The sequence below is a fragment of the Pipistrellus kuhlii genome, unplaced genomic scaffold (genome assembly GCF_014108245.1).
Source record: "Pipistrellus kuhlii isolate mPipKuh1 unplaced genomic scaffold, mPipKuh1.p scaffold_m20_p_1, whole genome shotgun sequence".
NCBI lineage: Eukaryota > Metazoa > Chordata > Mammalia > Chiroptera > Vespertilionidae > Pipistrellus > Pipistrellus kuhlii.
In genome coordinates, this window is record NW_023425404.1 from 104,050,783 (window position 1) to 104,194,961 (window position 144,179).

At 39.4% G+C, this 144,179-nt stretch overlaps 1 protein-coding gene, 1 non-coding gene and 2 pseudogenes across 7 annotated transcripts; 1 reads left to right on the forward strand and 3 right to left on the reverse strand.

Annotated features, from left to right (window-relative positions):
• The first annotated feature begins 7,096 nt into the window (after positions 1 to 7,096).
• Positions 7,097 to 103,640, forward strand: SEC23A (SEC23 homolog A, COPII coat complex component). 6 transcript variants are annotated; one of them, XM_036458639.2, is made up of 20 exons: positions 7,097 to 7,269; positions 24,692 to 24,933; positions 27,856 to 27,913; positions 28,122 to 28,208; positions 29,116 to 29,352; positions 31,246 to 31,325; positions 34,135 to 34,279; positions 36,486 to 36,644; positions 40,204 to 40,319; positions 57,744 to 57,867; positions 59,190 to 59,270; positions 62,701 to 62,790; positions 64,667 to 64,776; positions 75,442 to 75,595; positions 78,875 to 78,952; positions 91,000 to 91,161; positions 93,891 to 93,977; positions 97,806 to 97,961; positions 99,910 to 99,975; positions 102,252 to 103,640. In XM_036458639.2, the coding sequence occupies exons 2-20, from the start codon at positions 24,713 to 24,715 to the stop codon at positions 102,339 to 102,341; spliced, it is 2,301 nt and encodes a 766-aa protein (XP_036314532.1). In that variant the 5' UTR covers positions 7,097 to 7,269; positions 24,692 to 24,712; the 3' UTR covers positions 102,342 to 103,640. The 6 variants fall into 6 exon arrangements, with proteins under 6 accessions (XP_036314532.1, XP_045443673.1, XP_045443685.1 ...); XM_045587717.1 differs by having other exon boundaries at positions 64,670 to 64,776; XM_036458633.2 differs by having other exon boundaries at positions 7,102 to 7,266; positions 24,691 to 24,933.
• On the reverse strand, positions 19,937 to 20,818 carry LOC118730605 (annotated as a pseudogene).
• LOC118710152 lies at positions 63,195 to 63,298 on the reverse strand. The gene has a single exon (XR_004985319.1). It is a non-coding gene; the product is annotated as a U6 spliceosomal RNA (small nuclear RNA).
• Positions 88,354 to 89,326, reverse strand: LOC118730617 (annotated as a pseudogene).
• Positions 103,641 to 144,179: the final 40,539 nt, after the last annotated feature.

Consider the following 144,179-nt stretch of genomic DNA (forward strand, 5'->3'; position numbering starts at 1 on the left):
TCGGTTGATTTTATTATATAGGATGGCATTTGAGGGCCAGCTCTACATAATGAGACCTTCTATGACTCAGGAGTATGCAGCTGATCGATGTTTCTCTCTATCCCTCTCCTTTCCTCTCTGTAAAAAATCAATAAAATATATTTTAAAATATATTTTTAATTGATTTTTTACAGAGAGGAAGGGAGAGGGATAGAGAGCTAGAAACATCGATGAGAGAGAAACATTGACCAGCTGCCTCTTGCACACCCCCTACTGGGTATGTGCCCGCAACCAATGTACATGTCCTTGACCGGAATCAAACCTAGGACCTTTCAGTCTGCAGACGGACGCTCTATCCACTGAGCCAAACCGGTTTTGGCTAAAAAATATTTTTTTAAATTAAAAAAAGGCAATGAAGATAAATGAAAGGAGATCCTAGTCTTAGCCCATGCCCTAAGCAGACTCTTTTATCTCTCTAAGAACACTGTCCTCAACCTTTGTGGTCCAGATCCATAATGAGAATCAGAACACTGAAAAGATGTCAGAAAGTCAAGGCGAGGTCTAGTTTAATTATAGAACACAAAACAAGAGTTTACTTCTTTAAAGTAAAATACAAATCTAGCTTCTTCCTTTTAAAGTAGGAGTTTCCTTCTTTGCCATGTAGAATTTAATAATTCTTATGTTCTTTATAAATCAAATACACATTAGACAAAAAGAAAAGGAAAAATAGCTGTCAGGAAATAACTATGTTGTATTTCTTTGGGGCACTATAAATGGTTTAAGAGCAGATCAAATTATTTCACTTGTATAATTTCTAAACAGAAGATTCCAACAAGAACTAAAAGTTTAAATGCCAAGTCTTGTTAGCATTAAAGGGGAAAAGAGGCATGAAATAAAAATTGTGTGTAAGCTTTAAATGGTCTCCAGCACCCATCCTGACTTTGAATATGCTACATATGTAACCTCTCTTATCTTCACATTCATTACATACAGGGATTGGACTAAATGATTACTAAGATGTATTTGAATTTATAATTCTATAACTCTCCGATGTGATTTGCTAATTAGCCTCATTTATTATTACTGTTCTATATATTATGATTGTAGTCATTGTGTGACTACATCAGAATGATATTATGCTATGTATATGTATGGACTTGGCACACTATTAATGCTGAAAATTAAAAGTCAGATTCTGAGTACTGCTTTTTCCAGTGAATACTCCAAAAACAGTTGGCCTGTGCCTTATAAAACCACCATCTGGACAAATGGAAGAGAACCCATGTTGAAAACACTGCAAGTGGCCTGGCCAGTATGACTCAGTGGTTGAATATCGACCTATGAATTAGGAGATCACAGTTTGGTTCCTGGTTGGGGAACATGCCCGTGTGTGGGGAGTGCAGGAGGCAGCCATGATTCTCATCATTGATGTTTCTCTCTCTCTCTCTCCCTTTCCCTTCCTCTATGAAATCAATTATCTATAATAATAAAAGCATAGTATACCAATTAGATCGGACGACCTTCTGAATGAAGCCGAGGCTGTGAGGGAAGCCTGGGGCCTGGGTACTAGAGGGAAGCCGGTGCTGGCAGCCGGGGGAAGGAAGGCCTGCTCTTGCATGAATTTCATGCATCAGGCCTCTAGTACACACACACACACACACACACACACACTCCAGGTGCTTCATTTATACTAGATAATGAATTAAACCAAAAACAACAAAAAAGTAGAGGTGAAAACTGTCTGTTGGTGAGCACATAAAATTTTAAGAAATGTACATTATCATGCTTCAGCTGACTGTGTATTACTGGAATCTCCAGTTTAGAAACATCTATGGATTCAAAGTAGGAAGGAAATTACTGGCTGTTACACATTAACTAGTTACTCAAGGTAATTAATGAATGAAGATAAAGTCATAGTGTGTTTAGAATACTTGCCCCCAGATAGTCCTAGAAAACAATTTCCAAGGACAGATATCTTTGGGAAATGTTCTAAAAGCCCCACCTTAAAGATCCACAATGAATATTAATGTATTAAGACCCCTGACAAGAGATCTATTTCACATAATTTAACTATTTCCTGAGTTTATTTAACCATAGAACTGTCCCTCACTGTTTGCTTATTTGCTTGTTTATTCTCTCTCTCACTTTTTAAAATAATCTTTGACATTTTGAAAAATGCTGATTTGAGGAAGAACTGATCTTAGGAGCATTTGCTTTTAAAAAGGACTTTCTTTTTTTTTGGATGGGGGTAGGGCTTATATCAGATTTATGTTTTCAGTCAACCTCAAATACCTAAAAATGTTGATGATAATATTTTATACTAGAGGCCCTCAGCTGTTGGCAGCACTTGAACTCTCTTACATGTGGTTGGGAGGGAGTTCCCAATCCCAATCCTTTTTCTAATGGTTTTCCTGCCCCTTCCCCCTTTCCCTATGCTGGTCAGAAGAGCCTCTGGCCGCTTCCCCTTCAAGAGCTAATCAGGGGAAGGAGCCTTTGACCTTGGCTATAAAAGCACCTGTCTAATCACAGAGCTTATTAGGCCACCCGGAGTGCAGATGCATAAGTTACTTCAAATAAACATTTTTGGGGTGTGTGTGAAAATTTAGGTCTCTGATATTAAGAGGAAAAAACTATTTCTTTAAAATGATGACAATATCTATTTCAAATATTGTAATTAAAGTATGGAAAAAAAAAACCCTCACATAAAAAGGCTGCAAAAATGTTATTTTACTTTGAAGATAGTAATAACTGGAAGTAACAGGTTTCTTTCAGGCCATATCCTAAAATGGTAGCTGCTTTTTTATGTCTTAGGCCAATACAAACGTCTTAAAAGACCTCTGACCCTGCCTTCTGAAGATTTTAGGTTAACACATTTGTCTTAAAAACTGGGAGGTGCCTAATTTTTAAAAACACCCCTTCCTTAACCATATTGTCCATCATCCAAGTTATAATTTATAAACAGCCTTGATGTACTACACACGTGCAAAAAGTACACAAAGTCAGCAAACTACTTTGCCTTAGAAGTATATATTTAGTAATCACTTAGTTACACTATTTTATTTTTGTGAAATGAGAACTTACCAACCAAACCATTCAAACAGACCCACCAGACAATAAATAACATCATATGTTTTATTCACAGTACATTTGTGCATAAACACTCAATTACAGCTTTGTATTTAGTATCAAAAACCTTATCTTGTGTGCATTTTCGCTATGGATCCCTTGCTCTGGATTACATTTTGAAAACTGCCTAATACAGATAAAGCACCTTTCCAGGTTTGTTTCTGAGAAACAAATGTATTTATTTACTTATTCATTTTAAATCTTTATTGCTCAGATTATTACAGTTGTTTCTCTTTTTTCCCTCCATAGCTCCCCTAACATCAGTTCCCACCCCAACTCCATGTTCTCACTCCCGCCACTGCCCTTGTCCATAGGTGTAAGATTTTTGTTCAGTCTCTTCCTGCAACCCCCACACTCCTTTCCCCCCAAGAATTGTCAGTCCACTTCCTTTCTATGCCCCTGATTCTATTATATTCACTAGTTTATTCTATTCATCAGATTTTTTTATTCACTTGATTTTTAGATTCACTTGTTGATAGATATGTATTTCTTTTCACTTTTAAAAAATATTTTGATTTTTTACAGAGAGGAAGAGAAAGGGGTAGAGAGTTAAAAACATCAATGAGAGAGAATCATCGATCAGCTGCCTCTTGCACACCCCCTAATGGGGATGTGCCCTCAACCAAGGTACATGCCCTTGACCGGAATCGAATGTGGGACCCTTCAGTCCAAAGGTCAACACTCCATCCACTGAGCCAAACTGGTTTCGGCTTCTTCCTCTTCTTAAGAATACCCTTCAGCATAACTATCTAAAAAAAAAAGATCGTTAATATGCAAATTAACCATCATTCCATGATAAAGATAGCGGCACCCACAGCCAATAAGGAGGGAATATGCAAATTGATGCAACAAAGATGACAGACGGCTCCAGGTTAGCAAGAGAGTGGGCAGGAGGTGGAGGCTTGGCTTCCTTGGTTGCCCCAGTGACCAAGGAAGCCAAGCTGGCCAGAGAGTAGGCAAGAGACAGGAAGTGACCAAGGAAGCCAAGCCTCTGCCTCCTGCCCACTCTCCAACCAGCTTGGCTTTCTTGGTTGTGCAAGTATAGGCAGTTGGGGGTTAGAAGGTCAGTGGAGGGGAAGTTGGGTCGAGCAGGCTGGCAGGCAGAGTGGTTAGGGGCAATCAGGCAGGCAGGCAGATGAGCGGTTAGGAGCCAGCAGTCTCAGATTGTGAGAGGGATGTCTGACTGCTAGTTTAGGCCTGATCCTACAGAGAATGCAGGCTGGGCTCAGGGACACTTGCACCTCCCCATGCACTATTTTTGTGCACCGGGCCACTAGTTTCATATAATACTGCTTTGGTGGTGATGAACTCCTTTAGCTTTCTCTTATCTGTGAAGCTCTTTATCTGACCTTCAATTCTAAATGATAGCACTGCAGCATAGAGTAATCTTGGTTGTAGGTTCTTGCTATTTATTACTTTGAATATTTCTTGCCACTCCCTTCTGGCCTGCATAGTTTCTGTTGAGAAATCAGCTGACAATTGTATGGATGCTCCCTTGTAGGTAACTAACTGGTTTTCTCTTGCTGCTTTTAATATTCTTTGTCTTTTGCTCTTGGCATTTTAATTACAATGTGTCTTGGTGTGGTCCTCTTTGGATTCCTTTTGTTTGGGGTTCTCTGCACTTCTGAATTTGTAAATCTATTTCTTTCACCAGGTAGGGGAAGTTTTCTGTCATTATTTCTTAAAATAGGTTTTCAATATCTTGCTCTCTCTTCTTCAAATAGGTTTTCAAAATCTTGCTCTCCCCATAATTCTGATGTTGGTATGCTTGAAGTTGTCCCAGAGGCTCCTTACATTATCTCCATATTTTTGGATTCTTTTTTCTTTTTGCTTTTCTGGTTGGGTGTGTTTTGCTTCTTTGTATTTCAAATCTTGACTTGATTCTTGTGAACCTCTAGTTTGCTGTTGGATCTCTGTATATATTCTTTATTTTAGTCAATGTATGCTTAATTTCCGATTGATCCTTTTTCATATACTTGAGGGTCTCATTAAATTTATCATCCTTTTCTAGGAAATTCTTGAAAAACCTAACCATGGTTTTGAATTCTATATCCAGTAGATCATTTATGACATGTTTCTCTGTCTCTGTATTTTGGCCGCTTCCCTGTGTTGATAGAGTGGCCTTGTGTGCTAGATGTCCTATAGGGCCCAGTGGCTCAACCTCACTAATTACCTGAGGTGGACACTCTCTGTGCACTCCTTTGTGGGCTGTGTGCACAGACTTATAGTTAAGCCTTGATTGCTGTTGGTATCACTGGGAAGAATTGAGCTCCAGGCCAATTGGGTGTGAGGACCAGCTGTGTCTGTAATGGGAGAACTGCTGTGCTGGAGACACCTTATGGGGCAGGGCTGACTTCAGTGGGGCTTTGGTGCTCACTGAGTCTGACCCATGAATGTGTCACTTATGGATGTGAAGAACTATAATCTGGTATGGTTTCACACTGACCATTGTTTACACCTGCTCCTGGAACTACAAGGAGGTGCAAAGTCAGCCACTACATGAGACCACCCAGCAGGAGCTACAGAGAGACCTGCAGATTCCTCCTCTTTGGGGTTTGGAAGCTGTGAAGCAATACAAGCTGCTTTCGCGTGGTCTTCAAAATAAACTCATCCAAGCCAAAGAGCCGCATGTGGCTTGAGAGCCAGTTCACTGACCAGGGTTCTAGACAAAACCAGGGCTGCAAGAGCCTTGGCAGTCACCATGGCTACCAGGGCAGAGCCCCTTGCACAAGTTTTGTGCATGGGGATGTGTCTGCAACCAAGGTACATGCCCTTGATTGGAATTGAACTTGGGACTCTTCAGTCTGCAGGCCAATGCTCTATGCACTGAGACAAACCAGTCAGGGCCATACTACAGAGATCTTGAAAGATGGTACTGTACTATGAGAATTGCAAAAAGAAAAAGGAAAAATGCAGTAGTGATTTATTTCACTATTTTATCATGTTTGATAACTCCATCATTCTTCCATTTTTATTTTTAGTTAAAAAAATATATTTTATTGATTTTGTACAGAGAGGAAGGGAAAGAGTTAGAAAAATCGATGAGAGAGTCATCGATCAGCTGCCTCTTGCACACCCCCTACTGGGGATATGCCCACAACCAAGGTACATGCCCTTGACTGGAATCGAACCCGGGACCCTTCAGTCCCCAAGCCGATGCTCTATCCATTGAGCCAAACCGGTTTCGGCTCTTTTAGTTTTTTTAAGGCATAGTTTGGAATAATTGAGTAATGATGAAATAATGCCAATGATAATGAAGTAGCAGGATGTTTCCAGGGGTGCACACCTGATATAGGAAAAATAAGATCACTAAGGTTTCACGATGAATCCTACTTATGAGAATCCAATGGACCCATGTGGTAATTGCAAATAGAACAAGCTGTATTCTATTTGGGCCGTAGTTTGAAGACGCCTGCGAGTGCTTAGGCTTAAGGTATCGGCCCTGCAGGGGAGGAGGCAAGTGAGGCAGGCCGCTGGATAAGGCTAGTTTGAATCCACTGTTTCAGTTTCCCCATTCCACTTACCCAGGAATTTTCCTGGTTTCCTACCACTCTGCTTCCAAAGAACAACTTCTCACTTTAAGGGGAAATGTTTGCGGTCTAGGAATCAACCAGAGCCCTAGAGGGCAGGACGCGCTAGGAGAGGGTTTCCATTTCTCTTCAGGAACAGAAGAGTCTGCGTGGCAACGGAAGTCCCCATCTTTCTTGCAGCGGCAGGAGAAGGGGAAAAGGCGCTCCCCAGGGCAGCACACTCTCAGTTCCGGCTCCATCCGGTGAGGGCCCCACCCACGCGCCTCCGTTTGGTTAGTTTTCTTCGCTGCGCACCTCGGGCCCCGTCCCCGCCCCTTCCTCAACGCTCCTTCTAGTCCCGCCCACTCCGCAGAAGATTCCGCCCCCGCCCAGGATGTCCCCTTCAGGCTTCCGGCCTTCGGCGCCGCCCCTCGGTCCAAGCCCCGCCCCTTTCCGCGCGCACGCCCCGCCCCCTCCCCTTGACGTGGCAGAGGCGGCACCAGCCATGTTGGCCCAGCAGAGTTGTGCGCGGCGGCCGGGGGCGGGGCGGCGCGGGTCCTGATCGCACTGCCACGGCTGCTTTGCCGGCGCCCAGGACTCATTTCCGTCGGGCGGAGACTGCGACCGGCGCGGGTCTCGTGGAGAGGACACTGTGGTAAGGGGTCACTCGAGGGCTGCCTCCGGGGACTGGCTCTCTGTGGGAAGCGGGGAAGGGCGGCGGGGAGGGCGCCTCGCGGGCGGGCGGCCCGGGGTCTCCCGGGTGGTGCCCGCTCTGCCCTCTCAGTGCCTGGGGATGGGCGAGGCACGTCATTCCGGGCGGGTAGCTTGAACCCTGAACCTGTCACTCCTTTCTCCCCAACCCCCCACCTTCTGCTTCGTTCTTTCCGGATTTAGGGGCCCGGCTCCCTCACCCAGCTCCCCTGGATCAGGTGTCGGGAGGGAGTCGAGTGAGAAAAGGCTTCTGACCCCGCACCCCAATCCCGCCTCCGAGCTACTGCCCCCCCCCCGCAGGCCATCCCCGCTGCTGGGCACTTGGACTTTCTTGGCTCATTTCTTGCCAGATCTGAAGTGCCCTAGACTTTGAACCCAGGTGACTTCGTCACCCGTAGTTCGGCCTCGGGAGTGAAAGGGGGAAAAGGAGAAAAGTCAGATCAGACTGATGATGCCTTAGGGCTTGATTACAAATAGAGTTCACCTTCCAGAATGAACCTGTCTTTCCGCCCTAGTGTTTTCCCGTTTTGATGGGAGAGGAAAAGTCATAGGAAACTTACCCGTAGCCACTGGAGTGTGTTTGTCGAATGAAAGTATCCAGGTGAACTTCCTCGACCTACACTCTCAAAGACAAATTAACTTGGTTAAAAAAAATTTTATGTATAAATATCGATATAAATATAAATAAGTGTTAAGTTTCCTCCTTGTCCTTCCAACCATTTTTAATTGAATAAAAATTTAAAGTTAGAAAGGGCCTTGTATAATAGTTTTAGCCCAAATCGCTTGTCTTATTGATGAAAAATTGAGGATCCAATAGTTTAAGCTATTTGTATAAAATATACTAGTCATCGGAAGTAGTTGAGAACACTTCATTGAGGATCTTACAACTGAAAAGTAGGAGGCACATTAAATTTTCAGTTAAATACATCTGATATTGGGAGGAATTCAATTTTACTTGCAAGTTAGGATGTTTGTTACTTAATTACCTATAAAATGGTTAATATAGGAATATTGAAAAACTATCATACGTGAAGCCTTAAAAAGTACTGTGAATACATGTTTGATATGCTAGGTTAAAATCATATATTACTTTGTTTCTTTGCTTTAGTTATACCATGATAAATTATTTAACTAAAGTAATTCCCATTGATTATAAATTGTATTGAAAAATGAGACATTTGTTTAGAATAGTCTTTTGTGTTTTGTACTACTTAATAAATGTATAGTGACTAATATGTTAAGTCTGCATGCTAATATAGTGTCTGAGTCATATTCATTGGTTTTATGCTTTTATGCAAACATTAGGGGAGAGATAAGTCTCAGAGACTTTCTCTACTAGGCTCCCTGATTGAATTAATGTCCTAATGGCAGTGGTTCTCAGGACCCTTTATTCTTAAACACTAGAGGCCCAGTGCACCAAATTTGTGCATGGTGGGGGAGGTGTCCCTCAGCCCAGTCTGCACCCTCTCCAAACTGGGACCCCTCAAGGGATGAGTCGAGGGATCCCATTACATGTTTTATTGGGCCTAAACGGGCGGTTGGACATCCCTCTCACAATCCAGGACTACTGGCTCCCAACTGCTCACCTGCCTGCCTTCCTAATTGCCTCTAACCGCTTCTGCCTGCCAGCCTGATCACCCCCTAACCACTCCCCTGCTGTCAGCCTAATAGATGCCTAACTGCTCCCCTGTCACCCTGATTTCCCCTAATTGCCCTCCCCTGCAGGCCTGGTCACTCACAACTGCTCTCCCCTGCAGGCCTGGGTCCCTCCCTTCCCCCCAATTGCCCTTCCCTGAAGGCCTGGTCACCCCAACTTCCCTCCTCTGCTGATCTGGTCACCCTAACTGCCCTCCCCTGCAGGTTTGATCACCCCCAACCACCATCCTTTGCAGGTCTAGTCCCTCCTAACTGCCCTCTCCTGCTGTCCATCTTGTGTCCACATAGGGGCAGAATCTTTGACCACATGGGGGCAGTCATCTTGTATGTTGGAGTGATGGTCAATCTGCATATTACTCTTTCATTGGGTAGTATAGAGCAGTGGTTGGCAAACTGCAGCTCGCGAGGCACATGCGTCTCTTTGGTCCCTTGAGTTTGTGGCTCTTGAGCTGTGGTTTGCTGACCACTGATTTTTAGGGCAATGATTTGGGTGACAACATAGAGAAGTGGTCGGCAAACCATGGCTCTCGAGCCACAAACTCAAGGGACCAAAGAGACTATTGTGGCTCACGAGCTGCAGTTTGCCTACCACTGGGATAGAGGCCTGGTGCATGGATGGGGGCCAGCTGGTTTGCCCTGAAGGGTGTCCTGGATCAGGTGGTGGTTCCCTTGGGGCGTGGGGTGGCCTGAGTGAGGTGCTGGTGGTGGTTTGCTGGCCAGCCAGGCCTTCCAGCAACCCAAGTGGAGGCCCTGTTTTTATATTTCTTCTACAATTTATATATCTTCAAAATTGAAACTTTGTAGCCTGGAGCGGAGCCAAGCCTTCTGCTTGCTCTGTAGCAGCAGCCATTTCTGTTGGGATATATTTATCTTCTATAATTGAAACGTTGTAGCCTTAAGCTGAGGCCAAGGCAGGCCAGGGCTGCAGAAGCTTGGCTTTCTCCATGGCTGGGGACAGCCCTAGCCTCCTGCTCTTTCCAGCTCCGTGGCTGCTGCCATTTTTGTTGGGAATTATTTATCTTCTATAATTGAAACTTTGTAGCATTGAGTGGAGGCTTAGGTTGGCAAGTGTAGGTGGAAAGCTTGGCTTCTTCCATTGCTGGGGAAACCCAAGCCACAGCCATCTTGATTGGGTTTATTTGCATATTTGCTCCTGATTGGCTTGTGGGTGTAGCAGAGATAGGTTTAATTTGCATGTTACTCTTTTATTAGGATTGTTAAGAATCCCATACAAAAACAAAAATCCGCCTGGCTTAATAAAAAGACATATCTACTTCTGTATTGAGTCTATTGTGATACATTGTTTTGGTTGAATTATATGAAGGAAATCTGGTTCATAAGTATATAGCTGGAAAAAGGCAGGTTATTTTCATAGTTTTTTTCCAGATAATTTTGCATGCTTACCAAAAATGAACAGTTTTGCCCTAGCTGGTTTGGCTCAGTGGATAGAGCATCGGCCTGTGAACTGAAAGATCCCAGGTTCAATTTCAGCCAAGGGTATGTGCCTGGGTTGTGGGCTTAATCCCCAGTGGAGGGCGTGCAGGAAGCAGCCAATCAATGATGTTTCTATCTCTCTCTCCCTCTCTCTTCCTCTCTGAAATCAATTAAAAAATATATATATATAAAAACAAAACAAAACAAAAGTGAACAGTTTTTAAAAAAATACATATTTTTATTTTATAGTCTTGTTCATTATTGTCACCCCAGAAAGGTCCTATAGCATCCAAACCTTGATCAACTGCAAATGTAGAACAGTGGTTTAGACATTTTCTGGCCAGGTATTATTTCCATTCCCAGGGCCCATCTCCCTATACTATCTTAACCTGGAGATACTGCTTTATGAAGAATGCATATCTTCCAAATGTTGCATTTTGTTATATTATCCTATACTAGAGACTCGGTGCATGAAATTTGTGCACAGGGTAGGGAGGGGGTGTCTCTCATCCTAGCCTGCATCCTCTCCAATTTGGGTGGGATAGGGCGTAAACCAGCAGTTGGACATCCTTCTCACAATCTGGGACCACTGGCTCTTAACTGCTTGCCTGTCTTGCCTGTCTGATCACCCCTAACCACTCTACCTGCTGGTCTGGTTGCCCCCTAACTGCCCTTCTTCTGGCCTGGTGGCCCCTAACTGCCCCCCATCTTGCTAGCCTGGTTGTCCCCTAACTGCCCCCCTTCCAGCCTGAGTGCCCCTAACTGCTCCCCTGCCAGCCAGCCTGGTCGCCCCTTACCACTCTACCTCCTTGCCTGATCACTCCTAACTGCTTTCCCCTGCTGGCCTGGTTGCCCCCAACTGTCCTTCCCTGCAGGCCTGGTCCCCCCAACTGCCCTCCCCTGCAGGCCTGATCGCCCCCAACTGCCCTCCCTTGCAGGCTTGGTACCCCCCATCTGCCCTCCCTGCTGGCCTGGTCACCCCTAACTGCCCTTTCCCGCTGGCCTGATTGCCCACAACTGCCCTCCCCTGCTGGCCATCTTGTGGCAGCCATCTTGTGTCCACATGGGTTGGCCATCTTTGACCGCAGGGGGGCAGGCATCTTGTATGTTAGAGTGACAGTCAATTTGTATCTTAGGCTGTTATATAGGACACACACACACACACACACACACACACACTAACACACTAGAGGGGCCCGGTGCACGAAATTCATGCACAGGGGCGGGGGGTGTCCCTTAACCCAGCTTGCACCCTCTCTAATCTGGGATCCCTCTCACAATCCAAGACTGCTGGCTCCCAATTGCCTGCCTGCCAGCCTTCCTGATTACCCCTAACCGCTTCTGCCTGCCAGCCTGATCACACTCTAACCACTCCCATGCCAGCCTGATTGATGTCTAACTGCTCTCCTGCCAGCCTGGTTGCCCCCAACTGCCCTTCCGTACAGGACTGGTCCCCCCCAACTGCACTTCCCTGCAGGGTTGATTGCCTCAACTCACCTCCTTTGCAGGCCTGGTGCCTCCCAACTGCCCTCCCCTGCTGGCCATCTTGTGGTTATCTTGTGTCCACATGGGGGCAGGATCTTTGATCACATGGGGGCAGCCATCTTGTGTGTTGGAGTGATGCTCAATCTGCATATTACTCTTTTATTAGATTGTGTGTATGTGTGTGTGTGTGTGTGTGTGTGTGTGTGTGTATATATATATATATATATATATATATATACACACATATACATATATATATATAATAAAAATATATATTAAAATTTTAATCCTCACTTGAGGAAATAGGATATTTTTTCCATTGATTTTTAGAAAGAGTGAAAAGGGAGGGGATGGGGGAAAGAGAGAGAGAGAGAGAGAGCAAGAGATTGATTGGTTGTCTTCTTATCCCACCCCAACCAGTGCTGTGGACTAAACTTGCAAGCGAGGTACATGGAGATTTGGCTTGACTGGGAATTGAGCCCGAGACCTTTCATTCCACAGGCCAACACTCTAACCAGTGAGCAAAACTGGCCAGGATTATACAATATATTTTAAAAACCACATTGATATTACCAGAAAAATCTTTACATATTAGGAAGCTGTGAAGCTGATGGTAGTGGATAGAAGTTTTCCAATATTTTAATATTTGCTCGAAAACTCATTTTATCACTGGCAATAAATACTGTCAATTATTTTCTAGGTGACAGGCTTATTTCATTTGTTTTGAGAAAATGTATGACAAATACCTAAGTACTAATAATGTACCATTCTTAGAAAATTGAGGAAGAAGTCACTTAAAACATTTTTTTTGTATGTGTTTTGTGGTTCAGATGAACAACCCTGATTGGTCTGGTATATTTTAGTGGATATTTTAATGCCTTTTGGTGATGCATTTTAGATACACCTGAGGTTATAGATTTAATTAAGTAATGAATAGAAAACTACATTTGCTTATTTTTTTCTGTAGATATAATAAGAGAGATTGCATAGTCCTATTGATAGAATTTATGTTTATTTTTTCTTCTAAATGTATTGTTTTATCTGATTTAAGAAACTTCAGATACATTGTAAAAGAAAGGGCAAAAGTGTGTATTTCTTTTTCAGTGCACACAGAAACAGTCAAATATATTTAATGAATAAGCATTTCTCTTCTGGCATCTATTACATACAGAGAGCTAAGAATATAGTTTTTATAGAAAATATTTCAAGATCTTCCCCTGTAAGAAATTTTACATTCACATACTCTAATGAAAGCAGCAATATTTTATGCAAAAGTCCATATGCAGCCGGGACTGGTTTGGCTTAGTGGATAGAGCGTCGGCCTGCGGACTGAAAGGTCCCGGGTTCGATTCCAGTCAAGGGCATGTACCTTGGTTGCGGGCACATCCCCAGTTGGGGGTGTGCAAGAGGCAGCTGGTTAATGTTTCTCTCTCATCCATGTTTCTAACTCTCTGTCCCTCTCAATTCTTCTCTGTGTAAAATCAATAAAATATATTAAAAAAAAAGTCCATATGCATTTATTTGTAGGTCTTACTTAATACAGCAAAATGTTAAAGAAAATTGAGAATACTGCTCATTTTTCTAATTTAATTTGATATATAAAATGGAACTTCTTTTGAAAAAAAGATTTGCATGAAATTTATCTTACCTATGATTTATGCTCTAAGAGTACATTTAAAAAAATCAGCAACCAGCTTCCTCTGTTTAAATTGAAATGAATGTGGAGAGAATCCAAGATGGTGGCATAGGTAACACCTAACTGCAGCCTCACACAACAATTTTTTTTTTTAATATATTTTATTGATTTTACACAGAGAGGAATTGAGAGGGACAGAGAGTTAGAAACATCGATGAGAGAGAATCATTGATCAGCTGCCTCTTGCACACCCCCTACTGGGGATGTGCCCGCAACCAAGGTACATGCCCTTGACCGGAATCGAACCTGGGACCTTTCAGTCCGCAGGCCGACGCTCTATCCACTGAGCCAAACTGGTCCCGGCACAACAATTTTTCTTTTTAAAAAAATATATTTTATTGATTTTTTACAGAGAGGAAGGGAGAGAGATAGAGAGCTAGAAACGTCAATGAGAAACATCGACCAGCTGCCTCTTGCACACCTAATGGGGATGTGCCTGCAACCAATGTTCATGTCCTTGACTGGAATTGAACCTGGGACCTTTCAGTCAGCAGACCGACGCTCTACCACTGAGCCAAACCGGTTTTGGCCCCCCCACCCTTTTTAAAAAAAATTAAATTATTATCTGTGTACATACCTTACCATTCCCCTCCCCTACCATTCATACCCTCCCTCCTCAGAGTTTTGTGTCCATTGGTTGTATTTATATGCATGTATACAAGTCCTTCAGTTGATCTCTTATCTCCCCCAGATCTCCCTACCCTCCCTGCTGTAATTTGACAGTCTGCTTGTTGCTTTACTGTCTCTATATCTATCTTTTGGTTCATTAGTTTATAATGTTCTTTATTATCCATAGATGAGTGAGGTCATGTGGTGTCTTTCTTTCATTGACTGGCTTATTTCACTCAGCATGATGTTCTCCAATTCCATCCAGGTTGCTGCAAATGAAGAGAATTCCTTCTTTTTTTATGGCAGCATAGTATTCCATTGTGTAGATGTACCATATTTTTTTGATTCAATCATCTGCTGATTGGCACCTAGGCTGTTTCCAAATTCTAGCTATTGTATCGAATAGATTGTGCTGCTATGAACATAGGGGTGTGTTTATCATTTTGATTGGTGTTTCTAGTTTTTCTTTTTTTTTCTTTTATCAATCTTTATTGTTCATATTATTACAAAGGTTCCTCATTTCGTCCCCCCTCCACCAGGTTCCCACTCCACCCTCCGCCCCCTCCCCATCCCCCATTGTCCTCATCCATAGGTGCACAGTTTATGTTCAGTCTCTTCCTCCCTTTCCCTGATAGTAAATCCCTTTTCAGATAGTAAATCTGTTACTTAGCATTTTCTCATATCAATAATACCTCCACATGCCCAATGATACTCTTCACACAAAAAACATTTCCAGATAGGTCAACCAGCCTCATCCAGGCCCCACCCAAGGCACTCACAGATCAACACCCCAGCGCTATACTAACTCAACACATCCAGATCTAAGCCTTCATCACTTGAGTCAGCAGACCCTCAAGTTCCCGCAAAAGTTTCCAGCCATGTCTGAGAGGCAGCCGTGGGGGAGGGGCAGGCGAGTTGTGAGCTGTTCCGGACCTGGCTGCTCTGGGCCTGGCCTCTGTTGCTCTGGTTCGTTCCACAACCAGCTGCTCCAGGTCTGGCCACTGCCGCTCCCGACCTAGTTGCTCTGGACTTGGCTGTTGCTGCTCTAGGCCTGGCCGCACCCGACAAGGCTGCTCTGGGCCCGGTTGCTCCGGGCCCCGCCAATCCGGGCCTGGCGGCTCCCAGCCTGGCAGCCTCTGCTCCGGGCCTGGTTGCACCAGACCCGGCTGCTCCGGGCCTGGCCGCTCCCAGCCTGGCAGCTGCTGCTCCGGGCCTGGCTGCACCAGACCCGGCTGCTCCGGGCCTGGCCGCTTCCACCCTGGCAGCTGCTGCTCCAGGCCTGGCCACACCCTACCCGGCTGCTCTGGGCCCGCCTGCTCCGGGCCCGGCCGCTCCGGGCCTGGCCGCTCCAAGCCTGGCAGCTGCTGCTCCGGGCCTGGCTGCTCCCAGCCTGGCAACCGCTGCTCCGGGCCTGGCCGTACCAGACCTGGCTGCGCCGGGCCTGGCCGCTCCCAGCCTGGCAGCCGCTGCTCCGGGCCTGGCCGCTCCCAGCCTGGCAGCCGCTGCTCCGGGCCTGGCCACACCAGACCCGGCTGCTCCGGGCCTGGCCGCTCCCAGCCTGGTAGCTGCTGCTCCCGGCCTGGCCGCACTCGACCCGGCTGCTCTGGGTCCGGCTGCTCCGGGCCCGGCCGCTCCGAGCCTGGTCGCTCCCGGCCTGGATGCTCTGGGCTTGGCTACTGCTGTTCTGGGCCTGGCTGCTCCCAACCCGGCTGCTCTGGGCCCAGCTTCTTCGGGCCTGGCCACTCCGGGTCTGGGTGTTCCTGGACTGGCCACCCTGGTCTTGGCCGCCTCCGCCTCAGGCCTGGCTGCCACTGCCCCAGGTCTGGCTGCTCCAGTGCTGGCCGTTGATGCTCTGGTTCTGGCCGCTGCTGCTCTGGGTCCGGCTGCCACTGCCTTGTGCCTGGCCACTCTAGGCCTGGTCGCCACTGTTCCAACATTCTGTCCCTTTTTCTTTTTTTTCTTTTTTTTTAAAAAAGCATTTATGTTGCAATGTTGGCTGGTGAGTTGAGTTCTGACTTAATCTTTGATTTTTCAAGATCTTCTTTGTATTCTTTTTTAAGTAATTTTACTATCTTTTGCTCTCACTTGATTTCTTCACATTGAGAACTTCTTTGGTTTCTTCCTCCTTGTCCTGGGAGCTCAGCAGGTTGGCCTGTGGCACCCCTTTGTTCTCCGTGGGCTCCTGCGCTGCTTCAGCCTATTGCCGGGGTCGGCGCTGCCTAGGAAGCAGCCCCCGTCCTTGGTTCCGTTGCCCGCGCTCAGTGGTCTAAGGCTCAGGGGCCCCCCGTGGGGGCCCCGTTGCCCGGCTCCTTGCTAGTGCCCGGCTGGCCAGTGTCCGGCAGGGGCTCCTGCTCCTCGTCGCGTTCCTCCAGTCTGGAGCTTTCTTTCTCCCTCCCGCTAGGGGAGTCCAGGATCAGAGTCAACAGATTGTCCTCTGCGCCCAGTGTGCGCGACTCCAGGAGCTCCGCTTTTTGTAGCTCCCCCAGGACTCCACCTCACAGCCCTGTCTTCCTCTGCTTGAGCTTGGGTCCCCAGGGACTGGCCCAGACCTGGAGTTCGGGGCACTCCGCTCTGAGGCTCAGCGCCACCGGAGGCTTTGTTTCTTCATGCTAGGGTAATCCAGCATCAGAGTCAACATTCAGTCCTCTGCGTACAATGTGCGCGCGACTCTGGGGGCCCCGCCTTTCGCTGCTCCCCTGGGATTCCGCCTCACAGCCCCGTCTCCCCCTGCCGGAGCCTGGGTCCCCAGGGTCTGGCCCATAACTGGGGCTCAGTGCTGCCGGTTCGGGGGTTCAGCTTAGGCTGAGGGTTCTATTTCCTTCCGGCTAGGGAACGCCAGGCAGCACCCAGCCCTCTCCTCCTCTCCGGCTGTGACCTCTCCGTGCGCGTGCGTGCGGGCGGGCGCGCAGCATGTCTCCGTACCTTAGGCTTTTTTTCAGCTCCTCTGATTTTCCTTCTGGTTTTCTCCCTCCTTCCTATTGTAGAGTTTTCAGTCAGTCGACTACCTGTAGCTCTGGGCAATGTCCACTCTACATTTTAGTTGTATTCCATTGAAATTGTTGTGTGCTGCTGCGGTTAGATGTTTACCCAAGCAGCCATCTTGGATCCTCCTCCTCATTGGTTCTGGTGTTTCTAGTTTCTTGGGATATATTCCTAGGAGTGGGATTACTGGGTCAAACGGGAGTTCCATTTTCAGTTTTTTGAGGAAACTCCATACTGTTCTCCACAGTGGTTGCACCAGTCTGCATTCCCATCAGCAGTGCACGAGGGTTCCTTTTTCTTCGCAACCTTGCCAGCACTTGTTGTTTATTGATTTTTTAAAAAAATATATATTTTATTGATTTTGTACAGAGAGGAAGGGAGAGAGAGAGTTAGAAACATCGATGAGAGAGAGTCATCGATCAGCTGCCTCTTGCACACCCCCTACTGGGGATATGCCCGCAACCAAGGTACATGCCCTTGATCGGAATCGAACCCAGGACCCTTCAGTCCCCAAGCGGACGCTCTATCCATTGAGCCAAACCGGTCTCGGCTGATTTGTTGATGTTGGCCATTCTCACGGTCACACACCAATTTCAATAAAATACAACTAAAATACAAAATGGACATTACCCATAACTACAGGAAAGTCGACTGACTGGAAATTCTACAATGAGAAGGAAAGAGAAAACCAGAAGGAAAATCAGAGGAGCTGTAAAAGCCTAAGGTATGGAGACACGTTGCACGCACAGAGAGGACGGAGTGGGAGAGGAGGGGGAGGCTGGGTGCCTGGCTGGCGTTCCCTAGCGGGAAGGAGATAAAAGCTCCGGACTGTGTTGAACCCAGATCCGACAGCACTGAACCCAGTTCTAGGCCAGACCCTGGGGACCCAGGCTTATACAGAGGGAGCCTGGGCTGTAAGGCAGAATCTCAGGGAAGCAGCGAAAGGCAGAGCCCCGGGAGGCACGCACATTCGCGCAGAGGATGGACTGTTGACTCTGCTGCTAGATTGCCCTAGCAGGAAGGAGACAAAAGCTCCAGACTGCTCTGAACCCCACTTCCAACCCCATTTCCAACTGAACTGAACCCCAGTTCCGGGCTCATTGGGGGAGAGCCTAAACTGTTTGGTAGCGGGTGAAACTTGGGGGCACCTTTCTCTCAGGTGCCTCCACCCTGAAACTCTGCCCCATCCAAGCTGAACACAGAGACTTTTAAGGCTACCGACTCAGGGAAGCTGCAAAAATGCCGAGACAAGGAAACAGATCACAAACGAAAGAAATGGAGAACAAGCCGAAACTGGTTTGACTCAGTGGTAGAGCGTCAGTCTGTGGACTGAAAGGTCCCAGATTCGATTCTGGTCAGGGGCATGTACGTTGGTTGCGGGCACATCCCCAGTAGGGGGTGTGCAAGAGGCAGCTAGTCGATGTTTCTCTCTCATCGATGTTTCTAGCTCTCTATCTCTCTCCCTTCCTCTCTAAAAAAATCAATAAAACATATTAAAAAAAAATGAAAAGAAATGGAGGACAAAAAGTGACTAGATATAGAGTTCAAAACCACGCTTATAAGGTTTTTCAAGAATTTCCCAGAAAAGGCCGATAAAATAAACGAGACCTATGAGGATAGGAAAGGGGATCAACTAGAAATAATAAGGGATCAACAAGAAATAAAGAATATATTGTCTGAAATAAAAATACTATACAGAGTACTAAAAACAGAATGGAAGATCACAAGAATCAAGTCAAAGATTTGGAACATAAAGAGCTAGAAGACACTTCTCTGCAGAAGCAAGAAGACAAGAGAATACAGAAAGTTGAAGATAATTACCTCTGGGACAACTTCAAGCGAACCAACATCAGAATTATGGGGGTCCCAGAAGATGAGAGAGAGCAAGATATCGAAAACATACTGAAAGAAATAGTGACAGAAAACTTCCCCCACCTGGTGAAAGAATTAGACTTACAAGTCCAGGAAGCTCACAGAACCCCAAACAAAAGGAATCCAAAGAATAACACACCAAGACACATCATAATTAAAAATCCAAGAGCAAAAGACAAAGAGAGAATATTAAAAACAACAAGAGAAAAGCAGGTAGTTACCTATAAAGGAGCACCCATATGATTGTCAGCTGATTTCTCAACAGAAACCATGCAGGCCAGACGGGAATGGCAAGAAATATTCAAGGTGATGAATAGCAAGAACCCACAGTCAAAAATACTCTACCCAGCAAAGCTATCACTCAGAATCGAAGGCCAGAAAAAGAGCTTCACTAATAAAAAAGAGCTAAAGGAGTTCATCACCGCCAAACCAGAATTATATGAATTGCTGAAGGGGGTTCTTTCGGAAGAGAAAGAAAACAAAGATAAAAATTATGAACAACAAATATGTAATTATCAACAAGTGAATCTAAAAACCAGGGGAATTAAAAAAAATCTGATGTACAATATTAACTGGTGAATATAATAGAATCTGAGGTATGGAAGGGGAGTGAACTGACTATTCTCGGGGAAAAGGGGAGTGGGAGTGGGTGGGAAGAGACTGAACATAAACTGTGCACCTATGGATGAGGACAGTGGGGGGTGGGGAAAGGGCAGAGGGTGGGGTGGGAACCTGGTGGAGGGGAGCAATGGAGGGGGGAAAAATGAGGAACATTTGTAATATTGTGAACAATAAAGATTTATTTTAAAAAATACAAATCAATATATAAAATCATAGGTTTACTGAATAAATGCAATACACAACTTAAAAAAAATTAAAATGAACGTGATAAATAAGCAACTTTTTATTATGTAGTTGCAAAAAGAGTCAATAATCCTTTCAAGAAAGAAACTATTTTGTTTCCTCCCAACTTAGAATCACCGTAAACATGATCCACAAATGTTATTGGAACCTTGTCAATAGTGTAATTCAACTGTGTTGCTCGAACAATCATTTCCATCTGGAAAATGTAGCCTTTAGAAACACATTTTTCTATTAATTTCTGTAGAACTTCATTTCAATATAATCTGAAACTTCCTGTTAAATCAGATGCTCCTGGTCTCAGCAAAATCTGAGTTATAAAATTGGCCCCATGGCTGATTAATTTTTTTTTCAAATCCCAGCCATAATCACCTTCACTTCCTTTGTAGCGAGTTCCAGAGACAATATCAAAATTACCTTCCTTTTGCTTCATGGTGTGAGAGATCAGCATCCATTATAATTATGTAGTTTTCTGTGGCATGTTTCATTCTAGGTATATATGCAGTTTCTAGCCCCAACTTTTTCTCCCGTGATCTTAGAAGAATTTTGTCTGATCCATAGATCTTCTCAACTGTTCAGCAACTTGCCTTGTTCCATCTGGGCTCCCATCATCTATGATTATAATTTCATAGTCTATTCCACTCTCGGAGAAGCTTTTCACCAGCAGCCACATGATGAGCAGCAGGTTCTCGCGCTCGTTGTAGGTGGGCAACAGCACGGAATACTTGTCCTGTCCTGGGATGCGCCCCTCCAGCTCCCGATGAGATCTCGGAGGAGTACGATTTGCTGTCTTGGAGGCCATGGCGGAACTCCTAGAATTTATGTTTACATCTGTATCATGGAAACTGTTGCTAAACACTGGATTTCTCTCCCAAAGAAGATTGTTTCTCCTACTGTGGCCTATGTTAGAAAGGTTGGCCCCTTCTAACTCCCTTTGTCTATCTCAGGCCTTTGTTTTACCATTATCTTTCAACAACCACTTTTTCGTGAAAGTTCATATCATCCTTCTCAAAGCTATCTCCTATATAAAATGTACCTTCAAAATAATTTTTTTCTAAATATATTTAGTTATCTTAGAATTTCCCTTTATTCTTTATCATTCTTTGTAAAAACCCATGTTTGCTCTTGTTTAACAGAAGTTTCTGTTCTGGTCTCTCAGATTCTGATAGGAGGAAATACTGTTTAATTTTAATTTTATTATTAAGTGAGGTATAATTGGCATCTTATTTCTTTTAAAATAGAGGAAGCTCTTAGCTACTTAAGATACTTATATTTGTTAAGGTTCACTTTCTGTAATTTGTATTATCAAAATTTATTTGAAATGTTTCTAAAATAAAAATTACATTATACTTTTATATTTTTATTTTATAAATATATTTTATTGATTTTTTACAGTGAGGAAGGGAGAAGGATAGAGAGTTAGAAACATTGATGAGAGAGAGAAACATCGATCAGCTGCCTCCAGCACACCCCTCACTGGGGATGTGCCTGCATCCAAAGTATATACCCTTGACTGTAATCAAACCTGAGGCCATCCAGTCCGCAGGCTGATGCTCTATCCACTGAGGTAGACTGGTTAGGGCTATAATATACTTTTATTGAATTATATTTTTTCTCCCCTCACTTAATATTTGAGGATCAGTTCCTCATCACATCATTGTTCTTAGCAACTTCAGCATCCATGTTGGCTCTTTTTCTTTCTTTCTTTCTTTCTTTCTTTCTTTCTTTCTTTCTTTCTTTCTTTCTTTCTTTCTTTCTATCTATCTATCTATCTATCTATCTAGATATTTATTGATTTCTTTCTAACACTAACCACTGTTGTAGTTTGAGAACACAAGATAGAATTGTTGCCTAGGTAGGAAAGCTGACATCTTAGATAAGCAGTTAGAGAGTAACAAGGTGGAGATACAGCTTGATTTTGTCCCCTAATCAGGATGGCATCCTCCTCCCCCTGGTAGTAAATTTACTACTTTTTGGGTCTAAGAGTCATTTATTATTTTGTTATAAGTTGGGTTATTGTTGCTTGCTAATATTTTTCCTAGATAAATATTTTCTTTGGTAATGATTTCTAGTCGATTAATATTGTTGAAAGTAGGGAAAACATACTTATTTTGAATTTTCATAAGAGAGTTTGAGAATATATATATATATATATATATATATATATATATATATATGTGTGTGTGTTTAAAAATATATCTTTATTGTTCAGATTATTACAATTGTTCCTCTTTCCCCCCCCCATAACTCCCTTCCACCCAGTTCCCATCCCACCTTCTGCCCCTACCCCCCCCCCCCGCCACTGTCCTCATCCATAGTTGTACGATTTTTGCCTAGTCTCTTCTTGTACCCCCCAACCCCTTTTCCCCCAAGAATTGTCAGTCCACTCCCTTTCTATGCCCCTGATTCTATTATATTCACCAGTTTATTCTGTTCATCAGATTTTTTATTCACTTAATTTTTTGATTCACTTGTTGATAAATATGTATTTGTTGTTCATAATTTTTATCTTTACCTTTTTCTTCTTCCTTTTCTTGAAGAATACCTTTTAGCATTTCATATAATACTGGTTTGGTGTTGATGAAATCCTTTAGCTTTTTCTTATCTGTGAAGCTCTTTATCAGACCTTCAATTCTGAATGATAGCTTTGCTGGGTAGAGTAATCTTGGTTGTAGGTTCTTGCTCTTCATCACTTTGAATATTTCTTGCCACTCCCTTCTGGCCTGCATAGTTTCTGTTGATAAATCAGCTGACAATCCAGTGGGCATTCCCTTGTATGTAACTGTTATTCTCTTGCTGCTTTTAATATTGTCTTTTTGTCTTTTGCTCTTGGCATTTTAATTATGATGTGTCTTGATGTGGCCCTCTTTGGATTCTTTTTGTTTTTGGTTCTGTGTGCTTCCTGGACTTGTAAGTCTATTTCTTTCACCAGGTGGCAGCTTTCTGTCATTATTTCTTCAAATAGATTTTAAGTATCATGCTCTCTCTCTTCTTCTGGCTCCCCCATAATTCAGATGTTGGTATGCTTGAAGTTGTTCCAGAGGCTCCTTATACTATCTTCATATTTTTGGATTGTTTTTTTCTTTTTGCTTTCCTGGTTGGGTGTTTTTTGCTTCTTTGTATTTCAAATCTTTGACTTGATTCTTGGGATACTCTAGTTGCTGTTGGATCTCTGTATATTAATCTTTATTTTAGTCAGTGTACGTTTAATTTCTAGTTGGCCCTTTTTCATATTCTCAAGGGTCTCACTAAATTAATCCGCCTTTTCTAGATAATTTGTGAAAAACCTTATAACTGTGGTTTTGAACCCTATATCCAGTAGTTTGCTTTCCTCAATTTCTGTCATTTGTGACCTGTTTCTGCATTTAAAAAAATATATTTTATTGATTTTTTACAGAGAGGAAGGGAGAGAGATAGTTAGAAACAACAATGAGAGAGAAACATTGATTAGCTGCCTCCTGCACACCCCCTATTGGGGATGTGTCCCCAACCAAGGTACATGCCCTTTACCGGAATCAAACCTGAGACCTTTCAGTCTGCAGGCTGACACTCTATCCACTGAGACAAACTGGCTTTGGCCGTCTCTGCGTTTTGGATGCTTCCCTATGTTGATAGAGTGGCTTTGGATGCTAGGTGTCCTATAGGGCCCACTGGCTCAGCCTTCCCAATTACCTGAGGTGGATACTCTTGGTGCATCACTTTGTGGGCTGTGTGCATAGTCTTGTAGTTAAGCCTTGATTGTTGTTGGTATCACTGGGAGGAATTGAGCTTCAGGCCAATTGGCTGTGAGGATCACTTGTGTCAATGGTGGGAGAAATTCTGTGCTGGAGACACCCTTATGAGACAAGATTTGTTTCAATGGGGCTTTGGTGCTCACTGAGTCTGACCCCTGAGTGTGTCCCTTATGGATCTGAGGAGTTGTAATCTGGTTGATTCCACTCTGACCCCTGGGTACACTGGCTCTTGGCTCTCCAAGGAGGTGCAAATTTAGCTTCTTCCTGAGGCCACCCTGCAGGAGCTACAGAGAGATCTGCAGATTCCTCTTCTTTGTTTGGAGTTTGGAAGTGCCCTGACAAGGGCCAGCTGTGAAGCAACGTAATCTGCTCTTGGCCTTGGGCCTTCTTTTGGGTGTTCTGGGTCTCATTGATCAACTGCAGTTTGTTAGGTAAGTTTAGAATTCAAAAGGACCAGACTATTAATATGCAAAAGCCCCTGTGCTCAGCTTGGATGGGGTGGAGTCTCAGGGCGGAGCAAACTGCAGTGGTTTTGTGGAGCGGGATCTCAGGAAGGAGCAAACATCAGTGGCTTCATGTCTTCCCTGCCCTAAGAGGCTCCTGGGTCCCAGTGTCCCCCAGTAATTTCTGCAACTACCTTTGAGAGAAAGCTGCCCTCGAGTTTTGTCCATTGCCAGACAGTCCAGTTTCTCCCCAGAGTCTCACCTGGAATTAGAGTTCAGAGCAGTCAGGAGCTTTTGTCTCCCTCCCAATTGAGAAAGCCAGCCGCATACTCAGGTGCTAGCCCTCTCTGCACGCGTGCCTTCGTACACCTGCACTTCCGGTGCTCCTGTGAGTCCGTGTGCTTTTCTCTTTCCTTCTAGTTGTAGAATTTTCACTCAGCCAGCCTTCCTGTGGTTCTGGATGATGTCTGTTTTGTCTTTTATTTGTAGTTTTGAAATTGTTGTTTGGGGCAGCAGTTCAGATGTTTACCTATGTTGCCATCTTGGTTTCTCTTGAAGTGAAGTCTCTGAGAATATCTTTTAATTATTTTACAGAAATAAGACTCAAGCTCCACAATGACAACCTATTTGGAATTTATACAACAAAATGAAGAACGAGATGGAGTACGATTTAGTTGGAATGTTTGGCCATCAAGTCGGCTGGAAGCTACAAGAATGGTTGTTCCAGTAGCAGCCTTATTTACACCACTAAAGGAGAGACCTGATTTACCACCTATTCAATATGAGCCTGTTTTGTGTAGTAGGACCACTTGCCGTGCAGTTTTGAATCCTTTATGGTAATTCATATATATGGAAAAAATGAATATGGTAGTATGATTTAGAAATGTGGTTTCTTTCTCACTCATTTATAGAAAATAGTCTTTGTTTATAGTTATTTATTTTCAAATGAGGATAGTCAAATCCAAAGAGCTTAAAGATTTTATTTTATTTTTTAAATATATTTTTATTTATTTCAGAGAGGAAGGAACAGGGAGAGTGAGATAGAAATATCAATGATGAGGGAGAATCATTGATCTTCTGCCTCCTATACGCCCCCTTCTGGGGATTGAGCCCACAACTTGGGCATGTGCTCTTGACCAGAATCGAACCCAGGACCCTTCAGTCCGCAGGCCGACGCTCTATCCACTGAGCCAAACCAGCTAGGGAGATTTTAGGAGTAGTTAGGTAATAAGAGACCAAATGTTAAATTGTTCCTATATAAATCATTAGGTCTTATCTGTATTTTCTAGATTCTGGTACTGGCTGTTTATCAACAGACCTCTTGTCAATTAGAAAAGTCATAATTGAATTGCATGGTGTTTGAAAATGTTATGATTTCTTGTTGCATAAACAGAAAATCAGGAATAATTTTTATTCTTCTTTTCACTCCCTCATTCCTTCCCAGTCTTCTGATCAATCCTATCTCCAAAACATTACTGATTCTGTCTCATATTCAATCTTTGCTAATACATTCTGCTTGAAGATATACTATCTTTTTTCTGGTCAATTTCATTAACTTCCTAATTGGTCTCTCTATTTTGATTCGTACCTTTCAGCAGTCTATTCTCCACCTAAAAGCTAGAGTTTTATAAATGGGTATCAGGTTATTAAAATCCTCCAGTAGCTTCTTTTCAGAGTTGGAATAAAAAAATCCCCTTCGAAAGTCCTCTAAAGCCCTATATGATCTACCCTCTATATATTTCTGCCCTCATATCATGTTTATCTAATACTCATCTAGTTTATTTTTATTATTTAAAATAATCATATTTTTCTTCATTTCAGAGAGGAAGGGAGAGGAGGAGAGATAGAAACATCAATGAGGAGAGAGAATCATTGATCAGCTGCCTCCTGCATGCCCTACACTTGGGATCGAACCCACAACCCAGGCATGTGCCCTGACCAGGACTCGAACTGTGACCTCCTGGCTCATAGGTCAATGCTCAACCACTGTGGAACACTGGCTGGGCTCATCTACTTTATACCTTATTCCCTTTCTGACTTAAAATTAAAAAAAGTATGTATGTATTTTAGAGATGAGGATAGGAAGAGGAGGAGAGAGAGAAAGGGATGGATTTGTTCTTACACTTATTTATGCATTTATTGGTTGATTCTTATATGTGCTATGATCAGGACTGAACCCCCAACCTTGGTGTATCAGACGACACTCTAACCAACTGAACTACCTGGCCAGGGCCCCTCTTTATGATTAAAAAAAATATATATTTTATTGATATTTTGCAGAGAGGAAGGGAGAGAGAGAAACATCGACCAGCTGCCTCTTGCACACCTCCTACTGGGGATGTGCCTGCAACCAATGTACATGCCCTTGAGCGAAATCGAACCTGGGACCTTTCAGTCCGCAGACCGACGCTCTACCACTGAGCCAAACCGGTTTCAGCCTCTTTATGATTTTTGAATATACCAAACTTATTTCTACCTCGGAACTTGTGTAATAGGTATGTAGTCTGCCTGGATTGCTCTACCCCCAGATTTTCCTATGACAGGTTCCTTTTCACTTAGGTTATATTTCAGCTGTTTAAGAAGGCCTTCCTTTAAGGTAGTCCTCACAAACACATTCTCACATCCTGCTTTGTTTTCATTAATTTTTATTATTACTATCTAAAAGTATCATCTGTTTAGCACTGGCCAGTGTGGCACAGTTGGTTGGGTGTCATTCTGTGCACTAAAAGGTTGTCCACTCAATTTTCAAACCGGCCACATGCCTGGGTTGCAGGCTCAATCCTCAGCAGGAGGTGTGACAGAAGCCTATTGATGTTTCTCACATTTATGTTTCTCTTTCTCCCTTACTCTTTCTCTCAAAAATCCATTAAAATATTTATGTGTTAAAAAGTGCTCTGACAGCCCTAATCGGTTTAGATCAGTTGATAGAATGTTGGCCTGCAGACTCAAGGGTCCCAGGTTCAATTCCAATCAAGGGCATGTACCTTGGTTGCAGGCACATCCGCAGTAGTGGCTGTGCAAGAGACAGCTGATTGATGTTTCTCTCATTGATGTTTCTAATTCTCTATCCCTCTCCCTTCCTCTCTGTTAAAAAAAATGACTAAAATATATTTTAAAAAATTGATCTTCTTTAAAATAAAAAAAAGTGCCCTGACGGTGTGGTTCAGCATTGACCTGTGAACCAGGAGGTGGGGCATATGCCAGGTTTTGCCTTGATCCCCAGTGGGGGGCATGCAGGAGGCAGAAGATTAGTGATTCCCTTTCATCATTGATGTTTCTGTCTCTCCCTCTTTCTGTCCTTTCTCTCTAAAAACAAACAAACAAACAAACAAACAAACAAAAAATGTCTTCCGTACTTATGTATCTACTTTTCCATTGTCTGTCTTTTTTAGAATATAAACTCAATGAGACCAGGGACCTTTAGTGTCTTGTTCACTATCACTAGCACTTAGAAAAATAGCATGTTAAGCATTCAATAAATCATTTTTGACTTTTCTACACCTGAGTAATCATCTTAATTTCATTAATACTTACTATACACTAAAAGTTATAGTATATTTATTTATAAGTAAACTTGTATATGTTAAAAGTATGGATTCGATATTGGTAGCATTTAAAAATATTGTAGATGGCTTTTGAAGATCACTTTAACTATATTTGAATATATTCATATTTTAGAAAGAAATTAATTTTATTGATATTAGGATTCTTGTAAAATAGAACTGAAATATGAGCTGTTGTATCTTTTCTTAAAACAGTCAAGTGGATTATCGAGCAAAACTCTGGGCTTGCAACTTTTGTTATCAAAGAAACCAGGTAAGAAAATCTCCATTACAGATATTAATGCTTTGATACTATTCTAAATATATATACTTAAAAAGAAAGATGAAATTATTGTTGTATGATGAAAATACTGATTTTTTTCATAATTATATGATCAGGAAATATTTATCTTTAGTTTAAAATGCCATTACTACTCTTTCTGACAATTTGTTAAATATTTTTGTTTCTTTTGTTTCTGTAGTTTCCACCTACTTATGCTGGTATATCTGAACTGAATCAACCTGCTGAACTTTTACCTCAGTTTTCTAGCATTGAATATGTAGTTCTGGTAAGAACATAAGAGTAAATCTTGAATGAAGTTTTAAATATAATAATTTATACCAAAATAGTTGTTAAATGGAGATGACTTAAAAGGTAGCATTCTTGATTTTCACATTGAATTGATGGATCATTTCTAAGATAAGACTTTTTAGTCATTTTAAGCAACGAAATATTCTCCTTTGTAGTTATTTGATGGGTGGCCAGGATATTGGATGGGCTGGTGTGCTCTGCTACTGAGTAAATAATTAAATACTAAAGTATCACTCTTGCTTAGTTTACATATATTTAGTCAATCTGATTATGGAGCCTGATGATATATCCCCAAGGCTAGATAATGAAATTGTTGTTGTATTGGTTCTTTCTAGGAAAATCAGTTTTTCTTCCCTCTCTGAATAGTTTTACTTAGTTGTTTCTGTATTTAAGAGTAAAAATGATAATAGCCTTTATGAGTATTGTAGAGAAAGCAGAATATGGTTCACTTGAGCCAGTCAGTAATGTGTTCAACCTGGCTAGAGTCCAGTTCTCTCACAATCTAATTCAGGTGTAGGCAATTATTTTATAAATTCACTACATGCTTTTAAGCTTTAGAGTTACTATTTTTTTATTTTATTTTAATAAGAGTAAATACTTCTTATAAGATATTAAACCTCATGCAGTTAAATAAAATTGAGAATGAGAGTGAATGTTTCCTCTATGTAACTGTAAACAATTTTTTTTTACAATGAATAATTTTTCACTTGATGATATGTCTTGGATGTCTCTCCATGCATATATAACCTGTTTCATTTTTGAAATAGCTTTATTAGGGCTCCATTGTATGAATGTCTGTTGATTATTCTTATATATTGCACTGAAGTGTTAATACTTTTAAAACAACTTTTTTTTTTTCCCCTGATGGCAATGTGTTTTAACAGCGTGGCCCTCAGATGCCTTTGATATTCCTCTATGTGGTTGATACTTGCATGGAAGATGAAGATTTACAAGCTTTGAAGGAATCTATGCAGATGTCATTAAGTCTTTTACCACCTACAGCCTTGGTTGGACTTATTACTTTTGGGAGAATGGTGCAGGTTCATGAACTTGGATGTGAGGGCATTTCAAAAAGTTATGTCTTCAGAGGAACAAAAGATCTGTCTGCCAAACAACTGCAGGTAAACAGCAGCCTATCTGTGAGCATCATTCTAGATATGTCTGAAAAAACTTCTGGATGTAAGTTTCTAGAAAATATTTTTATTGTAATTGACTAATATAATTGTGTTGTAACAAAGGCTTTACATTTAGTGTAGGCATCAGTTTTCTTTTATTTGCCTTACATTTTTATCATACAGATCAAAGATCTTTCACTTTTAATGGCATCTTTAACATTTAAAGTAAAACCAAGTATTTTACTAGGGATTTGAAGACCTTATAGAAGTGTCATACGGAAGACAAGCAAAATATTAGCTTTTGTTTCTTGACATCTGTCACTTAGGAACTAAACACTTTTACTATGTTTGGCAAAAGGAGACAATTTAAGGTGTTAGAATTTTAATATAAGAATTATAGGTATATGTATTTCTTTTATGCTAGGATGACATTTTTATCTTCTGGGAAAATGAAGCTTTCAAGGCCAGAGAGTTATGTGTAGCATACTAGGATCATTTAGGTGATAGTGTGGAGGTTTGAGAGAGAGAGAGGGAAAGAGAGAGAGAGAGAGAGAGAGAAAAAGAGAGAGAGAGAGAGAGAGAGAGAGGGAGAGAACGAACTGAGTTAAAGTGGTTTTGTTTAGGAGGGACAAAGGTTTTGTTTAGGAGAGACATTTGGATGTGTTTTTACACAGAAGGGAGAGACTAAAGAGGGAGGATGAAAGCAGGGCGAGATGAGGAGAGTGAGGTTTCAGAAGACATGGTAGGGATTCCTTCAGGAGCACAGGAAGTAGAGTACCTTACATGAGACAGGAGAGAAAGTGGGCAAGTTATAACCTCTGTGTGCCTTATTTTTTTCAATTGTAAAAGGGAGATAAGAACAGTAATTACCTTACAGGGTGGTCATCAAAATGAAAAGGGTTGTGCCTTTATGCTAGGGGTGTCGAACTCAATCAGAGAAGGGCCAAAATCTAAAATCCAGCCTAAATTGCGGGCCGAATGGTTTACTGAACAGTCATAAACTGTCATTGTGATGGAAACGCAGCGGAGTGCAGTGATGACAGCGCGGTGCGGGCCACATTGCAAGGCCTCGCGGGACGGATTTGGCCCGCGGGCCTTGTGTTTGACACATGTGCTTTATGCATTTGTTGTTATTTTTAAATTGTTAACTTAAAGTGGCTTAATGTTAGTTCTGAGTATAGAGTATATTTTACTTAAGTTATATAATACATATGTAACACAAAACTGCCTTTTTGCAACGGGCTGTAAATTCTTATAATTTTTTTCCTCGTCTATTAAAATGTTCTTATCTTTTATCATTAACCGTCAAGTTGAAAAGAGTCTGGTCTTAGCTCTAGCCACATAGCTCAGTTGGTAGAGCACCCCATACACCAAGGTTGTGGGTTCGATCCCCAATCAGGGCACAAACAAGAATCAACCAATGAATGCATAAATAAGTGGGAACAATAAATCCATGTTTCTTTCTCTTCCCCTTTCTCCACCCTTCTCTGTGTCCAGCCCCACTGTTTCTCCTGGACACACTTACCAACTCCACCATTGTAATGATGGAATGGCACACTGTTTCTTTAAGGTGACATCCTTCAGATACTTAGTGGCTTTTCGAATATGCATGTCCTGATGGCCTGGGCAGTTTCACAAGTGTTCTTAAAGTGAACACGGAGGAGATTTGAGCCTCTTGGTTTTTATGATTTTGTGGGGTTTTCTGGGTCTAGTGAATAGCAAACCATTTTCAGAGGTCACCTATGGCCGCTTTGGGCTAGACATTTTGCTTCCTGAGGAAAGAGACTTGTTCTTTATTTTTGGGTTCCTACTACCTAACATAGAATCTTGCACATGGTAAATTGTTGAACATCTTTTAGGAGTAATGATATGGATATCACAGAAATAATCTCTTTACAGGAAATGCTGGGGCTCTCTAAAGTACCTGTTACTCAAGCAACACGTGGTCCTCAGGTACAGCAGCCACCTCCTTCTAATAGGTAATAATTAAATATGACAAAGAAAATTTGACAATTTGCCCAGCTTTTTTAAGCATCCCTTACCCTTAACTTGAACATAGACATTCAATGATACTATTAAATATTTTTTGGAATATAAGTAGATTGCATTAGTATATTTTTAAAAGAGTTGAGACAGAATTCCATCATTACTAGTAAAATGGTTGGTTTCTCATCATTATAATGTAAGGATTTACTATTGTTTTGATATATTCCTGAGTTTCTGTTTTTCAGTTTGGAAAAACAGAATTTTGTGGTTGAGGGCGGGCAAAAAGAACTATAGCCTCAAAAGCTTTTCATTTTGCCTTCTTAGTCTTTGAGGTTGCTTTTCCCCCTAAACTCTCCAATCAGAGGAGGTATTACTAAAATTGAGTTGACATCTCTTCTCATAACTATTTCAATAACCTAAATACTTATTAGATTGGTAAATGAAAGATATAGTCCTGAAGTAATATTTGGCTTGACTGTTTCATTTATAGCAATTATACTCAAAAGTGTGGTTCCAGGACCAGTAATGTCAGCATCAACTGGGAACTTGTTTGAAATACAGATTTCTAGGTCTACCCCAGATTTTCTTTCTTTTTTTTTTTTTTTTTAAATATATTCTATTGATTTTTTTACAGAGAGGAAGGGAGAGGGATAGAGAGTTAGAAACGTCGATGAGAGAGAATCATCAACCAGCTGCCTCCTGCACACCCCCACTGGGGATGTGCCCGCAACCAATGTACATGCCCTTGACCAGAATCGAACCTGGGACCTTTCAGTCCGCAGACCGACGCTCTATCCACTGAACCAAACCGATTTTGGCCCACCCCAGATTTTCTGAAACAACTCTGTGTGTGTGTGTGTGTGTGTGTGTGTGTGTGTGTGTGTGTTTATTTTTTTATTTTTTATTTTTTTTATTATTATTTAAAATAAAATCTTTATTGTTCATATTATTATCAAATGTTCCTCATCCCCCCCCCCCCATTGCTCCCTTCCCCCAGGTTCCCACCCCACCCTCTGCCCTTTCCCCATCCCCCATTGTCCTCATGGGTGCACAGTTTATGTTCAGTTTATGTTCAGTCTCTTCCCACACCCCTAGATCCCCTTTTCCCTGAGAATCGTCAGTTCACTCCCCTTCCATACCTCTGATTCTATTATATTCACCAGTTAATATTGTTCATCAGATTTTATTTTAATTCCCTTGATTTTTAGATTCACTTGTTGATAGTTACGTATTTGTTGTTCATAGTTTTTATCTTTATTTACTTTCTCTTCTGAAAGAACCCCCTTCAGCAATTCATATAATTCTGGTTTGGCGGTGATGAACTCCTTTAGCTTTTTTTTATTTTATTTATTTTTTATTTTTTTATTATTATTATTTTTTTTTATTAGTGAAGTTCTTTATTTGGCCTTTGATTCTGAGTGATAGCTTTGCTGGGTAGATTATTTTTGGCTGTAGGTTCTTGCTATTCATCACCTTGAATATTTCTTGCCATTCCCGTCTGGCCTGCATGGTTTCTGTTGAGAAATCAGCTGACAATCGTATGAGTGCTCCTTTATAGAAACTGCCTGCTTTTCTCTTGCTGCTTTTTATATTCTCTCTTTGTCTTTTGCTCTTGGATTTTTAATTATGATGTGTCTTGGTGTGTTATTCTTTGGATTCCTTTTGTTTGGAGTTCTGTGCGCTTCCTGGACTTGTAAGTCTAATTCTTTCACCAAGTGGGGGAAGTTTTCTGACACCATTTCTTTCAGTATGTTTTCGGTATCTTGCTTTCTCTCATCTTCTGGGACCCCCATAATTCTGATGTTGGTTCGCTTGAAGTGTCCCAGAGGTTTCTTACATTATCTTCAACTTTCTGGATTCTCTTGTCGTCTTGCTTCTTCGGAGGAGTGTCTTCTGGCTCTTTATGTTCCAAATCTTTGACTTGATTCTTGTGATCTTCCATTCTGTTTTTAGGACTCTGTATAATATTTTTTATTTCAGACAGTGTAGTCTTTATTTCTTGTTGATCCCTTATTATTTCTTGTTGATCCCTTTTCATCTCCTCATAGGTCTTATCGACCTTTTCTAGGAAATTCTTGAAAAACCTTATAAGCGTAGTTTTGAACTCTATATCCAGTCGCTTCTTTTCCTCCATTTCTTTTGTTTGTGATCTATTTCCTTGTCTCAGCATTGTCACAGCTTCCTTGAGTTGGTAGGGTGGTTTTGTGTGCTAAGGTGTGTGTGTTTTTAAATTAAATACATTGTATTGATTTTTGTACAGACAGGAAGGGAGAGGGAGAGAGAAACATCAATCAGCTGTCTCCTGCACACCCCTTACTGGGGATGTGCCCGCAACCAAGGCACATGCCCTTAACTGGAATCGAACTTGAGACCCTTTGAGTCCACAGGCCGATGCTCTGTACACTAAGCTTAGGGCACAACAGTGTTAAAACAGCAATGTGTGTTAAAACAAGCCCTTCTACCGCTTCTGATGTACCTACATAATAGTTTTGAGAACCATTGGTGTATTCTGTATTCAAATTCTTTTTCTATGTTTTTAAGAAAATGGATGGCCCTGGATGGTGTAGCTCAGTTGGTTGGAGCATTATCCCATATACCAAAAGATCTTGGTTTGATTCCTTAGGACACATGCCTAGGTTGTGAGTTCAGTCCCCGTTTGGGGTACAGAGACAATCAACAGATGTTTCTCTCTCTTCCTCTTTCTCTCTAAAATTAAAAAAAAAGAAAAAAAGAAAGTGGATAGTTTGTTTCTTAAACACTCACCCACAAATAAATGGCTTTTTATTTAATTTTGTTTTGCAGGTTCTTGCAGCCAGTACAGAAAATAGACATGAATCTCACAGATCTTCTGGGGGAATTGCAGCGAGACCCTTGGCCTGTACCACAGGGAAAGAGACCTTTGCGTTCTTCTGGGGTGGCACTTTCCATAGCTGTAGGACTACTTGAGGTAGTGACAATAGCTTCATTTTGCAATGTAAATGTATTTGTGGATGGGATAATATGTACTACAATAGATAATGTTGAGTGAAATAAATGAGGTCATAGTTGAGCGAGTATATGATTTTATTTAAAGTTTGATCTGCACTGTATTCTTTTGTGTATAAAGAGGCTTCTGGAAGGTATGGTCACTAAATGTTAACATAGAATAAGGGCAATTTAAAAAAAATATATATTTTATTGATTTTTTACAGAGAGGAAGGGAGAGAGATAGTTAGAAACATCGATGAGAGAGAAACTTCAATCATCTGCCTCCTGCACACCCCCTACTGGCGATGTGCCCGCAACCAAGGTACATGCCCTTGATGGGATTCGAACCTGGAACCTTCAGTCCGCAGGCTGATGCTCTACCCACTGAGCCAAACCGGTTTTGGCCGATAAGGGCCATATTATCTTTAAGTAGAGTTTGAAATTTTTGCGCTACATTGCTTAGGGAAGAGTTATTTTAAAATGTTTTTAAAAAATTTGAAATGTTATAAAATTTTCAGAAAAGTTGCAAAGAATTTCTCCCTTGAATTATTTGAGATTAAGTTGCTGATATGATGTTACCTATCCATTGAATACTTTGGTTGCGTTTCCTGTAAACCAAGATATTCTCCTATATAAATAACAACAATACAACTATTCAAATCAGAATATTAGCACTGATAAATTACTGTCATGTAATTCTCAGACCTCATTCAAGTTTTGCTGATTATTCCAGTAATTTCTTTTATTAAAAGGATTTAGTTTAGAGGCATTTATTTAGTGGTTTAGTCTGTTTCCTGTCATTCAATCTGGAACATTTCCTTAGCTTTTCCTTGTCTTTCATGACTTCGACACTTTGGAAGATTCAGACCAGTTATTCTATGAATGTCTCTCAACTTAAGTTTGTTTTGATGTGTCCTCACAATTAGATTCAGGTCTTACATATATCACAGAAGTAATGCTTTATTCTTGTTGCATTCTATCACGTGGCACATGATTTTCATCCCATCACTGATGATAATTGCTTTGGTCACTCATTAAGGTTGTATCTCCTAGGTTTCTCCACTATAAAATTATTATTTCCCTTCTCTTTGTAATTAGTCAGTATTAGATGGTGAGGAGATTTGAAACCATGCAAATATTCCCTTACTCATCAGACTTTCAACTTATTCATTTGTTTATTAATGCCACTATGGAGTCATGGTTTCCTATTTTATATAGTGAATTATATTCTGTTACTATCATTATTCTTTTAACTTTCTATTTTGAGATCATTCTAAACATATGGAAAAGTTATGAGAAAGATTCAAAGGTTAATTGAATTTTTATCAAATTCCTCAAATGGTAATATTTTATTACATTTGTTTTACCTTTCTCTCTCGATAGTTATATGTCTCTCTCTGTATATGTCTATTTATATGTCACACACATGTAAATTTTAGAAAACTATTTGGAAGTCAGTTATAAACATGATGGCCCTTTTAAATACTTCAGTGTGTATTTCTTAATTACGTACAGAAATAAGATTTTTATAATTGCAGTTAACAAAATCAGGAAATTAACACTGATATAACATTTTTTTAAGTTTATAAACTCAATTCGTGTTTCACTAGTTATTCTAATAATACCATTTATAGCAAAAGAAAATTATGGAATATGCATTACATTCAGTTGATATATGTCTCTTTAGTGTCCTTTATTCTATGATAGTTCTTCAGTTTTTCTTGTTTTATGACATTGATATTTTTTAAGAGTTTAGACTTATTCTGTAGAATAAATCTAAATTTGGGTTTATCTGATCTTTCCTCTTGAGTAGATTTAGGTTATATCCTTTTCCAGGAATGTTACAGAACTGATTTGTATTCTTAGTATAGCACATAAGGAGGCTCATAATACTGACTTGTTTACTACTGCTGATCGTAGTTAGCTTTGATCTCTTGGTTAAGGTGGTTTCTGCCAGGTTTTATTTTAAAATTAGGAAGGCACTATTATTTAGAAGAAGATTTTAAAAGAAAGGTATTCAAACAAACATTTTGTTTTTAAATTTTCTTTTAAACATTTGATTATTTTATTTATTGAAAAATGTATCGTAGCCTGTTTTCAAGAAAGACTATCACAGTTTATTATCAGAAATGTACATTCATATGTTTTCCTTTAAGCTCTTTTGATGAGTTACTTTTATCTGATAGTGTACTTTCCCCAACACTGGTGCCCGTATCATGATGTTCATTGGTGGTCCAGCCACTCAGGGACCAGGAATGGTGGTTGGAGATGAATTGAAGACACCTATAAGATCATGGCATGATATTGAAAAAGACAATGCCAAATATGTTAAAAAGGGAACTAAGGTAATTTTGTTTTTTATTCTTTTTGCCTTATTAGAAAAATGTATTTGATAAAAAAGGAAGAGTATGGTGCGGAGAATGGGGGAAAGGACACATATGTAATACCTTAATAAAAAGAAACTAAAAAAAAGAGGAAGAGTACAAATATTTTATGATAAATTTGATATTGTGAAATTTGATACTGTAATTACTGTTCAGAATTGAGAAATAGTCGCTTTCTTGATAACTTATGTTATAATTATTCTAGTTTTAAATTTTAAAAATATAATAGTATGTACCAATAGGTATCTTTTTAAAGATTACTCCTGAGAGAAACTCTGCGTGTGTGGCTTTCTTTTTGTTTTGAGAGACAGAAACATCAATGTGAAAGCAAGACATTGATAGGCTGCTTCCTGCATGCCTCCTACCAGGGATCCAGCTTGTTACCTGGGGATGTGTCCTGACCAAGAATCGAATCAGCAACCTTTTGGTGCACAGGGCACACCCAGTTGACTGAGCTACATCTATGTGTCTTTAAAAAAAAAAAAAAATTTATTGATTTTACACAGAGAAGAATTGAGAAGGATAGAGAGTTAGAAACGTCGATGAGAGAGAAACATCGACCAGCTGCCTCCTGCACACCCCCCACTGGGGATGTGCCCGCAACCAAGGTAGGTGCCCTTGACTGGTATCGAACCTGGGACCTCTCAGTCCGCAGGCCAGTGCTCTATCCACTGAGCCAAACCAGTTTCAGCTATGTGCCTTTTTTAATATTCATATTAAGGAATGCCTCTCCCTTCAGGAAAAATTTTTTGCATTTTTTTTATTTATTTCTAAGAGGCTGTACTTTAGATATGTATATTTTTCATGGCTTGAGCAGTCTATCATTTTTTGTGAGTTATTTCTTTAAAAAAAATATTTTTATTGATTTTGTACAGAGAGGAAGGGAGATAGAGAGTTAGAAACATCGATGAGAGAGAGTCATCGATCAGCCTCCTCTTGTACACCCCCTACTGGGAATATGCCCGCAACCAAGGTATAATACATGCCCTTGACCGGAATCGAAACCGGGACCCTTCAGTCCCCAAGCCGAGGCTCTATCCATTGAGCCAAACCGGTCTTGGCAGTGAGTTATTTCTGTTCATGTAACTTTAGTTTTACTTGTATATGTGCCAGTACATTTTTCACTAATGTTGATTTTTTGACTCCCTTGTATTGGTTTTGCTTGTTATTGTTCCCTTTTTATTATTTACTAGAGGCCCAGTGCATGAAGTTTGTGCACTCTGGAGGGGAGTCCCTCAGCTCAACCTGCACCCTCTCACAGTCTGGGAGTCCTCAGAGAATGTCCGACTGCTACAGAGGTGGAAGAAGCTCCTGCCACTGCTGCTGCTCTCGCCAGCTGTGAACCTGGCTTCTGGCTGAGCTGCATTCCTCCTGAGGGAGCACACTGATCACCAGGGGGCAGCTCTTGTGTTGAGTGTCTCCCCCCTGGTGGTCAGTGATTGTCATAGCAAGCAGTTGAGCGCCCTTACCATATCATTAGCATATTACATTTTGATTGGTTGAACGGATGACTGGACGACCGGACACATAGCTTATTAGGCTTTTATTATATAGGATTTATTTATTTATTTATTTTTGTTAATCCTCACCTAAGGATATATATTTTTTGTTAATTTGTAGAGATTATGGAAGGGGGGCAGGAAGGAAAAGAGAGGGAGAGGAAGAGGGAAAGAGAGAGAGGGAGAGGGAGAGGAAGAGAGAGAGAGAGAGAGAGAGAGAGAGAGAGAGAGAGAGAAAGAAACATTGATGTGAAAGGGACATATCAGTTGGTTGTCTCCTGACAGGAGCTAGGGATCAAACCTGCAACCGAGGTATGTGTCCTTAATCAGAATTGATCCCTTGACTCTTCTGTGCATGGGCTGACTACTTAATAATTGGCCAGGGCTAATGTTTTCCCTTAAAAATAATTCTCTAGAGTTTATAATTTTAATTCAAGTTGTACTATATTATATCGTATGTCCTTTTTGGTAGTCATTATTTATTATATATATATTTTTAAATGTTTTTATTGATTTTAGAGTTAGAGGAAAAGAGAAGACAGAGAGATAGAAACATTGAGGAGAGAGAAACCTCATCAATTGGGTGCCTCCTGCACACCCCCCACTGGGGAATAAACTTGAAACCCGGGCATGTGCCCTGACTGGGAATTGAACCAATGACCTTTTGGTTCATGGGTAGATGCTCAACCACTGACCCACACTGACCAGGCTATTTATTATGTAATTTTAAGTGTATTTAATAACAAATAATTTTTGTCACTATAAATGCTTTCCCCCCCTGCCATTTAATTTTTTCCTTTTGTGCTTAGAATTTTTCTTAGAACTTCAAAAAATGTTTTATGTTTGTTTATCTTACTGCCTTTTTATTCTCTATTTTGATGTTTTTGTTTCTTGGGTGCGGATTTAACTGAGAAAAAGAGCTCTGTGTTGTTGTATAATTTTTATGTATAAAGAGTAAATTGTTCAGTGTGCCTTTCTTTAAGTTTAGCCTAATTTAGGAGTTTACAGTAGTCCTCCCTTATTCGTGGTTTTACATTCCTTAGTTTCTGTTACCTATGGACAGCTACAGACTGAAAATATTAAATGGAAAATTCCAGAATAAACAACTCATAAATTTTAAATTGCTTACTTCTGTTGGGACAGAATAATCTCTGAACATGATTAATCCCTTTTCCCAGCGTATTCACATGGTAGATGTTACCTGTCCAGTAGTCACTTAGTAACCATTTCTGTCATGGTATCCTAGTTCTTGTGTTCTAATCTGTCACTATTCTAGTACTTGTATTCTACTTTTTCTTAATAATGGCCTCAAAGTGCAAGAGTAGTGGTGATGGCAATTTGAATATGCCGGAGAGAAGCAATAAAATGCTTCCTTAATTGAAAAGGAATGTTTGTATAGGAAAAAAACATAGCACATATAACGTTCAGCAATATCCTTGGTTTCAGGCATCAACTGGAGGTCTTGGAACACAGATAAGTGGAGACCACTGTATTTAGAAAGAATGGCTTTAAAAATATATATGTTTTTATTGATAGTAGAGAGAGAGAGAGGAAAAGTTAAGCAGGGAGAGAGGGAGAGGGAGAGGGAGAAGGAGAGGGAGATAAAGAGAGAGATAAACATAGATGTGAGAGAAAAACATTGATCAGTTCTTCCCATACATACCCTGCCCAGGGATGTAATTCCCAATCTGGGTATATGCCCTGACCAGGAATTGAACCATCAACCTTTTGCCCTGACTGGGAATTGAACAGGTGACCTTCTGGAGCATGGGACAACCAATTCAACCAACTGAATCAACTGAGCCAACTGGGCAGAATGGCTTTTAAAGAAGAATGTGAAAGTAGCATATTTATAGAAGTTATATTATTTTATAACAAATTAAAATTAAGTTATAACATTGCATTAAATTATTGTGGATTTTTCTTTTAGTATTTCGTAGATTATTTTTATTAATGGGGAAAAGAATTATAGAATGATTAGTTTATACATTAATGTTATGTGATTAAAACATCTTTTGTAGCATTTTGAAGCACTGGCTAATCGAGCTGCCACGACTGGTCACGTTATTGATATTTATGCATGCGCATTAGATCAGACAGGTCTTCTGGAGATGAAATGCTGTCCCAACCTTACTGGGTATGTATTTAAATTTTTATAATTTTTGTAGTTATCTATAATAATAATAGAGAAATATGCAAATTGTCCATTACAGCATCACATTATGACCAGATCAGCAGACTGTGTCTCTGCCCCTCTGCTCAGGTAGCTGCAAGCCTCCCGGGGTAGGATAGGATACTATAGGAGGGATAAGAAAGGAGAGGGAGAGGAAGGCAGGCCTGCATGCAGACAGGCTGAGAGGAGAAACAGAAATACAGCAAGGAAACAAGAAAAGTATGCAGGAATGGAAAAGGGAAGGAAACAGGGCTGCGTACAGGAGGGGGTGGCAACCACCTGGGCAGGGGGCCTGGAGCAGGAGCTCCTGGCGAGGGGTGGAGTGTAGGCGGCGCAGAGTGGGGAGCCCCACCCAGAGACAGGAGGAGGGTGGTGGCTGCTGTTGGTTGGAGGAGCCCCCGGGTTCAAGATGGAGTGGATGTCAGTCCAAGGCCTTCTCGGTGGAGGCGCTCCTGCTTCGCAGCAGCGCCCAGGCTGCATGGGCCTTGGGCACCCACGCTGGGCCAGGCATCCCAGGCAGGGAATGGGAGCAGGGCAGTGTGGGGAGGCCAGAAAAGGGGGGTGGCGAACACCTGGCCTGAGGTTGAGCCCTGGCCTGGAGGTTAACGTGCCCCTTCCCCCCCAACAGAAGCTTTAAGAAGGGAAGAAGGGAGGGAAGAACTTTATAAAGGAGTCAGTAGAGAGCAAAGTTATAGAAGGAAGGAGGATGTATGAGTGAACTGTAGGAGCTATAATGAAAATCAAGTATGTATACTGGGGACAGATTTTAAAAGTAGGAGTCAGAAACGAATAAAGATAAATGACATAGTGAACAATTAGGCAGGTAGATATTAAAACAGTGGACGTAAGTAGAGAAGAATGTATGGGAAAGACAGGATGAGAGAGAAGGAGGGAAGAAAAGTTTTAAAGAGGAGCTGGTAAAGCTTAAAAGGAGAATGGGAAGAAGGAAGAAATGGGGGAGGGAGCAAAGCAGGTCTGAGGGAGAAAGTGAAGAAAAAAATTAAGGTGTGAAGGAAGGAAAAGGGGAGGACCTGAGGGGTAAAGATAAAGAAAAGAAGGAATGTGGGGAGGGAGGAAGGGTAGGAGAAAGTTGGGAAGAAGGGTGATGGAACAGAAGTAGGAAATAAGGAGGAAAGAAAAGTTTATAAATGATGAGTCAGTAGGAAAAAGTGTTACATAAAGGAGAGAGAAAAATTATGTGAGAGGAAGAAGCCAATAAGGAAGTCAAATACAATTGTGTGTGAAGGGGATAAGATTAAAAAAAAAAGAAAAGTTAAGCCGAAACCGGCTTGGCTCAGTGGATAGAGCGTCGGCCTAGCAGAGTGGTTAGGGCAGGTAGGCAGGTGAGCAGTTGGGAGCCAGAGGTCCCGGATTGTGAGAGGAATGTCCAACTGCCAATTTAAGCCCAATCCCACTGTCAGTTGGACATCCCCCAAGGACTCCCAGATTAGAGAGGGTGCAGGTTGGGCTGAGGGGAACTCCCCTCCCACCTCCCCTTACCCCCTCACCGTGCACAAAATTCAGGCCTCTAGTAAACTAATAATGAGACTTTACAGATATTAACCAGCAATAACAGTTTATGAAAAAATTCAGTCATCATCTTCTTACTCCAGAGCAATAGATGTTAACAGATTTTGTTGCTTTTTTTACTTTAAAATTTTTCTAAAATATACTTATAAAAGCACATTTTTAAAAATAATTCTTTTTGTTGAAAGTATTACATATGTGTGCTCCCCCTTTAAAAATATTTTTATTGATTTCAGAAAGGGATGTGAGGAGAGAGAAACATCAATGATGAGGGAGAATCATTGGCTGCTTCCTGCATGCTTCCCACTGGGGATCAAGCCTGCAATCTGGGCTTGCGCCCTGATAGAGAATCAAACTGTGACCTACTGATTCATAGGTTGATGCTCAACCACTGAACTATGCTTACATTTAAAAAAAATTTTTTTTTATTTATTAAATTATTATCTGTGTACATATTTTAACAATCCCCCCCCCCCACATACCCTTCCTCCCCAAAGTTTTGTGTCCATTAGTTGTACTTATATGCATGTATACAAGTCCTTCTGTTGATCTCTTATCTCCCCCAGATCTCCCTACTCTCCCCGCTGTAATTTTACAGTCTGCTTGTTGCTTTACTGTCTTTATATCTATCTTTTGGTTTGTCAGTTTATAATGTTTTTTAATGTCCATAAATGAGTGAGGCCATGTGGTATTTCTTTTTTATTGACTGGCTTATTTCACTCAGCATGATATTCTCTAGTTCTATCCAGGTTGCTGCAAATGATGAGAATTCCGTCTTTTTTATGGCAGCATAGTATTCCATTGTGTAGATGTACCATGGTTTTTGGATCCAATCATCTGCTGACGGGCACCTAGGCTGTTTCCAGATTCTAGCTATTGTAGATTGTGCTGCTATGAACATAAGGGTGCATATATCCTTTCTGATTGGTGTTTCTAGTTTCTTGGGATATATTCCTAGGAGTGGGATTACTGGGTCAAATGGGAGTTCCATTTTCAGTTTTTTGAGGAAACTCCACACTGTTCTCCACAGTGGTTGCACCAGTCTGCATTCCCATCAGCAGTGCACAAGGGTCCCTTTTTCCCCACAACCTCGCCAACACTTGTTTGTTGATTTGTTGATGTTGGCCATTCTGACAGGTGTGAGATGGTACCACATTGTTGTTTTGATTTGCATCTCTCGGATAATTAGTGACTTTGAGCATGTTTTCATGTGCCTTTTGGCCTTCCTTCTGTCTTCTTTTGAAAATATTCTATTTAGATCCATTGCCCATTTTTTAATTGGATCATTCATCTTCCTTTTATTTAGTTGTATAAGCTGTTTGTAGATGTTGGAGATTAAACCTTTATCAGTGGTAACATTTGCAAATATGTTCTCCCACACAGTGGGCTTTCTTGTTGTTTTGTTGATGGTTTCTTTTGCTGTAAAAAAGCTTTTTATTTTGATGTAGTCCCATTTGTTTATTTTCTCTTTAGCTTCCATTGCCCTAGGGGCAGTATCAGTGAAGAAGTTCTTTTGGCATACGTCTGAGATTTTGTTGCCTGTGGATGCTTCTAGTATTTTTTTGGTTTCCCGTCTGATGTTTAAGTCCTGTATCCATTTTGAGTTTATTTTTGTGCATGGTGTAAGTTGGTGATCTAGTTTCATTTTTTTGCATGTATCTGTCCAATTTTCCCAACACCATTTATTGAAGAGACTGTCTTGATTCCAGTGTATATTCGTGCCTCCTTTGTCAAATATTAATTGAGCATAGTGATTTGGGTTGATTTCTGGGTTCTCGATTCGATTCCATTGATCTATATGTCTGTTTTTGTGCCAGTACCAGGCTGTTTTGAGAACAGTGGCTTTGTAATACAGTTTGAAGTCTGGTATTGAGATCCCTCCTACTTTATTCTTCTTTCTCAGGATTGCTGTGGCTATTCGGGGTCTTTTATTGTTCCAAATGAACTTTTGGAGAGTTCTTTCTAGGTCAGTGAAATATGCCGTTGGTATTTTAATGGGGAGTGCATTGAACCTATAGATTGCTTTAGGAAGTATGGACATTTTGATGATGTTGATTCTACCAATCCATGAACATGGTATGTTCTTCCATCTGTTTACATCTTCCTCTATCTCTTTTTTCAGTGTCGTGTAGTTTTCCACATATAGGTCCTTTACTTCCTTAGTTAAGTTTATTCCTAGGTATCTTATTTTTTTTGGTGCGATGGTAAATGGAATTGCTTTTTTAGTCTCTGTTTCTATAAATTCGCTGTTGGTGTATAGAAATGCCATAGATTTCTTGGCGTTAATTTTGTATCCTGCTACATTGCCAAATTCATTTATTAAGTCAATTAGTTTTTTAATGGAGTCTTTTGGGTTTTTTATATACAATATCATGTCGTCTGCAAATAAGGATAACTTTACTTTTTCTTTTCCAATTTGGATACCTTTTATTTCCTCCTCTTGTCTAATTGCAATGGCTAGTACTTCCAGTACTATGTCAAAGATGCGTGGCGAGAGTGGGCATCCCTGTCTTGTTCCTGTTCTTAGAGGGAATGGTTTTACTTTTTGCCCATTGAGTATGATGTTGGCTGTGGGTTTATCATATATGGCTTTTATTATGTTGAGGTATGATCCTTGTACTCCCACCATGTTGAGAGTTTTTATCAGGAAAGGGTGTTGGATTTTATCAAATGCTTTTTCTGCATCAATTGATATGACTATGATTTTTATCTTTCAATTTGTTTATGTGATGTATCACGTTTATTGATTTGCGGATATTGTACCAACCTTGCATTCCTGGAATAAATCCTACTTGGTCATGGTGTATGATCTTTGTGATGCTCTGTTGGAGCCAATTTGCTAGAATTTTGTTGAGGATTTTGGCATCTATGTTCATGAGGGATATTGGCCTGTAATTCTCTTTCATTGAGTTGTCTTTATCTGGTTTTGGTATTAGGGTGATGCTGGCTTCATAGAAGGAGTTTGGAAGTGTTCCTTCCTCTTGAATTTTTTGGAATAGTCTGAGGAGGATAGGTTTTAGTTCTTCCTTGAATGTTTGGTAAAACTCTCCTGTGAAGCCATCTGGCCCTGGGCTTTTGTTTGCTGGAAGCTTTTTGATGACTGTTTCAATTTCTTCCCAAGTCACTGCTCTGTTGAGATTTTTAGATTCTTCCTGATTGAGTTTTGGAAGTTTGTATTTTTCTAGGAATATGTCCATTTCCTCCAGGTTGTTCTGTTTGTTGGAATAGAGCTGTTCGTAGTATTTTGTAACAATCTGTTGTATTTCGGTGGGGTCTTTTGTTATTTCACCTCTTTCGTTTCTGATTTTGTTTATTTGGGTCCTGTCTCTTTGTTTCTTGGTTAGCCTGGCTAGAGGTCCATCTATCTTGTTTATCCTTTCAAAGAACCAGCTCTTGGTTTTGTTGATCTTATGTATTGTTTCTTTGGTCTCTATGTCGTTTATCTCCACTTGATTTTTGTTATTTCCTTCCTTCTGCTTACACTGGGCTTTTCTTGTTGCTCTTTTTCTAACTCTTTGAGTTGTAGAGTTAGATCATTTGTTACTATTTTTTCTATTTTTTTGCAATAGGCTTGTAGGGATATGACCTTCCCTCTCAAAACTGCTTTTGCTGTGTTCCATAGATTTTGGATAGTTGTGTTTTCATTGTCATTTGTTTCCAGAATGTTTTTAATTTCTTCCTTGATTTCTTTGGTAACCCAGTCCTTGTTTAATAGCATGCTGTTTAGTCTCCATGTGTTTGATTTCTTTGGATTTTTTTCATTGTAGTTAATTTCCAGTTTTATGCCACTATGATCTGAGAATATGCTTGATATGATTTCTATCTTCTTGAATTTGAAGAGACTTTGCCTATGTCCCAAAATGTGTTCTATCTTTGAGAATGTCCCATGTGCACTTGAGAAGAATGTATATTCTGTGGCTTTGGGGTGGAATGTTCTGAAGATGTCGATTAATTCCATCTGGTCTAGTGAGTCATTTAGGATTGATATTTCTTTGCTGATTTTTTGTTTAGATGATTTGTCAAAGGGTGACAGAGGGGTATTGAAATCTCCTACTATAATTGTATTGCCATTAATCTCTCCCTTAATGTCCTCCAGCAGTTTTTTTATATATTGGGGTGCTCCCGTGTTGGGTGCATATATATTTAGCAGAGTTATTTCTTCTTGTTGTATTGGTCCCTTTAGTATTATGAAGTGGCCTTCATTATCTCTTGTTATGTCCTTCACTCTGAGATCTAATTTGTCAGATATAAGTATTGCTACCCCAGCTTTTTTTTCATTTCCATTCACCTGGAAAACCTTTTTCCATCCCTTCACCCTCAGTCTGTGTGCATCTTTTTTTCTGAGGTAGGTTTCTTGTAGACAACAGATATATGGGTCTTGTTTTCTTATCCAATCTGACACCCTATGTCTTTTGATTGCAGCATTTAGTCCATTTACATTTAAAGTTATTATTGATGGATACTTATTTGACGCCATTTTTATTCCATACCCCTGTGTTCCTTCTTTGCTTTCTATTTCTTTAATTTTACAGTAGACCCTTTAGCATTTCTTGCATTGCTGGTTTGGTGGAAATAAATTCCCTTAGTCTGTTTTTGTCTGTGAAGCTCCTGATTTCACCTTCACTTTTGATTGATAGCCTTGCTGGGTATAGTATTCTTGGATTCAGACCCTTCCTTTGCATGACTTTGTATATTTCATCCCATTCCCTTCTGGCCTGATAAGTTTCTGTGGAGAAATCAGTTGCTAGTCTGATGGGGGTTCCTTTATATGTAACTTTCTGTCTCTCTCTGGCTGCTTTTAAAATTCTTTTTTTGTCGTTGGTGTTTGCCAGCTTAATTATAATTTGCCTACGGGTCGGTTTTCTGGGGTTCATTTTGCTTGGGACTCTGCGAGCATCTTGGATTTGTGTGGGTTTTTTCTTCTCTATCTTAGGAAAGTTTTCTGTCATTATTTCTTGAAATACATTTTCCATGTCTTCCTCAATTCCCTTTCCTTCTGGAACCCCTATTATTCTAATATTGTTTTGTTTTGTATTGTCCCAAAGTTCCCGTAGACTTTCCTCCTGTTTTTTAATTTTTTTTCCAGAAGTTGTTCTAATTGGGTATTTTTTTCCATCTTGTCTTCTAGCTCGCTGTTGCGGTCCTCTGCTTCTTCTGATCTACTCTTTTTTTATTTTATTTTATTTTATTTTTATTTTTTTTAAAAATGTTTTTATTGTTCATATTATTACAAATGTTCCTTCCCCCCCCCCCCCCCCACCATTGCTCTCCTCCACCAGGTTCCCACCCCACCCTCTGCCCTTTCCCCTCTCCCCATTGTCCTCATCCATAGGTGCACAGTTTATGTTCAGTCTCTTCCCACGCCCCCCTCTCCCCTTTTCCCAAGAATCGTCAGTTCACTCCCCTTCCATACCTCTGATTCTATTATATTCAACAGTTAATATTGTTCATCAGATTTTTTTAATTTCCTTGGTTTTTAGATTCACTTGTTGATAGTTACGTATTTGTTGTTCATAATTTTTATCTTTGTTTACTTTCTCTTCTGAAAGAACCCCCTTCAGCAATTCATATAATTCTGGTTTGGCGGTGATGAACTCCTTTAGCTTTTTTTTTATTAGTGAAGCTCTTTATCTGGCCTTCGATTCTGAGTGGTAGCTTTGCTGGGTAGATTATCTTTGGCTGTAGGTTCTTGCTATTCATCACCTTGAATATTTCTTGCCATTCCCTTCTGGCCTGCATGGTTTCTGTTGAGAAGTCAGCTGACAATCGTATAGGTGCTCCTTTATAGGTTACTACCTTCTTTGCTCTTGCTTCTTTTAATATTCTCTCTTTGTCTTTTGCTCTTGGAATTTTAATAATGATGTGTCTCGGTGTGGTCCTCTTTGGATTCCTTTTGTTTGGAGTTCTGTGTGCTTCCTGGACTTGTAAGTCTAATTCTTTCACCAGGTGGGGGAAGTTTTCTGTCACTATTTCTTTCAGTATGTTTTCGATATCTTGCTCTCTCTCATCTTCTGGGACCCCCATAATTCTGATGTTGGTTCGCTTGAAGTTGTCCCAGAGGTTTCTTACATTATCTTCAATTTTCTGGATTCTCTTGCCTTCTAGCTTCTGTGGAGGAGTGTCTTCTGGCTCTTTATGTTCCAAATCTTTGACTTGATTCTTGTGATCTTCCCTTCTGTTTTTAGGACTTTGTAAAATATTTTTTATTTCAGACAACGTATTCTTTATTTCTTGTTGATCCCTTATCATTTCTTGTTGACTCCTTATTAATTCTAGTTGATCTCTTTTCATATCCTCATAGGCCTTATCCATCTTTTCTAAGAAATTCTTGAAAAACCTTATAAGCGTAGATTTGAACTCTATATCCAGACGCTTTTTGTCCTCCATTTCTTTCGTTTGTGATCTATTTTGTTGTCGCATTTCGCAGTTACAGATGGGACGGGGTTTCAGGGTGGAGGCTGCAGCTTTGGCTTCCGTCAGCCCCGCCCTATGCGGGTCCTTCAGTGCTCGCTGCCGGCGCCTCTGAGAGATAGGTGCCCTCGATTTTCGCCTGCTGCCAAACAGTCTATGCTCTCACACAATGAGCCCAGTATTGGGGTTCAGTTCAGTTGGAAGTGGAGTTGGAGGTGGCGTTCAGAGCAGTCTGGAGCCCCAGTCTCCTTCCCGTCAGGGCAATCCCGCGGCACAGCCGACCGTCCCTTCTCTGCACGCAATGTGCGCACAGCCGGGACCTCCTTTCGCCGCTTCCCCGGGTTCCGCCTTACAGCCCGGCTCCCTATGGCTGAGCCTGAGTCCCCGGGGTCTGGCCTAGAACTGGGGTTCAGAGCAGTCGGGGGCCCAGCACAGTCGGAGTTTTATCTCCTTTCCGCTAGGGAACGCCTGCCAGTCACTCAGCCTCCCTCCTCTCCAGCTCCATCCTCACCGCGCAGCGCGTCTCCGTACCTTGGGCTTTTCCAGCTCCTCCGCGCCTCCTTCTGGTTTTCTCCTTGCTTCTCGCTGTAGAATTTCCAGTCAGTCAACCTTCCTGTAGTTCTGGACAATGTCCGTTTTATATTTTAGTTGTATTTTATTGAAATTGTTGTGTGCGGCTGCGGCTAGGTGTTCACCTGGGCGCAGCCATCTTGGATCCCTGATCTACTCTTGATGCTTTCTATTGAGTTCTTTACAGTAGCAATGTCATTTTTCATTTCTTCTTCGTTTTTCTTCATTTCCTCTTGGTTCTTACTCACATTGTCAAATTTGTCTTCCATTCTTTTTAGCCATCTTATGATCATTACTCTGAATTCTTGCTCAGGTAGGTTGCTTGCCTCTATCTTGTTTACTTCCTTTTCTGGTGAAGCCTGCTTTTCTTTCATATGCGGGCTGTTTTTTGGTCTCCCCATGATCTAGGATGTTTGGTTGTGTAGTTCTCTCTCTCCTGCTTTGATTTAAAGGCACAAAATACAACACTACCAGGTACAACACACAAGGCACTGAATAGAAATGTGTTGGCGATATTAATAACCACCAATAAGGGTGGTTGTGTTGACTAGAACGCAGCTAACAAAAACATACAATCAAACAAAAAGCATAGGGAAATCAATCTTATAAAAAAAAGCGTACAACTTCAGTATAGTTAACATTCAACATACAACTTCAAAGAGTTAAAGAGAAAGACTTTTTGTTTTGTTTTGTTTTGTTTTTAGTACAACTGCGAGGGAGGTGTGAATGGGTTTGGAACAGGTAGCTGGAAATTAGATATATAGAAGTAGGGTGAAATTTTAGGAGGGGGTAGACAGAAGGAATGGGGAAAATCTAGAGCAGGAAAGGGTTAAGATAAACGGGGTACCAAAGGAAAAGATCAGAAAGAGGGTGAAGGCATAAAGGTAGGGTTGAGATAGAATAAAGCGTTGGAGAAGGAAAGATAGATAAAGACTGTAGAACAGTAATCCTGAAATAAAACAAATATATATATATATATATAATCAAATGAAATAAAAATAATAAAAATAAACAAAAGAAAATAAGATGAAAAAGGTAAATTAGTAGTAATAATAATGTTGATTACATATACAATGTAATAATTATAAAGATAAAATCAAGTGAGGAAAAAGAAAAAAAATAGTTTCTTGAGTAAACGTTGCAAATAATGAAAACAAAAATAAAAAACTAAAATTTAAAAATTAAAAAAAAAAATTCAAAAATTAAAAAAAAAAATTGCAGTAATGAAGGTCATCGCTTCCTCTATTGTTATGATCCAGTCCTGATTTTTAGGGAGGTTTTGCTTTGTTTTTATTACACTAGAGTCAATTTGTGAATTAGCCTCTGGGGCAGTGTTTCTAGGTTGAGTTCCCAGACTCTAGAGTAGGGGTGTCGAACTCAATCAGAGAAGGGGCCGAAATCTAAAATCCAGCCTAAATCGCGGGCCGAATGGTTTTTCTGAACAGTCATAAACTGTCATTGTGATGGAAACGCAGCGGAGTGCAGTGATGACAGCGCGGTGCGGGCTACATTGCAAGGCCTGGCGGGACGGATTTGGCCTGCGGGCCTTGTGTTTGACACATGTGCTCTAGAGAGCCTCTCCAGCTTTTTTTTTTTTCCGTCCTCTCTGAAGCAGGAACTACAGAGTGGGGGAGGGGGCAGGTCCGAGCAACTGCAATCTCCCGCAACTCTCCGATATCCCTCCGAGGCAGATCCAAATGTGTTGCTCTTTAGATATCTCCCCTGTTAGGAGCCCCGTCCACTTTCACGGGTGACAACCGCCCAACAGCTGGGGCTTCTAGTTGCAATCACCGCCCTTGTCCTCCAGCTTCCGTCCGCTCTGTGCTCGCAGGCTTTTTGTTTTCACTGTGAGCGCTCTCTACCCTCTCCCCGTGAAATCTGACCTTTTCACCGAGCAGTGGGGCACTCTAGTGCAGCCAGGTGTTCGCGCCGCCTGGGATCCGCTTTCTGGGGGTCACAGATGCTTGGTGGTTGCTGCGGCTGTGGATATTCAGGCCTCTGACACGATCCTATCTTCCTCTCAAGATGGCTAGGTTTTCCCGTCCAAGCCGGTAGGTAGCTCCGGGCAGAGACGTAGCCTGAGTGGGTGCTTCCCTGTGAGGGGTACCTCTGTCAGCGGCCCCCCAGCAGTTTCTTCTGGTGTTCACTGTCTCCCAGCTTGCTAATAAACACTCACAGCATAAGACCCTCAGTTGCTCTCTCTTTCTGCTTCGGGAGAGGGCTCAGAATCCGCCCATCTATTCTTCCGCCATCTTACCTCCGTCTAAACATGTAGATTTCTACCTTATGCTCACATTTTTTTGAAATATAATTCATATACCATAAAACTTACTCATCTAAGTACAATTTAATGTTTTTTTTTGTTTTTTGTTTTTTGTTTTTTTGTTTTTTTTTACTATAGTCACACATTGCGCAACCATCACCATAATTTTATTCTAGAATATCTGCATTACCCCAGAGAGAAACTCTGTACCCATTAGCAGTCACTCCCCATTCTTCCTTTCTTCCCCTCTCAGCCTAGACAATCACTAATTTTTCTTTCTTTGTATTTGCCTATGCTTGATCTTAGTGGGAAACCATGTAATCTTTCACCATTAAGTATGATGTTAGCTATGGGTTTTTGTAAATGCCCGTATCAGGTTGAAGATTTCCTATCTAATTCTAGGGTGTTGAAATTTGTTTTCAGGAAACAGTGTTGCATTTTATTAAATGTTTTTTCTACAGACATGGAGATGGTCACATGATTTTTATTTTTCATTTTATTTATATGGTATATTACAGTGGTTTTATTTTTTGTATATTAAACCAATCTTGCATTACTAGGATAAATCCAACTTGTGAATAATGTTTTTTTTATGTATTGCCAGATTGGATTTGTTAGTATGTTATTGAGGAATTTTGCATCTGTTTCCATAAGGGATATATCTTGATTTGTAGTTTCTTTCTTGTGATATCTTTGTTGTTGGTATCAGAGTAATACTGGCCTTATTGAATGAGTAAGGAAGTGTTTCTCTTCCATTTGCAGGCAGCCATTACATGTTTTGGGGATAATTTACGGTAACTAGGTGTTAAAAACTCAATTAGGCATGGCAACTCATTTCTCAGTTTTATTTAATGCATATATCTAATAAATATTAATGAAAATATAATGTGTGTTTAAGGTACTGCAGATACAGAAGTGAACCATATATGAAAATACGCACTCATGGAGCTTCTATTGCAGGACTGTTCAGCATAATTTTTTATTGGTCCATTGTAGCAATGTGACTGAGAAACTGAGTTTTTAATTTTAGTTAATTTACATTCTAATTTAATTAGTCACGTGTGGATGCACAATTTTAGTAAGAGGAGATGAGACAAGTAAAGTACCGTATTTTTCGGACCATAAGACGCACCAGTTTTTAGAGAAGGGAAATGAAGAAAAAAAGATTCTGAAACAAATAGTGTCATAAAATATTTTATGTGCATTAAAACCCAACATCACAGTCATAAACACATGTACTCAACCCTGTAAAGTAAACAGCAGCATTTAGAACCATTTTAGAGCCGGGCAAGCACACAGAGACCACGCAGAGCCGGGCAAGTAAAAAAACTTTTTTTTAAAAGTATATGTGTAGGCTATATTTGGACCATAAGACGCAGGGACTTTTTCCCCCCCACTTCTGGGGGGGAAAAAGTGCGTCTTATGGTCCGAAAAATATGGTAGATAGTATGTCAGATGATGATAAATGTTAGGGAGAAAAATAAGTCAGGAAATGAAGATAGGGGTTTGCAGTTCTAAATAGGGAAGAAGAAATGACCTCAATGAAGGTGATGGTTTAGCAAAGACTTAGGAAGTAAGAAAGTGAGCCATGTGCATATATGAAGGAAGAGTGTTTTAAGCAGAGGGAATAGGAAGTGCAGTGCAAAGTTGAGAACATACCTGGGGTGTTTGAGATATAACAAGGGTAAGTTGAGGGGGGACAGATTGTGAGGGTCCTTGACTATTATTAGGACTTTGGATTTTACTTTGAGATGGGAAGTCATTGGAGAGTTTTTAGCAGAGAGTGATGTGACCTGATTTACTGTTTTAAAAGGGTCATCTGACTTCAGTTGCCTTCAGTAAGAGTACAGCAGGTCCTCTGATAACATTTTGTTTCATTATAACTAGAAACCTGGTGCACAGAATTCGTGCGCTGGTAGGGTCCGTAGGCCTGGCTGGTGATCAGGGCCGATTGGGACCTTCCTTCCCTAGGCTGCCAGCTGCTGGCTGGGGCCTTCCTCCTCCCGGCTGCCAGCTACTGGCCTGGGCCTTTCTGCTGCCAGCTGCCAGCTGAGGCCTTCCTTCGTTCCTTGTTGCCCCTTGGTGGTCAATGCATATCATAACGAGTGGTCAAATACTTGGTCAGTTGAACTACCAAGGGGACAATTTGCATATTAGTCTTTTATTATATAAGGATTGGTGAGGGGAAAAATTTGATTTCTGGCTGGGATTACTGTTTGTGGAGTTGCATGTTCTCCCCATGTCTGCATGGCTTTTCTTCAGGGAATCCAGTGTCCTTCCATATCCCAAAGATGTTCATCCCAAATTGGTATGACTAAATGTCCCAAACTGAGTGAGTGTGTGTGTGTGTGTGTGTGTGTGTGTGTGTGTGTGTGTGTGAATGTATGCTGCAGTGGGAGGGCTTCTTGTCTAGGGTGGTGTCTGCCTTATACTTGAGCTATTATCATATGCTCCAGCCACTCTTGACTCTGAACTGGAATAAGTAGGTTGGAAAAAAATGATCTTCCTTGTTTTTATTAATCTTTCTTAAATGTATGCATGACTCACATTTATTCCCATGTTTAACATTATAAATGTTTTGAGTCTTTATTTAGAAGTTTGATGATATTTTTGTCATCAGAAATATGCCATAGGAACTTAATTTGTGTTTATATAAATTAGCCTGTGGTAAAATTGGTTTGTTATAGGTTGTTTCACTTAAAATTTCAGTTTCCAAGAATGAGGTCTTACTGTATAGAAATATAGGAAATACCAGGTGGTAGCATGACAAGTGGTGAGAAGTGGTTGGATTTTGAATATATTTAGAAGGTAGAGGATTAAAAACAAAACAAAACAAAAACTTTACTGATATTTTACAGAGAGGAATGGAGAAGGATAGAGAGTTGTAAACATCGATGAGAGAGAAACATCGATCAGCTGCTTCCTGCACACTCCCTACTGGGGATGTGCCTGCAACCAAGGTACATGCCCTTGACCAGAATCGAACCTGGGACCCTTGAATCCACAGGACGATGCTCTTATCTACTGAGCCAAACTGGTTAGGGTTAGACGGTAGATGATTTGCTGATAGATTGCATCTGGGGCTTGGGAAAACCAAAGGAATTTACTGGAAGAATTGGGTTACCCTTTATTGAAATGAATAAGACTGGGAGGAAAAGTATTTGGGGGAAAGTTTGGTTGTTTATTTTTGAACATGTTTGATTTAAGTTGCCAGTAGACATCTATGAGGAGGTGTCTAGTAGGCACTCAGATATAATGTGCAACCTAGAATTCAAGGAATAGGTTTGGGATGGAAATTTGAATATGGGAGTTGTCAGAATATTAGTGATTTTTTTAAAAACTATAAAAATGGTTGATATTGTAAAATTATGAAATGTAATTCTGTAAAGGTCATGGTAACCTTCCTAAGGGCAGTGAAAGTTGACATAGAGTGAATTAGAAAAAGAACAAACAAAGGGGATTGGAGGCAGCTCTTATAGACCAGAACTTCCCAAACTTTCACATGCACAGATTAGCTAGATATCTTGTTAAAATACAGATTCTGGGTTTAGTATATCTAGATTTGAAATTCTACTTTTCAAGCAAGATCCTTGGTGATATTAATGTTGCTTGAACAAGAGCCACAGTGAGAAGTAAGTGAATAGAGAGATTTGCTGTTAAAGGAAGCAGATAAGTGGGACCGTGTAAATTGTCATTAATCTAGGATGCATTATCAAGTTTAGTGATAATACAGATTGTCATAGATGACATGTTTATAAAACTAGAAAAATTGAAAGAATCTATATACAAACTATGTATATACTTTTAAAATTAATATGTTAAATTGTCAAGACTTCTAGGTCAAGGTCAGTGTACAAAATTCAATAATATTTTTATACTAGAGGCCTGATGCATGAAATTTGTGCAATAGTAGGCCTTCCTTCCCCCAGCTGCCAGCACCAGCTTCCCTTTGGCATTGGGGACTCAAGCTTCCCTCCAGATTCCCAGGCTTCCCTCTGGCTGCCGGCAGGCACCCAGGCCCCAGTCTTCCTTAGCAGTCTTAGCTTCATCCAGATGGTCGTTTGGAAGGACATCCGGGAGGACATCCAGTCTAATTAGCATATTATGCTTTATTATTATAGATTATTATTATAGATACCAGTAACATAAGGAAAATAAAATTTAAAAAGATACAATCTATAATGGCATCAGAGATAGCATAAAACAAGACTTTAATATTATCAAAAGTAAAATTATTATTAATTATAGCACATCAATTTTATTTTGCCTATTTTAATTTTTTATTGTTTAAAACTACTTAAAGTGTTTTTAGAATATGATCAAATATATGTGAATATTTGTATTCATCTGTGAATGTGGGTGTTTGTATCCATCCTTTTAAAAAAATATATATTTTGTTGATTTTTTAGAGAGGAAGGGAGAGGGATAGTTAGAAACATTGATGAGAGAGAAACATCGATCAGCTGCCTCCTGCACACCTCCCACCGGGGATATGCCTGCAACCAAGGCACATGCCCTTGACCAGAATCGAACCCAGGACCCTTGAGTCCGCAGGCTGATGCTCTGCCCACTGAGCTAAACCTGTTAGGGCTGTATCCCCCTTTTTATATAAATAGAAAATCTACACATCTTCCCCCAGTTTTCACTTCTGTATTAGAAATTGTTCTATAGCAGTGTATTACTCCATTTTGTGGATTTGCCATATTTTATTCAATTTGTCTCAATAAATGGGAATCTGGATTATTTCCAATATTCTATTATTACAAAAAGTGCTTCAGTGAATAGCCTTATGTATATACTTTGCTTTTTATTTTTTCCAGAATATTTGTGGGATAGATTTCTAATAGTGGGATGGCTGGATTAAAGAGAAACTACACATCATATGTAATTTTGTTAGATATTGTCAAGTTCTTTTGCATTGGGGTTGCACACTTTTTATTCTATTAGCAATGTATGAGACTGCCTGTTTTTCCATAGCATTTTCAACAGAATATATTGTCAAATATTTCAACAGAATATGAGATTTTTGCTGATTAGTGAAGAATCTTGGAATAGTTTTTGACAGTTATTGTTTCTTAAAACTTTAAAAAGTTAAAATAGGTACATGCTTACTGAAAAAAAGGATTAACAATATATCCTATCTATTAAAGAGCGGATATGCTAATTGACCATCACACCCTCACAAAGATGGCGGCACCCACAGCCAATTAGGGAATATGCTAATTGACTGCCACACCTCAAGATGGTGTTGCCCAGTTCCCTCAGCCTGGCTGGGGTGTCAGGTATGAGGCATGGCCAGGACTGCCCCCAGGTGGGTTCAGCTGCCCCATGCGCCTGCCTCCGGAGTATCCCAGTCATTTCAGCCCCCAGCCACCCAGGGCTGGCCTGAGGCACAGCAAACCTTGGATGGCAACTGCCAAGCTTCCCAGGGCCACCCGAGGCTCAGGTTACCAGGGCTGGCTGAGGCTTGTGCTGCTGGCAGTGGCAGCAGCAGAAATGTGATGGGGGCATCGCCTTCCCCTGATCACCAGGTCACCTTCCGCCCCTGAGGTCTCCCGTACTGTGAGAGGGGGCAGGCCAGGCTGAGAGACTCCCCTTCAGTGCATGAATTTTCATGCACCGGGCCTTTAGTTAATACATAAAATGAAAATGGTTCCTCAATGTCTTACTCTCACTCATTGGGTATAACGCAAACTTTCGATTGACATACAGGGGGACAATTTTGCATATATAGACATACACACATATACATCTATTTATTATTAAGAATGAGAATGCAACCAAAATTGGTTTGGCTCAGTGGCTAGAGCGTTGGCCTGTGGACTGAAAGATCCCAGGTTTGATTCCCGTCAAGGGCATGTATTATACCTTGGTTGCGGGCACATCCCCAATAGGGGATGTGCAGGAGGCAGCTGATTGATATTTCTCTCTCATCGATGTTTCTAACTCTATCCTTTTCTCTTCCTCTTTGTAAAAAATCAATAAAATATATATTAAAAAAAAAAAAGAATGAGAATGCAGACTGTAAATAGTCAGGTATCTTCACCAATATGGAGTATATGGTGAGTTGGATGGGAGGAACCTATTTGTTACTATGTACTCTTTTACATGTTTTAAATGTTATTATGTGTGGACTTTTTAAAAATGCAGTTTTTAGGCTGAGACCAGTTTGGCTCAATGGATAGAGCGTTGGCTTGGGGACTGAAGGGTCCCGGGTTCGGTTCCGGTCAAGGGCATGTACCTTGGTTGCGGGCATATCCCCAGTAGGGGGTGTGCAAGAGGCAGCTGATCGATGACTCTCTCTCATCGATGTTTCTAACTCTCTATGTCTTTCCTTTCCTCTCTGTACAAAATCAATAAAATATATTTAAAAAATAAAAAAATAAAAAAATAAAAATGCAGTTTTTAGGACAAATGCAGTTACCCTCAGGGTTTAGATTATTTGTACAGTAAGTACATTATCAAATGTTTGTTTTAAAAATTAATGGTAATGTAGCACATTTTAGGAAGTATTTAAAAAATTTTTAGTAGTACTAAGATGTAATTTATATTTTTGGTTTTAACACATATTTAGACACTTGTGTCACCTACATTGTTGTTTTTTTTTCCCCATGCAGAGGATACATGGTAATGGGTGATTCTTTTAATACTTCCTTATTCAAGCAAACTTTTCAAAGAGTCTTCACCAAAGATATACATGGACAGTTTAAAATGGGTTTTGGTGGTACATTAGAAATAAAGGTAAGAAGCAAAACTTGACACGTGTGGTATGTTATCAAGATAAATTTGTAGGCTTGATCATAATTTTACCATTAATCACATACAACATATGCTTTAAAAATAGTGGTTATATTATATTGAAACCCAGTGTTAGATGTTTTGTTCATTAACAAGATCTTTTGTTTATTATGAAATGTACAATGAAAGTTTACTTGAGCATTTCTGCATACTTGCTAGAAAAGTAGATGTTATATAGGTAAAATTTGCTTTAACTTTATTTTTTCTTTTATATAGGGTTTAACATTTTTAGTGCATTTGATCTTTTTTAGGGCTGAATTTGCTTATGCTACTGCTAGATTTTTTAAAATTGCATAATTTTAATCTAATTTAAGAGAAACCTTTTCTGGTCTACTTGAATAATCAGTAATTGTTTTATAGTTGGTAGGTTGTTGATATTATTTCTATCATTCATTTCAAATTTTAATTTTAAAAACCCAAAGGTTTAGTGCTAGTATCAAGTGCATTGAAAGCACATTGATACTGAATTTTCATTAAATATATTTCTTGCTGTTTTATTGAATGCTTGCTAAATGTCCAGCTTTAAGCTAAGAAATTGTAGAGATCATAAGGGATATCTAAAGATCAGGTCTTCTTATAAATAGATTTAGTTTTGATAGATAGACAAGTTTAATATGGAATAGATTTTAATAATAGTAGATTATAAAAGTGCTATAAAGATTTAGGAATGAAAGGTGAATGCATTCGGGATACAGTTTATCCCAGAAAATAAACAATTTTATCGTGACTTACACTGGATTTTGAAAATGGCAGAAATGACATTTAAGTTGGTTGAAGAGAATGCATTTTAGTCAGGAGCCCAGTGTGAGGAGAGACACAGAGGTGAGAATCAGCACAGTATATTTGGAGAGTGGATGGTTTGTATTGGAATGTAAGGGAAGTAGTTTAATTCTGTGTGTTGATTGCAGTTTTTAGATGCATGTGTAGGCTGAAGCAGTTATTGAAGGTTAAGGAAAAATAGAAGCTGGTGTCTAAGGTTTTGAGTTAGGACGTATTTTGGGTGTGGTATGATATTTAATTGAGGATGAGTTATCAAACGGAGACCTCCTCTGGGCAACCGAAATAGAGGAGGATTAATGTTAGGTCAAGGCTAGATTTTAAATTTGAAAGTTAACATAGAAGTGCTCACTGATTAATTATTTTAACATTAGTGTATTTTCATTGAACTTTAAATGTGGAAGAAAATATTTATTCCTAAATACTTACAGTTTAATGTTTGAGCTTATCTTTGAGCACACCAAAGTGTACTATGTTTTTATTTGCAGACCTCAAGGGAAATAAAAGTTTCAGGAGCTATTGGACCCTGTGTGTCTCTCAATTCTAAAGGACCCTGTGTGTCTGAAAATGTAAGTCACCTTTATTCTGAAAATAAAGTACAGTTTAATTTTTAGGACAGAACCAATATATACCTGGGTGGCACCTTATTGCATTGCTTTAAAAATATTGTGTGGACTCAGTTTTTAAAAAAAATATATTTTATTGATTTTTTACAGAGAGGAAGGGAGAGGGATAGAGAGCTAGAAACATCGATGAGAGAGAGGGACATCGACCAGCTGCCTCCTGCACCCCCCCCACCCCCCACTGGGGATGTACCCGTAACCAATGTACATGCCCCTGACCGGAATTGAACCTGGGACCCTTCAGTCCGCAGACCGACGCTCTATCCACTGAGCCAAACTAGTTTCAGCTGGACTCAGTTTTTTAGTAGAATGTGGCTCAGCTTCTTTCGGTATACCTCTCTTTGTAATTGCTATGTGCGAATACCCCTTTTGCCACACACTCCTAAGTTAAAACTTCTGTTTTTTATGTCTAAGTTATTCCTTACCCCAGTATGCCTGAAAAACAACAACCATGATTTAGAAATTTGGAGACTTCTGAAAATCAAAATTAATTCTGAATTTTTTTTTGACATTTTTTTGGGAATTAAAAAAAAAATTAATCTTTGTTGTTCAGATTATTGCAATTGTTTCTCCATTTCCCCCTATAGTTCCCCTCCAGCTAGTTCCCACCCCACACTCTACCCTTACCTCCCCCCCACTGTCCTCATCCATAGGTGTACCATTTTTGTCCAGTCACTTCCCTTTCCCCCTGAGAATTATCAGTCCACTCCCTTTCTATGCCCCTGTTTCTATTATATTCACAATTTTATTCTGTTCATCAGATTTCTAATTCACTTGATTTTTAGATTCACTTGTTGATAGATATGTATTTGTTGTTCATAATTTTTATCTTTACTTTTTTTTTTTCTTCCTCTTTGCATTTCATATAATACTAGTTTGGTATTCATGAAATCCTTTAGCTTTTTCTTATCTGTGACGCTCTTTATCTGACCTTCAATTCTGAATGATAGCTTTGCTGGGTAGACTAATCTTGCTTGTAGTTTCTTGCTATTTATCACTTTGAATATTTCTTGCCACTCCCTTCTGGCCTGCATAGTTTCTGTTGATAAATCAGCTGACAGTCCTTTGGGTGCTCCTTTGTAGATAACTGTTTTTCTCTTGCTGCTTTTAATATTGTCTCTTTGTCTTTTGCTCTTGGCATTTTAATATGATTTGTTTTGGTGTGGTCCTCTGGATTCCTTTTGTTCGGGGTTCTCTGTACTTCCTGAACTTGTAAGTCTATTTCTTTCACCAGGTGGGGAAAGTTTTCTGTCATTGTTTCTTGTAATATGTTTTCAATATCTTGCTCTCTCTCTTCTTCTGGCAACCCCATCATTCGGATGTTGGTTCGCTTGAAGTTGTCCCAGAGGCTTCTTACACTAACTTCAAATTTTTTTATTCTTTTTTCTTTTTTCTTTCCTAGTTGAGTGTTTTTTGCTTCTTTGTATTTCAAATCTTTGACTTGATTCTCATGTCCCTCTAGTCTGCTGTTAGGTCTCTGTATATTATTCTTTATTTCAGTCAGTGTATGTTTAATTTCTAGTTGGTCCTTTTTCATATCCTCGAGGGTCTTGCTAAATTTATTGGCCTTTTCTAGGAAATTCTTGATAAACCTTATAACTGTGGTTTTGAACTCTATTTCCATTCGTTTGTTTTCCTCCATTTCTTTTGTTTGTGATCTGTTTCTTTTTCTCTGCATTTTCGCTGCTTCCCTGAGTTGATAGGGTGGCCTTATGTGCTAGATGTCCTACATCGCCTAGTTGGTTAGCCTCCCCAGTTACCTGAGGTGGACACTTTTGGTGTACCCATTTATGGACTGTGTGTACAACCTTGATGTAGTTAAGTCTTGATTGTTGTTGATATCACTGGGAGGAATTGAGCTTCAGGCCAATTGGCTGTGAGGATCAGCTATGTCTATGCCAGGAGATCTTCTGTGTTGTAGACAGCCTTATGGGACCAGACTTGCAAAATTGCAAAAGCCTCTATGCTCAGCTTGGATGGGGTGGAGTATCAGAACTGAGCAGGCAGTCTTGGCTTCCCCTAAGCCCTGCCCATTGAGGTCCCTGGGTCTCAGTGTCCCTTGGTAATTGCTGCAAGCACCTCTGAGAGAAAGTTGCTCTCGACTTTCAGACAGTCCAGTTTCTCCCCCAATAAATCTGGATTTCCAGATTTTCTCTTGAAACTGGAGTTCAGTGCAGTTGGGAGCTTCTGACTCCCTCTCGCTAGGGAAAGCCAGTGGCAACCTCAGCAGACATTCCTCTCTGCACGCACTTGTGTATGTGTACTTCCAGAACCCTATCCACCATGGCTCCTCCAAGTCTCCAAGTCTCCATGTACCTTTCTCTCTACTTGATAGTCCAGACTCCCCCTTATGAGCCTGGGTCCACAGGGTTTCGCCCACATTTGGGGTTCAGTGCAGTCAGGAGCTTCTTTCTCCCTCCAGAGAAAGCCAGCCAGGCACTTATCTGCCCTTCCTCTCTGCGCACGTGTCTTCGTACCTCAGCCCTTTGTAACTCTTCTGATTCTCCATTGAGCTTTTCTCTTTCCTTCTAGTTGTAGAATTTCCATTGAGCCAGCTTTCCTGTGGTTCTGGATGATGTCCATTCTGTCATTTAGTTGTAGTTTTGAAATCGTTGTGTGAGGCAGCAGTTTAGGTGCTTACCTATGCTACCATCTTGGTTTCTCTGAATTTTTTTGTTAGTAGAATCTACAACAAAATAAACAAATTAGATAGACTTACATTTCAATTCCATACTTATTATTCCATTTAGTGGATGTATAATGCACTTAAAAATGGTAGAATTATGTACTGTTACTGTAGAGAGGATGATGGGATAAATAACACAAAGTGGGTAAACATCTTTAAAATGAGTTGAAAATGAATATTAAGTAGTTTATATGATGAAGATTTATTTCTTAAATTTTTTCTTGGGAATAAACCTGCTTAGCAGTTCTTATCCAGAGAACTTGTATTCCTTTTTTTTCTTCTTTTTTTTTGAGAACCTGTATTCTTATGTGCATATATTATGTGTTAAATCATTATTTCTTTACACATATCAAATAATTCGATAGAAGGATTTAGTTGTAATTCATCCAGTGGAATATACTTTTTGAAAGTCTACAATATGGAGAACTTATATCAACACTTGTGTATTTAGTTGGCATAAATGTGAATTATTTTATAATTTTATTGTGTAAAAGTTGCTTAATTTTATTTTATGTATATTTTATATGATTTAAAATGTTAAATTTTTTAATATTCAATGAATTTGTTAGAAACCTGAAATTGATTTTTTCTTACTGGAGATTTTATTCCCCCCTCTTTTCACCTTGGTATATATTATAGTAATAAATTATGTTGTCTAGTTTTCAAACATGTTATATTTTATTTCTACAGGAGATAGGAACAGGTGGCACTTGTCAATGGAAGATATGTGGGCTTAGTCCCACTACAACCTTAGCCATATATTTTGAGGTTGTCAATCAGGTATGACTCTTTATATTGGAATATTGAAGCGTATATTTAAACAAGTACTTAATTTAGGCCATGATTTTTTCGAATTTTTTTCTTCCAATAGTTAATATAACCCAAAGCTCATTCTATTTTGGAGTACTTATTATTTTCTATTTTTCAAAGTTAAACTTCTTATGAGAGGACATACTGTAACAGAAAGAGATGTCAGGGAAACTGGCTAATGTCCAACCTTGGGCAACCCAATTTAGTCTCCGTTTTTGTTTTTAAATATAAAATTGAAGCATAAGTAAAATCTTAAATTTTGTCCTAATTATGCATTTTTGTAATTTGATATCTAGCTCCTAATTGTGACAAGGTACATATATATAATGATATGTGAGTCCGACAAGAAGGATTCCCCCCCCTTATATATTTTTTAAAATCTGGAATTCTTAACAAATTTGTGTGTCATTATTGCACTGGGGCTATGCTAACCTTCTGTGTATTATTCCATTTTAGTATGTGCACTGCTGAAGCGAGCATAAGAAAGTTTAATATGTGAAAACACATAGAAAAAAATTACTAGGTAAAGATGCCAATATTTGGCTCAGCTGGTGTGCTCAGGGTTGAGCATCAACTATGAACCAGGTCACAGTTTGATTCTTGGTCAGGTCACATGCCCAGGTTGCGGGCTCTATTCCCTCATAGGGGTGTACAGAAGGCAGCCAATCAATGATTCTCTTTAATCGTTGAGGTTTCTATCTCTCCCTCTTCCTTCTTCTCTAAAAATCAATAAAGTAAACATTTAAAAAGATTCCAGTAACTGGAAAGATTTTTTTGCTATAGGATGAAGTTATATTAAATCTCTCTCTCTCTCTCTCTCTCTCTCTCTCTCTCTCACACACACACACACACACACACACACACACACACACACACACGTATATATACACTATATACATATATATACATACATTAAATCATTTAATGTATAAATTACTGATTTATATACCAGTAGTTATTAGGCATAAAATTACCTCAACCCTTTCCTTATCCATTAATTAACAGCCTTTCTAAGATAGGTACAAAATTTTTTTTTTAACAGTTAAAATTTGGGGGAAATATAATGGCTGTTATTGACCAAAACAAACCAAAATCAAAGCAAGAATATCTCAAAGGGCATGAAGTTTTCCTTTTAACTACTTGCTATTTCTTTCTGAGGATCATTACTATAATCATTACTCTCTTCTCATTAATAGTTTTCTAGCTGAAACAGGTTTGGCTCAGTGGAAAGAGTGTCGGCCTGCGGACCGAAAGGTCCCAGGTTCGATTCCAGTCAAGGGCATATACCTTAGTTGTGGGCACATTCCCAGTGCGGGATGTGCAGGAGGCAGCTGATCGATGTTTCTCTCTCATTGATGTTTCTAACTCTCTATCTCTCTCCCTTCCTCTCTGTAAAAAAAAATCAATAAAATATATTTAAAAAAATAGTTTTCTATTGGTCAGCTGTTCATCATGTGATTATCTTCCTAAAGGTTCTGTTTTCATTTTACACTCACAGGGGAGTATGACTTAGTTCAGTTTCTAGTTCCAATTACTGTTAGGCAAAATTACCTCAGCTCTTTCCTTATCCATTAATTTTTTACACTTCTCCTTTAATTTTTTTTTCCATATCCTTCTGAATTATGTATTACATGAAATTGATATCCTACTTGAACTCTTATCCTTCATCATTTTCCCCCTTTGCCAAATCCAGTTCTCTTTTATGTGACATATTACAACTGTTTTGTATGTACTGTAAAAAAATCCTTTAATCAATATTAGAATTTATTTTATTAGTGCTAGGATATGCAGTCAATGACTAAATGACAACAACATAATAGATTTTGTTTATTTTCACTCTTTTAAACAGCATAATGCTCCAATTCCTCAAGGAGGGCGGGGTGCAATTCAGTTTGTGACTCAGTATCAGCATTCAAGTGGGCAGAGACGCATTCGAGTGACCACCATTGCAAGGAAGTAAGTTGATTTGTTAGAGATTTAATTTACATATCAACACTATTCTGGATTGTGCTCTTCCAAACTGGGTTCCTTCTTTGAGTGATATCCATGTCTAGAAAATGAACATTTATGATTAATAGCATTTTATTTCATTCTAGCCCAGCTTATTTGCTAAAATACTCATTGGTAAGAATTGTAAAGCAATTAAAAAATTTATTCCTAAGGCACATTCTATAAAATATTCTTTTATTTATCTTATCTCCTGTGAGGAGGAGAAAGCTAATATTATCCTGTTATAAATAATAATAATAATAATAATAATATTATGTATTATATACCTATATAATAACCATGTAATAATTAATAGCATTACTTTTCAATTGATAATAAAGTTCTTAGCTACTTTTATAATATTTATTTTAAGTGTTAGTCATTTAATTCACTTATGAAACCTTTATTTAGCATCTGCTTTATAGACTGGGTACTTTTCGGAGAGGGTGTAGAATTCAAATAATGTGAACATACTTGGTCTGTTATATGATGATGTGGGATAGACCAGTCCTCAAAATATCTATGGAGAAGAGCAAGTTTTAAATTTTTTTCCCCTCAATCCTTTGTAGACTAATACTTTTATTAAACACTAGCGGCGTACTGCACAAAATTCATGAAGGGGGGTGAGTGTCCCTCAGCCCATCCTGCACCCTCTCCAATCTGGGATCCCTCGAGGAATGTCCGACTGCCCTCTCACAATCCAGGACTGCTGGCTCCTAACTACTCACCTGCTACCTTCCTGATTGCCCCTAACCGCTTCTGCCTGCCAGCCTGATCACCCCCTAACCATTCTCATGCCAGCCTTATTGATGTCTAACTGCTTCTCTGCCAGCCTGTTTGCCCCCAACTTCCCTCCTCTGCCGATCTGGTCACACCTAACTGCTCTACCCTGCAGGATTGATCGCCCCCAACTTCCCTCCCTTGCAGACCTGGTCCCTCCCAACTGTCCTATGCTGGCCATCTTGTGTCCACATGGGGCAGCCATCTTGTGTGTTGGAGTGATGGTCAATTTGCATATTACTCTTTTATTAGATAGGATGGAGGCCTGATGCATGGGTGGGAGCTGGCTGGTTTGCCCTGAAGGGTGTCCCGGATCAGGGTGGAGGTCCCTTGGGGTGTGGGTGGCCTGGGTGAGGGGCCTGTGGTGGTTTGCAGGCCAGACACTCCCAGCAGGCCCCCCCCCCCCCCCCCCCCCAAGCAGAGGCTCTGGTATCTGGAATTTATTTATCTTCTACAATTGAAACTTTGTAGCCTGGAGCAGAGCCAAGCCTCCTGGTTGCTCTATGACAGCAGCCATTTCTGTTGGAATTTATTTACCTTCTACAATTGAAACTTGTAGCCTGGAGTGAAGGCCTAGGCCTGACAGGACTGCAGAAGCTTGGCTTTCTCCATTTCCCGGGCTATCCTAGCCTCCTGCTTTTTCAGCTCAGTGGCTGCCGCCATTCTTATTGGAATTTATTTACCTTTTATAATTGAAACTTTGTACCCTTGAGTGGAGGCCTGGGCCCATCAGGGTGTGTGGAAAGCTTGGCTTCCTCCATTGCCTGGGAAACCCAAGCAAAGTCTCCTAATAGTTAATATTATAGGGTAGTGTTTTGTGTAGCAAAGTTATATCCTATATTTGTTGAGATAGTTAACAGTTTCCAAAAGACAGTAATGAGACATGGACTAACATAACACTAGTTGGCAATTATTTGGAAAATATTAAAAAAAATATTTGTCTATTTGAAGGAAATGAAAGCCCTGGCCAGGTAGCTCAGTTGGTTAGATTGTTTTCTTGATACACCAAGGTTGTAGGTTCGATGAACAACAGATCTGTTTCTCTTTTCCCCTTCCTCTCTCTCTCTCAAATCAATAAATTAAATAAAGAGAAAAAATTAAAAATAGAGGAAGAAGAATTTTGAACGTTACTGCCTGAATTTCCGTGGGATTCCTTTTTACATCTTTGAGTCATGTAAAAGTGATTCAGCTTTTCTTTGTTTTTAAAAAATATATATATATTTTATTGATATTTTACAGAGAGGAAGAGAGAGGGATAGAGAGCTAGAAACATGGATGAGAGAGAAACATTGATCAACTGCCTCCTGCACACCCCCAACTGGGGATGTGCCCGAAACCAAGGTCCATGCCCTTGATCGGAATCGAACCCGGGACCTTTCAGTCCGCAGGCTGACGCTCTATCCACAGAGCCAAACTGGTTTCGGCTGATTCAGTTTTTCAATAAGTCTATAGGTATTGCCAGTCTTACTCAAAGTTAAGTACATTAGAACTGGGTTCAGCTGAAATATTACAAAATGCTGTCAGTGAAATATTAAAACAAACAAAGAAACAAAAACTGTTGCTGGATCTACCCGGTTTAGATTGGATTTATAGAGCATGTTAATTTAATAAATTACTATTGGATACATGATATTAAATTAATTTCTTAGACTAAAATTTTCACTTTTAAGTGGTTTAGTCAGTGTATTCACTTGGAGAAAAAAAATACATAGTAATTTTAATTAGGTAATTTTTACCAGTGATTGAATTAAAGATCAATGATGGTAAATAATATGCTGCTAAACTATAAATGGGTAAAGAATGAGATCCAGCAAGAAATCAAAAGATACCATGAAACAAATGAAAATTAGAACATAAAAACCCAAAATCTATGGGACCTAAGGAAAGCATTCTTAAGAGGGAAATTTATGGAATTGTGTGCTTATCTCAAGAAACAAGAGAAATCTCAAATAAACAATCTAACTTCAACTTAAATGTAAGATGTGAAACTATAAAAGGTTTAGAAGAAACCATAGGCAGTAAAATCTCAGCCACTTCTTATAGCACTATATTTACCCATACATCTCCTAGGACAAAGGAAAACTAAGGAGAAAATAAACAAATAGGACTATCAATACATATAAAAAGCCAGAATAACCAGGGGCTATGACACCCACTACAGCCAGTGAACCAGTCAATCGGGGGGGGGGGGGGGGGCTGGGTGGCCTGCCAACTCCCCTGGAGCCCCTACCCCTGCCAGGCCCTGACCCTGATCGCTCCCCCACCCCAATAGTGGTGGGGGCAGCTGGCCAACCTCCTGCAGCCCCTCTCCCTGGCTAACTCCGTCCCCAAAGGGCCCCCACCACCCCATTGGTCTGCAGTCTCTCCCCTAGGTTGGCCCTGCCCTTAATCACACCCCTCACCCCAATACAGCGTGGGGCCAACAGCCAACCTTCTGCAGCCCCTCCTCCCACCTCGCCACCCCAAATAAGCTCCCCCACCCCAATCAGGGGCAGGGCTGCCACCCAACTGCCTGCAGCCCCTCCCCCAGCCAGTTCCACCCTCTAGTTGCTTCCCCACACCATTTGGGGGTGAGGCTGGCCGGCCAACCTCCCATAACCCCTCCCCTAGCTGCTGACCCCCAATTGCCCCAACCCCATCCCATTTGGTGGCCAGGCAGGTCAGCCCACTGCCCACAGACCCTCCCCACAGCCGGACCACCCCTTACTACCCCCAAATTAGGGATAGAGTCTACCAGCCAATTGCCTGTGGCCCCACCCCCCAACCAGTCCACCGCGATTGGCTGGCCAACCTCCTACTGTTTTCTCATCCCGACAGGCCAGACCCCACCTGTGCATGAATTCATGCACTGGGCCTCTAGCATTAAAATAAAAAGCTTTTGCACTGCAAAAGATGCCATGAAGAAAATAACAAGAGCCCACTGTATGAGAGAACATATTTGCCAATGATACATCTAATGAGGGTTTACTCAACAAAATACATAGGGAACTCATACAACTTAACAAAAGGAAGACAAACAATTCAATTTAAAAATGCGCAAAGGACCTAAATAGACACTTCACGAAAGTGGACATACAGAAAGCTAAGAGAAATGAAAAAAATGCTCAAAGTCATTAATCATCCAAGAGATGCAAATCAAAATGACAATGAAATATCACCTCACACTTGTAAAAATGACCATTATCAACAAACAACAAGTGTTGGATAGGTTGTGGAGAAAAGGGAACCCCAGTACATTGCTGGTGGAAATATAGGCTAATGCAGCCATTATGGCAAACAATATGGAGTTTCCTCAAAAAATTAAAAATGGAACGTGCATTTCACTAAATGATCTCACTTCTAGTAGTATAGCCTAGGAAACCCGAAACATTCATCAGAAAGGATATATATACCCCTATGTTCATAGCAGTGCAAGTTATAATAGCTATGATTGAAATCTGCCTAAGTGCCCATCAACAGAAGAGTGAATAAAACACTATGGTATATTTACACAATGGAATAGTAGGTGGCAATAAAAAAGAAAGAATTCTTTCCATTTGAAACAGAATGGATAGACTTGGAGAATATTATGCTAAGCAAAATAAACCAGTCAGAGTAAGAGAAGTATCTCATGATCTCACTCATGTGGAATCTAATGAACCAAATAAACCAATGAACAAAAATAGACCCAGAGACATAAAAACATGAACAGTCTGTCAAACACAGAAGGAAAGCAGGCGAGGGTGGATGGGAAGAGATCAACCAATGAACAAGTTATGTATAACTTGTGGACGGACACAGACAATGGGGTAGTGATGGCCTGGCTGGGATGAATGGGAGTGGGCTGGAAGAGGTTAATGGAAGAAAAAAGAACTATATAATACTTTCAACAATAAAGATTAAAAAGTATATAATAATAAAGTCATGCTTGTATATAAAAAAAACAAGAACAATCTAATTCTACACTTAAAGGAACTAGAAAGAGAACATATAAAGCCCAAAGTGAGTAGAAGAAAGGAAATAATAAAGACCAGAGGAGAAATAAAGTCTAAAAAGCAATGAAGCAATCAATGAAACCAAGAGTTGTTTCTTTGAAAAAGATAAATAAGATTGACAAACCTTTAACTAGACTTACCAAGAAAAAAAGAGGGAGAAACCAAAATGGCGGCATAGGGTAGACACCTAAATGCAGCCTACCAACAATTTTAAATTTACAACTGGAAAACAGAGGAAACATTGCCCTGAAACACCAGATGGCTGGCTGAGTGGAAGCTCTTCCATCCAGGAAGGGAAAAGGGACACTGAGCCTCAGAAACTGGAGGTGTAGAGATCTGTGCGTGCGGAAAAGGTGGACCCCGAGTTTGCTGCTGGCTTACTCCCGGCATGTGGAAAGGGTGGGCAGCTAATGCTCGGCTGGCTTTCATGTTCGGGAGGAAAATAGAACTGCCCTATTGCTCTGATAGACAGCCCCAGTCAGGGAGAGGCCGGACTGTCAGGCAGTGGGCAAGCTCTCTCGGAGGTGTGTGTGGCAAACAGCCATTACCGCGGGACTCAGGAACTGGACACTCTTAGGGAGGGGCTGACGGGAAACCAAAGCTTGTCTGCACCACCCTGAGACTCTGCCCCATCCAAGCGGAGCACAGAAGCCCTTCCAGTGGCTAGTTTTTTCGTTCGGGAGAAAAAAACCGAAACAAACAAAAAAACCTCCCAACTGCACTGAGAGACAACTCCGAGCTGGGAAAAAACTGGCTGTCAGTGAGTAGGCAAAACTCGAGAACAGCCTTTCTCCAAGAGGTGCACAGGCATACAGCCAGTCTTGCGGGACTCACTGCGAATAGGACTTTCCCAAGGCGGGACTGACTGGGAACCAAAGCTTGTCTGTGCCACTCTAAGACTCCGCCCCATCCAAGCTGAGCACAGAAGCCCTCCTCGCTGAGACATTGCTGATCCTCACAGCCAACTGGTTTGGAGATCATCTCTCCCCAGTGATACCAACAATAAGCAAGGCTTAACAACAAGACTGCACACACAGCCCACAAAGGGCTACACCAAGACTGTCCACCTCAGGTAACTGGGAAGGCTGTGCTACTAGGCTCTGCCAAGACACCTAGCACACAAAGCTATTCCATCAAATCAGGGAAGCAGCTAAAATGCAGAGAAGAATCAGGACACAAAGGAAGGAAATCGAGGAAAGTAAAAGAATGGACATTGAGTTCAATACCACAGTTATAAGGTTTTTCAAGAATTCCTTTCAAGAAAAGGCCGATAAAATAAATGAGATTTTTGAGGATATGAAAAGGGATCAACTAGAAATAAAGAATACATTGTCTGAAATAAAAAATATTATACAGAGTCCTAAAAACAGAATGGAAGATCACAAGATTTGGAACACGAAGAGCCAGAGGACACTCCTCTGCAGAAGCAAGAAGGGAAGAGAATCCAGAAAGTTGAAGATAGTGTAAGAAGCCTCTGGGACAACTTCAAGTGAACCAACATCAGAATTATGGGGGTCCCAGAAGGTGAGAGAGAGCAAGATATCGAAAACATACTGAAGGAAATATTGACAAAAAACTTCCCCCACCTGGTGAAAGAAATAGACTGACAAGTCCAGGAAGTGCACAGAACCCCAAACAAAAGGAATCCAAAGAGGACTACACCAAGACATATCATAATTAAAATGCTAAGAGCAAAAGACAAAGAGAATATTAAAAGCAGCAAGAGAAAAGCAGGCAGTTACCTATAAAGGAGCACCCATACGATTGTCAGCTGATTTCTCAACAGAAACCATGCAGGCCAGACGGGAATGGCAAGAAATATTCAAGGTGATGAATAGCAAGAACCTATAGCCAAAAATACTCTACCAGAAAAGCTATCACTCAGAATCAAAGGCCAGATAAAGAGCTTCACAAATTAAAAAAAAGCTAAAGGAGTTCATCACCACCAAACCAGAATTATATGAATTGCTGAAGAGGGTTTTTTCAGAAGAGAAAGTAAATAAAGATAAAAACTATGAACAACAAATACTTAACTATCAACAAGTGAATCTAAAAGCCAAGGGAATTAAAAAATCTGATGAACAATATTAACTGGTGAATATAATAGAATCATAGGTATGGAAGGACTGATGATTCTCGGGAAAAAGTGGGGCATTTGGGAAGAGACTGAACAAAAGCTGTGCACCTGTGGATGAGGAAAATGGGGGGTAGGGAAAGGGCAGAGGGTTAGGTGGGAACCTGTTGGAGGGGAACAATGGAGGGGGAAAAAAGAGGAACATTTTTAATAATCTGAACAATAAAGATGTATTTTAAAAAAGAAAAGAAAAGAAAAGAAAAAGAAAAAAAAAAGAAAAAAAGAGAGAGGCTCAAATGAATAAAATCAGGAATGAAAGAGAAGTAACAACTGACACTAAAGGAATTCAAAGGACTGTATGAAAATATTATGAGGCAGCTGGTCGATGTTTCTCATCGACGTTTCTAGCTCTCTATCTCCCTTCCTCTCTGTAAAAAAATCAATAAATTTATTAAAAAAATAAAAAGACAAAGAAAATATTATGAATAACTATATGCCAACAAAATTTGACAACCTGTGTGAAATGGGTAAATTCCTAGAAACGTACAGTCTTCCAAAACTGAATCTTGAAGAATCAGATAATCTGAATAGACAGGGCATAACTAGTGAAATTGAAGCAATAATAAAACCCAACAAACAAAAATTTTGGACTTGATGGCTTCAAAGGTAAATTTTACCGAATCTTCAAAGAACTAACTCATCCTTCTCAAACTATTCCAAAAAATTCAAGAGGAGGAAACAATTCCAAGGTCTTTTTATGAAGCCAACATGATGCTAACTCCAAAATCAGATATAGACATTAGAATGAAAGAAAATTATTGGTCAGTATCCCTGATGAACATAGGTGCTAAAGTCCTCAAAAAAATATTAGTAAACCAGAACCAGCAATACATTAAAAATATAATACACCATGCTCAAGTGGGATTTATTCCAGGTATGCAAGTTCGGTACAATATCTACAAATCAATAAACTTGATATACCACATGAAGAGAATGAAGGTTAAAAACCACACGATCATATCAGTAGATGCAGAAAAAGAATTTTATAAAGTCTAACACCCTTTTATGATATAAACTTTCAGCGAAGGAGGAAAGGAGAGAACATACCTAAACATAATAAAGGCTATACATAAACCTACAGCCAACATCATACTCAGTGGGTAAAAACTACAAGCGTTTAAGATCCAGAGCAAGACAGGGATGTCTACTTTCACAAATCTTATTCAAAACTAGAGAACCAGTGCACGAGATTCATGCACTGGGTGGGTGCAGGGCCCTCAGCCTGGTCTGTACCTTCTTGCAGTCTGGGGCTTTCTCAGGGCCTTTCGCTTCTGTGTTGAGCATCTGCCCCCTGGTAGTCAGTGCATATCATAGCGACCAGTCATTCCACTGTTTGGTCAATTTGCATATTATACTTATATTATGTAGGATAGATAGTACTGGAAGTCCTAACCACAGCAGTTAGACAAGGAATAAAAGGCATCCAAATTGAAAAGGTAGAAAACTCATTATTTTGAGATGTACTGTATAAAGAAAGCCCTAAAGCAGCGTTTTTCAACCGCTGTTCCGCGGCACACTATGTTGCCTGGTGTGCCGTAGGTGCAGACAAGACAAGAATTTTATAATTTTTCACTATTTTGTTTACTTAATATTTCATAATAAAGTAATTATAAAATACTTTCTTTGTGTTTATTTGATTCCTATTCAAGAGAATTACTTTATATATAGTCAATATAGGCACAGAGTTAAATTTTTTAACATTTTCTAATGGTGGTGTGCCTCGTGACTTTTTTCATGAAACAAGTGTGCCTTTGCCCAAAAAAGGTTGAAAAACACTGCCCTAAAGATTCCACTGAAAAACTACTAAAACTGCTAAATTAACTCAGTAAAGTAACAAGATACAAAATAATTATCCAGAAATCAGTTGCATTTATTTACACCAAAGTGAAACTAAGAAAACAAAACATAACACCTATTTACAAGTGCATTAAAAAAAAAATCTCTAAGAATAAATTTAACCAAGGATGTAAAAGATCTGTCCTTGGAAATTAAGATTCAGAACAATGAATTGAATAATATAAAAATAAGTTGAAACATATTATTAAACATAAACATATTAATTAAAATGCCCATTCTACAAAGCAGTCTAGATTCAACGCAATTCATACCAAGATATCAATTGCATATTTCACAGAACTAGAACAAATATTCCAAAAATTTGGACCCAGAATAGCCACAGCAATCTTGAGAAAAAAAAGAAGTTGGAGGAATCATGCTACCTAATATCAAAATATATTACAAGGCTATAGTTATCAAAACAGCATGATACTGGCATTAAAACAGACATATAAATCAGTGAAACAGAATAGAGAGCCCAGAAATAAACCCATGCCTTTATGAACAATTAATATTTGACAAAGTAGGAAAGAACATATAATGGAGTAACTATAGTCTCAATAAATGGTGTTTGGAAAATTGGATATAAACATGCAAAAACATGAAACTAGACCATCTTCTCACATTATACACAAGAATAACCTCAAAATGGATTAAAGACTTAAACGTTAGACTCAAAACCATAAAAATCCTAGAAAAAAAAATTGGCAGTGAAATCTTGGACATTTCTTGTAGTGATATATATATTTTTTGTTGATGTATTGCTGCTAGCAATGGAAAACAAAGGAAAAAAGGAAACAAATTTGACTGGATCAAACTAAAAAGTTTGCATCATCAACAAAATGAAAAAACACCCCACTGATTGGGAGAACATATTCACCAATGACACATTTGATAAGGGTCCATAGCCAAAATTTATAACAAACTAATAGAACTCAGCACCAAAAAACCACACCTATAATTAAATACCAAATGGGCAAAGGACCTGAATAGGTACTTTTCCAAAGGGCATGTGCAGGCCAATAGGCAAATGAAAAGATGTTCAATGTCACTAGTCATCAGAGAAATGCAAATTAAAGTACAATGATATACCAGCTCACAACTGTCAGAATGGCTGTCATCAGAAAATCAATAAACAACTGTTCATGAGAATATGAGACCCCTGTGCACTGTTGGTAGGAATGCAGATTGGTGCAGCTATTGTAGAAAGCAGTAAGGAATTATCTCAAAAAATCAAAAATGAAACTAATTGCCATATGATGAGCAATTTCACTTCTGGGAATATATCTGAAGACTTCTGAAACAGATTCAAAAGAATATTTGCACTACTATATTCATTGCAGCATTATTTACAATTGCCAAGATTTAGAAGCAGCCCAAGTTCCCATCAGTAGATGAGCTTCTACACAATGGAATGCTACATGGCTATAAAAAAGAAGGAAATCTTCCCTTTTGCAACAACATGGATTTAACTGAATAGTATTATACTAAGTGAAATTAGCCAGTCAGAGAAAGACAAATACCATGTAATTTCTTTTATATGTAAAATCTAATGAACAAAATAAAGTGACAAAGAAAATAAAAACAGACTTTAGATATAGATAACAGTCTGATGGCTGTCAGAGGGGAGGGGGTTTTGGTGCTGGGTGAAAAAGGTGAAAGGATGAAACAAACAAAAACATCACTTTGTAGCCTGGCTGGTGTGGTTAAGTTGGTTGGCGCGTCCTCCCATACACCAAAAAGTGGTGGGTTTGATTCCCAGTCAGAGGTCATCTGGATAATATTGGAATTTTAAAATATTGGAGTAATTTTATGTACCTTTTAAGTTAAATTATGTGTGATAGCCCAACTACAATATTATGAATATAATAATTTAGAAGCATTTCTGTGTTTTCTTCTTGTCTTTAGCTGGGCAGATGCTCAAACTCAAATCCAGAACATTGCTGCATCTTTTGACCAGGAGGCTGCTGCCATTCTTATGGCCAGGCTGGCAATATATAGAGCAGAAACAGAGGAAGGGCCAGATGTGCTTAGATGGCTAGACAGACAGCTCATTCGACTGGTATGTAGTGAACATCGTGCTTTCCTTAATCTGTGTATGCCATTATCTGTAGTAAATATTTGTTGCTGATAATCTTTTATTTTTTTTTTAAAAAAAGCTCATTTATTTATGTTTATGTTTAATAAATCTTTACTGGTCACATTATTACGGTTGTTCCTCTTTTCCCCCCATAGCTCCCCTCTGTCCTCATCCATAGGTGTACCATTTTTGTCCAGTCTATTCCTACACCCCCTATGACACTCCCTTCCCTCCCGAGAATTGTCAGTCCACTCCCTTTCTATGCCCCTGATTCTATTATATTCACCAGTTTATTCAGTGCATCAGATTTTTTATTCACTTGATTTTTAGATTCCGTTGTTGATAGCTATGTATTTGTTGTTCATAATTTTTATCTTTACCTGTTTCTTCTTCTTCCTTTTCTTAAAGAATACCCTTCAGCATTTCATATAATACTGGTTTGGCAGTGATGAACTACTTTAGCTTTTTCTCAACTGTGAAGCTCTTTATCTGACCTTCCATTCTGAATGATAGCTTTGCTGGTAGTCTAATCTTGGTTGTAGGTTCTTGCTGTTCATCACTTTGAATGAATATTTCTTGCCATTCCCTTTGGCCTGCATAGTTTCTGTTTAGAAATCAGCTGATAGTCATATGGGTGCTACCTTGAAGGTAACTAACAGTTTTTCTCTTGCTGCTTTTAAGATTCTCTCTTTGTATTTTGCTCTTGGCATTTTTATTATGATGTGTCTTGTGTGATCCTCTTTGGATTCCTTTTGTTTGGGATTCGCTGTGCTTCCTATACTTGTAAGTCTATTTTTTTCACCAGGTGGGGGGGAAGTTTTCTGTCACTATTTCTTCCAATAGGTTTTCAATATCTTGCTCACTCTCTTCTTCTGGCACGCCCATAATTCAGATGTTGGTATGCATGAAGTTGTCCCAGAGGCTTCTTACACTATCTTCATATTTTTGGATTCTTTTTTCTTTTTGCTTTTCTGGTTGCATGTTTTCTGCTTCTTTGTATTTCAAATCTTTCACTTGATTTTTGGGATCCTCTAGTCTGCTGTCTCTGTATGTTATTCTTTATTTTAGTCAGTGTATGTTTAATTTCTCGTTGGTCCTTTTTCATATCCTCGAGGGTCTCACTAAATTTATCAGTTATATCTAGAAGATTCTTGAGTAGCCTTATAATCGTGGTTTTGAACTCTGTATCCAGTAGTTTGTTTTCCTCCATTTCTTTCATTTGTCACCTGTTTCTTTGTCTCTGCATTTTGGATGCTTCCGTGTTGATAGAGTGGCTTTGTGTGCTAGGTGTCCTTTAGGGCCCACTGTCTCAGCCTCCCCAATTACCTGAGGTGGACACTCTTGGTGCATCCTTTTGTGGGCTGGGTGCACAGTTATAGTTAAGCCTTGATTGTTGTTGGGAGGAATTGAGCTCCAGGCCAGTTGGCTGTGATGATCAGTTGTGTCTACAGTGGGAGAAATTCTGTGCTGGAGACACCCTTATGAGATAAGATTTGCTTCAGTGGGGCTTTGGTGCTCACTGAGTCTGTCCCCTGAGTGTGTTTCTTATGGATCTGAGGAGTTGTAATCTGGATGTCCCACTCTGACCACTGTCGGTACACTGGCTCTTGGCTCTCCAAGAAGTTGCAAATTTAGTTTCTGCCTGAGGCCACCCAGCAGGAGCTACGGAGAGATCTGCAGATTCCTCTTCTTTGTTTGGGGTTTGGAGGTGCCCAGATGAGCCTCAGCTGTGAATCAATGCAAGCTACTGTGGAGCTTTGAGCCTTTTTTGGAAGTTTCAGTGCTCTCTGACCCAGCTACTGTTTGTTAGGTAATTTTAAATTGCAAAGGGCCAGGCCATTCATATGCAAAAGCCTCTGTGAACAGCTGGGGTGGTGTAAATTGGGTCTCAGGGAATCAACAAGGCAGAGTAAACAGCAATGGCTGACCTTCAGCCCTGCCCTAAATGGCCCCCGGGTCTCAGTATCCCTAGGTAATTGCTGCAAGCACCTCTGAGAGAAAGCCATCCTTGTGTTCCGACCCAATGCCAAACACCAGTTTCCCCCCCATATGAGTCTGGGTTCCCAGAATGTTGCTCGGAACTGGAGTTCAGAGCCACTGGGAGCTTGTGTCTTCCTCCTGATTGAAAAAGACAACAATGTACTCAGTTGCCAGTCCTTTTTGTGCACATGCCTTTGTACCTCTGTTATTTACTTCCACATCTCCTATCCTCTCAGTGTCAGTGTGCTGTTGTCTTCCCTTCTAGCTGTAAAATTTTCACTCACCCAGCCTTCCTGAGGTTCTGGATGATGTCCACTTTGTCTTTTAGTTGTAGTTTTGAAATGGTTGTGCAAGGCAGCAAGTTCAGGGTTTTACCTATGCCACCATCTTGATTTCTCTCCCTAATGTTTTATTGTAATAGAATCCTATGTACAAAAGGAAATATGTATACTTAATAAATGTGATTTGATGTTCTGAATAATGCCTGATATATTGGCTTTTTCACATCTTTTCAAGGTATTAGATATTCTAGGTCAGCACTATCCAAGAGAACTTTCTGCAGTGGTGAAAATACCTATAGTTTGCATTGTTCATATGGAACTATTATATTACCCACATGTGGCTATAGAGCTCTTCCAATACAGAGGTGGGCAAAAGTGGGTTTATAGTTGTGAGTATGTGAAACAGTATATCCTGTGTTACTTATTCATTACTATATTATTTATTTTTATTACAACTATACACCTATTTTGCCCACCCCTGTATGACTATTGCAACCAAGGAACTGAATTTTTTAAAAAAATTAATTACTTTAAATTATCACATGCAGGTAGTGACTATCATATTGGACAGTGAAAATTATTATTTTAATCTATAAGTTTCACCAGTGAAGTATAATTAGGAAACATTGGAGCCTGCCATACTCCTTTATTTCCGATAGTAAGATTTGTTTTCTAAGGATTGGCTCTATAACTATAGCATTTCTATTCTTTGGATAACAGTAGTTCTGAAGTGATTTTTCCTGGAAGCCAAAAAAATGTAATCAAATCAATTATGCCTTTTTATATGCCCTATAAGGCATATATAAACACATGAATGATATAGTACATTCCTTTGGTTGTAATAAGTCTTTTAGTAAGTCTATAAGTAATATTCCAATTTTAGCCTATATCAAATGTCTGCCTCCTAAAGGATAATAGCTTTTTAAAATAGAATATATATAGGCTACAGTTTTAATTGTATGCCAGGAATTATGTTACTAATATGTTTTATTTTATTTAGTGTCAGAAATTTGGAGAGTATCACAAAGATGATCCAAGTTCCTTCAGATTTTCAGAAACTTTCTCCCTTTATCCACAGGTGAGTAAATAAAAGGTCTGTGTTCTTTGTGTTGGTAATAGTGTTGGTTCTCACTTTCCTTATTGACTTTTATTACTTAACTTACAAAGCCTATTGTATTGGGTTATTCTTTGGGTTAGGTAAGTTTTGGGATAGCTAAGAAATTAATACTGTGCTGTGAGTAGTCAGTGAAAAAAAGTATATATTATTTTTATGTTTCCCTTGAAATTAGTCATTAAATTATGGTGAATAGAAATCCATACAAGAACCTTATTATGGAATCAAATTAGAGGTAGATATAAGGGGTCTAATTACGGAGGTATCAAAAGAACTTCACCTGAAGTGGTTCAACCAATCAACTAGTCTTAGAGCATGATATCAGCACCCAAGTTTTATGGAGATATACCAGATAAATAAAAAATAAGCTAGTTTGATTTATCTTACAGAGCTTTTTATTTGGGCAGTGGAATCTATCCATCTATCTATTGTGTTGATAGATATTTTTAAAAGTCTAGATTATTTATATGAGTAACAGGTAACATCTGTTCAACTAAGTATTATGTGCAAGAAACTTTTGGAGAATAAAAATGACTGATTTGAATCCCATTTTTTTTTATACTTCTAAAATTATTTTTCATTGCCATGACAATCAACTTTGATACTAATATTTTAGTAATTAAAGTAGGAGTATAATAGTTTGCAGCCAGAAAGGGCGTAGGATCCCTTGAAAAAGGTAAAATCAAGGATCTGGGTATGAGAGTCTGCCAGACCTCTGAGCCCAGATGGTCAGAGGGAACCCACACAGCACCAAGTCGCGTCCCTGGGGACAGCACAATGTCTGACTGTGGAAAGAAGTGCCATAGGACTGCTGATGGCATGGGATTCTAGAACTGGGTCCATAGTTACAAAAGGCTGAATCCAGAGGGTGCAGCCTTAAGGGATGGCCAGACTGCACAGCACCGGCAGGAGAGGAGCATGCAGAGACCCAGTCTTTCCCCTCTCTGTGGCCTGAGCCTTTCTTCATTGAATCTAGTTCATAGGACCTTTCGGATACAGACACTTACCCATGGCTGAGGTGAGGGAGAAGGTGTGGACTCTTGGAGTCTGGGGAGAGTGGCGGTGCCCAGGAGAGGTGGTATTGACACTGGTGCTGAGTCATACCTGAGCCCAGGATCTGGGCAGCCATTTTGTCCTGAAGAGATAGCCCCTCCCTCCAGTTTCCAGGCAACCAAGACAGACACACCCAGAACCTACCCTGAATGGAACAAAGGATTTAAAAAAAAATCTAAATAGTATCTGAGAGTCCAAAAGGACTGGCCTAAAGACAGTACATAAGAGTGGGATCTTGAGCCAGACACTTAAGGAACAACACTTTTCCATTTTTATTATTATATTACTTCTTTTTTTTTCTTCTTTTTCCTTTTTTTCTTTTCCCTGTTTTTATTTGTTGCTTTATTTTCTATTTCTTTTTGCATTATTTCTCCATTACTCTAATTTATTTTATTATATTTTTATTTGCAATTTTTTATGTTTTATACCATTTTTGAAATCAATTTTTTTTGGTAAATTTAGTATTACTAGAGGCCCAGTGCACGAAATTCATGCATGGAGGGGCATGTCCCTCAGCCCAGCCTGTACCCTCTCCAATCTGGGACCCCTCTAGGGATGTCCAGCTGCCCGTTTAGGCCTGATTGGGCTTAACTGCCCTCCCCTGCAGGCCTGGTCCCACCCCTAACTATCCTCTCCTGCAGGCATGGTCCCCACCAGCTGCCTTCCCCTGCAGGCCTAGTCACCTCCAACTGCCCTCCTCTGCAGGCCTGGGTTCCCCCCAAACTGCCCTTTCCTGTAGGCCCAGTCACCCCCAACTTGCCTCCTCTGCTGGTTTGGTCACCCCTAACTGTCTTCCCTTACTGGCCTGATCATTCACAACTGCTCTCCTTGGCAGGCCTAATCCCTCCCAACTGCCCTCTCCTGCTGGCCATCTTGTGGCGGCCATCTTGTGTCCACATGGGGGCAGCCATCTTTGACCACATGTTGGCAGCCATCTTGTGTGTTGGAGTGACAGTCAATTTGCATATTACTCTTTTATTAGATAGGATTAGTACTAGAGGCCTGTTGCACAAAGATTTGTGCAATAGGTGTTTCTTTCCCTGGCTGCCAGTTACCATTGCAAACAGTACTGGGAGGCCAGCTTGTCCTCAGAGGCCTAACCTCTTTGAGGGGAAGAGTTGCTGTAACTGGGAGCCCATCCTCACCTCCACCCAGGGTGCCCTCAGAGAACACCTGGGATGCTACAGCCATCCCTGCCAGGGACCTGCTATCTCAGCTGTGGTACCACGGTCAACGTGTCTCTAGCCACACTGGGCGCAGGCTCCTGTGAATTCTGAGGCTGGGTCCCCTCTGACTGGCTTTAGCCCAGGGCATTGCAACCACACAAGCAGCAGACAAGTGAGCAGCCTGCTCCTGCAAGCAGCCCGCCCCAGGCCTAATAGCAGCAGCCTCACGTGGCCTGCCACTGTCCAAGGAGCAGCAGCTATATAAGTGGTATTCCGTTCGAGGAGCAGCAGCGATGTGAACAGCCCGCCCCATCTGAGGAGCAGTAGGCTTGAAACCAGGCTGCCCACCCCAATCCGAGAAGCAGCAGTTGTGCGTAGCCCGCACCCTGCACCTGTCTGAGGAGCAGCAGCTGCCCAAGCAACCTGCCCATGTCCAAAGAGCAGCAGCTGCACGAGCAGCCTGCCCTGGACTGAGGAGTAACAGCTTCACGAGAAGCCTGCCCCTATCCGAGGACCTGCAGCTGTGTGAGCAGCCCACCCCTGTACGAGGAACTGCAGTACCACGAGCAGCCCACCCCTATTTGAGGAGCAGCATCTGTCCAAGCAACCCGCCCTTGACTGAGGAGCAGCAACCACACTAGCAGACGGCCCACACTCAAGGAGTGGCAATCCTGCACAGCCGGCGCTGGTCGGAGGAGCAGCAGCCACATGCAGCCTGTACCTGATTAACGAGCAGCAGCTGGGTAAGAGGACCGTGCCTGCCTAGGAGCAGCAGCCACGTGAGAAGCCCACCCCCATCCAAGGAACAGCAGCTGTGTGAGCAGCCTCCCCCACGAGCCAGAGGAGGCCCCACTGCTGTGAACACCACCCACCTGAGGAGCCACTGCCAACTGAGGAGCAGCCACTTCTGTTACTGCCTGAGGAGCAACTGCAGCCAGAGGAGCCACTGCCTCCCAAGGAGCAGCCTTGCACGACTTGACATGTAGATCAGTCAGTGAGATAAAAAATGGGTAGACAAAGAAACCCCCAAAGGAAAGAAAAAGAGGAATCACCAGAAAAGCAGCTAAAAGTGGCAAGCAATATGTCCCCCCCAAAAATTCAGAATAAAAGTCATACAATTCATAAATTGGATGGAGGAAAAAATCAACAACTTACGTAAGAATCAAGAAAAAATCGATGAAAAAATCAGTAACTTACCTAAGAATCAAGAAGAAATAAAGAGTGCTTGCTATAACTGCAATAAAAAACACCATTGAAAGTTTCTACAGTAGACTAGGAGAAGCAGAGGACCAAATTGGAAGACAGGGAAGCAAAACACACTTAAATTGAACTGCAATTGGAGAAAAAAATTAAAAGATAGGAGAGAGCCTAAGGAAGCTATGGGACAACATGAAATGAAGCAACATACCAATAATAGGGCTGCCAGAACAAAAGAAAGAGGAACAAGGACTATAAAGCCTATTTGAAGAAATAATGTTAGAAAATTTCCCTGATGTGGAGAAGAAAAAGTCACACAAGCACAGAAAATCCCCAACAAGATGAACCTGAAAAGACCCACACCAAGGCACATCATAATTATGATGGCAAACGTTCACGACATGAGAGAATCTTAAAGGCTGCGAGAGAGAGAGAAAGTTACATACAAGGCATCTCCCATTAGATTATCAAATGATTTCTCAATGGAATCATATCAGGCCAGAAAAGAATGGAAGGAAATTTATAAAGTGATGCAAAGCAAGGGACTGAATCCAAGAATACTCTATTTATCAAGGGTATCATTCAAAATTGAAGAAGAAATAAGGAGCTTCATTGACAAAAAAAAAAAAAAAAGGCTAAGGGAAGTTATTACTACCAAGCCAGCAATGCAAAAAATGCTAAAGGGACTGATGTACAAAGAAGAAATAAAAAGGTATAAAAGAGCACAGACACAAAAAATAAAAATGGCTGCAAACAATTACCTTTAAATAGTAACTGTAAATGTAAATGGACTAATTGCTCTAAACAAAAGACATTAGGTGGCTGAAAAGATTAAAAAAAAAATGACCCATATATATGCTGTCTACAAAAGATTACCTCAGAAAAAGGGACTTACACAGACTGAAAGTGAAGGGATGGAAAAATATCTTTCAGGCAAATGGAAGTGAAAAAGAAACTGGGGTAGCAATACTTATATCTGACAAAATAGACCTCAAAGTGAAGGCCATAACAAGAGATACAGGAGGCCATTTCATAATACTAAAGGATTGATACAACAACAGGATATAACCCTGATATACTTATATATACCCAATGCAGGAGCACCCAAATTCATAAAAAAACCTGGAAGATATCAAGGGAGAGATAGACAACAATACAATCAAAGTAGGGTACTTTAATACACCACTGACATCACTGGATGAATTCTCTAGACAAAAATTCAGCAAAGAAACACCAATCCTAAATGACTCACTAGATCAGATGGACTTATTTAACATTGTCAGATCATTTCACCACAAAGCCACGGAATATACTTTCTTCTCTAGTGCACATGGGGCATTTTAAAATATAGACCATATTTTGAGTCAAAAGCAAAGTCTCCCCAAATTCAAGAAGATTGAAATCACATCAGTTATTCTTTCATACCACAATAGCATAATATTAGAAATAAACTACAATAAAAACAGGCCAAAAAATTCAAATACTTGGAAGGTGAATGGCATGCTATTAAACAGTGATTGGGTTACCAAAGAGATCAAAGAAGAAATTAAAAACATCCTGGAAACTAATGACAATAAAAACATAACAATCCAAAATCTATGAGACACAATGAAAGCAGTCCTGAGTGGAAAGTTGATAGTGCTACAAGCCTACCTCAAAAAACAAACAACAAAAAATGGTATAAATCATCTAAATCTACAACTCAAAAATTAGAAGGAGAGCAACAAGAAAAGCCCAGGGTGAGCAGAAGGAAGGAGATAAAGATCACAGCAGAAATAAATGACATAGATACAAAAAAAAAAAGAAAGAAAGAAAAGAAAAATCAATGAAACCAAGAGCTGGTTCTTTGAAAGGATAATCAACATTGATGAAGCTCTAGCCAGGCTCACCAAGAAGCAAAGAGAGAGGACTCAAATAAAATAAAAAATGAGAGAGGTGAAATAACAACAGGCTCCAAAGACATACAAAGGATTGTTGAAAAATACTACGATCAACTCTAGTCTAACAAACTGGACAATTTGGACCTTGAGAGCTTGTTTGGAGGTTCTAGCAGGGGAGCGCAGCTACTCGTATACCCTTGACCGAAGACCGGTCCTCTCCTCTTGGGGGAAAGTCGTCCTCTTCGACCGAGTGCGCAGCTTCGGGAGGGACGCACATGGATTGGTGAGGGAGGAGGGGGATACCTGCCTAGCCAGCCAGATCAGCCGAATCAACCCTGGCGATCAATGGGGTGACAGATGTCGCAGCCAGATCGCCCTCACAACCACAAACTGGACAATTTGGAGGAAATGAATACATTCCTAGAAAAATACAACCTTCCAAAACTCAATCGGGATGATTCTAAAAATCTCAATAGGCCTTTAACTTTGGAAGAAATTGAAGCAGTCATCAAAAAGCTTCCATCAAACAAAAGCCTGGGGCCAGACAGCTTCATAGGGGCGTTTTACAAATCACCCAAGGAAGAACTAAAACTTATCCTCTTCAGAATATTTAACCCTTTGCACTCCGCTGTCCCCTCTCAGGGGACATTGGAATTCTAGCATATCACTTGGATGTCCCCCCTCAGGGGCGACATTGCAGTTTATTAGTGATTACGGGGAATTGAGTTAATTCAATGCACGTGTCCGCCGCAAAGTAGCGTCGAGTAGCTGGTAGCCAATGTCCAGAATGGTTCGGAGTGCAAAGGGTTAAAAAAAATTCAAGGGGAAGGTACCCTTCCAAGTTCATTCTATGAAGCCAGAATCTCCCTAATACCAAATCCAGATAAAGACAACACAATGAAAGAGAATTATAAGCCAATGTCCTTCATTAATTAGCAAATCGGATCCAGCAATACATCAGAAAGCTCATACACCATGATCAATTAGGATTTATCCCAGGGATGCAAGAATGGTACGATATCTGCAAATTAATAAACATGATACATCACATTGAGAGAGAAAAATCACATAGTCATATCAATTAATGCAGAAAAAGCATTTGACAAAATCCAACAGACTTTCTTGATAAAAACTCAGCAAGGTGGAAGTAGAAGGACCATGCTTCAACATAGTAAAAGCCAAATATGACAAACCCAGAGCCAACATCATACTCAATGGGCAAAAACTAAAACCATTTCCTCTAAGAACAGGAAGAAGAAAGGAAAGCCCACTCTCACCACTCCTGTTCAACATAGAACTGGCAATACTAGCCATTGCTATCAGACAAGAAGAAGAAATAAAAGGCATCCAAATTGGAAAATAAGAAATAAAACTGTCCTTATTCGCATATGATATGATACTGTACAAAGAAAACCCTAAAGACTCTTTCAAAAATTATTCGACTTAATAAATGAATTCAGCAATGTAGCAGGATACAAAATTAATGCCAATAAATCTATGGCATTTCTATACACCAATAATGAATTTACAAAAAGAGAGACCAAAAAATCCCATTTACCATCGCACCAAAAACATTAAGATGCCGTACCTAGAATTAAACTTAACTAAGGAGGTAAAAGTCCTATATGTGGAAAACTATAGGACACTGAAGAAAAAGAGATAGAGGAATATATAAACAGATGGAAGAACATACCATGTTTGCGGATTGGTAGAATTGACATAATTAAAATGTTCATACTACCCAATGCAATCTATAGATTCAATGCACTCCCCATTAAATTACCAATGACATATTTTGCAGACCTAGAATGAACTTTCCAAAAATTCATCTGGAATAATAAGAGACCCTGAATAACTGCAGCAATCCTGAGAAAGAAGAGCAAAGTAGGTGGGATCTCAATACCATATATTAAGCTGTATTACAAAGCCACTGTTCTGAAAACAGCCTGTTACTGCCACAAGAACAGAAATATAGATCAATGGAATAGAATAGAGAACTCAGAAATCGACCAATGCCACTATGCTTTATTAATATTTGTCAAAGAGGGCTTGAACATAAATTTGAGTCAATTCAGTCTCTTCAATAAATGGTGTTGGGAAAATTGGACAGATACATATAAAAGAAATGAAACTAGACCACCAACTTACACCATACACAAAAATAAACTCAAAATGGATAAAGGACTGCCCTAACCAGTTTGGCTCAGTGGATAGAGCGTCTATCTGTAGATTGAAAGGTCCCAGGTTCGATTCTGATCAAGGGCATGTACCTTGGTTGCGGGCACATCCCCAGTTGGGGGTGTGCAGGAGCTAGCTGATCAATGTTTCTCTCTCATCAATGTTTTTAACACTCTATTCCCCTCCCTTCCTCTCTGTAAAAAATCAACAAAATACTTTTTAAAAAATGGATAAAGGACTTAATCATAAGATGGGAAACCGTAAAAATACTAGAGGAATCCATAGGCAGCAAAATCTCAGTCATATGCCAAAATAATTTCTTCACTGATACTTTTAGGGCAGTGGTTGGCAAACTCATTACTCAACCGAGCCAAATACCAACAGTACGACGATTGAAATTTCTTTTGAGTGGCAATTTTTTTAAACTTAAACTTCTTCTAATGCCATTTCTTCAAAATAGACTGACCCAGGCCATCGTATTTTGTGGGAGAGCCACACTAAAGGGGCCAAACAGCTGCCCGTGGCTCACTAGCTGCAGTTTGCCAACTAAGGGCAATGGAAACTAAAGAGAAAATAAGAAATGGGACTACATCAAAATAAAAAGCTTTTGCACAGCAAAAGAAACCATCAACAAAACAACAAGAAAGCCCACTGCATGGGAGAACATATTTACCAATATATATATTTTTAAAAAATATATTTTATTGATTTTTTGCAGAGAGGAAGGGAGAGAGATAGAGAGCTAGAAAAGTCGGTGAGAGAGAAACATCGACCAGCTGCCTCTTACACACCCCCTACCGGGGATGTGCCCACAACCAAGGTATGTGCCCTTGACTGGAATCGAACCTAGGACCTTTCAGTCCGCAGACCGATGCTCTACCACTGAGCCAAACCAGTTTCGGCAATATTTACCAATATTATCACCAGTAAGGGCTTAATCTCCAACATTTACAGGGAACTCATACAACTTAACAAAAGGACGATAAACAAACGAATCAAAAAATGGCAATGGACCTAATAGATACTTTTCGAAAGAAGACAGAAGGAAGGCCAAGAGGCATATATAAACATGCTCAGTCACTAATCATCCAAGAGATGCAAATCAAAATGACAGTGAGATGCCATCTCACACTTGTCATAATGGCTATCATCAACAAATCAACAAAAGACGGGTGCTGGTGAGGATGCAGAGAAAATTGAACCCTCGTGTACTACTGGTGGGGATGAAGTGCAGCCTCTATGGAAGACAGTATAGAGTTTCCTCAAAAAACTAAAAAACGGAACTCCCATTTGACCCAGTGATCTCACTTCTAGGAATATATTTTAAGAAACCAGAAATACCCAATTAGAAAGGATGTACGCACTTCTATGTTCATAGCAGCACAATTCACCATTGCTAAGATTTGGAAACAGCCTAAGTGCTTATCAGCAGATGAGTAGATTAGAAAACTGTGGTACATCTACACAATGGAATACTACGCTGCAGTAATAAAAAAGTTCTTACCATTTGCAACAGCATGGAATGGAACTGGAAAGCATTATGCTAAGTGAAATAAGCCAGTCAGAGAAAGATAAATATCACATGATCTCACTCATTTGTGGAATATAATGAAAAATATAAACTGATGAACAGAAACAGATCCAGAGATAGGGAATCAGCGATCAGACTGTCAAACTTCAGAGGGAAGGCAGGGGAGGGTGAGGGTAAAGGGGAAAGATCAACCAAAGGACTTGTATGCATGTATATAAGCCTAACCAATGGGCACTGGCAACAGTGGGGTGAATGCATGAATGGGGGAGGGATGGGGGGGTAATGGGAGAATAAGGACACATATGTAACCCCTTGATCAATAAAGAAATAAAAAAAATAAAGTAGGAGTATTAAAATAGCCATAATCTATAAGGAATGCTCACATACCTGAAGAAAGGACAGGTCAGTAAGGGCCCAAATTTCCCCCGGTCTTTAAGTGGAAAGGAATAACATCACACCTTCAAAAGAGGCTTTTCTCAGACAAAGTTAGTAAGACTTCTGTAAGCCTATTGATCTGAAGCTGTTCCTGGAAGAAAAAAAAACAACAGAACAAAACAAAAAAAAATACATCCAGGCGAGATATTCAGCAGCAGCCAGAGTTGGACTCTCTGCCACCAGAGTTCTGCTGGGAGGCAATGGGTGCCACTGATGTTGCAATGCATTGTTGACGTCCAATCTTGATGCCAGTTGCCTCTCATTTTGTACATCAAATAAACCCTGCTGGATCTTCATATATATCTCATTGGCTGAGTTAATGAAGGCCTCTTCAACATTGCAGGCTTTTTTGGCTGAAGTTTCCATGAACATATGTCTATGCTCTCGAGCAAAGGTCTCCTCTTCTTCCCATCCCTGTGGGACTCGCAGTCATTCTTTTTCCCAACATGATAACCATGTTGGAATTAGAGAGCTGCCAGGCATCCTCTAACCATGAGGTCAGTAGGTTGATGGTTTCATGTCTTATAATGTCGTACACCAGCAATGCTCCAGCTGCTCCCCTGTAGTAGGAATGGGTGGTAAAATGGAAGGATTCTTGCCCAGCTGTATTCCAGATTTGCAGTTTGATTTGTCTTCCATCAATGTTGACCATACAGCCCCCAAACTCCGCACCTATGGTGAGTTTGTGGACAGGCTGTAACCGCTTGTCTGTAAACTGCAGGAGGAAACATGACTTCCTCACACCTAAAAGAGGAGAGCGCACATTCTAGCCTTCATGTGGCTTGGGAGCAGTCGTGGATCCCATTTTTAAGGAGCTCTCAATCTGAAGGGTGAGATCGCATAACTGAAAATGAGAAATGGTATGAGAGATATATAGAATTTAAAGGAAACTGGAAGGAATCCTTCCAAATGGACTGTTAGTTACATATTTATGTTTTTGCTTTTTTTTTTTTAAAATCTTCACCTGAGTATATTTTTTCATTGATTTTCAGAGAGAGTGGAAGAGAGAAGGAAAGACAGAGAGAAATAAAGATGTGAAACACATGGATTGGTTGCCTCCTGTAGGTGCCCTGACCAGAGTTTAGGCTGGGGAGGAACCTGCAACTGAGTTATGTGCCCCTGACTGGAATGGAATCCAGGATTCTTTGGTGTGCGAGCTGATGCTCTATTCATTGAGCCAAACCGGCTAGGGCAGTTATATATTTATAGAAGAGGTGGCTTTTTTCCTCAGCCTGGAACGATGATTAATAGTAATAAGTAGAAATTCAAATTTTTGCTTATGAAAACTTTGTTTAAAGCCTCAACTTTTCAGAGCTCCTCTTACATTTTTTGAAAAATGTTTTATTGATCTTTAACATAGAAACTCCATGTTTACAGAGAGACTTTCCTAAATTTCTGGTGAAGTTTTAAAGAACTGGTAAAAGGCAGAGTCCTTTTATCTTAAGGCAGGCAAAAACCCTTGCTGTGTTGGGAATTCTCAGGCCTCATCTCCATAGGAGAAACTAATGGAAAAGGAAATGAGAGTATTAGCTTAAGCATTTGACTAAATTCACACTTTCTTTTCTCTCCCTACTTTATACCTTCTCTTTAGGCTTTTAGATTCTGAGAAATCTGGGCATCCCATCTTTTCCTCTCTTGTGGGAAATATAGACCAGAAGACCCAGAAAGACTTTTCTGCTTTGGGTTTTCAAAGCTGATGATCTAAAAGGTGTCATAGACTAAATTTAATGGAGGTCTTTTTATCATTTACTCATTTCTATGAATAAACAGGATTGGGTGAAATGGTAAGGGATGAGAGAACGGCTCAGTACATTAGGAAAAGGAATGAGAATTTCACTCAGTGAGTGGCCTGTGTAGGGAGAAAGAAATGTGGAGTGAGTTTTTTTTTTTAGGAGACCTGAGGGCTGAAGGAAGGTGAGAGAAGTAACTGAAAGATAAATGGGTGGGAGTACTTCGGGACCGATCCTATTGATTGTATCAAAGACCCTTTGATTGTGTTGGAGGACAGTTGGAGCTGCCCTTCATTCAGGTTTAACTCTCCCCCTCTCTGATATCTTTCATATGAAGAGTGAGTGGAAGGGGAAAGAATAAATGAGATGCTGTAGGGAATGTTACCTAGAGATAAGGAAGTGCAATTTGTGGGAGTTTCACAAAAAGCAGAAAAATTTTTAAATCTATTTTATGTTCTCTTAAAGTATTGTGATTGTGTTAATGAATAATAATAATAAAAAACCCAGAGATGTGGTCAGAGAAATGAGGGATAAAAACAAATAATGCTGATGTACATCACCTGGCATCAGCCTCTGAAATATTAAATCTGAGCTAGAGGTTTTTGTCTCTAATTTTGTTTTTCTTTTGAGTCACCTCTTTTACTTTAATATTTTAATTGTTGAATTACATTTTCAAGTAACTGATAAATATGAATAAGATTCTTAGGAATATAATTCTCAATGCTGTTATAATTTGTTTTATTGTGGTTTTAATAGTTGTGTTCAAATGCTTTTTGTAACAGTAAACTCCTATTGCAATATTAAATCATTAAAAAACACTCTCACATGTTTTATCTTGTAGTTTATGTTTCACTTAAGAAGGTCTCCTTTCTTGCAAGTTTTTAACAATAGCCCTGATGAGAGTTCATACTATCGTCACCATTTTATGCGTCAAGACCTGACCCAATCTCTAATCATGATTCAACCTATTCTGTATGCATATTCTTTTAGTGGACCACCAGAGGTAAGAGGGGCATAAAAAATTGGTTTTGTTTCAGTGATGTGTGCCACTAGAAAGTGAAAACAACAAACGATTTCTTGAAACACAGTACTAAATATAAGAATTTAATTAAAAAATAATTGTCAAGTTATTTATTTTAAATATTTATGAATGCTTACCATGTGCTAGAGTTCATTCTAGATCATATTAGGAAATATTAGGAAATCATTAAATAAATAATGAGACAGTGAGATAGAGACTTTTAAGATCATTTTGTTCAGTCATTTGGTTGATCAAATTCTCTACGGCTTATGATTCTTTTATTTTATTTTTATTTTTATTGATTTTTTTACAGAGAGGAAGGGAGAGGAATAGAGAGTTAGAAATATGTATGAGAGAGAAACATCGATCAGCTGCCTTCTGCACACCCCCACCGCAAGCAAGGTACATGCCCTTGACTGGAATGGAACCTGGGATCTTTCAGTCTGCAAGCTGACGCTCTATCCACTGAGCCAAACCGGTCAAGGAAGCTTATGATTCTTATATTTTTTAACAATGTCTAGCGGTGATAATGATTCTAGAATCTGTAGTTTATTCCAGAGTGTAGTGTCTTAACAAAACCTCTTGCTTTAATATCTCATTTTCCTCTAGGTTTTTGTTTTTGTTTTTTTGTTTGTTTTGTTTTTAATATAAGCTACAGTTGTTATATAGACATGTATTTAGAAAAGGGATAAAGCCATTTATTTAGTTTCCAAACTGTCCCACTTATTTTAACTTATCAAGTAAACAGTTTTTTCATCTTGTAGTTAAAATTGTCTGTTTTATCACGTAAACGTATGTTATGACCATATTTGAAAATAATACTTTAGGAAAGGTCAGTATAAAGAGAATACTTACAATACCGATTGATTAATGATCCCTCATGAGGCGTTTATTTAATATTTTGTAAAAAAAATGTGGATAAACTGTTTTGTATTTTTTACTATAATTTTTTTGGTATTTACTTCATAGTTTCTACTTTTTTATGAAAATATGTTTTTAATGTTTACCTATGTATTTGATCTTGTAGTTCTTTGAATCAAGAGAGAAAGTTTAGAAATAACTTAAAAATTTTAGAGTAATATATGTAAATTGTAGACATTGGAAAAAGTAGAATAGTGTTTAGAAGAAAATTGGAACTCTATCATCTCTAGTATCTGCTTCTGTCAAGTTCCAGCCTTTCCATTTAGTCCATGAGTCCTATTAGCTTCATTTTCTTAGGCTTTGCTTTTGCGTTTTCCTCTTTTCTATCCTGTATTATCATGTTTTTTTCTCCATCTGGATTATTCTTATTAACATAAACCTTAAAAGCACTCATAGTTGTTGACCAATGTCACTCCAATAAATTTAATTTAAAAATATGTTTTTATTGATTTCAGAGAGGAAGGGAGAGGGAGAGAGATGGAATCATCAATGATGAGAATCATTGATTAGCTGCCTCCTACACGCCCTTTATCCCTCCCCGCTTGAGGATCAAGCCAGCAGCCAGATGGGAATGAAAGTATGATCTCCTAGAGGCTCAACCATTGACCCATGCAGGCCAGGCATAACTTTAATTTTTTTTTTTAAAGGTATTCATGTTAAAACAAACAAACAGCCCTGACTTGATATATACCGTATTTTTTGGACCATAAGACGCACTTTTTCCCCCCCAGAAGTGGGGGGAAAAAGTCCCTGCGTCTTATGGTCCAAATATAGCCTACACATATATACTTTAAAAAAAAAGTTTTTTTACTTGCCCGGCTCTGTGTGGTCTCTGTGTGCTTGCCCGGCTCTAAAATGGTTCTAAATGCTGCTGTTTACTTTACAGGGTTGATTATATGTGTTTATGACTGTGATGTTGGGTTTTAATGCACATAAAATATTTTAGGACACTATTTGTTTCAGAATCTTTTTTTCTTCATTTCCCTTCTCTAAAAACTGGTGCGTCTTATGGTCCGGTGCGTCTTATGGTCCGAAAAATACGGTATATATTTTTTAATTGACACCCCATCTCCTTGGTTCTGGTCACAGCCAAATTCACAATTTACTTGTTGTCTATACTTTCTCACCTCATATTCTCTTCTCTACCTGTATTAGTCAGACTCTCATCCCTAACATCATACTGAAACAACTCATAACATTACCCTACATCTTGCCAGAAGTCCTTGCAAACCTTCTGCTCTAGGCTTCTCTGACACCTATAGTTACCTGCCAGGTTTCCTCCTACTTATGTCTGTTTTTTCTCAGGTTCCTTTAGTTATTGGCTTCTCCCTTTCAGACCTCCAAGTTCTGCTCCAGGACTCTGACTTCTTCTCTGTCTTCCCTCTCTCTATGTGATGCAGTCTAACCTCATAAGTTTAATTACCATCGTCATGCATGTGATATCTAAAATTATGTCATTATTACAGGCCACTCCCTTTCATTTCATAACCCCTACTTCCAGTCTGCTCCAAATTTGCTCTATTCCAAGCTTTTCCCCTCTTACTCAGTGGTGCCATCATCAAGCTTGAGTCATTCTTGATTTCTTTACTCATATTTCAATTGTTAACCTCAACTTAGAGATTTCTGAGAAAATAAAGTTAAAATATGCCATGAGAATTCATAATAGCAAAAGGTTTTAAGTAAAATGATACAAATTTAAAACTTAAAAAATTTAAATTGATCCTGGAAAGATCTTGTGTGTCTTTAATTTATTTTTCCTTCTTCCTCCTTTCTCATTTTGTTCACCTTAGCCGGTTCTTCTTGATAGCAGCAGCATTCTTGCAGATCGTATTCTTCTGATGGACACATTCTTCCAGATTTTGATTTATCATGGTGAGGTAAGATTCCATGACATTTAAAGCTGTGTACATAGGTGCAGTAGTCTTCCTTTCACTAAATACCTAGTGTTTTTCCACTATGATAAACTTTTATTTCCATTTCTATAAAATGCGGCTCTTCCTACTTCATTTGCAGTTGACTCACCTATGACAATTTTATCTTTTTGTCCACATATGATTAGACACATCTATACTAATAATAGCTTAAGTGGTCGTCATGCCCTCACACATCATGCCATAAAGTCGTCACAAGATGGCCATCACAAGTTGGCCGCATGCACAGGGAAGACGGGGCCTGACAGAGGAGGTGGGTTGTGGCAGGTGAGGGCAGTTGGGAGCAATCAGGCCAGCAGGGGAGGGCAGTTGGGGGCAATCAGGCCAGCAGGTGAGGGCAGTTGTAGACGATATGGCCAGCAGGGGAGGGCAGTTGTGGGCGATCTGGCTGGCAGGGGAGGGCAGTTAGGGGAGACAAGGCTGGCAGGAGAGGGCAATTAGGGGTGACAAGGCTGGCAGGAGAGGGCAGTTGGGGACAGTCAGGTTAGCAGGAGAGGGCAGTTGGAGGCAGTCAGGCTGGCTGGGGAAGGCAGTTGTGGGTGATCTGGCTGGCAGGGGAACAATTAGGCATCAATCAGGCTGGCAGGGGAGCGGTTAGTGGGCAATCAGGCAGGCAAGTGGTTAGGAGCCAATGGTTCTGGATTGTGAGAGGAATGTCTGACTGCCAGTTTAGAATGACACCCCCTAAAGTATCCCAGATTGGAGAGGTTGCAGGCCGGGCTGAGGGACAACCCCCCCCCCCCCCATGCACGAATTTCGTACAACGGGTCTCTAGTAGATTTATAAGAGGCATAGTGTTGTGAAAGTAAAAGCATTGATATATACATAGGCAAATCATACTTTCGGTTTTACCAAAAGACATTAAGAGGAGAAGGAAGAATCAGCCTTTGTCAGTGGGCACTTTCCTTTTCATTATTTCATGTAATCATTTAAAATATTCTTTTTTTAAACATAGTTTAAATTTTTATTTAAAAAATATTTTTATTGATTTTAGAGAGGAAGAGAGAGGGAGAGAGAGAGAGATAGAAATATCAATAATGAGAGAGAATCATTGATTGGCCCTTGATTGGAATCGAACCCAGGACTTTTCAGTCTGTAGGCTGATGCTCTATCCATTGAGCCAAACCAAGTAGGGCATAAAATGTTTTTTTTTTTTTTTTTTTTTTTTAAATCCTCACCCAAGAACATGCTTAGAGAGAGGAAGGGGGGGGGGGGAGAGAAGAAAAAAAAAATAGAAGGGGAAGAGAAAGAGAGAGAGAGGTAAAGAAAAGCATTGATTGATTGCCTTCTGTATGTGTTCTGATTAGGAATCAAATCCAAAACCCAGGTATGTATCCTGAGTAGAAATTGAACCAGCAACCTTCAACTAATTGAGCCACTCTGGCTAGGTATAATCATTTAAAATATATTCCAGATGAAGTAGTTATTAGTAAAGGTTTTTGTGTGTGTTTATTTTTGTTTAAAGTGAAAGTAAGTTTATTAGTGAAACAGTGAGACAGACAACTCCATAGATGAAGCAGCACCCTTTTAACCTAACGTGTTTAAACAATAATCCACATGATCTTGAAAACTCATTGAAAGCCTAAGTGAATTAAAATTTATGACTTCACTTAATTGCAATGGTAAATGATTGAAAAGAGAATATTTGAGTAGCCATTAACGTACTGAGCAGAACTCTTAATTCATTCCTGCATTTATTAATCCAGCCAATATTTAAGTGCCTCCGTTGTATAAAAAAGCACTGTACCTGAGTGCTTTGAAAATAGACATTCTTGCCGGGACTGGTTTGGCTCAGTGGATAGAGCATCGGCCTGCGGACTAAAAGGTCCTGGGTTTGATTCTGGGCAAGGGCATGTACCTTGGTTTCGGGCACATCCCCAGTAGGGGTTGTGCAAGAGGCAGCTGATCGATGATTCTCTCTTATCGATGTTTCTAACTCTCTATCCCTCTCTCTTCCTCTCTATGAAAAAATCAATAAAACATATTTTAAAAGAAAAGAAAAAAAAAGAAAATAGACATTCTTTAGTCACAGACCCACACCTAAGCTTATAGTATAAGATTCTAATAATGTGCGCATTATCAGTCAGAATTTTAAAAAAATTGTAAATGATTTTTTATTTGCACTATAATAGCAAAGGCATTGCTTAAAATATCTTTTTAAGTGATATTATTTGGGACTTTTAAAAGATTTAGGATTATTTTTAATTGATACCAGTTATTAACGCCCTTTATTATATTATTTTTATGAGTTAACAAATAAATAGTTTATTCACTTTTTCTACCTGTGAATGTTTTAGTGAGTTCTGTTAACAATCCCTTTTCCATGTTTTTAATAACCTCACAGGGTTTTTTTTTTAAATATACTTTTATTGATTTCAAAGAGGAAGGGAGAGAGAGAGAAACATCAGTGATGAAGAGAATCTTGATTGGCTGCCTCCTGCAAGCCTGTTACTGGGGATCGAGTCTGCAACTCAACCATGTGCCCTTGACTGGAATTGAACCCAGGACCCTTCAGTCTGCAGGCCGATGCTCTATCCACTGAGCAAACTGGCAAGGGCACAAACAGTTCTTAGTGCCTGCCTCCTGTCACTGGTTGGTCTAACAATTCACTGAGCAACATTATTACTTATTAATTTTCTTTACTTTTTAAGAATAATTCCTATTACATGATAGAGCTAGATTTTTGCATATATCTTTGTGTTTTTTTTTTTTTATAATGTTCACATCTTCAAGTCACTTGTTAATGTGCTTAAGGAAAAAATCATAAATGTAGATGATATAAAACTATAGAGTATGTTGACTGATTCATTTAACTTAGAAACCAAGCCAGGTTTAAATTTTTGGATGATTTAATTTGGAACCATTTATTTTAATGAAAGAATTGATTGAATGCTCTTTTACAGGTATATTATCTTGATAATAGTATTGCTATTATTATTAAAGTTTTTATGTTTACTTATTTTGCCAGAATGTAATTCTATTGGTAAAGACTTCATAATAAAAGGTCATTTAGAAGACTGGGAAATCTTCTGTAATAAAAACTTCCCTCATTTATCATAAGCTTAGATAGATAGCTTTTAGTAACATTAATTTGATAAGTATATTGTTTTAAAGGAGAAAAAATATCCTGATTGTGTATCCATCTATTCAAGAACACTGAAATTCATATTCTTAGCTTTAAAAATAGAGATAAATGGAATAATCTATAATTTTCTTTAAAAAAAAAAATATATTTTATTGATTTTTTACAGAGAGGAGGAGAGAGGGATAGAGAGCTAGAAACGTCGATGAGAGAGAAACATCGACCAGCTGCCTCTTGCACAGCCCCTACTGGGGATGTGCCTGCAACCAATGTACATGCCCTTGACCGGAATCGAACCCGGGACCTTTCAGTCCGCAGACCGATGCTCTACCACTGAGCCAAACTGGTTTTGGCAATATAATTTTCTTATTATCTGAAGATTATTTCTGTTGAAAAAAATGTCTTTAAATTTTTTTAGCTGCACAAGAAATTAAAAATAAAAATTCTGCCGAAACTGGTTTGGCTCAGTGGATAGAGCGTCAGCCTGCAGACTGAAAGGTCCCAGGTTCGATTCCGGTCAAGGGCATGTACCCTGATTGCAGGCACATCCCCAGTAGGGGGTGTGCAGGAGGTGGCTGATTGATGTTTCTAACGATCTCTCTCCCTTCCTCTCTGTAAAAAAAATCAATAAAAATATATAAAAAAATAAAAAATAATAAAAATAAGAATTTTGTTAATTGTTTTAAAATAAGACCATAGCCCAGTGGCGCAAGTCAGGATACCAGGACATGCCAGAATATGAAAATTTCCGCCACCTTCTGCAAGCCCCAGTGGATGACGCCCAGGAGATTCTTCACTCCAGGTTTCCAATGCCAAGATACATCGATACTGAACATGGGGGCAGCCAGGTAAGCACTGTTAATCTGTGTGTGTGTTTGTTGCTGCTTTTGCAATGAATTGTACCTATTTGCCTTCTGACTTTAATTTGAGTAGACTGGTCTACCAGGCACATAAGAAGGAGAAGGTATCTAGGAGTATGTATACTTACTTTTTGCCATAGTGTTGAGAGCAGAGTTATATGATCATTAACTAGTGGACTAATGCTGGCAGTTTCTCCCATTTCTGCCTCCAGCCTAGCTCCAATAACAGAGCCAGGATAGTGTTATGGTAGTATGCCAGCTCCAATTGAGCAAGAAGACATGGAGAGTGTGGGAAATAACTTAGTGTACTTTTCTTAGAGCTGTTATTTACTGATTCAGTCTGTGAATATGAAGTTTGTGGTCACATAGTTTTTCTGTTTTCCTCATTCTATCATTCTAGTTTTCTAGAAAATGTCATGTAAAGGGAAGAATTACGGTATTAAAAAAGGTATTGTGGTTTTTACAGTTACATGAGGATTAAATAAGATAACATGTACATATACACATGGCCCTTTTGATCCTTTCAGAAGTCTAGGCTAGGACTCCTTAACTTCCATTATTAAAATACATTTTACTGTACTTATTTCAATTATAATAAATTATTTATAAATTGTTTAATTAAAGTCTGTTTCATTTGCTTATTAAAGGCAGTAATCATACTTTTCCCCCCCCTGCATTCCAATGCCTAGTATTACAAAGTAGGTAGTAAATACCAATAACTGTTCTTCAGAAATAATAGCAATTATTAATGCATTTTACTATATTCAGAAATAATAGCAATTATTATTAGCATTTTATATAATAGCTACTGTGTATTGAGAATTTGCAAAGTTAATAGTTAGAACTTTACACACCATCTCTCATTTGACCCTTCTAATAGTCCTTTTGTTATCTCTGTTATACAGATAATAAAATTGGGACTTAGGTTACTTGTGGCCTAAATAACAGTAAATGTAGGAGATGGGATTTGAATCTAGATGTTCTGACTGTAGAGCCAGTTGGCTTGTGTTAAACGGTTTACTTATAGATTAGAAAAAAAAGATTAAAAAAAAATATATTTTTATATATATATTTTATTGATTTTGTACAGACAGAAAGGGAGAGAGATAGAGAGTTAGAAACATCGATGACAGAGAGTCATCGATCAGCTGCCTCTTGCACACCCCCCACTGGGGATATGCCCGCAACCAAGGTACATGCCCTTCACCGGAATCGAACCTGGGACCCTTCAGTCCCCAAGCTGACGCTCTATCCATTGAGCCAAACAGGTTTCGGCAGAAAAAAAAGATTTTGTATCGTACTAAGTTTCAAAAAAATGTGACAGTCTGTGATTTTCCAATATAAAATAATCATTTATGACTGGTTCTCTAATGTAAAAAAAAAATTTATATATATTTTAACAGAGAGAGATAGAGAGCTAGAAACATTGATGAGAGAGAAACATTGACCAGCTGCCTCTTGCACACCCCCAACTGGGGATGTGCCCGCAACCAAGGTACATGCCCTTGACCGGAATCGAACCCCCTTTCAGTCCGCAGGCCGACGCTCTATCCACTGAGCCAAACCGGTTTCGGCTCTTTTTATAATTTTTATTTTTATCATATTTTGGAATGTCAAACCTCTGATGTTTCAGACCAAGTATTTAATAAATTTCATACTGACCTTGTCATAATTGTTGCACACATAATTTTTGTATGCTGAGTTTTAGACTCAACAATTTATTATTTGCTATTATGAATGTATGATTTGGAAAGAAGAGGGTACATTTATTATTTATTTGTAATGTATAGTGGCCTACATATTTCAAAATATATTTTATTTTTTAAAAAGTTATATTTTAATAAAATTGATTTTAGATGGCATGATATATTTGTTCAACTTAATATTTACTAAACCTGTTTTTGATGGATAATATTATGTCTTCTTTGCTTTCAAGGCCCGTTTTCTGCTTTCAAAAGTCAACCCTTCACAGACTCATAATAATATGTATGCCTGGGGACAGGTAAGTGTAAATAACAAATCTTGGAAGTTATTTCTTTGTGTATTTATAGTTTGTTATTTTCATGAGAACTACTTTCCCCCTATATTTGATAACAATTTTTGTTGGAAAAGTAATGAAAAAATAAGAGTGGAAAATAGAATTGGTATTTGGTGACACCATAAAAAATAAAGAAGTGACCATATCAAATAGATAGAACATATTCCAAATTTAGCACCACACCCTTGAGGAAAAAAGTGTATAACATGATATAAATGATTATTTATTTTAATTTTTAAATATATTTTTATTGATTTCAGAGAGGAAGGGAGAAGGAGTGAGAAAAGAAACATAATTGATGAGAGAGAATCATTGATTGGCTGCCTCCTGCATGCCCCACACTGGGTATGAGCCCTCACCCCAGGTATCTTCCTCCTAGTGATGATTTGGAACTGTTACGTTTTGATTACTATGCTGAGCTTTTTATGCGCTCCTTTTAAATTATTAAAACACTTCTGTGAGGTGAGTATTATTAATCCTATACTAAATTTAGAAAAGGAATTTAAAGCTTTCCAAGATTGTGTAGCTAAATTGTGGAAGGGTCCAGATTTGAACGTAGGCCAGTCTGACTCTAGAATCTGAATTTTTAATCACTAAGCTAAATTGATGACTGTAGTTTATGTAATTAACTTGGTAGCCAGGCATTTTACTAAAAATATGGATCCTAATACCTTTGTTTTCTTTCTGCCAGAAAACAAGTACCCAGTATCTATAGGTGGCCTGCAGAGGGCACCACTGCAGCACTGCTTCTGTGACAAGATGCTGCAGCTTTGCTGTAGTGTTTCTTATACTAAATCACATAAAGCTTAGCCTTCCAGCCTAATCTTGGTTGTATTTTAAAGAGAAAAAGGGTGCATTTGAAAGATTGAGATCAACCAGCTTCTAATTTTTGATAAGATTTGGTTGAACATTTATATTTATAATTTCAAATAAGATCTAAAATATAATTTAGGAAATCTATACTTATATTTTGTCTTGACTAGGAAAAATAGGTCAGAGTTGGAGTGAATTGAGATGGGGGAAAATATGTATAAAAGAGTCATATAATAAAAGGCTAATATGCAAATTGACCAGACAGGCGAATGACCGGTCACTATGATGCACACAGGCCACTGGGGACAGATACTCAATGCAGGAGCTGCCCCCTGGTGATCAGTGTGCTCCCACAGGGGGAGTGCCACTCAGCCAGAAGCTGGGTTCATGGCTGGCAAGTGCAGTGGACATGGTGGGAGTCTCTTTCGCCTCCACAGCACCACTGCTGGCTAAAAATTAATATAGGAAATCTTTTTCTTGCTGTCATAAAAATTCATTATTGATGTGTTGGGTTGCCAGGGTTGTCCATATTGTTGTCATTCAAATAGAAATTAAGAATTTTCCCTAACTTTTGTGAATAACTTATTAGTAGAATCTTTAAAGTCCAAGACTTGGACACTTATAAGCATAGTTTATTTAAAAATGTTTGCTTCCTAATAGCTGGCATTTCTGTTAAAATACATAGCTAAGTGTATGTTTAGGGGGTGTTCCCATGACTCCCCTTAGGTTCAATAATTTGATAGGACAACTCATGGAACATAGGAAAGTACTTTTTTTTTTTTTTTTTTTAGATAGGATTATAAAGATTACATACTAGGATCAGCTAAATGAAGAGACAGAGAAAGGCCTAGAAGGGTTCCAGGTACAGAGGTTTGTCACTTCTCCATGGAATCAGTGTGCGACATCCTCCCGGCACATTGATGTGTTTGTCAGACAGGAAACGCCACTGAGCTTTAGTGTCCAGAGGTTGTTTTGGTGCCTCCTTTCCATAGGTGTGATTGATTAAATCATTGGTGCCTCATTGAACCCAATCTTCAACTCCCTGCAACCCATGGTTTTCACCTTCCTTCCTCTCCTTCACCCTCCCTGGAGGTCTGCCTGTCTTAAAGCCCCAACACTCCAATCACGTGGTTGGTCTTTCTGATGACTGGCCTCAATCCTGTCTTCTCATCTCATAGCATAAACTCAGGTGTGATCTGAGGGGTTCTTGAAGAACAAAGACACTGCTGTTAGGAAATTCCAAAGGTACAGAATCCCCCCTCAGGAACCTAGGGACAAAGGCCAGTCATATTCTTTATTACACAGTAGGAAAGGGGGCATTATTGTGCTTAAAATTATTTACTTGTTTGTTTTAAACATTTGCTTATACACTGCTTATAAATTTGATGGCATCACTCTGTTTAAATAGCAAATATCTTTTTTCCTAGGAGTCTGGAGCACCTATTCTCACAGATGATGTTAGTTTACAAGTGTTCATGGATCATTTGAAGAAACTTGCTGTGTCAAGTGCTGCTTGAAGTGCTAAACATGTTAAAGACATTTAAGAAGATGAAATAATATTTCAGTTTTCTTTTTTTTCCTTTTCAATTAATCTGTGGAAATCAACAGATATCTCTACACTCTTGTTTTAGTATGGTTTGAGGCAACATACGCTAAAATATTCACGTTTGTAGATTAAGCTGGAATATAAGAGCAATACGAACAAACTTACTTTGCTTGCCACAGTATTATAACTGGTTTTGGAAAACTGAGGTCTTTATAACTTAATTATGTTGAAGAGTAAGAATAGAATTTGTTTTGTACAAAAGAGACACAACTCATTTGTATATTGCAGACCAAGTGGCACTGAATATCTATACTGACTTTTAAAAACTTGTTTCTTAATTTTAGCTAAAAAGTAAACAAAATCATCAATAGTAATAAATGTGGACATTTTTGCTTGTTCATTGAATATTTTTCTGTGATTTTCATCACTTAAGTATACAATATTTCTGTACTTAATCTGTTAAGGCAAATTATTTTTATGATGATTTATTTAGAAATTATTTGACTATATATAGTAATTTTCATGAAGAAAATATAATGTTTTTGGTCATCTGAAAAAATAGTTTACAGACAAAAAAATTTTTTTTGTAACAATCCCCAATCTAATAATAAATATGAAGTTCCCACACATTCCCAACTTATGTGATTAAACATGATTTTTTAAAAAGGGAGATAGAAAATAAGCCTTTTTTTGAGAGTACATTTTAGAAAGCCTTTACACTAAGAATAATTTGTAATTATTAAAACAAATTTGGTTTTCTCTGCATGGCTATGTTTTTTCCCTTTGTTTTTCTGAGGTAAATTTAACACTACTAGAAATCCCTCAGTACTTTAACACTATTTTGGAAGTTTACACTTTACTTTTTGTTTCTCCTTCCATCTTGTGAAATTTATTAAGTGGTAATTCTTATTGAAACAGTATTATATAATATTTTGTTGAATTATCTCATGTGATGCTCAGTTCTATTTTGATTTATTCATTAGTATCATTCACCTTTACTTTTTAAAGTTTACTTGTAGCTAATGTTTACATTGCTAAAGTCAGATATATTTAACAATGAACTTACATCAAGTACTGCAAAAATGAGGTGGTGCTATGATACATGGTTAGGGCAGTTTTGATGATTGTGCTTGCATGAACACAATTATATGATGTTAAAAGAGACAGACACTTTATGTTTTAATTAAATTAAATAAGTTAATCTGTTCCATTTTATTTGAATTGAATTGTGCTAGGCATATATACCAATAAAATATACTTTTTCTCTGTTTTCCTGCTTATTTTGAAATCTAGTAAAGCCTGAGTTGCCCAATGTAATTGTAGAGCATTTAAAGTCTATTAGTAGCCAAAACCGGTTTGGCTCAGTGGATAGAGTGTCGGCCTGCGGACTGAAGGGTCCCGGGTTCGATTCTGGTCAGGGGCATGTACCTTGGTTGCAGGCACATTCCCAGTGGGGGGTGTGCAGGAGGCAGCTGATTGATGTTTCTTACTCTTTTTCCCTCTCCTTTCCTCTCTGTAAAAAATCAATAAAATATATTTAAAAAGAAAAGTCTATTAGTAGATGAAAGTCATTCATTTTAAAAAATGATAGCTTTATCAAGATGTAATTCACACACTATACAACTTACCCATTTAAAGTGTACAGTTCAATAGATATGAGAATATTTTATTACCATCCCCATATTCACTTTTAGAGCATTGTCATCCCTCCCCAAATATTTATTCAGTTTTGCTATAAGGATTTGTGTTTTGAAGTTAACATATTTTGAATTGAGGAAAGACTCTGTGATGATAATAGATATTTAATTTGGCTGGACCTTACCTATGTCTTTTAAGAATATATTACCCTAAATTATCCTCTACTTTAAAGTGATGGGATAAGGATGAAAAAATATATCATTTTATCTTTTTAGGCTACCATTTGAAAGATATCACCCTGGATCATTTTTGTGTATATGTTTTAGCTATTACTAAATTGCTAGCTTTTTAAATAGACTGTTGATGGAACAAATGAATTAAATATTTTTCAAGAAAAAAATGTCTTTGAAATTAACCTCTAAAGCATCATATTATATTTAGAAATTGGTTCTTTAGTTCATAAGCATAGACTTTTCAATATAATTTGTGAAGAATACACTAAATACAGGTGTATGGTAATTAGATTTGGTTTCACTTAAGCATGGCAGGTAAATGCTGTTCCATCTTCCTGCACACAGAAAGGCGGGGCTGTGTATCTGAGCATTTTATAATAACTCTATGATCTTTTTTGTCCTCTTTTATAACCTTGTGGTCTTTTCAACAGAGATTCCTGACTTGGGATAGTGGGCCTGTAATATTTTTAAGTAGAGAAGGAGGAACTGAGTATTGATGGAGGCCTCATGATTTGTCAAAACTATGCACACAGTGCTTTGATGTGTGTTCTCACTTAACAATTGTAACATGTAGATACAAAGGATGTTATTATCCCACTGTTATGTTAAGGGAATTGCAATGATAGGATCAGGTCAATAGGGATTCTTTATTTCAATCCAAGGTAAACAAAATAATGATTACCCTTGACAGTTGGAATGCCCAGTTGTTGGGAGAATCCTATCTAATAAAAGAGTAACATGCAAATTAACCATCACTCCGCTACATCACAAACCATGCCCACCAATCAGGCAGGAGTGAGTATGCAAATTAACCCAACCAAGATGGCTGAGGCAGGAGATGAGAGAGCAGGAGGAAGGCTTGGGTTTCCCTGGTGATGGAGAAAGCCAAGCTTTCCGCACACCCTGGCTGGCCCAGACCTCCACTTAAGGCTACAAAGTTTCAATTATAGAAGATATATAAATCCCAACAGAAATGGAAGCAGCCACAGAGCTCGAGAGAGCAGGAAGCTAGGGTTGCCTATTGTGATAGAGGAAGCTAAGCTTCTGCACCCCTGGCCTGCTTTGACCTCCTCTTAAGGCTACAAAAATTCATTTATAGAAGATAAATAAATTCCAACAGAAATGGCTGCTGCCTCCGCTCCAGGCTACAAAGTTTCAATTGTAGAAGATAAATAAATCCCAGATACCAAGACCTCCGCTTGGATTGTCGGGCATGTGGCTGGCCTGTAAACTGACACAGGTCCCTTGCCCAGGCCGCCCCACACCCCAAGGGAACCCCCACACTGATCCAGGACACCCTTCAAGGCAAACCAGCTGGCCCCCACCCATGCACCAGGTCTCTATCCTATCTAATAAAAGAGTAATATGCAGATTGACCAAAGCTCCAACACACAAGCTGGCTGCCCCTATGTGGTCAAAGATCCTGCCTCCATGTGGACACAAAATGGCCACACAAGATGGCCAGCAGGGGAGGGCAGTTGTGAGTCACCAGGCCTGCAAAGGAGGGCAATTGTGGGCAATCAAGCCTGAAGGGGAGGTCAGTTAGGGGTGACCAGATAGGCAGAGGAGGGAAGTTGGGGGCAAACAGGCTGGCAGTGGAGCAGTTAGGTATCAATCAGGCTGGCAGGGGAGTGGTTAGGGGGTGATCAGGCTGACAAGCAGAAGCTGTTAGGGGCAATCAGGAAGGCAGGCAGGTGAGCAGTTGAGAGCCAGCAGTCCTGTATTGAGAGAGGGATGTCTGACTGCATGTTTAAGCCTGATCCCACCAGTCAGACATCTCTTGAGGTGTTCCAGATTGAAGAGGGTGCAGGCAGGTGAGTAGTTGGGAGCTAGCAGTCCTGTATTGAGAGAGGGATGTCTGACTGCCTATTTAGATGCCTGGTGAGATCAGGCCTAAATGGGCAGTTGGACATCGCTCGAGGGGTCCCAGATTGAAGAGGGTGCAGGCTGGACTGAGGGACACCTCCCCCCCCCCCCCCCCCCCCCCGCCCTCCCTCCCCACCCTGTGCACGACTTTTGTGCACTGGGCCTCTAATCTAGAATAATAAAAGCATATGCTAATTCAACCTTCTGGACGTCGTTCTGGATGACTGACTGGATGAAGCTGGGGCTGCAAGGGCTGAGGCAAACCACTGCAGCTGCAAGGGCTGTGCCCCTTGCACGAATTTTGTGCATCGGGCCTCTAGTTAAATATAGTGAGACATGAACGTAAGCTCAGGCTTGGCAAGGCTCTAAATAGAGGACACTTGCTCATAATAGACAATGGCACCCAGAGTGGCAGCATGTGATTGTACAGCTTGTGCAGTAGACAGGTAACCATGGTCACACACATTAGTAATTTTATTCTGACACATTCCTGACAAGTTTTAGTGAAGTGTCTTGTTCTAACAAAAGCAGCACATTGTGTCCATTTTCTAACAAATGGAAGTGAAGTGTCTTAAGGGAGAGTGTCTTCCCAATTTTTGCCAAGGCATAAACTGCATGGGCTGCCCTCAGATGGTTAACTATCCCATGCCTCCTAGCCAGAAGTAGGTAGAAGTTAGGAAAGTTGACCTGAGGACTTGATGGCTAAACCAATTTTACAGAAAACAATTTTTATAAACTTCATGCAATTTCATGATCAGCTTGAGAGCTTTCCTAGCATGTAGAAATGGCAAATGTAAATGGTGCTCCTTTGTTAGAGAATCTCTGGCCTCAAGTTTTAGAATGTTGGTTTTTTCTCTAGACCATCTTATTTAGCAATTCACAGCTGAGAAGGACTTGTTAGGGCTCACAGCTCTTCCCCTTTTTATCAAACTGATTACTTGTACACAGGCATGGGTGTACCTACTGTGATTGTACCTCTGAACCCTGGACAGAATGATGATTTAGGCCTTGATGCTTCTCCAGACTGAAGCAAAGGGCTTAAGTCCTCGGAGAATTTGAAATGTGGGACTGAGAGTCTGTGACAGAGGACAGAGCTGAGCCACACTTAAGGTGGTGCTATACAGGAAAGATTCAGCTGTTGACTGGTCTTCTCATCCTTGGTGTCCAAATCTTCCATGATCCCTTGATATACTTCAGTATTCTTTATAGGTATGTATATATACATACAATAAAAAACTTTATTTTTGATAACAGTTTCAGATTTACAGAAAAATTACAAAGGCAGTACAAGTTTTCATATACCTTGCACCTAGTTTCCCTTACTATGAATGCCTTCCATTAATATGGTACATCTTTATAATTAATGAACCAATATCAGTACATGGTTATTAACTAAAGTCTATATTTTATTCAGATTTCTTTAGTTTGTACATGATGACCTTTTTCAGTTCCAGGATCCCATCTAGGCTACCGTATTTCATTTACTTGTTACGTCTCTTATGCTTCTTGGCTGTTATTTGTCTCAGACTTGTCTTGGTTTTTTGTGATCTAGGCAGTTTTGAGAAGTACTGGTCAAGTGTTTGGAGAATGTCCCTCTATTGGAATTTCTCTGATGTTTTTCCCATGATTAGATTGGAGTTACAGCTTTTTGGGAGGATGACTGTACATACTGGAAACATGACATCACTATTGAAGTTGGCCTTGATCACCCAACTGAGGTAATGCTAGCTGGGTCTCTCCACTGTAAAGTTACTCCTGTTCACTTACATAGCCTGTACTCAAGGAGCAGGGGGTATGTGTCACCTTCCTGAAGGTGAAGCATCTATACAAATTATTTGGAATCCTGTATGAGAACTTTGTCTCTGCTCCCTACAACATATATGTTTATATGTTTGTTTTTGTGTGTACTTATCTACTAGAGGCCCAGTAGACAAAATTAATGCCCTAGTGGGGAGAGTGTTTCTCAGCCAAGCCTGCACCCTCTCTAATCTGGGACATCCCTCTCTCAATTTGGGGCTGCTGGCTTCTAACTGCTTGCCTGCCTGCAGTCTGATCACCCCCTAATCACTTCCCTGCCAGCCTGATCAACGCCTAACTACTCCCCTACCGGCCCAATTGCCCCCAGTTTTCCTACCCTGCTAGCCCGGTTGCTGCAAACTGCCCTCCCCTTCAGTCCCAGATGCCCCCAACTGCTTTCTCCTGCAGTCCTGGTTCCCCACAACTGCCCTTCCCTGCCAGCCTTGTTGCTCCCAACTGCCTTCCCCTGCTATCCTGGTCACCTCCAACTGCTCTCCCCTGCAGGCCCAGTCACCCCTAACTGCTCTCCCCTGCTGGCCTGATCAGCCAGAACTACCCTCCCTGTTGGCCATCTTATGGCAGCCATCTTTGACCATATGGGAGTGGCCATCTTGTGCGAGGGCATGAGGGTCAATTTGCATCTTACCTCTTTATTATATAGGATAATCCTCACTGAAGAATATGTTTTTATTGATTTTTTTTTTTTTTTTTTTAGAGAAACATTGATGTGAGAGAGAAACATTATCTGTTGCCATACATACTGGACCAGGGTTAGAACCTGAAACCTGGGAATATTCCCTGACTGGGAATTGAACCTGAAACCTTTTGCTGAACAGGATGATGCTCCAATCCACTGAGAAACCCAGCCAGAGCTACCACATCTATTTTTAATTTATATGAATTTAAAGTAGTAGCTTTCAACAATAACAAAAAGTCTTTAGACTCATCCAGTTCATGAGATGGAAATGCAAATACCTACTGAGGCCAGGTGGATACCAGGGGTGTGAGTGATGCAATTTGGACACAGTATGTGGTAGACTGCAAAGCACATGCCTTCTCTAAAGGTGCACAATCTCGGCTCCTGTGGTACATGTTCACAATGGAATACTAAACCTCCTGAATTTGAAATTCCTAAATCTCCTTAATTTGTAATGTTGGAAATCCGAATTTCTACACTTTGTGCTCACCCGCTTTGTAATTTTTTGGGTAGACTAATACCTGCACTTATTATAAATAAGGAATTGTCTCATAAAGGTAAACAAGATGAGATCATGTGATATTTATCTTCCTCTGACTGGCTTATTTCACTTAGCGTAATCCTCTCCAGCTCCATTCATGCTGTGGCAAATGGTAAAAGGTCCTTCTTCTTTATAGCAGCATAGTATTCCACTGTGAACATGTACCACAGTTTTTAATCCACTCATCTGCTGATGGGCATTTAGGATGTTTCCAAATCTTAGTTATGGTAAATTGTGCTGCTATGAACATAAAGTGCATATAACCCTTCTGACTGGAGTTTTAGTTTCTTGGGATGTATTCCTAGAAGTAGGACCAATGGGTCAAATGGGAGTTGCATTTTTAGTTTTTTGAGGAAACTCCATACTGTTCTCCACAGAGTCTGCATTCTCATCAGCAGTGCACTAGGGTTCCTTTTTTATCTGCATGCTCGCCAGGACTCGTCATTTGTTGATTTGTTGATGATAGCCATTCGGACAGGTGCGAGATACTACCTGTCATTTAGGTCCTTTGCCCATTTTTTTGATTGGATCATTTATCTTCCTTTTGTTAAGTTGTATGAGTTTCTGTAAATTTTGGAGATTAAACCTTTATTGGAAATATGTTCTCCCATTCAGTGGGCTTTCTTATTATTTTGTTAATGGTTTCTTTTACTGTGCAGAAGCTTTTTATTTGATGTAGTCTCTTTTGTTTATTTTTTCCTTAGTCTTGATTGCCCTAAGAGCTGTGTCTGTAAAGATATTGCTATGACATATGTCTGCTATTTTGATGCCTATGGAATCTTGTAGGATTTTTATGGTTTTCTGTCTTACATTTAAGTCCTTTGGCCATTTTGAGTTTGTTTTTGTGGATAGTGTAAGTTGGTGATCTAGTTTCATTTTTTTTGCATATATCTGACCAAATTTCCCAACATCATTTATTAAACTGACTATCTTGACTCCATTGTATGCTCTTGCCTCCTTTGTCAAATATTAATTGAGCATAATGGCTTGGGTTGATTTTTGGGTTCTCTGTTCTGTTTCATTGGTCTATATGTCTGTTCTTGTGCCAGTAATAAGAAGTTTTGAGAACCCTGGCTTGGTAATATAGCTTGATATCTTGGTATTGTGATCCCTCTGACTTTGTTCTTCTGTTTCAGGACTGCTATGGCTATTCGGGGTCTTTTTCTATTCCAGATTAATTTTTGGAGAGTTTGTTCTAGGTCTGGGAAATATGTCATTGATATCTTATTGAGAATTGCATAGAATGTATAGATTGCTTGGGTAGTCTGGACATTTTTATGATATTGATTTTATCAATCCATGAACATGGTATGTTCTTCCATTTGTTTATGTCTTCCTCTATCTCTTTTTTCAATGTCTTGTAGTTTTCGGAGTACAGGTTTTTTACTTGTGTTTACCTCCCTAGTTAGGTTCATTCCTAAGTATCTAATGTTTTTGTTGCAATGGTAACTGGGATTTTTTTTTTTTTTTTTTTTTTAGTTTCTCTTTCTGTGAGAGTTCATTATTGGTGTATAAAAAGTCATAGATTTCTGGGTGTTAATTTTCTATCCTGCTACATTACCGAATCCATTTATTAAGTCTAGTAGTTTTTTGATGGAGTCTTTGGGGGTTTCCTTTGTACAATATCATGTCATCTGCAAATAATGACAGTTTTACTTCTTTTCCAATTTGGATGCCTTTTATTTCTTCTTCTTGTCTGATCGCTATGGCTAGCACCTCCAGTACTATGTTGAAGAGGATTGGTGAAAGTGGGCATCTCTGTCTTTCCCACTTTTTAGGGGGAATGGTGTTAGTTTTTGCCCTTTGATTATAATGTCTGTCATATATTTATTATGCTGAGATATACTCCCTTTATTCTCACTTTCCTGAGAGTTTTTATCAAAAATGGGTGTTGGATTTTGTCAAATCTTTTTTCTGCATCTACAGATATGACCATGTGATTTTTGTCTTTCAAATTCTTTATGTGATGTATCCCATTTATTGATTTGCAAATATTATACCAGCCTTGCATCCCTGGGAAAATCCAAATTGATCATGATGTATAATATTTTCAATATATTGCTGGATGCAATTTGCTAATATTTTTTTGAGGATTTTAGTATAGTATCTATGTTTATCAATGATATTGGCCTGTAATTCTCTTTCTTTGTTGTATCTATCTGGGTTTGGAATTAGGATAATGCTGGCCACATAAAAAGAGTTTGGAAGTGTTCCTTCCTCTTGATTTTCTGAAATAGATTGAGGAATATAGGTGTTAATTCTTTGAATTTTTGATAAAACTTCCATGTGAAGCCATCCAGACCTGGGCTTTTTTTTGGTGAGAGATTTTTGTTTTATTTTATTTTTTATTATTTTTAAAATATATTTTATTGATTTTTAACAGAGAGAAAGGGAGAGAGATAGAGAGCTAGAAACGTCGATGAGAGGGAAACATCGATCAGCTGCCTCTTGCACACCCCCTACTGGGGATGTGCCCGAACCAAGGTACATACCCTTGACGGGAATCGAACCTGGGACTTTTCAGTCCACAGACTGACGCTCTGCCACTGAGCCAAACCGGCTTCAGCTATTTTATTTTATTTCTAATTCTTTAAATTAAATTATTATCTGTGTACATATCTTACCATTCCCCTCCCCTACCATTCATACCCTCCCTCCCCAGAGTTTTGTGTCCATTGGTTGTACTTATATACATGTATACAAGTCCTTTGGTTGATCTATTATCTCCCCCAGATCTCCCGACCCTCCTCGCTGTAATTTGACAGTCTGCTTGTTGCTTTACTGTCTCTATATCTATCTTTTGGTTCATCAGTTTATAATGTTCTTTATTATCCATAAATGAGTGAGGTCATGTAGTGTTTCTCTTTCATTGACTGGCTTATTTCACTCAGCATGATGTTCTCCAATTCCATTCAGGTTGCTGCAAATGATGAGAATCCCTTCTTTTTTATGGCAGCATAGTATTCCATTGTGTAGATGTACCATGGTTTTTGGATCCAATCATCTGCTGAGGGGCACTGAGGCTGTTTCCAAATTCTAGCTATTGTAGATTGTGCTGCTATGAACATAGGGTGCATATATAATTTCTGATTGGTGTTTCTAGTTTCTTGGGATATATTCCAAGGAGTGGGATTACTGGGTCAAATGGGAGTTCCATTTTCACTTTTTTGAGGAAACTCCATACTGTTCTCCACAGTGGTTGCACCAGTCTGAATTCCCACCAGCAGTGCAGGAGGGTTCCTTTTTCTCCACAACCTCATTTGTTTGTTGATTTGTTGATGTTGGCCATTCTGACAGGTGTGAGATGGTACCGAATTGTTATTTTGATTTATATCTCTCGAATAATTAGTGACTTTGAGCATGTTTTCATGTGCCTTTTGGCCTTCCTTCTGTCTTCTTTTGAAAATATTCTATTTAGGTCCATTGCCCATTTTTAATTGGATCATTGATCTTCCTTTTATTTAGTTGTATAAGCTGTCTGTAGTTGTTGGAGATTAAACCTTTATCAGTGGTAACATTTGCAAATATATTCTCCCACACAGTGGGCTTTCTTGTTGTTTTGTTGATAGTTTCTTTTGCTGAAAAAAATCTTTTTATTTTGATGTAGTCCCATTTGTTTATTTTCTCTTTAGCTTCCATTGCCATAGGGCAGTATCAGTGAAGAAGTTCTTTTGGCATATGTCTGAGATTTTGCTGCCTGTGGATGCCTCTAGTATTTTTATGGTTTCCCATCTTATGTTTAAGTCCTGTATCCATTTTGATTTTATTTTTGTGTATGGTGTAAGTTGATGATCAAGTTTCATTCTGTTGCATGTATCTGTGCAATTTTTCCAACACCATTTATTGAAGAGACTGTCTTGACTCCATTGTATATTCTTGCCTCCTTTGTCAAATATTAATTGAGCATAGTGATTTGGGTTGATATCTGGGTTCTCGATTCTATTCCATTGATCTATATGTTTGTTCTTGTACCAGTACCAGGCTGTTTTGAGAACAGTGGCTTTGTAATACAGCTTGAAATCTGGTATTGAGATCCCTCCTACTTTATTTTTTGTTTTTTTATGTACAGTATCATGTCATCTGCAAATGAGGATAACTTAACCTCTTCTTTTCCAATTTGGATGTCTTTTATTTCCTCTTATTGTCTGATTTCAATGGCTAGTATTTCCAGTACTATGTCAAACAGGAGTGGTGAGAGTGGGCATCCCTGATCTTAGAGGGAATGGTTTTAGTTTTTGCCCATTGAGTATGATGTTTGCTGTGGGTTTATCATATATAGCTTTTATTATGTTGAGGTATGATCCTTGTACTCCCACCATGTTGAGAGTTTTTATCAGGAAAGGGTGTTGGATTTTATCAAATGCTTTTTCTGCGTCAATTGATATGACTCTATGATTTTTATCTTTCAATTTGTTTATGTGATGTATCACGTTTATTGATTTGCGGATATTATAGCATCCTTGCATTTCTGGAATAAATTCTACTTGGTCATGGCATATGATCCTTCTGTTGTTCTGTTGGAGCTGATTTGCTAGAATTTTGTTGAGGATTTTGGCATCTATGTTCATGAGGGATATTCACCTGCAATTCTCTTTCATTGAATTGTCTTTATCTGGTTTTGGTATTAGGGTGATGCTGGCTTCATAGAAGGAGTTTGGAAGAGTTCCTTCTTCTTGAATTTTTTGGAATAGTCTGAGGAGGATAGGTTTTAGTTCTTCCTTGAATGTTTGGTAAAACTCTCCTGTGAAGCCATCTGGCCCTGGGCTTTTGTTTGCTGGAAGCTTTTTGATGCCTGTTTCAACTTCTTCCCAAGTCACTGTTCTATTGAGGTTTTTAGATTATTCCTGATTGAGTTTTGGAAGGTTGTATTTTTCTAGGAATATGTCCATTTCCTCCAGGTTGTCCAGTTTATTGTAATAGAGTTGTACATAGTATTTTGTTACAATCCTTTGTATTTTGAAGGGGTCTGTTGTTATTTCACCTCTTTCATTTCTGATTTTGTTTATTTGGGTCCTCTCTGTTTCTTGGTTAGCCTGGCTAGAGGTTCATCAATCTTGTTTATCCTTTCAAAGAACCAGCTGTTGGTTTTGTGGATCTTATGTATTGTTTCTTTGGTCTCTATGTTGTTTATCTCTGCTCTGATTTTTATTATTTCCTTCCTTCTGCTTACACTGGGCTTTTCTTGTTGCTCTTTTTCTAACTCTTTGAGTTGTAGAGTTAGATAATTTGTTACCATTTTTTCTTGTTTTTTTGCAATAGACTTGTAGGGATATGAATTTCCCTCTCAAAACTGCTTTTGCTGTGTCCTATAGATTTTGGATTGTTGTGTTTTCATTGTCATTTGTTTCCAGGATGTTTTTAATTTCTTCCTTGATTTCTCTGGTAACCCAGTCCTTGTTCAATAGCATTCTGTTTAGTCCCCATGTGTTTGATTTCTTTGGATTTTTATTGTAGTTGATTTCTAATTTTATGCCACTATGATCTGAGAATATGCTTGATATGATTTCTATCTTCTTGAATTTGAAGAGACTTTGCCTATGTCCCAACATTTGATCTATCTTTGAATATGACCCATGTGCACTTGAGAAGAATGTATATTTTGTGGCTTTGGGGTGAAATGTTCTGAAGATGTCGATTAATTCCATCTGGTCTAGTGCATCATTTAGGATTGATGTTTCTTTGCTGATTTTTTGTTTAGATGATTTGTCCAAAGGTGACAGTGGGGTATTAAAATCTCCTACTATGATTGCATTACTATTAATCTCTCCCTTAATGTCCTCTAGCAGTTTTTTTTCAATGTATTTGGGTGCTCCTTAATTGGGTGCATATACGTTTACCAGGGTTATTTCTTCTTGTTGGATTGGTCCCTTTAGTATTATGAAGTGGCCTTCATTATCTCTTGTTATGCCCTTCACTTTGAGATATAATTTGTCAGATGTAAGTATTGCTACCCCAGTTTTTTTATTTTTATTTTTTATTTTTTTTTATTTCTGTTCACCTGGAAAACCTTTTCTCATCCCTTCACCCTCAGTCTGTGTGCATATTTTATTCTGAAGTGGGTTTCTTATAGACAACAGATATATGGGACTTGTTTTCTTATCCAATCTGTTACCCTATGTCTTTTGATTGGAGCATTTAATCCATTTACATTTACACTTATTATTGATAGGTACTTATTTGATGCCATTTTTATTCTATACCCCTGTGTTCCTTCTTCACTTCCTTTTTCTTTATTTTTACAGTAGACCCTTTAGTATTTCTTGCATTGCTGGTTTGGTGGTGATAAATTCCTATAGTCTTTTTTTGCCTGTGAAGCTCCTGATTTCACCTTCAATTTTGATTGATAGTCTTGCTGGATACAGTATTCTTGGATTCAGACCCTTCCTTTACATAACTTTATATATTTCATCCCATTCCCTTCTGGCCTGATGAGCTTCTGTTGAGAAATTAGTTGCTAGTCTGATGGTGTTCCTTTATATGCAACTTTCTGTCTCTCTTTGGCTGCTTTTAAGATTCTTACTTTGTCGTTGGTGTTTGCCAGTTTAATTATAATATGCCTTGGCATCAGTCTTTTGGGGTTCATTTTGCTTGGGACTCTGCGAGCATCTTGGATTTGTATGGGTTTTTTCTTCTCTATCTTAGGAAAGTTTTCTGTAATTATTTCTTGAAATACGTTTTCCATATCTTTCTCAGTTTCCTTTCCTTCTGGAATTCCTATTATTCTAATATTGTTTTGTTTTATATTGTCCCAAAGCTCCCGTAGGTTCTCCTCCTGCTTTTAAATTTTTTTTTTCTAGAAGCTGTTCTAGTTGGGTATTTTTTTCCATCTTGTCTTCTAGCTCACTGATGCAGTCCTCTGCTTCTTCTAGTCTGCTCTTGATGCTTTCTATTGAGTTCTTCATAGTAGCAATGTAATTTTTCATTTCTTCTTGGTTCATCTTTATTTTCTCTTGGTTCTTACTCATATTGTCAAATTTGTCTTCCATTCTTTTTAGCCATCTTATGACACTTACTCTGAATTCTTGCTCTGGTAGATTGCTTGCCTCTAACTTGTTTACTTCCTTTTTTTGTGATGCCTGCTTTTCTTTCATTTGGGGCTGTTTCTTTGTCTCCCCATGGTCTCTCTTTTCAGGATGTCTCGTTATACAGATCTCTGTCTCCTGTGTTGATTTAAAGGCACAAAATACAACACAACCAGGTACAACACACAAGGCACTGAACAGAAATATATTTGTGATATTAATAACCTCCAATAACGATGACCACTAGCAAAATGCAAATTAGGGGATAAGAGAGAAAGAAGAAGAGCAAAAAGAGAAGAGGGAGGGAGCAAATGAAAAAGATAGGGAAAAAATATATAAAAAGGGAGTGTCAAAATGAAGTTGGGAAACAGGGAAAAGAAAAAAAAAAGAGAGAGAGAGACAAGAAAGAGATTAAGATTGAAAAGGGGAACAAACTATATATTTGGGGAGAGAATTTCAATAGAACAACCACTAACCCCAGCAAATGCTGGCAACAGTACCTGGAGAATAATACAATCTACAATACCCACTAATATCCAGCAAAGGAAGGGAAAACAGAAGTAAACAAACAAACAAACAAAAACAAAACAAATAAAAAAAATACCAAGCAACAGCAACAACAAAAGAATAAGCAAAATAATCTCACTAAAAAGCATAAAAATACAATATAATTAACATTCACACAAACAGCATCTAAAGGACAGAGAGGAAAACAATTTTTTTTTTTGCTAATTAATACATCTCAGAGAGGGGTGTGTATGCACTTGGCACAGGGGATTGGAAATTATATATATAAGTAGGGTAGAAATTTTAGCAGAGGGAAGACAGAAAAAGTAGGGAAAATCTAAATCAGGAAAGGGTTAAGATAAACAGGATAGCAAAAGGGGAGAGTTTAGGAAGAGAGTGATGGTGTAAAGGTTGGGTTGAGATAGGGTTAAACCATGCTAAAGGAGAAATGAAAATAGAATGAAGAACACTAATTCCAATGTAAAATAAAGAGAAAATGAAATAGCACTTAAAAAAAAGTTGAAATAGCAGTAGTAATAATGCTGGTTGAACCTAAAAATGTAATAATTAAAAAGTTAAAATCAAGTCAGGAAAAAATGAAAAAATCCGTTTCTTAAAGTAAAAGATGCAAAAAATGAAAATAAAATAAAAAATAAAAAAAATTAGCAAAAGTGTTCAGTTGTGAAGGCCATTCACTTCTTCCGTTATTCTGTTTGGCACACCTGTTTCTCAGTCCAGACAGTATTGCAGTTCCCTGCATTCCTCCGCACCTCAATGTTGTAAACTAGTCCTTATTTTTAAGATGGAGATTTCTTAGTTTCTTGGTTTTTGATTAAATAAAATTAGTAATAAACACAGTCAGTTTGTACTCCAGCCCTAGGTGGCAGTGTTTCTGGATTGATGTCCCTGTCTTTTTGGCTGCTCTAACCTTTTTCTATGGCACTCAATATCAATTTAGCCTCCGAGCTGAACCCCGGAAGATTTCTCCCACTCTGCTTCTCAGCTTCCAGAAAAGCAGTTTCCCCTGCTGTCTCTCAGGGCCAGCCAATCTGGGTGATCTCTCCTTTGTAATCAGAAGCAAATGGTTGCAGGGGAACCAGCCTAGGTGCTGGATGGGCCAGTCTGCAAGCACTTACAAATAGAATACGTGCAATTACAAACAGACTGCATACCTTTCCAACTCCTATGTTCTCCCTCCATGTCAGATCAGAATGGTTTGCTCCCTAGAGAGCCCCACTATTAGGACCTCCATCCACTCTCTCGAATCATGCCAAACCCAACAGCGGGGGGCTTTTGAGGATACAGATTTCCGCGGCCCCAGCTCACACTCTTTTCTCTCTGCTACCGCAGCAGCCACAGCTTCTGCTGCCACAGCTTCTGTAGCTGCCACCTCCGCTGCCGGGACACAGACACCCCACATTATCCCCAGCAAAACCCAACCTTTCTGTGGAATCCGCGTGTCCACACCGATTGGGGCCCCACAGCTGCTCAGTGGTCTCCACAGTTGTGTTTTTTTCAGATCTCAGATAAGATTTCCAGTTGCAGCTCTGATGTTGTGAGAGGCAGCACGTTCAAGTGTTTACCTATGCCACCATCTTCCTAGAATTCTGCCATGACCTAACATTTTTGAAGCTGAAGTATTAACAGGGTCTGCAGAAGGAGAGATTGTTCTGATTCCAAGAATTAATTTGTCTCCATCTGACACTGGCCTCCCATTTAAATTTATCTGAAGACAGTTTCTTGTGATGCCAGCATTTGTGATGACTGTTAACAAATCACAAATGACAAATTCTAGACAGAATAGGAATATTCCTACCTGAAACCATATTCGGACATGGACAATTATATGTTGCTTTCTCTTGAATTTGAAGAGCATGTTGACCTTAAAGTTAAAGTTGTAAATACTTCATCACAAGGGAAACTAGTCAAGCACTCTGAAAGTGTTTTCACTCTTAATATGGTATACAGAAAGATATTAGAATAAGTTTAATCACTTTGCATTGTTTGCATCAATGTTATTTTTATATCATGTTTTTGTTGTTTTGATATCAAGTTTTTGTCATTTTTATACCATGTCTTTGTTGTTTTGATATCACATTTTTATCATTTTTATATCATGTCTTTGTTGTTATATCATTTTGTTATTGTTTATTTATTAATAAATTCATATATTATTTTCATATACATTTTACTCATTTCCTTTCATCTCTGAAACTTCTATTATAGAGAAAGGGCATATAGAAATATTAAAATATTTCCTCCAGGAGAAACCAAGATGGTGGCATAAGGTAAATACCTATACTGCAGCCTCACACAATAATTTAGAAACTGCAACTGGAAGACAGAGCGGACATCGTTCAGAACTACCGGAAAGCTGGCTGAGTGGAAATTCTACAACTAGACGGAAAGAGAAAAGGACACAGATTCAGAAGAACTGTGGAGGTGCGGAGTCCCATGCACACAGAAAGGGTGGACAGCTGAATACATGACTGATTTACTTGCAGCACATGGAAAGGGCAGGCAGCTAATCTTCGGCTAGCTTTCTCATTTGGGAGGAAACTAAAACCTCCCTTGTGCACTGAAATCCAGCTTCTGGTGAAACTTTGGGTACTAGACTCATTCAAGAAGAAATTGGACTGTCTAGCAGTGGGCAAAACTCGAGAGCAGCCTTCTCTCAGAGGTGCAAGCAGACATTACCGAGGAACACAGTACTGATGCAAAACCAAGACTGTTTGCTCCACACTGAGTCTCCACCCCATCCAAGCTGAACACAGAAGCCCTCCCAGTGGCTAGCTTTCTCATTCGGAAGGGAAACAAAACCTTCCCCTGTACTGAAATCCAGCTGTGGGTGAGACTTTGGGTACCACATTCAATGGACTGTCTGGCAGAGGGTAAGTCTTGAGAGCAGTGTTCTCTCAAAGGTGCGTGCAGCCATTGCCTTGGAAGATGGAGACACAGGGCCTTTTTAGGGTGGAGCTGACAGGAAACTAAAGCTGTCTGCTCCAACCTGAGATTCCACTCCATCAAAGTTGAGCACAGAAGCCCTCCCAGCAGAGAGACTGCTAATCCTCACAGCCAATTGGCTTGGAGGTCATCTCCCCTCAGTGATACCAACAACAATCAAGGCTTAACTACAACAAGACTTCACACAAAGCCCACAAAGGGCTTCACCAAGAGTGTCCACCTCAGGTAACTGGGGAGGCTGAGCTACTGGGCCCTGTTAGGAAATCTAGCACACAAAGCAATTCCATCAACTCAGGGAAGCAGCTAAAATGTGGAGACAAAGAGGCAGGCTACAAATGAAGGAAATAGAGGAAAGCAAAAGACTGAATATAGAGTTAAAAACCATGGTTATATATATATTTTAAGAATTTCCTAGAAAAGGCTGATAAATTTAACAAGACCCTAGAGAATATGAAAAGGGATCAACTAGAAATAAAGCATACACTCACTGAAATAAAAAAACACCAACATTACATAATACAGAACCTAAAAGCAGATCAGAGAATTGCAAGAATCAAGTCAAATATTTTGAATACGAAGAAGCAAAAAGCACTCAATTGGAAAAAGAAAAAAGAATCTAAAAAATTGAAGATAGTGTTAGAAGCATCTGGGACAACTTTAAGCATACCAACATCAGAATTATGGGGGTCCAGAAGAATATAGAGAGGAAAATAGTGAAAACATATTTGAAGAAATAGTGACAGAAAACTTCCCCCACCTGGTGAAAGAAATAGACTTACAAGTTTAGGAAGCGCATAGAACCCCAAACAAAAGGAATCAAAAGAGGATCACACCAAGGCACATCATAATTAAAATTCTAAATGCAAAAGACAAAGAGAAAATATTAAAAGTAGCAAGAGGAAAGCAGGAAGTTACCTATAAAGGAGCACCCATATGATTGTCAGCTGATTTCTCAACAGAAACTATGCAGGCCAGACAGGAATGGCAAGAAATATTCAAAGTGATGAATAGCAAGAACCTACAACCAAGATTACTGTACCCAGCAAAGCTATCATTCAGAATTGAAGGTTAGATAAAGAGCTTCACAGATAAGAAAAAGCTAAAGGAGTTCATTACAGCCAAACCAGAATTATAAGAAATGCTGAAAGGTATTCTTTAAGAAGAGGAAGAAGAAAAATATAAAGATAAAAATTATAAAAAACAAATATGCATCTATCAATAAATGAATCTAAAAATCAAATGAATAAAAAGTATGATGAACAGTATTAACTGGTGAATAAAATAGAAACAATTCTCAGGGGAAAAGGGGAGTGGGGGCTGTGGGAAGAGACTGAACAAAAAGTGTACACCTATGGATGATGACAGTGGGGGTGTAAGGGCAGAGTGTGGGATAGGAACCTCGTGTAGGGGAGATATGAGGGGGGGAAGAGGAACAATTATACAATAATAATCTGAACAATAAAGATTTATTAAATTAAAAAATATTTCCTCCAATTAATTCCCTTTTATTATGCATGAATTTTATGCACTGGTCCACTAGTTGTTTAATAACATGCTATTCAGCTTCCATGTGTTTGAATGTGTTTGGGTGTTTTTACTGTATCTGATTTCTAATTTCATTCAACTATGCTCTGAGAAGATGGTTGATATGATTTCAATCTTCTTGGACTTGTAGAGACTGACTTTGCGTCCTAACATGTGGTCTATCTTTGTGAAGGATCCATGTGCACTTGAGAAGAATTCTGTTGCGTTGGGGTGAAATGTTCTATAAATGTCAATTAAATCCATCTGATCCAGTGTGTACTTTAGAGTGTCTGTTTCCTTGTTAAGTTTTTGGCTGGAAGATCTATCCAGTGAAGTCAGGGGGGTGTTAAAGTCACCTACTATGACTGCATTATTGTTGATCTCTCTGTTAAAATCCTCTAGAAGTTTTATTTTTTCTTAATATACTAGAGACCCAGTACATGAAATTCGTGCACGGGGGAGGGGGTGCTGGGGTGGGGCCCTGGGGTTGCTCACCTGCCTGCTTGCCTGTCTGCCCCTAACTGTGCTTCCCCCTATTGGCCTGGTCATCCCCAACTGCACCCCCCTGCCAACCTGGTAGCCCCCAACTGCCCCCCCATCCTGGCCAGGTTGCCACAAACTGCTCCCTCCCTGCTGGCCTGGTTGCTCTTAACTGCCCCCCCTCCCTGCCCCCCACAGGCCTGGTCACCCCTTACTGCCCCTGCTGCCAGCCTGGTTGCCCCCAACTGCTCCCCCTGTCAGCCTGGTTGTCCCAATTGCTCCCCTGCTGACCTAGTCACCCTTCACTGCCTTCACTACGAGCCTAATCGCCCCTATCTTCTTCCCTGCTGGCCTGGTCACCCCCAACTGCTGCCCCCTGCTGGCCTGGTTGCCCCACACAGCTGGTTGTTCAGTCATTTGGTTGTCCCTCACAAATCTCCCTGCTAGCATGGCCATAGGCAGACATCTTTTGAGGGCATGAGGGTTAACTTGCATATTACCTTTTTATTATATAGGATTTAGGTGCTTCTGTGTTGGGTGCATATATGTTTACCAGGGTTATAGCCTCTTGTTGGATTGATCCCTTTAGTATTATGTAGTGAACTTTGTTGTCTCTTTGATGGCCTTCATTTTAAAGTCTATTTTGTTGGATATGAGTATTGTTACTCTAGCTTTTTTTTCTTTTTCTTTCCGTTTGCATAGAAAAGTTTTTTCCAATCCCTTCACTCTCATTCTGTGTGTCTTTTGTTTTGAGGTGGGTCTCTTGTGGACAGTATATCATTGGGTCATGTTTTTGTGTCCATTATGCTACCCTACACCTTTTGACTGGAGCATTTAGTCTGTTTACATTTAGTGTTATTATTGATGGGTACTTATTTATTGCTATTATATTTCTGTATGGCTAGGTTTTTCTGTTCTTCTCAGCAATCCCTTTAGCGTTTCTTGTAATGCTATCTTGGTGGTGATAAACTCCTTTAGCTTTTTTTTTGTCTGATAAGTTCTTTATTTGACAGTCTATTTTGAATGATAGCCTTGCTGGAGATAGTAATCTTGGTCTCAGACCCTTGCTTTCCATTACCTTGAGTACTTCATGTCATTCCCTTCTGGCCAGTAGAGTTTCTAATGAGAAATTAGGTGTCAGCCTTATGCTAACTCTTTTGTAGATAATAGTTTTCATTTCTTTTGCTGCCTTTAACATTCTGTCTTTGTCGTTAATTTTTGGCATTTTAATTATGATGTGTCTGGGCATGTGTCTTTTTGGATTCTTCTTGGTTGGGGTTCTCTGGGTCTCCTGTACTTGTGTAACTTTTTCCTTTACTGGTTAGGGAAGTTTTTTGCCATTATTTCTTCAAACACTTTCTCTATGCCCTTCTCCCTTTCTGCCTTTTCTGGCGCATCTGCTATTCTAATATTGTTACATTTCACGTGGTCCCAAAACTCCCTTAAGCTGTCCTCCTATTTTTAAATTTTTTCTTTCTGGTTTTCTTGATTGATACTTTCAACTTCGCCTACAGACTAATAGGACTGCTACTTGAATTGCTCCCCAGGCGTTGTCCTCAGATTTGGCGGTTTTTTGTTTTTGTTTTTCTTTCCAATAGTTTGGGGATGTTGCTACTGCCTGGAGGCTAATTGTTATTTTTAATCACTTATGTGGCCTCAGAGCAAGGTGTGTTCCAATAGGGTGTGTCAACTGTCTTCCCCCAATGCTAGGCCAATGTCTGTGTGGGAAAGATATACTTTGCTGCCTGAGGGAATGACTCAGTCCAGGAAACTTGGGGTATCTGTCTTCTGAGCTCTACCCCTTGGGTCCCCCAGTCCTGGCTTCTGCCCTCACAGTTCCAGTCCACTCCACCCTCCTTTGCCAGAGCATAAGATGGGTGGCTCCACAGGGAATTTGTGCTCTGGACCTTTAGAAGGGTGCCAGAATTTCCAGCTATTATTCCCTAGCAGAGAGAGCACCCCACTGCTTTTCACAGCCAGATGTTATGTGAGTACCCTCCTCAGTTCTGGTGCTCTCTGCTGGGTGGCTCAGTTTGGAAATTAGATCCCAGAGTTCTCAGTGGCATCCCCCCCACAGTTGGAATATTTCTTTGGGACTTTATTTGCTGTCTGTGGGTGCCTGGCCAGCCCTTTTACGCTTCTGCCCTTCCCAGCAGTTTCTATGTGGTCTCCACTTTCAGTCCTTTGGTGTCAGGGTTCTCTCCTGTGAGTTTTCCATTGATTATTCAGGTATTTTTTCCCTACTGTATTTTACTGGTAATATCAGTTTGTTGCTGGGAGCATGTCCGTGCAGCATCCACTTACTCTGCTGCCATTTTTAATCCATCATGAAGAGTGTTTTGAAACGACATCAAACTATTTAAAATTTATAGCTTTTCAGACATGGGCAGTGGGAGGATGGAGACTAATTTGGTTTAGCATGAAAAACTTTAAGTTTTATATCTATCTGTCTAGATATATATATAGATTACAGCCAGGTGGACATATGCAAGGCACAACTGGTTTGAGTAAGAAAGACGCAATCATGAACAAGTGGAGGCTCCTCAGGTTAGCATACTAGCATTTAAGCAACTATCAGCCTTCTTAATGTGCTTTTATCATCACAGAGATTCTTGACTGTTTAACTATAACACATGTGGTAATATACTATGCTGAGGCCCAAAATAGGTGTGCATGGGTCACAGGTAATTAAGGCTCAGACATCCCGATACCATGCTATCATTTTTCATCCTTGTTCTTCAGAATTATTAGGCAATTTACACACACTTCCTTGAAGAGGCAGCCAATTGCCACTTGCATCAGAATCCAGACTTGAGCCCAGCTGGCATGGCTCAGTAGTTGTGTTGACCTATGAACCAGGAGGCCACGGTTTGATTTCTAGGCAGGTCAGAAGCCCTGATTGTGGGCTCAATCCCCAGTGGGAGGGCATGCAGGAGGCAGCTAATCAATGATTTTCTCTTATCATTGACCAGAGATCCAGTTCACAAACTTTGTGCATGGGTAGGGACCCTAGGCCTGCTGGCAATCAGGGCAGATTGGGGCCTTAGTTCATTCCACGTCATAGCAAGTAATTAAACTTCCGATTTCCCCATCAAACTCCTGAGGGGACACTTTGCATATTAGCATTATATATGTGTTTTTGTCTCTCCCTCTCCCTTCCTTTCTGAAATCAATAAGAAATATTTTTAAAAAATCCAAACTTGAAGAGATTCTGAATAGACAAAAATAAATAAAATGGACAACAACCACTGCTAGTAGTTCAGATAAATGCTTCTTGCTCAAGTAAAATTGGTGGGTCAAAACTCACCCATTTTAAAAGAAGTTTCAAATTAATTAGTTTAACAAATGCTCACTGGGCACTTACTAGGTGCCAGGGATGGTGATGCCACTAGAGATACCATGGTAACCTCCCTCCCTCTCTTTAGACAGTATTACTTGCTTTGAAAATAGATCTTAAATCAATGCCAAAAATTCAGTCATGGCTATACCTGCTGTGCAGAAAATGTTTATGCAACAGGACTAAGACTGCTATCCTGAGAAAGTCCTCCTTAAATGGCTATTCTTCAGTTGGAGATTGAAAACCTGAATCTGGGGAGTTTCCACCTTTTGCTAACTGAGAAGAGTGGCCCTGGAGCCTAAACACTTTGTACAACTGATGGGGTTCATGCTGAACACTTGCTTTCCTTCTGGGAATCTAGAATTTAGGTACAGGATATTGGGGAGATGTCCATGTGACTAGCATGCCATAAAAACCTTGGCACTGAGTCTAACAAGACTGGGAGATGACGTTGTTTCACATGTGCTGTCACAATCTAACTAAGCACCTCCTGCCAACTCCACAGGGAGAGGACTCTTAGAAGCTTGTGCCTGGTGTCCTCCACCCTCTATCACACACACCTTTTCTCTTTGCTGATTTTACTTTGGCCTTTTACTGTAATAAATCTCAGGTATGAACACAACTGTATGCTGAGTCTTATACATTTTTCTAGTGAATAAGCAGTCCTAAGTGTGGGTTAAGGAACATCTAACAAAATTGCATTATGTGAAATTGTTATTATTTGGGTTGATATGTTATACATGATTACAGTCAGAAGCTGGTTTCACAAAATACCTGTCTTTGATTTTGTTTCGGTTTGTGCTGATTTTAGAGATTCCTCCAGATCTGTAGCTATTGGAATAAAGGCAGAAATGGGATAAATGAAACAATGATGTCAGAAAATAATATGAAACAATTCTATTGACTCAAAATAGAAAATACAGAATCCTAATGATTGACAACAGGTTCTATAGCAAGAACACTCTAAGAAAGAAAATGAAAATATTGCACTGACAATTTTCTCCAACTGAACAGGTTTGAATTACTTTTTATAATAACTGTAGAAAAACAAAAATTATCCCATATACTAAAATCATGTTCTAGTGATTACAAAGTTCTTTTTATTTGTTCCTAATATTTTTTTTTAATTTTTATTAAACTAAAATCATAGCTCACCTATTAAAGGCAATTCTTGACAGGAAAAGTCAAAAAGTAAAAAAAAAAAAAAATACCCAAAATGTAGATATCCATGATATTCTAATGATATTCTATCAAACTCAATGTGTATGGCCCAGCCACCATGGCTCAGAGATTGAGAGCTGACCTGTGAACCAGAAGGTCAAGGTTGGGTTCTCTGTCAGAGCACATACCTAGGGTGTAGGCTCAATCCCCAGTAGAGGCCTACAGTAGGCAGCCAACCCAGGATTCCTCCCATCATTGATGCTTCTATCTCTCTCTCCTTATCCCTTCCTCTGAAATCAATAAAAATATTTTTTAAAGAAAACAACATGTTTAAAAAAATACTGGTATTTCTTCTTGAACTGTTGCTCTTTCCTGTTCATCTGACAAAGTCCTATTCTTATGTGCAATCTAAATGCCGTGCACTGCCTGGAAACCTATGAGTTACCTTAGATTTATCTCTCCCTGATAACTCCCTACTTGAAATCATCAACACAATCATATGAAATAGTCCTCTCTACTCCCTCTGCTTTTATTTTGCTTCTATATGCTGTCATAGTCAAACATAGGCTCTTAATAGGTGGCTCTCACATGGGGAAAGATACCAACAACTATTATTGTTCCTTCTTAAATTATTAAGATTTTGAAAGCAAAACAAATAAAAAATACATAGATCTATAAAAACTCCAACATTTTAAATGGAATAATTGAGCTTCCTGACTCATTTCAGCATGGAAGGATGGAAACTTCATAATGGACTGATGCTAGTCCAAGGAGACAAGAGCTTTTTTTTTTTTTTTTTTTTTTTAATAAAACATATTTTATTGATTTTGTACAGAGAGGAAGGGAGAGAGATAGAGAGTTAGAAACATTGATGAGAGAGAGTCATCAATCAGCTGCCTCTTGCACACCCCCTACTGGGGATATGGCCGCAACCAAGGTACATGTCCTTGACCGGAATCGAACCCGGGACCCTTCAGTCCCCAAGCCGACGTTCTATCCATTGAGCCAAACCGGTCTCGGCGACAAGAGCTTTTTTGTCTCCCAGTCTCTTTACATGGTTTCCTTCCACATATCCTCCACATGAGGCATCAGCAAAATAGGACTCACAGGCCAAATACAAGATGCCATTGTTTTTGCAAATAAAGTCTCACTGGAACACAGCTGTGCCTATTCACTTGCAGATTCTCTAGGTCTGCCCTCACTCAACAATGGCATACTTGAGTAGATATGGCAGACCACATGGACTAAAATCAGGCACTTTACAAATAAAAGTTTGCTTTCCCTGCTTCATACCACAACCAGAGGGCCCTAATCAAATCTAATCTTGTTCCTCTTCTGCTCAAAACTCCAATGCATCCCTGCAGAAAGTATGGCTGACTCCCTACCTCAGTCCTCATTCTTGCTGGACAACTATCACTATATTTGGACATTTACTGTCCTGATACCCAAATAAGGTGGTATCTCCCATGCTCCAAAAAGGGAAATGATTATACCAAGCTCATCACAGTACCTAGTTTACCAATAAGTGGTTTAGAAATGAGCATGTGATGTAATTCAGGCCTATAAAACCTTAGAGGGAGTCAACTGAAAGTCTGTCCGTTTTCTCCCTATTTAAAAGAAATAGGCCAGGCCAGTGTGGCACCGTGGATTGAGAGTTGTCCGCTGCACCAAGCGGTCACTGGTTCAATTCCCAGTCAGGGCATAGGCTTGGGTTGCAGGCTAGATCCCCAGCAGGGGCAGCAGGAAGCAGCCTATCGATATGATGATTCTCTCTCATTGATGTTTCTATCTCACTCTTCCTTTCCCTTTCTCTCTGTAAAAACAAAATATATATATTTTTAAAAGTTACAGGAAACACATAGCTCAACATCACTCATCAGGAGTATACAAATGAAAGCCATAATGAAGTCCCAGCTCACTCCTCTCAGAACGGCTGTCACCAAAATATAAATGGAAAACTAGTGTTGGCGAGGATATGGAGAAAAGAGAAAGCTTCGTGCACTGTTCATGTGATTGGAAATTGGTTCAGTCTCGGTGAAAATTAGCATGGAGCTATCTCAAAAATATTGGAAATAGAACTGCCATTCCACATGTGGGTGTTTATTGTACAGAAACATAAACATGAATTTGAAAAGATATCCACACCCCTAATGTGAACTGCAGCATTATTTACAATAGACAGGATATGGAAATAACCTAAGTGTCCTGCAATAGATAAATGAATAAAGAAGATGTGGTATGTAAATGTATATATACAGAAAGAAATATTAATCAGACATAAGTAAGAATGGAGTCTTGCCATTTATGGCAACATTGATAGACCTTGAAGGTGTCATGCTAAGTTAAATCAGATTGAAAAGTCAAATACCATATTATTTCACTCACATGTGCAATATAAAATACCAGAAACAGACCCCGTAGCTACAGAGAATAAACCAATGGTTGCCAGGGAGCAGTGAGTTAAGGATTTGGATGAAATGGAAAATATGAATAAGAAATGCAACCTTCCAGTTATAAAATATGTAAGCCACAGGGATCTCTTGCACAGCACAGGGAACGTGTCCAAGTTGCAATAACTTTGCACAGTAAGACAGTTAGAAATGTAAACACATTGTCAGAAATGTAAGTGTCAAATTACTCTGTCATATATCTGAATGTAATATAGTGTGTGCCAACTATATTTTAACAAAATGTATAAAAGAAAAAAGATCTAGTCCTTTCTGTGGTACTGAAGACTTTCATAAGCCTGCCTTAGCTACGTATCACCTCATTCCCAACCCACATTGTGCCACATCAAGTGTACTTACTGCCCAGAAATTCCTCAAAGCTCACCTGTACACCTTAGCCCTTCCTACTGTCAAACGTGTAACCTCTATAGTAAATCTTCCTCCTGCCAAACGTCATCATCTGCCTCTTTACCTGGCAAACTTATTTGTGGTCTGCAGGCTTACTTTAAAACACACCCAGCAATGCAGAATGGTACACCCACTGTGGAGAACAGTATGGAATTTCCTCAAAAACTAAAAATGGAACTCCCATTTGATCCACTGATCCCACTTCTAGGAATACAACCCTAGAAACTAGGAACACAAATCAGAAAGTATATATGCACCCCTATGTTCATAGCAGCACAATTTACCATAGCTAAGGTTTGGAAACAGCCTAAGTGTGCAACAACAGATGAGTGGATTAAAAACCTGCAACTACGTTGCTATAAAAAAAGAAATTCTTATCATTTGCAACAACATGGATAGATCTGGAGACCATTATGTTAAACAAAATAAGCCAGTCTGAGAAAGATAAATATCACATGATCTCAGTCAATATAATGAACAACATAAACTGATAAACAAAAACAGATCCGGAGACAGAGAAGCATTGATCAAACCTCAGAGGGAATGTCGGGGAGGATGGGGTTAAGGGGAAGAGATCAACCAAAGGACTTGTATGTGTGCATATAAGCCTAAGCAATGGACACAGACAGCAGGTGGGGAGGGCATGAGTGGGGGGCTGGTGAGGCAATGGAAGGATAAGGGCACATATGTAATACCTTAATTAATAAAGGAAAAAGGCACAACTACCTTTTTATTTATTTTTTGAAAGTTAAAAAAAATTCATTAGAAAGATGAGGAGAGACAGGGAGAGAGAGGGAATATTGGTTCCACTTATTTATGCATTCATTGGGTGATTCTGGTATGTGCCCTGACCAGTCATTGAAACCATGGCTTATCAGGGACAATGCTTTAAGTAAGCAACTGAACCATCTGGCCAAGGCCTCACCCACATTTCAAAAACTCTAATTCTCATCATGGACTTAAAGAGGCTGGCACATCCAACATGCCAATACAAAAGAATTAACAAGGATAATATTAAGCTCCTAGTGTGCTTTGGCACCTAGTAGTACTGAATAAAGTTAGTAAGTAACAGAAATGACAATGATACTAACAAACTATTAGAGGAGAAGGACTGTGTTGTTAAACTGTTCCCATTCTGCAACATCAGAATAACAATTAGCACCTAAAAGACACCTGAGAGTTAAATAGCACACCATGAATTGGAAGAATGAATAACTTATTTTTAACAATTTCTTTGAAAATTCTGTTTAAAAAACAATCAAACACATAAATAAACCAGGGGACATCTCTCTCATATTATGAGAACCTTCAAGGTCCAAGTGCTATTCCATAGTTGTATTTCCTATAACATGCAAACCAACCTACACAGCCCTCTGATAAAGGTCAACTAAGTCCAAGGTGTCCTCAAACAGTTCTGCTTGCACAACAAACTAGGTGCCACATCTGGGTAGCACACTGGCATTTTTGTTTATTGTGAAACACTCTTGTACTTTTATTATCATTTCCTGAGTTCCAGTTTGGGCTCTTTGAATATTATTATGATTACCTTGACATTATTATGATTATGTCAACAGAGCATCATATTTTAATGAAATTACAGTGTCCTGACAATTATCCAACTAATGAAGTGAACATATCTCATTCTGTTTTGACTTCTGAGCAATGACGTTGATAATAGTGAGACCTTGTTAATATACTATGTCAAACCTGCTATGCTTCTCGGCAGTCATTGCATTGCTGACTTCAGTACTTTAGTAGAAAGCTTTAAGACACAATCTCTTTGGCACTGTTGCACACTGTCTAAGTGGTGTAGCTCTTATGGTTTGCTATTGTTTGTGGTTCCAGGAAGGTATTATTGAGTTTCTAGTTTTAGTTACTTTTTTAGTGAGACATATCACTGTGCAATACCAAGTATTCATTTACTAAATATAATCCATTAGACATAACAGCTAAAGCTAAGATCCATTTTTAGAATAAGTCCAATTTGTTATCATGTGAATATAGTTGAAACACACAACTTCCTAAATTAACATATTTTTTTATTTTTTACATAAAGATATCATATAAAACACTTTAGGGATCAGGACTAAATCAATGAACATCTTTTCAAATAACATTGCCCCAGATTTTAAATCACCTATGATTAACATTTTCAATCATACTGAATGCTATTTTATTAAGAAAGAGATTAAGAAAACATACATGCAACTTACACATCATTGGAATTTTTTCACTACTCTTTCATTTCTAAAACTGCCTTACTCTTACTTCATTTATGGTAGGTGCATCAAGAGTAATTCACTATTAGAAGTCTTACCAAGATTGCTACTTTCAGATTTTGGAGGTTTCTTTTCTTCTTTGCATTCAGAAACGAGTTGTTCCTTGCTGAGTATAAAAAAAATGATGATAAATAATATGAATATGAAAATATTCTCCGATTACAGTAAATTCTAAGAATACTTCAGATAATATCAAAGCTAATATTAAAATGTTAATTATATCAAATACTTCAAATTTCTAACTCCTACAAACTTTATGAAGCATGGAAATTGTTTTGAAGAATGTGAAATAGTCATGTTTGAGGGAAGTATAGTTCTGTGAATTAATTAGAGTTAGCTTGACATAATGGCAAGTGTCTTGAACTCAGACATCTTAGTTCTCTAACCAACAGATATTTGTTCTCAAACAAGTCACTTTCTTTGGTTCAAGGTACTTCACTACAAAATAAAAGAAATTTACTGCCTTGATTTAGAAGGTTGTTAGAAGGATAAATGAGATAATACAGCGAAAAGAGATGCTCAGAGGAATAAGCAGTAAGCAAAGAAAAAAAATCTTTCATGAATTTTATTTATTGAAACCATTTTGGAATCCCAAATAAATCCCAATATGGGATTTTCATAGTTCCTAACATTCAAATGTTGCAATTTTCAGAAAATGTTATTATTTTGGGTTATAACTGCACATTCTTTGTGATTTGTAATGCAGGGTATCTCAGTTTATATATAACTTGCAACTAAATGTATGTACAAAATTATTTCCTCATGAAATCAGATAACACAAAGCTCCCTTATTTTTTCAGCAAAACCTACCAATAGCAGAAAGAAAACTAATAGAAGCCAGGACCTGGCCTGGACTAGTACTATCCCTTCTCTACCTACTGACACTGTGAACCAGCAGATCTTTATGTGAATGAAGCTTAATATTCTTGTCCATCCCCATTGGCTTGGGAGATAGAATCCTACTGGTCACACATGGATACTGATGAGTCATGGATGGAGCCTTAGCAATTGTAAGACTCAATGACCTATTTTTTAATCAGATTTTTCTGCTTTCCCTGTGAGGCATAATTTAAAATATTTTGAAACCTGAGGTAAATTCAACTCACTTAGGAAAGTTTCATTGTTATGGCAAAGAGATTCCTTGAGGGGCCAATGTCAGTTATAGAATCTAAGGCAAGTTGATGCCCACCACTGTGCAGAAAGTGATGTGGCATCTTCCACCACCCAAACAAAGATGCTCTACAGGATTTAAAGTGAACAGATCCAGTAACAAAGGAGAAAGGAAAATCTGGTCTTTTCCTGAAGCTTTATTTGAACCTTTCTGACAGCTTAGAATAGTTCCAAGTAATACCTGCCAGCAGAAAAAAACCCAAAAAACAAAAAGCTCCAAGTGTAACTAGTCCACAAAGGTATGGGTTAAGGAGTGAGCTCCACATAGACTTTCCAGGGCAAATGTGTATGTGGTGTGGGAGGAGTCGCATATGCTGAGCTTAACAGCATATGTATAAAATAATAAAAGGCTGAGACTTTCAAGTCCAAGAGAGAATCAACATGAAGACCCAGGAATCTGAATCAGCAAGGCTCACCAGGGAGCAAAGATCAATCATGACTATATGACCAGTTTCAATGGCAATTCTGCAGCAATAGTATCAATGGGGAAAAAAGAAAGGGTAAAATGCCCTTTTATATTTGTTGATTCTTTTTACCTTTCCAGATGACTTGTGAGAGAAGATTCCCTTGGACTTATGGGATCCTTTTTGTTCCTGAAGAATTCAAGGGGGAGGGGATAGGAGATAGCCTCCAGAAAATACAGGTTTTTCTGCTGAAGTGAACCCTTCAAGACCCCAAATAACTAGCTACAAAAATCAGAGATGAGACTTTATTTGTAACCCCATGCATAGAGGTTCTACTTGGAATGCAAAGGATAAAGATCTTAAAAGTTCTGAGATAAAGAATCTGGCCATTTGCTCCTCCTAACTAGACAAGCCTTTGCTTTGTTTCTGGCTGAAGACACACACTAATTCACTGCCATTCCCAAACTGCCTGAACCAAACTGTGAAAGCTCACCTGGTACATAAAAAGAATCAGTGAAACCATTTTAAACCTCATTTTAGTGATAACTAGCAATTTAAATCAAATACAAACTAAAACCACTCACAAAAAGCATATTCTTTGGCAGTCCACCCACAGTTATCTTGAGAAAAGACATCAGTACCTTGCTGAAAAAGAATCCTGACTGTATTTGCAGACTCATCTTTTCCAGCAAACTTGAGGGCTATGCATATAACACAGAGATCACTTCCCCTTGGGCATCCTCAGTTGCAGCTAATTATTTCAACAGCTAATTTGGTACATCCCACACGTTAATATGCTATATGTCTGTCTAGAGCTGACCATTTACCTGCTAAAGGGTTCATCTTTGTAAGTTACCTCCAAGGCTAAACTGAAGGGACAGAAAATATGCCTCTTGCCCCTCTTGGATATTGCTCATTTAAAGTCCTCTAACAGATAAGAGACTAGTGTCTGAAGTAGGGGAAGACTGAAATGAAGATCCACCACTTGGCCACATGTTAAACAAGGTTGAAGCACTAAAGGTTGTTTTGATTAATTATTTTCCAGGCTTCCTTAAACTCCTGAAATTCTACATGCCTTTGATTCTGTCTATAGAAAAATGGAGAACCCTGGAGCTGGCAGAAGGGGAAAAAATAGGACAGTGAAAGAGACACCAAAGAAAGAGAAAGAAAATAAATAAATAAATAAATAAATAAATAAATAAATAAATAAAAAATCAAGAAAAGTCATGGAAGAGGACAAAAGGACTCTAGGAAGAAAAAGATAAAACTTCACACAAATGGGCAAAGGCACCAGCCTGAAAGGAAACCAGACTGGGAAGTCAGTAAATAGAGAAATCAATTAGAAATATCTTCTAAATACATCCTGAATTTAATTAACATAACATGGCTTATACATAGATATTTTTTACTTAGAGATAAATAATTCATGTCAAGAAGAAGAGATATCATTTTACCCAGCAATGCTTGCTTGATGAGGCCTTGCTTAGGTACAAGCTTTGATTCTGTGGCCATGGCTAACTGAGATGGGCCCTAAAAGGTTTGTGAGGAAGAACATGTCCTATTTACCATTAAGGTAAATGGTTGGACTAACTGGGCCTCTTAGATAAACACTAAATCTGAGTTACCAGACAATTCGATTTCACTTTCTGATTCTCTTTTGTATATTCCAGCCATTTGCACACTAGAGGCCCGGTGCATGAAATTTGTTCATTGGGGGTGGAGGAGAGATGGGGTCTCACCTGGTTTGCCTCCTCTCACAGTCCAGGAGCCTTAGGGGATGTCCTCCTCTGCAGGAGGCAACCATGCTGATAAGGGGAAGGCTCTGTCCCCATCACCCTGCTGCTGCTGCCACTGCAGCTGCAGGCCCTCAGCCCTGGGTTCTTAGCGCTGGCCCCACCTCCCACCCATTGGTGGGTAGGAGGAGATCTGAGGTCAGGCTGGCTGGAAGAGTCGCTGTGGGAGGTTGAGGCACAGCAGGTTGCACCCCATCCAGCCTCTGTGAAAGTGTGGCACCTGGACTGGGCCCACATTGCTGCCTCTGTGGCTGCCTCTGTGGAAGGGGCAGCACAAGGACCAGGCCACAGCGCAGCCTGTACCACGCCACCTTTGCAGAAGGGGATGCAGCATCACCTTCTTACTGTCTCTTTAAAAGGGGCCAGAGCACATGACCAGCAGTGCTGAACCCGCCTGCCCCTCCTACCCCTCCCATGTGATGTTGGCCCTAGGCCCTCATAGCCTCTGTGGCTTTGCCCAGATGTTTGTCCTGAAGACTTCTGCCCTAATTAGCATATTACCAATTACCCTCTTATTAATATACATGTTGAGGGACAACAGATTAGATTTGGGAGCCAAGCTGGTTGACAGTCAATTATGGATCAGCCACTTGCTAACTATGGAATCATATGTCAATGTATGCACTTCCCTGAACCCAGTTTTCTCTTTAATAAAAACTAGGCTACAATAGCACAGATACTCTGCAGAGCTATTGAGATGACTACCCTGCTTCTCCAAAAATAAGACAGTGTCTTATATTAATTTTTGCTCCCAAAGATGCGCTAGGTCTTATTTTCAGGGTATGTCTTAGTTTTCCATGAAGAAGAATACAGCATACATTTATTGTTAAATGAAAATAAAGGAAATTTATTACCTGTATACGGTACGGTAGTACGGTAGTTGTCAGTTGTCAACACAAACCAGACAAACTGTGAACCCTACAATATCAAGAATTTACTCATTTATTCATTGACAATCATGTCATCATCTTCTGGAACATCACCATAACAATCCAATTCCTGAGTTTCCTGGTGAATTTCTTGTGACTCCATTTCTTTCAGAATCAGTGGACCAAATCTCTCATGTTTAGCTTAGGGGGGCCTTATTTCCGGGGGGATGCCTTATATTTCACTCAGAAGGAAACCTGTAAGTAGGTCTTATTTTCGGAGGATGTCTTATTTTTGGGGAAACACGGTATATATCATGGTTAATTACATAATATAGGGTCTAGTCCTGAACACTCTAGAAATTATAGTGTCTTTTCTCTGCACTCCCTTAACATATAACTTTTAAAATCCATAAAATCCTACCTGTTTAAAGAGCCTTCTTCAGAAATCTGATCCACTATTAAAGAAAAAAAGTAAAATACATTTTAAACAATAATAGAAAAAGTCATGATTTTAAAAGTACTTGACTAATGCTTTGTTATAAAGCATCCCTTTGGAACCACACCTGAAGACTACACTTGAGTGAATATTAATCATAGTATTGGTAGGCCATTAACACATTAAGAACTTTACTTTCTCTTTTAAAATATACCAAATTCAAGAAAAAGGGAAAAAGGAATGGGATCTATCAAAATATGATACTACCTTTGACTGTTATGTACAATGAACATAATCCTACCCAAATCCCATCAGACTGACAGAAAATGGTATTGTTAGTGCAAATAAGATCATGGTGTAAATAGTATGGGTTTTCAAGACTCCCTCCATTTAGCGCAGTTGAGAGAGAGTATACTTATTTTGGCCTAACACAGTACAGCTTCTCCAGCTCTTCAGTGAAGACAAGCCAGTTTAGAATGAACATCACAAGGCAGCTTGGTTGCTAGCCACTATACTTTGGAGCACAGCAAGCATAGGAAACAGACTCTTCTGGCCCCATTTCCAATTGCAAGATAAGTAGAAGAGACCTTGGGATTCTAATTGTATAAAGTAGAATTGCTTGAGAGTGTCTCTTTTCAGTCTGAAAGTCTCTCTGGGCCCACCTCGGAGAGCAGGATAGTCCAACCAGTGAGTGCTCTGCAGTAGTGTGTGGGGCTATTTTTCTCAACCTTCCCATTAGGTGGCCAGGAAAAATCATGCTGTTTTTTGTATATGGCACATGTCATCAGAGGCTATGCTGATGAACAACAACAAAAAACCACAAAGGACAAAGAACATCTTGGATAAATACATCCAATTACTTTGGAATTTTAATTTTTTTTTTAACACACAAAAAGATACCTACTGTATGATGGCAACTACACAACATTCAGGAAAAGGCAAAACTATGGAGACAGTAAAAATGATAAGTGGTTTCCATGGCTGAGGGAGAAGGTAGGGATGAATAAACAGAGCACAGAGGACATTTAGGGCAGTGAAACTACTCTATAAGATACGTGTCATAGTACATTTGTCAAAACTCATAGAATATAAAGCAACAAGAGTGAACTTTCATGTAAACAACAAGCATGAACCTTCATGTAAACTATGGACTTTGGTTGGTAACAATGAGTCAATGCATATCCATCCATTATAATAAATGAACCTCTCAGCTGCAGGATGACAAAAATGAGCAGTGGGTGTAGGGGCTGAGGGGTTATGGGCAATCTGTACCTTCCACTCAATATTGTTGTGAACCTAAAACTGCTCCAAAAATAAGCCTTATTAACTTTTATTTATAAAATGTATCTGCTGAATCTGCTATTAACATACTAGATATATCAATATATTAACAGTCACATTAGAAATTAACATAAATATCCAAGTATCAGAATATGGGTATCACCCCCAAAATTCAGTAAAACATATAGAAAAACTTAAATAAAGTCAATAATTTTAATTGTATACTAGGGAAAGAAATTAAGTAATAAATATGATTGAATATGTTGCTTTATAATTATAAATGTGGATTTAGGGAAATATAAATAAAAATGGAATCATCAATGTAATTAAAAGACACTTTTTATTCTAATTTTAAACAGAAATTATAATGCTGATTTTATCTAAAAATTATCTTAAAACATTAATTGGATAAAAAAGGGAAAGCTTATCATTGCCTAATATTGCGCTGATAATTTCTATGCAAATACCTATTAAATACTCACTAGGGGTCCACAACAGTAACCAGCATTGTAAGCAATTATGGATGATGTAACTGAAACCAATACCATATTATATTGTCATATTTTGCTTTGAAAATAAATTTAAATCAATGCCAAATATTCAGTCAGGCCTATTACTGCTGTGCAGAAAATTTTTATGCAGCAGGACTAAGACTGCTGCTATCCTTAGAAAGTCCTGCTTAAATGCTTATCCTTCAGTTGGAGTCTGAATACCTGCATCTGAGGAGAATTTCCACCTTCTCTTAACTGAGAAGAGTGGCCACCTGCACCTAAACACTTTTATACAACCAATGGGGTTTGTGCAAAACACTTACTTTCCTTCTGGGAATCTAGAATTTAGATCCAGGCTATAGGGAAGATGCCCATATGACTAGCATGCCATAAAAACCTGGCACTAAGTCTAAGAGGACTGGGAGATGACATTGTTTCACATGTGCTGTCAGAATTTGACACTGGAGTAACCAAGCACCTCCTGCTAACTCCACAGGGAGAGGACTGTTGGAAGCTTGTGCCTGGTGTCCTCCACCCTTTGTAACACACAAAGCTTTATTCTTTGCTGATTTTACTTTGGCCTTTCACTGTAATAAATCTCAGGTATGAACACAACTATATGCTGAGTCCTCTAAATTTTTCTAGTGAATAAGCAAACCAAGGTGTGGGTTTAGGAACCTGTAACAAAATTTCATTACATGAAATGGTTATTATTTGGGTGATGTGTTATACATGATTACAATCAGAAACTGATTTCACAGAATACATATCTTTGATTTTTTTCTTTGTGTTGACTTTGGAGATTACTGTAGATCTGTAGCTATTGGATTAAAGGCAGGAAAGGGATAAATGAAACAATGATGTCAGAAAATATGAAACAAGCAACAATCGTATTGATTCAGAATAGAAAATACCGAGCCCTAGTGATTGAGAACAGGTTGTATAAAATGAACATTCCAATAAAGAAAATGAAAACATTCACCCTGACAATTCCCCCAACTGAACATGATTAAATTGCCTGGCAAACTTATTTGCCTGCATGCTTATTTTAAAATACATCCACATTTTGTTTATTTCTTTTAAATCTTTAAGAAATTTATTAGAAAAGTGGAATATTGATTCCACTTATTTGTGCATTCATTGGGAGATTCTGGTATGTGCCCTGACCAGGCAGCAGCACCACAGCCTTGGCTTATCAGGGACAATGCTTTTAGGCAACTGAATGATCTGGCCAAGGCCTCACCCACATTTTTAAAATTCTAATTCTCATCATAGACTTAAAGAGGGTGGCACACATTACAAACCAATACAAAAGAATAAACAAGGATAATTATAAGCTCCTAGTGTTGTCTGGCACCTAGTATCACTGAATAAAGTAATGTAAATAACAGAAATGACAATGATACTAACAAGCTATTAGAGGGGAAGGACTGTGTTGTTAAACTGTTCACATTCTGCAACATCAAAATAGCACTCAGCACCTTAAAGACACCAGAGAGTTAAATAGCAGACCATTATCAAGTGGACAAATTATCGACTTATTTTTTACATTTTCTCTGCAATTTTTGTTTAAAAAAAACAATAGAAATAAACCATGGTACAATTCTCTCATTTTTATTAGTGAAGCTCTTTATCTGTCCTTTGATTCTGAGTGATAGCTTTGCTGGGTAGATTATTTTTGGCTGTAGGTTCTTGCTATTCATCACCTTGAATATTTCTTGCCATTCCCTTCTGGCCTGCATGGTTTCTGTTGAGAAGTCAGCTGACAATCGTATAGGTGCTCCTTTATAGATTACTACCTTCTTTGCTCTTGCTTCTTTTAATATTCTCTCTTTGTCTTTTGCTCTTGGAATTTTAATAATGATGTGTCTCGGTGTGGTCCTCTTTGGATTCCTTTTGTTTTGAGTTCTGTGCGCTTCCTGGACTTGTAAATCTAATTCTTTCACCAGGTGGGGGAAGTTTTCTGTCACTATTTCTTTCAGTATGTTTTCGATATCTTGCTCTCTCTCATCTTCTGGGACCCCAATAATTCTGATGTTGGTTCGCTTGAAGTTGTCCCAGAGGTTTCTTACATTATCTTCAATTTTCTGGATTCTCTTGCCTTCTAGCTTCTGTGGAGGAGTGTCTTCTGGCTCTTTATGTTCCAAATCTTTGACTTGATTATTGTGATCTTCCATTCTGTTTTTAGGACTCTGTAAAATATTTTTTATTTCAGACAATGTATTCTTTATTTCTTGTTGATCCCTTATCATTTCTCGATGACTCCTTATTAATTCTAGTTGATCTCTTTTCATATCCTCATAGGCCTTATCCATCTTTTCTAGGAAATTCTTGAAAAACCTTATAAGCGTAGATTTGAACTCTATATCCAGACGCTTTTTGTCCTCCATTTCTTTCGTTTGTGATCTATTTTGTTCTCTCATTTCGCAGTTACAGATGGGATGGGGTTTCAAGGTGGAGCCTGCAGTTTTGGCTTCCGTCAGCCCCGCCCTATGCGGGTCTGTCAGTGCTCGCTGCCGGCGCCTCTGAGAGAAAGGTGCCCTTGATTTTCGCCTGCTGCCACACAGTCTATGCTCTCCCACAATGAGCCGGTATTGGGGTTCAGTTCAGTTGGAAGTGGAGTTGGAGGAGGTGTTCAGAGCAGTCTGGAGCCCCAGTCTCCTTCCCGTCAGGGCAATCCCGCGGCACAGCCAGCCGGCCCTTCTCTGCGCACAGTGTGCGCACCACCAGGACCTCCTTTCGCCACTTCCCCGGGGTTCTGCCTTACAGCCCGGCTCCCTATGGCTGAGCCTGAGTCCCCGGGGTCTGGCTTAAAACTGGGGATCAGAGCAGTCGGGGGCCCAGCACAGTTGGAGTTTTATCTCCTTCCTGTTAGGGAACGCCCGCCAGGCACTCGGCCTCCCTCCTCTCCAGCTCCGTCCTCTCCGCGCACAGCGTCTCCGTACCTTGGCTTTTCCAGCTCCTCCGTGCCTCCTTCTGGCTTTCTCCTTGCTTCTCACTGTAGAATTTCCAGTCAGTCAACCTTCCTGTAGTTCTGGGCAATGTCCGTTTTATATTTTAGTTGTATTTTATTGAAATTGTTGTGTGGGACTGCGGCTAGGTGTTCACCTGGGCGCAGCCATCTTGGATCTCCAACTCTCTCATTTTTACAAGTTTCTCATGAGAAACTCCAAGATCAAAGTGCTCTTATATCCTTATGTTTCCTATAACTTGCAAACCCAACTTACACAAGTCTTCTGATAAAGGTCTAGTAAGTCCAAGGTGTCCTCAAACAGTTCCAATTGTACAACAAACTAGGTGCCACATCTGGGTAGAACAATGGCATTTTAGTTATTGTGAAACACCTTTGTACTTTTGTTATCATTTCTGAGTCCCAAGTTGGGCTCTTGGAATATTTATTATGATTTCCTTCTGGACAATGGCAACAAAGCATTGTATATTCTAAAGAAATTACAATTATCCAACTAATGAAGTCAATATGTCTCATTCTGTTTTGACTTCTGAACAATGAAGTTGATAATAGTGAGATCTTGTTGGTATACTATGTCAAATCTGCCATGCTTCTCAACAGGCCTTGCCTTTCTGACTTCAGTACTATGGGTAGAAATCTTTAAGAAACAATATCACTGGGATGTTGCACTCTGGATAACTGTTGTAACTCTTATGGGTTGCCATTCTTTTGTGAAACTGGAAAAGTATTGTTGCGTTCCTAGTTGTAGTTATTTTTTTAGTGAGACAAATCACTATGTAATACCAAGTATTCATTTACTAAATGTAATTCATTCACTATAAAGCTAAGATTCATTTTTAGAACAAGTCCAATTTGTTATCATGTGAATATAGTAGAAACATACAACATCCTAAATTATCTTCTTCTTCTTTTTTTTTTTTTTTAATATTAAGCTATCATATAAAATTTTAAGGGTCAGGTCTAAATAAATGAATTTCTTTTCAAATAATATTGTCCCAGAATTTAAATTACCTACAATTAACTTCGTTAATAATACTGAACACAGTGCTGTTAAGAAAAAGATTAAAAATCAATATGTGCAACTTAACATTATTGGTATTTTTTTCAGTGTTCTTTCATTATCAAAGTTTCCCTACTCTTACTTCATCTATGGCAGAAGCACCAAGAGTAATTCACTATTTGAAATCTTACCAAGATTGAACTTTTGAGATGTTCAGGGTCTTCTTTCTCCTTCTTTCTCCTTTATTTTCAGAAGTTAGTTGTTGCTTCCTATGTACAAAATTGGTGATAAATAATATTACTCTCTTAATAGTAACCCAAAAATATTTTCCAAATATACTAAATTCATAGAATATTTCACATAATATCAGAACTAATATTAAAACTTTATACCATAAACTTTATAAGTTCTATATCTGCTTTATGAAGCAGGTAATTAAGAAAATAAGGTATAACAGTCATGATTTGAGGGCAGTATAGTTCAGTGAATCAGTTAGAGTTAGTTTGACATATCACAAATGTCCTGAACTCACACATCCTAATTCTATAACCCACAGCCATTTGTTCTCAAAAGAGTCATTTTTCTTTGGCTCAAGGTCCTCTGCTACAAAATAAGAATCTTATTACCTTATTTAAGAAGGTTGTTAGGAGGATGGAATGCCATAATACAGCAAAATGTTATGCTCAGAAAAATGGCGAAGCAATGAAAAAAATCCAGATATGAACTTTATTTGTTGAAACTATTTTGGAATCTCTAATCAATCCCAATGTGGGTTATTCATAGTTTCTAACATTCAAATGTTGCAGTTTTTAGAAGATGTTATGAATTCTGGTTGTCACCTGCCCTCACATGGAGGTCTGTATCTTAGGGCATCTCAGAAGCTATGTAACTGGCAGCTGAGTGTCTATACAAACATATTGCCTTCTGCAGTGAGACAGCACCATGCTCCCTGTATTTCTTCAGCGAATCACCAGCAGCAGAAAGGAAATAACAGAAGCCAAGACAACTGTTCCTTCTCTACCTGTTGGCACTGTGAGCCAGCACACCTTTATGAGAATGACACTTGCTCTACCTCTCCACCCCTACTGGCTTGGAAGATGCAGTCCTACTGGTCACCCATGGATACTGATGAGTCATGGCTGGGCCCTTAGCAATTTTAAGGACCAATAACCTACCTTTGATTCAGAGTTTTCTGTAGACTGGCTTCCATGTAAGGCATCATTTAAATTTTGAAACCTGAGGTAAAGTTTCCTTGCTATGGCAAAGAGATCACTTGAGGGGTCAACCTCAATTATGAAGCTTCAGGCAAGTTGGTCCTCACTAGTCTGAAAAGGCCTATGGGACCGTCCACTCCCTAAACAAAAATGCTCCAAGGGACAAGAGTGACCTTGGAGTGAAGATCTGGTAACAAAGGAACAAGGACAATCTGGTCTTTTCCTGCGGCATTATTTGAATCTCTGGCAGCTAAGGATGGTTCCAACTAACACCCGCTTTTTCTATTCGAAGCTCTTCCTGTTTCACTGTCCTGATTTAATAAATGTGCTCTCCAAATAAAATTTTAAAAAGAACAAAATATTGTACCTCTGATCGTCTTTTGCCCCTCTGCTTACTAATAATTCGACCATTTCCTCATTGTTTGCAATTTTAGCAAGTGCAAGTGGTGTAAGGTCACTCTGTAAAGAAGCAAAAACAATTTCTAATTTAAGAAATTAGAAATATCCAATTGGATATTAAAAATAATGAAAGATAATCTGAACTTACACATATACTATAGAAAATAAATAAAAAGTAGCCCCACCCTGACCAGTTTGGCTCAGTGAATAGAGCGTTGGCCTGTGGACTGAAGGGTCCCAGGTTCAATTCTGATCAAGGGCATGTACCTTGGTTGTGAGAACATCCTTAGTAGGGTGTCCAGGAGGCAGCTGATTGATGTTTCTCTCCCATTGATGTTACTAGCTTTCTATCTCTCTCCCTTCCTCTCTATAAAAAATCAATAAAATATATTTTTTAAAAGGTAGCTCCTTTTGCCCTGGCTAGTGTTATGTGAAGGCTGGAGTGTCAGCTTGCACATGGAAGGGTTGAGAATTAGATTCCCATTCAAAGGCAAGTCCCTGGGTTGCAAGTTTGATCCCCAGCCCCAGTTTCTCCCTCTCTCTCTCTCTCTCTCTCTCTCTCTCTCTCTCTCTCTCTCTCTCTCTCTCTTTCTCTCTCTCTCTCTCATCTGTTCCCTCCCTTCACTTTCTCTAAAATCAATGGGGAAAACTATCCTCTAGTGATGATTTAAAAAAAGAGGAGCCCCTTTTTTTCACCCTTGTGCAGTCACTGGCTGTTCTTCCCTTCAAAATCCCCTCCACATTTCCAAAACCGGTTTTGGCTCAGTGGATAAAGTGTGGTGTGGGCTTGTGGACTGAAGGGTCCCAGGTTCAATTCTGGTCAAGGGCACATACCTTGGTTGCGGATACATCCCCAGTAGGAGGTGTGCAGGAGGCAGCT

Bases quoted from the DNA above. Each gene is read 5' to 3' on its own strand.
- SEC23A (XM_036458639.2), top strand. From the start codon at position 24,713: ATGACAACCTATTTGGAATTTATACAACAAAATGAAGAACGAGATGGA. The intron at 29,353-31,245 runs GTAAACAGCAGC...ATCTCTTTACAG, and splicing joins TGTCTGCCAAACAACTGCAG to GAAATGCTGGGGCTCTCTAA. The intron at 62,791-64,666 runs GTATGACTCTTT...CACTCTTTTAAA, and splicing joins ATTTTGAGGTTGTCAATCAG to CAGCATAATGCTCCAATTCC.